General features: G+C 38.3%; 3 protein-coding genes across 5 annotated transcripts in view; 1 reads left to right on the top strand and 2 right to left on the bottom strand.

Annotated features, from left to right (window-relative positions):
• Window positions 1-13,416, top strand: part of LOC137273423 (uncharacterized) — a 19,774-nt gene extending 6,358 nt beyond the window's left edge. The window contains exons 2-8 of the mRNA XM_067806109.1: window positions 2,870-2,944; window positions 8,617-8,677; window positions 8,887-8,937; window positions 9,434-9,618; window positions 10,046-10,250; window positions 10,852-10,963; window positions 11,715-13,416. Of these exons, the coding sequence (XP_067662210.1) occupies window positions 2,870-2,944; window positions 8,617-8,677; window positions 8,887-8,937; window positions 9,434-9,618; window positions 10,046-10,250; window positions 10,852-10,963; window positions 11,715-11,958 (933 nt within the window). The 3' untranslated portion in view covers window positions 11,959-13,416. The remainder of the gene's footprint in view (window positions 1-2,869; window positions 2,945-8,616; window positions 8,678-8,886; window positions 8,938-9,433; window positions 9,619-10,045; window positions 10,251-10,851; window positions 10,964-11,714) is intronic.
• Window positions 13,417-14,067: 651 nt separating this feature from the next.
• On the bottom strand, window positions 14,068-43,358 carry LOC137271654 (uncharacterized). Its single transcript, XM_067804085.1, has 11 exons — window positions 40,978-43,358; window positions 34,734-34,802; window positions 24,111-24,376; window positions 22,637-22,764; window positions 19,276-19,356; window positions 18,790-18,823; window positions 18,094-18,164; window positions 17,449-17,534; window positions 16,720-16,822; window positions 15,676-15,751; window positions 14,068-15,216 (listed from the first exon to the last, which is right to left on the bottom strand). The coding sequence occupies exons 1-11, from the start codon at window positions 43,356-43,358 to the stop codon at window positions 15,065-15,067; spliced, it is 3,447 nt and encodes a 1,148-aa protein (XP_067660186.1). The 3' UTR covers window positions 14,068-15,064.
• A 4,287-nt stretch (window positions 43,359-47,645) lies between these two features.
• On the bottom strand, window positions 47,646-137,234 carry LOC137273420 (ecotropic viral integration site 5 ortholog-like). Of its 3 annotated transcripts, XM_067806104.1 has the most exons (23): window positions 137,098-137,226; window positions 116,710-116,753; window positions 109,974-110,141; window positions 105,708-105,859; window positions 96,796-96,884; window positions 96,013-96,237; window positions 95,775-95,849; window positions 92,150-92,275; window positions 90,290-90,433; window positions 88,639-88,728; window positions 88,042-88,139; window positions 69,236-69,296; window positions 68,616-68,669; window positions 68,276-68,446; window positions 67,052-67,090; window positions 62,949-63,104; window positions 62,155-62,301; window positions 61,533-61,697; window positions 60,786-60,932; window positions 60,236-60,331; window positions 59,287-59,373; window positions 58,147-58,468; window positions 47,646-53,082 (listed from the first exon to the last, which is right to left on the bottom strand). In XM_067806104.1, exons 3-23 carry the CDS (start codon window positions 110,078-110,080, stop codon window positions 53,075-53,077), a joined length of 2,559 nt encoding a protein of 852 aa, XP_067662205.1. In that variant the 5' UTR covers window positions 110,081-110,141; window positions 116,710-116,753; window positions 137,098-137,226; the 3' UTR covers window positions 47,646-53,074. The 3 variants fall into 3 exon arrangements, with proteins under 3 accessions (XP_067662205.1, XP_067662204.1, XP_067662206.1); XM_067806103.1 differs by lacking the exon at window positions 116,710-116,753 and having other exon boundaries at window positions 137,098-137,234; XM_067806105.1 differs by lacking the exons at window positions 67,052-67,090; window positions 116,710-116,753 and having other exon boundaries at window positions 137,098-137,234.
• Window positions 137,235-144,179: the final 6,945 nt, after the last annotated feature.

Raw genomic sequence — 144,179 nt, 5'->3', positions numbered from 1 at the left:
CCGCAAAGATAACAAATTATAATCAAACTGTTGGGAAGTGTAACAGTGTGCCTTCACAACCAGACTGAACATGTGACTGGTTGGATGAACCGTCCGGGTCTTGTGGTGACTGTGAAGTTGAAGAGATTACTACCCGGGTGTCGGTCAGATATCATTTATCTTTCAACCAACTCTAAGCTAAGTTACCAGGCAGACAGGTGTGCTCTGATCTGTTTCTTACACTCCTAAAATAGAACTATATTGTAATAGAATCGATCCCTATTTCTCTATAGTTTCAGGCGCATTAATACATGACAAAACCGTTACAAGTGATTTCATCCGATTTATACTGCTCACGACTATACCTTGCGTGACGCTCCGTGTAACATAGCCTTGGATTGTCAAGGCACCGCAAACCAGATAGAAAAAAAAAACCTAACAGTTTAGGCTTTACAGCACCTTTACTGTGTGGATAAGAGAAAATTCAATGCATAAAGGATAATGATCTCGTAGGTTCCGTGTTACCTTTGAATATATACAGTATACAGCAAATCATCGCATGAATTGCATGCAAGCCATTTTTTATTTCAGATAGACACGTCATTTGAACTGGGAACGGGTCAACACAGAATTTCATCTTAAATCACATTTCACCCAATTTCAAATGATTTCTGTCATTTCTTTATGTTGCTGAACGTCCAGCAGTGGTGTAGACGTTAACTCACCAGTGGTGTAGACGTTAACTCACCAGTGGTGTAGACGTTAACTCACCAGTGGTGCAGACGTTAACTCACCAGTGGTGTAGACGCTCTAGAGATGGCGTGGATGGAAGGCGACAGTGTGAACGACTAATGCATGAATACATTCTGGTGGAGCGGTTCGGGTTAATTGTTACATCTGGCGAAAGGACATTCATGACCAGCTCGTGTTATTCCGGGATAGGCCGAATATTGTCTATGTGGAGATTACGGAAAGGGGTGATTGGTGACGAATGACGGGATGAGTGTCCTTTCACACTGTCGTTATGGTTAGCCATTGATTGAAGCGTACGTAAAATAATATTTTCGTACAAAGCATCAACATTTGTCTATGTTTGCATCGCTCAACAGACTTCGCTTTGAGTAGGTGAATGAGATTGTACGCCGCTTTTAGCAATATTCCAGCAATATTGATTGGCTTCCCACAGTGTGGGGAATCGAACCGGTCCTTGGCTTTGAACAGAGTTTCAAACGTTAGATGCTTAATTGCTATCATTTACCACCAGGTAAAAGTGAACAGTAACTGTCAACACTGTCCATGACGTCACAATGCTATGACGACGCAACACGTCGAGGTCAATACATACAGCTAACAGGGGTAACCTTGGTACATGTTATTATGAGTGCATAAAGTATTGTTTACTGCAAAATTTACCGTCCAATCATAAGTTAATCCAATAATCTTTAACTGTGAGTGTTAACAGTTACTGTTCAGTTGATGACGGGATCACAACAAGCCCTAAAATGCTGTATTAAAAGAACAATCAGAAGATGAAAGCCAGAAAATTCTTCTGTTCATTTGATACGTTAGCTGAAACTGGAACGGGTGTGACCTGACCGACCATGAATATTAACCAGCCCCTTTATTCTCGAAACGTTGGTATCCCTGTGAATTCTTAACTTTGATCGTAACCAATGTGTTAAGGAAGGGCTTAAGAAGTTCGTAGATCTTCGAACGTTTCGAGAATAGCTAGCAGTGGCGTAACTGAGATTCGACGTCACTTTTATAAGATTCTGACACGACTGTTCAACGCACAAGCGCCCACCGAGGGTCCGGAAATCCATTAACTAGGCCCTGGTGTCCTATCTAGACCCTTCTGTTATAACATGTAAAGGTACATCACAGAAATACAGCGACATAATTACGCACTCATCAATTAATATGTCGTATTTCAAAGGTCTCAATAGTATCAAAAGCTTTTGTCCACATTTCCGATGTGTGTAGGAGGCACATACACAGGCTTGGCGGGGGGATGCATTTGTTGGTTTTTATTAAATCGCCAAAGAGCGTTTTCAGGCACCGATATATAGAGTAGGTTGATCATGCTATCAACCAATGGTTCTGATAATAAACAGTGGCCACATAATGCATGCGTAACAGGCATTCACTCAACAATTCCGTATTGATCAAAATACAGTATGTGTCCATACAGCATCGATGACAGCAAAGGAAAATTCTGGTCATCTTAGGACCTGTCTGGGGTTAAAATCAACCCACGTTCGCCTTATCTGTAGACATTTCCAGTACTTTTTCCCCAAGGGTTAAATTACCGTTTTCCCTCTATAAAGGGTTGCCCCCTTGTAATTTAATGTGAAAAAAACCTGAACAGTCTGCGAGAGGGCAATATCAACAGCAGCGGCTGATGCATCTTTTTCAGTGCGTGTGTCCGTGTGTGCGTGCGTGTGTGCGCATAAGAGAGGAAATGTGATATGATGTATATTTCCGCTGGTAGAGACGCAACTGCTATGTGAGTTATCGGTTTTAGGTTTCGAAAAATGACATTCGGGAATGATAATCAGGAACCATACTACCTTGATGAAGGCCCCTTGACCTATTTTACCCGTTATCCTCTGAATGAATTTTTTATTTGATCTAACGAATATTGTATTTAGTGGAAATTATAATATATCCCTCCGTATTATACTGTGGCCCTCCCTATCCTTTATACTAATGTCATCAAGTCGAACTATATGCTATTAATGTCAGCTGATGGTTCCGAAACACTACCATTGCCATTTCAAACAACAGACGTGTGCCCCGACTACAACGGCTTTCTGTATAACTATAGACATCAGTGTGTCATTTCAACGTTTAGCTGCCCAGCTTAGCCTCGTTCTGGTGTTTGTTACAGCTGGAAGAGATTCAAAAGAAACGAGAGACGATAGCTGACGTGTTGTTCAACTCCAGCACCAGGGAGCCTGGACACGTAAGTACACAGGCTAAGTGTTGTCTTAATTTGAATGATATACTGACGTAGAAAAGATAGTTCACACTTTGTATTTTTATTATTTATTAATATCTATGGCTTCCACTGGGAAGTGACGTCATCATCTTTATCTTATCTGTTATGTCCTACAGACTCTCTATCACAATTTTCTTTTTTTTTGGTGAATCCTACCAGGTGTTTTTCATTCAGGTGTTACTCCTTTTCCAGACTCGATCATTTCCACTCTGTTGTGATATAGTTAAATGCCGGTATTCAGGAAAATACACTCACCCATTCACTAAACGAACCATTAGATATGATACAAAATAACCTACAAAAGTATGACAAATCTAACGCAACCAATTCTGACAGTAACTGATCGTAACGATTACTGTAATAATGATTAGTACTGATGATGATGATGATGATGATGATGATGATGATGATGATGATGATGTTTGTAATGAAGACTACGGTAACCTTAAAACGTTTCATGGTAATATAACAGTGAGTGATTTAGTGAACGAGTGAGTAAAGGTTTACGCCACTGAACAAAACCAGCAACACCAGGAATGGCTTCTGACTCGCCCACGTGGAAAATCGAAATTGAGTGTTCGTTGTGACTACCGCACACTTGAACCACTACACTGCCCTACCTCCCCAGGTTATTTGAGACAGTACATTGTTTATGCATGACAGAAAATGATAAATTTCCATAACTTGAAATAATAGTTTGACAAGGTTCCACAAGGTACAATTCAGAAACACCCACACAACCTACCCTGAGGTTTGTGAAACTGGAACACTGTTGCAGCTTTGGGCACTTGATTTAAATGTCTTAACTTTGATTATTTTCCAACGACAAAACGAATTCGATATAACCCCACCCCCCCCCCTAAACTATTGACGTTTCATTGTTAGACTGTCATGTTATAGATCCAGATTAATATAGAACATATTGACAATACACTTAGCAAATCATAAATCGGTTTTGTTTATTTGACGGAGTGGTATTACCTTGTGCCGTGTCAAGGCTCGTCGGGCAACTTACCCCGCTATAACACTCCCGCCCGCAAATGATGTCTTTGTCAAAACAATAACAATCCTTATCTCAAATACCCTTCTACCAGATACAATACCGAGTCGTTTATATTCTTCTGCATAAAGTATCACGCAAGTCAAACACAAACAGTTTCGCTTTATAACGAAATAGTAATCAAACCCTTCCGAACGTCATTGTTTTCCTATTACGCGCCTGCGCAAAACATCTTGGTAACGCAATTATTGCAAAGCAGACGACAAGATTCGAAACTGGATAGATGGAAGCACAAGTCTGCAATATTTCATAAAATTTTGGAGAAAACACCGTTTATAATCTGAAAGAAGGCACCAAGAAAACACGAAGGTATGTGAGTACAGTGGCGCGGGGGATTAACGAAGATTCGACACGGTAATGTCTGTCACTTTGAATACGGGTCTAAGGTGTTGGGTTACAAGTTTATGTGAAACCATGTTGCTAGCCTCTTGCATGGACAAGACAGATCGCTTACATGATAGGTCGCACGTCAAAGTGTCTCTTCTTGACTTCATCTCGAAACAAATGCAAAGGTAGCGTTAAGAATACATTACTCACGCGTTTGTTAAACTATTTCTGATTCTGTGCTTTGGATCGTCATGATCTGAAGCAAGTGAGGAATGCGATAGAATTAGCAGACAGGAATGTTTCATCTGAACCGAAGACAGCTTTACATGTGCAATATATGTATAAAAGACAATTAAAGGTGTGTCGGTGAGTGCATAAATATGGATAAGTAAATCCATTCTTTCTTTGCGAGGTTTGGTACAGATGTTAGTACTTTGTAAACAACTGTCGGTAGCCACTTTCTTCATAAACAAAACTCATATCTAAGTTTTCACGTGTTTATGTGTCATATTTATAACAACGACTTGAAGACTATAATTTGGGAACATTCATTACTCGGTGGAATTTGACCATAGCTCATGTTTAGTTTATTAAAAGTCGAGAAACATACAATGTGGAGTCTAAGGCTGTTTGTCGGAGCTCACAACCAGCATTTTGTAACCAGGCATAGGTGTCTTATAGACTTGCTGTAATAACTGAATACATAGATATTTAACTATACTGTCGTTTTTGTACGTTTTAATACTACATTTATTGATTTACGATTTTTAATGTACATTTGGGTAGAATATATCCACAACTGTTATATGATTGATTGATTCTTTCTTCTGTAAAGATTTGGGCTGTATGCCTCTCATTTTACAGTGTATAAACAATAGGCCATGTTTATCCATTGAAATATGCATGTGAAATATGTTCATTTTCAGAAAGGGGGCAAAACAGTTTGGTAATTTATGACATGCACAACTTATTTTATTTACACAAATTTGCAATACCATCGTTAGATGGGTTTGTTAATAATTGTAAAAATTGAACATACTTGGTTTCTTAAAAAAACAGGCCGAGGGTTTAATGAGTTGTTTTCGATGTACAGTATGTTTGGGGAAAATTAAAACGAAATGATAGGCTATTCATCTTCAGTTACATTTACATTATTGTATTTTCATTAATATGGTTGGTATTCTAGCTGTTAGTATTGATTTAGTTATTCCTGTTGTTTTGTCCTCTGGAACAATTCATTTAATTATGACAGATAGGTGTTTATATGGAAATGAAACAGGACATACAATCTGTTCATGTTAGTGGAGACACGACTAACTTTTTATCTAGTCCACCCCACACTAGGGTATCGGGGCATGTTAGTGGAGACACAACTAGCTTTGTTTCTAGTGAACCCCACAGTAGGGTATCGGGGCATGTTAGTGGAGACACGACTAACTTTGTATGTAGTCCACCCCACAGTAGGGTATCGGGGCATGTTAGTGGAGACACGACTAACTTTGTATCTAGTCGACCCCACACTAGGGTATCGGGGCATGTTTGTGGAGACACAACTAGCTTTGTATCTAGTCCACCCCACACTAGGGTATCGGGGCATGTTAGTGGAGACACGACTAACTTTGTATCTAGTCGACCCCACAGTAGTGTATCGGGGCATGTTAGTGGAGACACGACTAACATTGTATCTAGTCCACCCCACAGTAGGGTATCGGGGCATGTTAGTGGAGACACGACTAACTTTGTATCTAGTCGACCCCACAGCAGGGTATCGGGGCATGTTAGTGGAGACACGACTAACATTGTATCTAGTCGACCCCACAGTAGTGTATCGAGGCATGTTTGTGGAGACACGACTAACATTGTATCTAGTCCACCCCACAGTAGGGTATCGGGGCATGCTGTAATCTTTATCTGTCGATGGGACATCGACAATTCCCTGTCACGACCCAGCTTGGGGTATTGATCCGGAGAGGTTGTTCCAAGGTATGACAGTGTCAAGAGCTTGTTAAACAGTCCTCCACTCACCCATGATAAACCCGCACCAACACTGGAAACAGATGTACTCCTTACAGCGCACATTTAAACGCCATTAGGGTATGGAGGTCGCAGTGTTTGAAATGTTCTTAGTTACGGGAACTTAAAGATTCACCGCATTAATTTATTGTTTACTGAGTGTTTTGAAATAGAAACATACCCTAATGTGAATAAAGGTACTCCGTTGGAATGTTTGGTATAATTATTATCTGTTATTTGTCGTTTCAGTAGGGTAATTGTCCAAAAATATCTTAGCGCCACCTTTAATGTTACACGTGTTAGAATATTCCGGACCACTGGTCCCTTAGAAAATATATCACTGAACAATACACCTTATTTAAGGTCACAGATTTCATCCCATGTATTTTCAAATCAATCTGATTGTTTTGTTACCTTATTTCGCGATTGAATGATTCCGGGTACTAATGTAGTTTTTATCCTATAAGATATTCTGTTGTGGAAGATGTTCTGTGACGTCATTGTCAGCACACTTAATGAGAAAGTCGATATGTCTTCAAGGCATGTTTGTTCACCAGTCTTCGTATAGAAAAATTGAAGTGTGCTTGTTATGAAGGTAATCATTCGACGTGTATTTGTCATGCATTAAATTTCACTACGCGGACATTCATTTGAAGTGCCCATTAAAACATGCATATTTTTATTTACTTGTGGTTTAAGCTAAAAGCCATAAAGCAGGTCATTGAAAGAAGAACGCTCACACTGTCTATATTTCTATAGATAGATATTAGATAATATTTCTAATATTTCTGTGAATCTTGCTGTGTCCTTGGCCTTCAATGTCATTAGCATATGAACTTGTTTGTCTCCATCTCTTTGACATTCATTCAAAAATGCTCCCAAAGGAACTGTCGTGTTGCTGTACATCCACTGAATGTCTCACACGAAGAGTATAAGACTTGAAACGAAGTTTGTGAAAAGTTCATCTTTCTCTAATTTCAGACTCAGAATACCAGAGCGTTAATGTATTCCCATTAAGATCTGATCCTCTATTGCAGAAAGACTATACATGCCTTGCTTTTTAAACACCGAGATGTTTTGCAGGATTTCAATTAAAAAGTCGTTCAAGCTTTCCGGGATCTGATCTCTATAATGATTAGAAATATATGCGAAAAAGCAGACATTTCGTCACTAACTTCTAAGATTTCTTTGCATCAAGGCCTTTTACTTGTTTAGTAGTCGCAAATATCAGTCACAGTACTGATTATGCGTTAAGCAATATTCACCACCCACATGTGCCCACCTGGTCGTTGTGAGTTATCTCCCTTATCTGAACCATACACCGCTGCACACTGACAGGTTAATCCCGCGTGTTTCGGCGGCAGGTAATTTGTACACTATGTCGACGTAAAAGGTGAACCTACATCGATGTTTTAGCAATTGAACACTGTATTGTGTACGCAGCGTACACAGGAACCTTAATCCAAGGAACAATAAACGTTAGTACACTTAGACGAAGGAGATTAAGGGGTAAATATACCAACAGTACGTAAAGAGATCATTAGCTACGTGTTGGTGTGTGGTTTTTGCGGTGAGCTTAACAACGGATAATTCAGTTGTAGATATTTATGGTTCTGTAAAAAGTAAAAAACTCCCGTGCATGCCATGTACAAAATCAATGCCTCTCCTCGTAATACTTCTGTAATATCGTTATGTACAAAACTGCTGACCCCCTAGTACATGTGTACGGTTATAAAGGTTCGCTGATGTAAGTTAAATCCTGTGGGTTATGAGAAGAGAACAAACACGCTATACTGTGTACAATAGACGTTGTACAACTAAAGACTCTGCCCCTAACTGAAGCCGAAAGCAAACTTGTTCCATCTCACATATTCGGAATAACGCGCGTTTGTATTCATAGATATCTGAGACTTATGTTCGAACGAACATTTCAAAACATTTTCACGGAAATTACAATTATATTTTACATCTACTAAATACATTTTTTGATACTGTGATTTTGATTAATTATAGTTATTGTAGTAGCACTTTAAAATGAGGTAATCTATGATGAGTGGATGTTGCGGTAGCCTGGTCGCCGCGACGAAACTCGGGTTCTAGTCCCAGATGGGTACAATGTGTGAGGCCCATGTCAGGTGTACCCGCTGTGATCTTGCTGTAGTGTTACAACGGCGTAAATCTGTACTCATGATGTGAGTTTATGAAGTTTATCAACAACAATGTGATATCCTTTCAGATGTTTGGAAACTGGACAATACCAGAGAGAATTCTGGATACGGAGAGTTCCAAAGGAAAGCGTAAGTATGATGACAAAAATGGATCAAACAAACCGGATGTACAAACCATGGAAAGTTATAAATGTAAAGTGTCCTTGATCAAATTCCACTAGATGTATCGCAAAACAAATCAGGCTACATGTATGTATATCTTGGATTAATACATATTGAGAAAACAAACAAACGCTGAGTCTTTACAAGTTACTTTCACAGCAACGTTGCTCTTTCAGGTATCGTTCGGAAGGTAAAAAAGACTGCAGATGACAACTCTCCATCGACACGTAAGTATCCGAAAAAATATGATAACCCACTGAACCCTTACTGCTCGTATTTCCAACCACAGACATCCGGGTTAGAAGTGATCTTCAGCAATCATGCTTGTCGAAAGAGAACTAACAGGATCGGGTGTAATCGTATCCCAAATGCATTGACCGATGTTCATGCTGTCGATCACTGGATTGTCTGATCCAGACTCGATTAATTACAGACCGTCGCCATATAGCTGTAATAGTGCAGAGTGTGCGTTAAACAATATGCCATCCTATCAAATTTGAATGCACTAGCCTTTTGTAACATGGCGTATTTTAAAAAAGAACTGATAGTGTTGTTAATGCTCATGTGTAAATATACGATACCGTTCATACACACTATTACTTGCGAGAGACTGAGAACAGCTCTTGTCTTAAAACCGTGATGATAACACAGATATATCTATCCTCTTCTATCCACTTTTCCCAGCTGCACACGGCATCGCATGATAACGCAAATGTTTTGCAGTGCCAGTCATAAGGAAAAAGACGCCAGGTGCCCGCCACCCGTCCCCAGCTCAGAGCTCACAACTTCCAAAGATGGCGTCCAAGTCGGCCCGACCACCCACAAAGCCTGTAGCCAAGTCTCTGCCGTGTTCGCCTATCCGGAGAGCTAAGTCGGTCGGTGCCCATGATCACGACAGACTGAAGGAGGTAGGCCTAATCTTGAGTGTTATGAAGGTACATCTCTGCTTTGATAAACCTCGAGATATAGTGTCGCATATTTTTGGACTATTCGATGTACAGAGTTCCGTGCCTTAGGCGCGCTAGGATCCTGCGCTTATTTATATGAAGTTTAAACGGGTCCTTAATTGAATTCCTGGTCTGGGTTTCACTATAACCTTATTACACTAAACCTTAAAAGCTGTTAAAGTACAAGCTCAGTCCTATTATCGATGGTAATGATGATGGTGATAATTTTGATGATGGCAGCGTTGTGATGGATCGACTAAAGCTTTTCATTCTTATGTTTAATCAGACAATTGATTGGTCTGAAGTTTCCCTAGGCCCCAACATAAAACTTTCTCCTGTGATCTGAGGAACATATAGCTACAAATACAAGTGGATGCAACTGTTCCAGGAACTTCGCGCCTCCCTGAAGCCCGGGGCTGTAGGCCTGGCGGAAGACTGGATAAAAGATGCCCCTCACGCGGAGCGCGAGGTTATACAGAAGATCCTACGTATGCAGGAGAAGAGGTCACACTTGGATCAAGCCATGAAGAAGACGCTTCTCCCGGACGCGCGCCAGGCCGTGGAGAAATGGCTGGATCGGGCCACTGAAAGCGGTGGGTTCTTTTGACATACTGGTTGCGTTATTCATCAGCTACTGTCTGATAATGGCTATGTTACCTGAAAACAGTGAGTTGACTATAAGACTGTATTGAGGGATGTGTTCATTTATCCATTCCATTTCATATTTAAGTGCATGTTTGATGCAAGTTCGGTTTAATCATTTGTAGTACAAGGCTTTTACCGACGTTTGGGAAATCAATGATGCAGTATTAAATCACTTGATACGGATCCACAAAGAGTTGGTAACGTTACGACTTGTCGCAACTCTACATGTTATCACAGGAGTATGAATATCGTAGCGCTACTAACGTTAACGTTGTGTGGATCTGGACCCAGGACCTAAATTTTCTGAGGTCTCCTAGCTCTAGGATAGTTGTAATGTGCCACACATTAACATTAACTTACGACTTTCTTATGGTTAAGAGAGCTTCGAAAATCTAGATTTTTTTCTTGATTCTTTTCATATGACTTTGTCGATTGTGATTCATAATACCAGAAGCAGATAGTTGCCTGCTATCAACCACTGAAAGCATCACATGCTCTCACTTTCTTTAATTGCAGAAATTCTGCACAATGTCTTAATGTCTCTTTCAGAACGCCAAGTTGCACTCAAATTCTTCACTTCACTTGCGGGAAGTAAGCTCATGGGCTTGACAGCTAACGAACAAAGGTCAAGGTTCCAGCAGGTGATCAGCACGCTCCAGAGGTAATGCTAACGTCATACAGTTATGTTGTTAAATCAATAACGTTGATGTAGAGCTAGGAATTCCCTGATCATTTTGAACTTGGTTTAAGACATAAAGTAAAACTGACTAAAATTGAGATTTTATGCCAACCATACCATGGTTGAAGTCAGAGGATTTTCCCGAGTATGTTGTTTCACAAAGTAGAATCCGTGATGTCTCAATAGTGAAATGAAGTTTACTCCAAGCCTGAATTTGTGAAACCCCGTCGTCTTGTGATACTGAATTGATGTCTTAAAGATTTCAAACACTTAACCCTCAATGTTTTCGATGAGCTATTCTGGTTGTTGATTTTGAGCCTGATTTTCACTGGTAGCGGAAGGTGTGATTTAGACACGAAAATTGACACAGCTATAGGTCATTTTGGAACATGATAGAGAAATTGTGTATCAATCTCAAAATGGTTCAATTCAAACAAAAGCACTGAGATCTGTTGGTTCCGAAGGTAGAATCAAATCGCCTCTCCGAGCTCGTTAATTCGTCCAACAAATTTCAGAGACTTTCCTACATTTTTCGTTGATAACATGTGAAGGAGATATGCCTTTGCAATTTCAGCTTCCTTTGGTCTGAATACATGCTGATCGAGTCTCATCTGAACTAGCCATTACATGCAAACACTGGTGATGGGTGAAAATAATCATATATATTATCAGTTAAGAATTGTCAAGTTTGAATATTGCTATCAAACATTTACACACTCGCCCTTTATTGCAGGAACCAAGGGCGTGGCACTCCCCGGCCCACAGAGCGACCCGCAGCAGCCAGTCATGACAACTCTCGCCTACAATTCATCAAGCTGCTGGACCCGGAAACACGTGCTCAACGCTGGCAACAAACCACGTGGCACCATCTCCCCGAATACAGAGACAGGGACCGTGTGAACAATTGGAGCTCGCACTACATCCGCCCCCACGCCCCCGTACCCCGACACTTTGCCATTCATCCTGACTGGGGCTGAACCCAGGGGGATGCAGACCTCAGCTCACTTGCTTCAGCCAAACAGAAGCCTGTGATTTACAAAACTAGATTGACATTTATAGTTTCAACATATAACTTCGGGCCATTTAGAAATGCATGAACGCTTTTTGTTGCTCTCGTTTTTAAAAAAGTACATTCGCTGCTTGGTTGTTGTTCTGTTCATTATTAAAACATCCCGGTATGTTTGAAGAAGAACAGTTCTGTTAAAAAATCTAAAAAGACAATACTGTCAGAATGAAGCTTGTAGTCCGGCTATAGTTTGAGCAAGGTTATATGATGTAATTTAGGGCAATATGAATGTAATAGCATGTTTGACCATATCCGAAACACATCTGAATGCAGGACAAGTGCTGAAGAGTGCCAGACAATTATGTAAAACTGGTTGTAGATAGACAATATTAGTCAAAGTAGTGGTTTTCTTTTTTACTGTTCAGAAATCTCACAGATTTGAGTCATTTAAATGTGTGTACATATACAGCCAGTATTATTGAGTGGAACCCCTCGGGCGAACATCTTTTCACTTCGTTTGTAACAGCTAGTGTACAGTAATTAGTATCATTACGTGCTAGATATCTTGCGACCATGGTACTAGTAGAATAAAATAAACAATGACATTTTTTTCTGTTTATGAAGGCATGTTTAACTGTATTTCTGCACGAAGCTTGGTTTCGTTTGGATGAGCAAATGTGCTTTCTTGTCGAGTGTTTGGTATGTGCACCCACATAGCCAGTTTTTCAGTATTAATGTCAATGTATTGACCAACTCTGTGATATTTGGAATGCACTATAGCAATCGATGTGTCATACTATTTATTTTATCTATCACCGTTATCAGGTATACCGACACACAAAGGAAATGCAAAAGTCCAACTGTATATTATTGTGAATTTCAGAGTGATTCTGAATTTACGAGTCTGTCTGTGAAGCTTTCCTTGCAAGTGTGGTAATGCGCGACACGTGTACTTTCTGCAGAGAGCCCCATGTGTAAATAGTCCTGTTATTTAAGCAGTGTGAAAGTGCAACATTGCAACATGATTGAGTTTTATAGCCCCGTACCTATTAGAGAACCAATAATTATTTGTTTGCACAAATGCAATAATTATGCCAAGTACGTATACGTCAAGACAATAACTTGTGATTCCAGTCATCTGGTCTCGTTTATAATCTGGATTAAGTTTACCTGGCTAACACGGTTCCTACTGTGGATATTTCCAGGTATATTGAAAATGAAGTGAAAGATGATTTGTGTAGTACCTGCACAGGGAGTGCAATGGTGTGTGCTCATATATAGCCATTTGGTGTGTGTTCTGGTATCTAGGTATAGCATCTGGTGGCAAAAAGCAATGGTTGAATTTTTATTGAACTCTGCTGATTCTTTGATATGATTTTACTAACATCATCGTAGTTTGTTAATTTCAATAAAATTATATTGACAGTGTGTTCAACATTTTTAACGCTCGTTGCAATAACGTTATAGCGATGGCATCAGTGTAATGGAGTGTGATGGTCGCCTCGGAGCAATCTGGGACATAACTCTCTCTCTCTCTCTCTCTCTCACACACACACACACACACACACACACACACACACACACACACACACACATCAAAGACAGGGAATCACTTTCTCACTAAAGTATAGGTTCTAGTGCATTTTTTTGGGTTAAGTCCTATCCGTGGCTAGAACCCACTTTCTCAGAGTCAGGCACCTAATCGCTGACTCATTCAAACGTCTAACCCTCTTAACAACCGCGGCTTCCACGGCCGAAAGCTATGAATACGCAATGCCATTATGAAAGTGGTCAAACGATACACGTGCTATATTTGGGATTTCACTTTCTCAGTAAAGTACATATTCTAGTGCTTTTGTTGGGTTGAGTTACAGCCGTGATTAGAACCCCCACCATCACACTGGTAGCATTTGGCTTGTTGATTTCAGTTGCCCCGTTTTGAGTTCCGTTGCGGTCTGTGCAGGCCTATGCCCCCAAACCCTGTCAGGGGCCGCTTGTAGAAGAATTCGCACTGAATATAGATTCTTTGCAAATTCCTTATTTACAGATGTAATGATAAATTAATAATATATGCATCATATCATGTTGAAAATATTTATTGCAATATTAGATGTGTTCAGGCAGTTAAGCACAACGAGTATTGCTCGTCAAGTCACGTAGAGGTGTAATATACATGCAATAATAGCACACAAATATAGATAAATATATAAAATCTGGTATATGTACATCCCCTTAATTCATGACATTAAGAAGACATCCGTGTGTGTCGAACAGACCAGTAATGATTTATCGCCGAATGGTTTACTCCACATACCACAAAAGTGAATGTTTGCACATACACACCACTACACGACATTGACATACAGGTTAATATCAAAGACTGTTAGTATCAATGTAATGGCACATTACAGAACCAAGCTAGGGTTATTTCCCTTCTTTGCTCATATGAGTGACATATTATAGCCGTTGTTCTGGTTAGAGTGAGTGAGTTTGGCTTACATCGCTTTTAGCAATTTTCCAGCCATATCATTTCGGGGGAAACCAGAAATGGGCTCCACACATTGTAAATGGGGAATCGAACCCGGATGTGTTAGAGGTTCTGCATAGAGGTTTCGCCTATAGAAAAGTTCATATCGTAATAAATTCCATCAGCTAGGCTACCGGGTACTGGCAACAATAGCAAAGATTTCAGTTGAACTTCTAAATGAGATTATTTCAGTACTCTAATGAAAGTTCTCTACGCAAATATCTCTGAAAAGTGTGTGTAAATCCACTGCAACACGCTAATGAGATCATTACATGAAAACATTATATACAGTGCAACCTTGACAGTCTGGACCCTGTAATATGTGGACATTTTAGACAATTACGGTTGTGAACGTCTTTACATAATTAGCAGGACATTATGTGCCCAGTATTCGTTCATCCAGAAGTAAAATCATACGATATTTACAAGGGAGATTTCGGTCCGGATTAACAGGGGTCCACTGTTTCGTCATTATTTCGTTAAGGCCCCTCTATAACATTTCGTGAAAGTAGTTCTGGTAGTAGATTCTGTGACGGCGAGACACGCCACGTCAACTGTCAGAGTCCGCATCTTCTGCTAGTTCTGACCACGTGCGTTGCCTGTCTAGATCCCCCTGACCTAGTTTAACGACGACCTCATCATTGGAACTTCTCCACAAGAGAAAACGCCGATATACGAAATACTGGTTCAGGGCCCGACGACCTGGAACAGATCACCACCAGGTGTATAAGTATTACCTAAATTGCAAGCATTAACGTCACATCAATGAATATTCCCAGACACGCCAAGTCTTCGTCCTAGAATGACAAGCTATGTGAGGTCTTTGAGAGAACCGTATGTTTGCACTTGGACTGGAATACAGTTTTAGTATAAGGCCGTACATGTGTTGACAAAGTGACAGACCCTAACCACCCAAACTGTCGGCTCTCAAACATAAGTAGCTGAAGACCAATTGTAACCTGGACTGGGCAGGTCTCTCTCAGCAACTCTGTGACGTTCATCATCGTCTTCAAAACAAAATGACGTGTCGTTTATCAGATTTTATCAGAAAAGCAGAGCCGAAACTGATTATGATACATTCAGCATTGTCTTTTATTATTGTATTTTTTAATACAAGCTGATTGATTGAAAGCAAAACAAAAATATTCAGACCAAACTTACCTTCTGCCATATGTTCTGACGGGGAGTCCACTCGCACTATGTTTGGGTGCACAGCTTTTCTTATAACTGCCAACACCTGGATGCGGAGAACACGTAGAGATAAAACAGTGTTTCCATTATGTATGATCGCTACTTATTCAAGAACGGGACTTTTTCAAAACTTTCTCTTCCCTGACACTGATCTCTCAACAAAATCCGGATACAAATCATATATTTGAACTGCAGTATACACGTTTAGGGGTTTCTGATGTCTTGTCACTATTACCTTATATTTCCGCCAAATGACATCCTGGAATACTGACAAATCGCTATTTTCAGCGACTGTTACTCACTGTTGTGAACAATGGGAAGACAGCATTCGGAATCAATCGAGTACAATCGTTATAGAGGTAAAGGTTCAAACAGAATGCGCGAATGCTAGCTTTCGCGATCTGGTAAACTATGGCCTGAGTGGTCAGTTCAGAAGGTGAACTGACAAAACCCCTTCTACTAGAGTTTGTTTGACTCAGTATAGTTGGGTAACGAATAATACTGAGCCAAAGTTTACTTAGTCTGACGACATGATTAAACTGCAACATTGCTTAAAGAGGCGTTAAACCCACCCCACTCATTCATTTCTTGATCAAAAATCTTTTCCACAAAAATGTTCCTTGTTACGTTAAAGGTGATCAATTACTCATTTGCAGAACCCAGGGTACTGTTTTATTCTAATTACCTTCCAGAAGCAAGTGTGTCCACTAGTCCATATTAAATATTTTTTTCACCCTTGCCCATTAAGACCGACATTAGCACGAAATGAATTGACCTAGGGAAAGGACTGTCGCAGCTGAGGAAAAGGTCCAATCAGAGAACGTGTTACAAAATCAGCATCAACGTAACAGACGACTAATTGGATTAAGGTGGTGAGATCTTGGTGACTTTGTTGATTGGTCCTACTATCAATCACTGGTTTATTTGACCCAGGCTCCGTTATACCATCGTAGGCATACGGCTGCAACATGTGTGCGGCGTGTCTGACAAACAAATATCGTTAACAGCAGTTACCTCTCTCCCCTGCTTGTCTCCGTCTAAGAAACATCCCATTACATTAATGGCAGCTTCCTCGGGTCTCAGTTTGCTAATCATGTTCCCGAGCTTGGACCAGAACCTGTATAAAGTATCAGGACATTCATATACTCTGGCTGTTGTATTATAATCACATCAGGCAATTCATGTTAAAATATCATGACACCCAGCACCGCGGGGTGATGGGCATCAGCTTTTGTATGATATAATCAAGCATCACCACGTGGCTAAATGGGTCGGTTATTTTCTGACACTATTCCATGTACACAGACTTTATGCGCCTCATGTATCATAGCCGTGGCGGTTGGGTAGCCACGTGGTTAAGTGTTAGCTCGTCACGTAGAAGACCTGGGTCCGATGCCCCACTTGGGTACAATGTGTGAAGTTCACTTCTTGTTTCCCCTTCTCCGATTTTGCTTGAATATTCCTAAAGGTGGCGTAAAACTACATTCACGCACTCACACATTATCTTAGCCACTTGAACGGATGGTTAGCTCGTTGAAGTGGTTCATTGTGCGTAGCGTTGTGTTCGCTCATACTATCAATCACTGGACATCTTGTTCAGACAGGACAATATACAGGCCGTTGCATGAGCTAAGCTATTGCCGAGTGCGACCTTGAACAAGAAACAAGCAAAACTCATTTTTGTAACGATGTCGTCATATGCTGTGTATGTAAATGTTTAGAACAAAGTGGCAGGCCACTTACTCAATGACCGGCGCATAGTCAGCACGCTGCAGTTTCTGAGGTGTCATGACGTAGTTCTTCAGCAGATAACAGAACCCGGTTCCACCCTGTAACAGATCACAGTTAACGTTGACACTTCCAGAACACGGCGTTAACATATTTAGAAAAAAAACCGTCAGTCCTACCAAACGACACGTTAACCCTATCAGAACATGTTAACACTACCATACCACAATATAACCCTATCAGAACATAACGTTAACCCTAACAGAACCCATCAATAAAAGTATTATTTACATCAGTCAACTCCGTCTAATCGGGAATCACACAAATAAACCATCTAACTAACTATATGAATATACAAATTTAAAAAACAACTGTTACAAATCCCGTTACCACGTCAATTCTGCATCATTGTTTCGCTCTTAGTGAACTTATACAAATGATAGCAAAATAAAGGAACTCACAAATAACAAAAAATATTATTCATAGTAAAATTTACGCCTCATTTAGGCACCAAAAACAAGTTTATCACAGATTGCCATACAGCTGAACCAAACCGGGTCCATTGCGTGGCCAGCGAATACTTTAACCATTAGACTACCCTTGCTGCCCGCCATTACTTATATTCGTTTTAGCAGAATATAGTTCAGGAGTTCAGCTTACCCCACATAGCAGTAAACACGAGTGCATCTTACACCCCTTGTGGTAATTGTCAAGTCGACTTTTTACTGCATCTAAAACATATTATATTGAACATATATTCTGATGTATCAAGTTGGTGGTAAGACTTCATTGTTACATTTTTATACCTTCTTTTCACGAGTATATATTCCCTACTCATGTGCAGACCCGTGAAGGTCCGGATTAGAATAGGCCCTCTGCTTCAGCAAACCCATGCTTTCCATAAAAGGCGACTATGCGGGATAACGTGGTCAGGGTGGCTGACTTGGTTGATACATGTCATCGGTTCCCAAATGTGCAGATCGATACTCATGCTGTTGATCACTGGATTGTCTGGTCCAGATTCGATTATTTACGGACTGCCGCCATATGGTTGGGATATTGCTGAGTGCGGTGTAAAACAAAACACACTCACTCTCTACCCATATGCATTGCTAGACAACAGAAAAGTGCACAGTGTGTCAGCCTTCTTCAGATTTTAGGCAAAACTAATTTTCGAGGGTATACTTTGTTATACTTTACCACTTTGCATCTGATCCCTTCACTAAAAATATAGATATAATTATAATAATACGTGTAGTTAACCTCACGCCTAAATGTACACGTCTTTGTAAATATTCAAACCACTCAGATTTAACAAAAGTATACATCTTGAATACTTGAATACATCTTACTTACTTAAAATATCTTCAAATGACCATGTCTCGAAGTCCTGTAAATAAACATACAGACATAATTAAAACAATGCTTTCTGGTACGATTCCGTACAGTATAAATCGGTTCTGGCGTTAAATCAACCAACCAACCAACCAACTAACTAACTAACCGATTACAGAGGGTGTTATCGTGGTTAAAATCCAGTTTTAGGAAATCCCTTGCAATATAAGCAGGAGAAATGTCAGGATTGTGTTTCACAGACTGAACCAAATATGGGAGTAGAACTCGGGTTATTGGTGTGATGTGGGACATGTTAACCATAAGACCACCCAACCGCCGCCTTCCTCTACAACAAATTCTCAAAAACTGATTTATCACACGCACGCACGCACGCATGCACGCATGAGCGCACTTATCGTTGAATTTCTCAATTTAAATGAACAGGGAGTTCTTTGAAGGGGTTTACGATATATATTTGTAGTCGTGGTCATTTGCTGTTATACTCACGTAAACAATAAATATGACATTTTTATCCTTCTTGATAGCCTTCTTCATTGAATGACATCGCGGCATACGAGACGACACCAGCTGTGCGAAAGAAGAAAACAGGAACCACTGAGTTTTTTAAAATATTATTCCAACATGCAGGATGGCCATCGCTGTCGAATAGTAGCAAACATAAAGTTGAAGTGAGAGCATCGATTTCGGTCAAGTAAATTTCACGATACACACTGAATTCGACATTCAAGCACCAGAAATAGATTTCACGCACTTTACCCATGTGAGTACCGAAAATTGGTGACGAATAGTGACGAATATTCATATGAATCACTATCAAATATCGACGACGCTGTTTGTCATCAAACGAACGTTGCCTGCTGCACAGGAGGCACTCGTGACCGACACAAACATATAGATTGTCACATAGATAGAAACCATGGAGGTATTATGCACACATATAAGTAGGAAATTGCATCAAGTAGTTCTTGTCATCGATGCATCAATCTTAGAGATGCCTTCCACATGTCAACTGTAAACAGACCAAACACCATTTAAACGATTCTTGGTGCACTTTAACACAGTCTTTGAAACAGCATCCTCGATTGTGTCCAAAAAGGGAAAAGTGGACACCAGACTTGAAGGTGCTGGAATAATGCTTTATATAAAGCGAAAGTTGAAGGTGCTGGAATAATGCTTTATATAAAGCAAAAGTTGAAGGTGCTGGAATAATGCTTTATATAAAGCGAAAGTTGAAGGTGCTGGAATAATGTTTTATATAAAGCGAAAGTTGAAGGTGCTGGAATAATGCTTTATATAAAGCAAAAGTTGAAGGTGCTGGAATAATGCTTTATATAAGGCGAAAGTTGAAGGTGCTGGAGTAATGCTGTACATAAAGCGAAAGTTGAGGGTGCTGGATTAATGCTGACATGCCAGAGACTTACATTTGTGGCCTAGAATCCCAGCTCTTCCAAATTAAACTTCCAGATTTCTTAGCACCATACACGTGCATGTGAATTCCATAAAATGGGAAACTGAAACTTCGGGTTTATGTTATACTATTCAAAGCCACGTTAGACCTAACCCACTCACTCACACAGTCGCCTGCCATCGTTTAGAAAACCCTTCACGCTACCCTCCTCATGAAAGCAAAGGGAACAGACATCTATATTTGTAAATGGAGATCTAACCATAAACGTTCACTGACATACTTGTTTCATTACGTTGATCACATCTCAATAATCATTAATCCACGATACTTCTCGAACAGCCAATGTGTGATGGTCTTGAATATTTAACACAATCAGTCTCTCCAGTTCGTGTCTAGTCGACATCTCCTCTTCAGCCCCCTTCCTAATACAGTTGTTTCTATGGCAGCTATCATCTTGCTCATCTCACACTGTCAAATATTCAAGTGACTGATCGTTCCGACAAGCACTAATCATTAAGATTACGCAGAAAGGAACCGTCATTTTGCACGAAAACCGGACAATTAAACGTTCACTAGCTGTCTTTCTAACAAAACTCAATGCAAAGATCAAGCGTCAGAGTTGTTTTTTAAACGGTCCCAACACGAATAATCGGTTGAAAAAAAAAAGAAAATCAATCAAAATTTTCAAAACGGAAATCACATTTCTGTCAAAGCCACCTCTCTTCAAGAGGCCCAAACCTTCCACTGATTAATTTTGTTAACTTTGTAATTAGAAAATATGTTTGGTCATAGTGAGTGAGTGAGTTTAGTTTTAGCCACATTCCAGCTATATCATGGCGGTGGACACCAGAAACGGGCTTCACACCCATACAGGGTGTCGAACTAGGGTCTTCGATGTGACGAGCGAACGCTTTAACCACTAGGCTACCTCATCGCCCCGCCAGTCATAGGCTCTGCCGAAATTACCAAACTTGGAGAAGATGTCACAAAAATCATATGACCCTTCAATAACCAAACCAACAATGCCGTCCACCAGGTTCGAATCTCATTCAGGGTGTTTAAATAAGACGTAACAAAAAATACACATTATTTTTCTTTCAAAATGACAATGCCATTTGATTGTTTGTCATATAATAAAATGATTTACATAGGTAAATTCACCTCTAGATTTTAACTTAGTGTCCAACAGTCTTCATAAACTATAGAGGGGATTTGCGTTTCTGGTGAAAAGTGAAAATTCTCCTCCAGACTTGGGGAGAGTAGTTAAACTCTGGTTCGTAGATATAATTTCATACTTTCTATACTATCTGAGATGTCAGTAATTGCAAGTACAACCTCTCACAGGCCGAAGTTTGCCACAATAGCGACAGAATATATCCAGTGACATGCGTTTGAGTCGGAACTCTGTGAATACTTTATAACGGCACCATTCACGTCAGTGGTGGCATGCGGTAGTTTACACACAGCTCAGGTCCCGATTGCTCGAAACAATGAAATCTCAAACTGAGTTTCACCATTTGAAACAGCTGAATTTTTAATTGCATTTTTGAAATAAAAACACCCAAACAACTTAAGTAATCTATCCACGAAACTCAAATTGTTTCCTATAGTTTACGTTTTGTGCCGATTTGCTTTCTCAAGTTCGAGAAAAATCTCAGACTTAAGTTTGTTTCGAGAAATCGGGGCCTGGTCTGAAATTAGGTGACACAACCTCTCACATCTTCGCGTTAGCCACAATAGTCTATATCGAGTGACATACGTTTGAGTCGGAACTCTGTGAACAGATCTACTTTATAGCGGCACCATCCACGGAAGTAGTGGCGTGTGGTCATGCACACAGGGTTCAAGTTTCAAATCAGGTAAACTTAAGCAACACTGGGCACATAGAGTTCTTGGATGGGTGACCGCGTTTGGCAGCTTGACTCCCGAGAGACTTCAGTCCTGACCCACAACGTGAAACATGTGGTCTCACTTTAGGCAAGTGAGTTTGCTTAACACTGCCTCTTTTCACTCAGTAGGAAATGGGTGCCCTGTGGGATAAGTCATGTGACTATCAACCTCCTAGCGCCTCACATGCAGCTTGGTTTATCCCGGATAATAATGTACTGCCCTTGATTGCTAGCACTATGAGCATTCTAGTCAACAGAGGTCAGCGCATTAAACATTAGGCGTTCTGAGATGTCTAAAATGTAAACAACAGCAATGGACGGACAGACGGCCGGCAGTTGACTTGAAGGGGCAGATTAACGTCATGAAACGTGTGAAACGTGTGAAAGGTGAGGTTTGCCTTATGGCAACCCTACTCCATGGCGAATGAGGGTGACAGACATGCAGTTGACTGAACTTGGCAACACGTGAAACACTGATCTGAGAGCCCAATCTCAAGACACTGCCATCATGTGAGGATGTAAAATTGTTTAGTAATGGTGTCCAACTTACGACTATCCTTGGGTTCATGAAGTTGTCGTGGCCGTAGGTTTGGACCCTCTCTTCATGCTGTTCCTGATTCCAGCGCATTTTCTCAATCTCAGACACCACCCTGCTGATGTCCTCCCTTGCCTGAACAGCTGCACATAAACAACAGCGGTTGCGCACAGATAGCACAGACTACATACAGATAACACACACACACACAAACACACACACACACACACACACACACACACACGGAGAGAGAGAGAGAGAGAGAGAGAGAGAGAGCAGAGGCTACACAAGGATGACAAAGGCAACACAGACAATAAAGACGGCTCAAAGGCACTAGAGGGCTGCACAAAGACAATACGGCTAACACTCGAGAAACAGGCTCTACAAAGCGAATAGAGGCTGCACATAGACAATATAAGGTATGTGAAGAAAATACGGGTAACACATACACACAAGACATCCTCTACAAAACAGTGCAGGTAACACAGACAAACTCTGCTCTTCAAAGAAAAAGGTTGCACAAACGGATTAAAGTTTGAAAAAAGAAAATGAAGGCCGCACATAGAGAATAAAGATTGAGCAAAGAAAATGAGGCTGCACATAGAGAATAAAGATTGAGCAAAGAAAATAAAGGTTGTACATAGAAAATAAAGGTTAAGCAAAGACAATAAAGCCTGCACATAGAGAATAAAGGTTGAGCAAATAAAATAAAGGCGGCACATAGAGAATAAAGGTTGAGCAAAGAAAATAAAGGTTGCACATAGAGCATAAAGGTTGGGCAAAGAAAATAAAGGTTGCGCATAGAGAATAAAGGTTAAGCAAAGAAAATAAAGCCTGCACAGAGATATTGCAAACTGCTCAAAGACAATAAGAGTTGCACACAGACAACAGAGAGTGAGCACACAATACATTCTGTGCACAGACAATACATTCCACACAAAGACAATAGAGCCATACAGATAATACATACTACACACAACATACTAAGTGTTGCACACAGACACCACGGAAAAAGCTGCACAGACAGATTCAAGATAATATCTCTAGATCAGTTTATAAACACGGGTATGTTTTTTTTTATTATCTTCAACACGTTTTATAGGCATATTAATCTCTTGTTAGAGCCTCGTATATCAGCATAGAAATCAACAAACACTGTGCATAAAACCAGCGAGATTGTTCACAAAAACCTGGATGTGTTGATAAGATTATATAGCTTATTCTACCATGACTTCAGTAAATACTCGATTGCGATTGGTTAATCAAAGTCATTCTGATTTTCAAACACATTATGTACTTGTTTAAAGTCTGAAAGACGCGGTTATGGTAGAATGGAGATAAACACACTGTGTTGGAAAATCATAGGTATATAAAGAAATTATAATAGCTCTAGATTTGATTTAAAACCGAACGCGTATGCTATTATAATTTCGTTTATATACCTCTGATTTTCCAACTTAGTGTGTAAATTATCTCTGACAAGTCTTACCTAGCGATGACGTCATTCCCATGGCGGCCTCGGCTTGTAGTCGGGGAAGGTTGAAAGTTTGAGCTGCGGGTTTCATCCATGGCCTCACCCGGCCAGTTCTCATTTCTTGGCGGGATTTGGATTCCTCGTCCCCTCGGTCATCAATCTCGCCGAGTCTCGAAACACTTTCGCCATATTTTGTAACCGTCTCGCTGAACTTTGACCCGATTGGCGGAAGTGGAGCTTGGCTATTTGGTTTGGCGTGACGTGGTCTCGGTGATCTTTGGCTGGACAAGAGGGAAATAGCATGCTTCATTGGTAAATTTACGTGATCATTTAGACACATGGAATAGACACAACGACACAATTAAATGGCACCGATGTTTGGAATGGTAGGAGAACCAGATGGCAACCAGAACCAATGACACATAAAAGCACCCGCGACAAGAGGTATGGTATGGTATGGTATGGTATGGTATGGTATGGTATGGTTATTTTTCACGCCGCATTCAGTAATATTCCAGATAGTCCAGTGTTCAACATCATCAGCATCATAATCAATTGGGGTACGACGACATCTGGACACCAAGTCCTCACATAATCAATACACAGACTGGTTATTGGCTGAACGTGCGCTGCCTCACATCCCGGTGTTAGGGGTTTTCGACGATGTAAGACATAAACGTAATTTGTATCTTTAACATCATTTAAAGTTTTTGTTTTGGCTAACATTGAGCGATAAAGTTAGATTCATCTAAATCACACAAAGATATCACGTGTTTCCTACCAAAATAGTGTAGAAACTTGCCACATCCGGCTCTTTTGTTATGTGTTTTCGACGATGAGCCATATTTTCCCCTCCGCACAGCGAGAGAGTGTTTTGATCACGTGGCTTCCTGTTTTATACATAACCTGTCACTAGCAGACGACTGAGCGTACTGAATTTCGCTCGCTAATTTTGTTATACCGGCAATTGATTTTGCATATGTAGTGGTATTAACAATCTTTGGTAACTAATATTGATGTTTTTGCTCTTTACATAACTTAAGTTCCGGATTTCAACTCTCAACAAAACGTCTCACGACCGGAACTGGGCATCCGCCCTACCGATGAAACTGCTCTCCGATCGCGCGCGTACTGATACATCGATAGCAATGCAATCACCAGAACGTCGAATTCAGCTTGCTTTGGCATATATGTTGCCATGAAATATTGATACATATCAAGACGACATACCATATGAAGCATTGCTTACGAATGTCAGAAGAAAACGTTTTACGTCAACGCATCCAGGGAATGTTTCAAATGGGAAGGATCATGCTTGAATAAATGTGTTTAAATTGTGTACCATCACTGGCTACCGATGGCTCGTGTGCATGAGGCGTTGTAATTCGCCCCGATTATGGTTCTGGGTTCGTCAGCATATTGTCAGCTCGATGTATTTCACCAAAATGGCATAATTCTGAGACCTACATCCAGATGTTAAAAGTAAGTTTAGTTTTACGCCGCACTCAGCAACATTCAAGCTATTTGGCGACGACCTGTAAATAATAGAATCTGGGCCACACAATTAAATGATCAACAACATGAGCATCGATCTGCGTAACTGGGATAAGACGACATGTGTCAACCAAGCCAGAAAGCCTGACCACCCGTTTGTTGCCTCTTTCGACAAGCATGGCTTACTGAAGTTCAGTTTGGATCCTCACGAGTCATCGATGTTAAGATGACTCCGGGGGATATAACGACAATACTGTTCAAAGCGACGTTAAACTTCATGCACTCATTACCGTTTAAGACTTTCAAGGTGTGTCATGTATCTGGCTTTTTTATGAAGGAGTTCCCTCTCGCCCAGAGCGACATCTAGCGCCACTTTACTCAACCCTTCCTGTTGGAGCACTTCCCGCACCTGCGCAGGCATCATATAATCCGGGTCTTTGAAGTCAATTTCCGGGCTAGGAGTTGAGTTAGATTGCGACCCACTTGGACTCGAGTCCAAAACACAAGAAGCCCGTTTTACAGGCATTGTCACCATAAATTGCAACGGGTAGGACGACAACTCATTCGCAACTGCGGTTGGTAAATCTCCGGACGCCATAGTGACGTGCATGTAGAGGCACGTCCAAGGTCATAGGTAGGTCAAGGTCACTCGTCCCCGAGCTCCAAAATGTTTTTTTTTCACTGCCAGTCACCACGTTCGGTCCTGGAGAGCTCAGAAATTATCTCTCGTTTACTTCACCTAGGGTTTTGTGGCTCAATATATAATGTGTCAAGTGACCTCCACTCAGTCTTCTTTTTAACTTAGATACGTGATTAAATATACATGTAAACATCCAGCGCGCCAGTCCTCCATGCCGACACGCACCATCGCACGGGTTCTTCGTTACTGATGTTTTAAAAGTCTTCATGTCAAATCACTCACAAGATTACTAATGAGTAACCTGCGAATGAGCGTTCCATCTCAGTATCGGTAACTGATCTGTAGTTCCCATTGAATAAATCATGATCATTGCTTTCCACATCATAAAATGTTGATGCAGGCTTGGTGAAAGCAGGTTCCTTGTGCACTCTATGGAACTGATTTCACTTTGTTGTTCACGTACATGGAAACGTCATTACGTACCTGGCTTTGCCACCATGCCGGAATGGAAATAATCTTAATTGTTCAGCTGTTATCCCGTTTATCAGGTTTCCAAAGTGAGATGACAGTTATATTGCCCAAGAAATGATTGTTGGTGGCGTGACGTTGAAACGTCAAAAAGGGTAAATTTCGAAATGTTTTGTGAAGAAACCAGCAATCTTAATATGCTTTATGATGAAGGCAGGATCCTTGCTGTGCCTTGCAATGAACACAATAGCCTTGATATATTTGGTGAGTAATAAACTAGTCTCGATATGCCTTGTGATCAACGCAGTAGCCTTGGTATGCCTTGTGATTACCGCAGGAACCTTGGTATGCCTTGGTGATCAACGCAGGAGCCTTGGTATGCCTTGTGATCAACACGGGAGCCTTGGTAATCCTTGTAATGAACACAATAGCCTTGATATATTTGGTGAATAACAAACTAGTCTCGATATGCCTTGTGATCAAAGCAGTACACGTCATATGCCTTGTAATCAACGTAAACGCCTTTGTATGCCTTGTGATCACCACAGGAACCTCGGTATGCCTTGGTGATCAACGCAGGAGCTTTAGTATGCCTTGGTGATCAACGCAGAAGCCTTGGTATGCCTTGTGATCAACGCAGAAGCCTTGGTATGCCTTGTGATCAACGCAGAAGCCTTGGTATGCCTTGTAATCAACGCAGGAGCCTTGGTATGCCTGGTGATCAACGCAGAAGCCTTGGTATGCCTTGTAATCAACGCAGGAGCCTTGGTATGCCTGGTGATCAACGCAGAAGACTTGGTATGCCTGGTGATCAACTTGATATTCTTTGTTTCGAAACTTAACTGTTTTGTTCACATCTTTTCAGTAGAACTTGTGTAGAAATTATTTACAGGCCATCTTCCTTTTAACAACATCACCACGCTGATCTCTGTGACTAGTTCCACATACGTATGGCATTCTTCACGCTCCCGTCCACAGCAAGAGCTGAAGTGAAGTATAATCCCGTCAGTATAACTGTCCAGACTCTGAAGTGATCTTCAGAGAGACTAGCACCAAGAAGTACGTTGCCCGGGTAGATTATAAATTATTACACATTCTTGTTAAGGAAAAATACATCCGCTGTTGAACAATCGACAGTCAGATATACGAACATTCTACAGAATACTCAAGCTGTAGTAGTTCACAAATCAACGAGGCACTACTCTTGATACTTATCATCCATGTCCGTTAACATCCAGTGTATTAGAAGTTCAGACTCAACATCATTATCAGCTATCCACTAAGCTGTACAAGTACTTTCTACTTAACATCCACATCAGTGTGACAATCCATCTAGATCGTGTTCCGCATCCAGCACCAACATCAGCACCAGAGCGACCTCTCCAGGAATATAATGTTACATCAAACGTGCAGTCAGGCAACCTGGTCAGTGAAGTCAGATATGAATTCACCAAGCAACGGCTGGCTCGGCTCCAGGTTAAATCGGGTTGTCCATGAACACACCTGGATCACTGGCCCAGTGACCGGGGTTACGTTGCTAACCGTTCCCACGACCACCGTCACTGACATCACGCTTACTGACCCCACCTCCTGATCTGTGTTGAAGACAGGAGGTCTTTAAGTCGATACGACCTGCATGTTTTAATAATTGGTCATGACGGCGTTCAGTGACTAAAGATAGAAGAATAAACAACGTCGCTAAGCGAAGCATCGTTGTCTTTCACTGGGCATCGATTTTCATTGCCGGTCAATACACGGCTATCACAATCTACTGCACTGGGCTGTTCTCGTTATATGTACTGCTCTGTCGCTGCCAGTACCGTAGACGCTAATTTGCTAATGGACGCCTTTTGTTGTAACTGCTATAGGTGTTGTTTATAGGTGTACCCCGGTTGCCGTTAGGAGCATCCGTTACTACTCGTTTATAGGTGTACCCCGGTTGCCGTTAGGAGCATTCGTTACTCCTCGTTTATAGGTCGTTGTAATCTATAGGTGTACCGTGGCTTATATTCAACTACACCTCTGATCCGAGGTAGCCATTTGATGAACAATCTTCATCGCTGACAATGCCATTCTAACTTATCTATACGGGCATCTTTAAAACTATTCGGTGCCACGTCCATCATGTCTCGACCATTTGCTACAATGGTAGCCCTATCAACGGAATATCTAGTCCCCTTATATACCTGACAAAACCATTCATCTAAACGTGTGTCCCACTAACAGGTATGTGACTGTAGGTACGTGACTGGTGATGATGACAACACCAAATACTGTATAATTATGTACTATTCAGAAGACTTTACAGATCAATCAAAATCCTCTGGGTGTTCTTTAACAGATTTTGGAAATCACAGGGTTCAGCATATGATGATGATGATGACGACGGCAATGCTGACGATGATGACGATGATTATGACGACGACGATGGTGAAGATGATGATAATGACGTCGACGATGATGACGACGACGACGACGATGATGATGTGTCGAAACGCCCTCCTACAGCTGTTTCTCCGAAAAAGGCGAAACAGATTATGCAGGGTGTGTTCCACACTGTTGCTTCATCAAGACAGATCTGGCATTAAAGCGTGAATATTTCATGATTCGTTTCCCGACACGTACGCCTTGCATTAACACCTTCACACGGCACCGGCTACGGACACACGGCAACAAGTCATGGACAGAAATCAACAGGTTGAAGAATATCATTGACTTCAAAGACATAAATTCGTTAAGTCAAAGTCATAAATTCGTTTATATTTGCTAAGAATACTATTTCAGTTGAAACGAAAGATTAGGCTGCATAAAAAATTAAATGTTTCGCTGGTACATTTTTTTTCAAAAGTGACGAGGGTGGCAGCACGTTTTTTATAGAAAAAAGGTGACGCGGGAGGAACACATTTCTATTTTTTAAGCTTAGGAAGTTTAGCACGTGTTAATGAGTTGTAGAATCAGCGATACTCGTTCTTACAGACACTCATTTTTAGAGTGTTACAAATTGATGATCGGGACGCGGCCATGTCAAAATTACTCTTTTAAATGACAATAAAAAATTGTAACTCGCACAGATAAAAGTGACGCGCCGATGCCCGAGGAACATTTCACTTTTTTATTTAGCCTTAACCATTTCAGTGTTCATTTTAGGATCCAGCAGAAGCTCAAATAGCTCAGTTTGAGACAGATGGAGCTTGTGATATTTCTCAATAGAGGGCGACGATCCCCCTAGATACAATCATATATATAGACATGTACCTGTGGAAGTCGTACTTCAAAGATAGCGATTACATCTAGAGGTGTCAACTCCATTGATTTTATCCTAGAACATAAATGGAAGAGTGATTAGGTAGAGTTATCTCTCTTTGATTGCATGTCGGCAGTGAAGTAAAAAAACCCATTGTATTTCAGTGATAGATTGACCTCATTTAATATTATTACTCTGTGACAAAGCTACAGTTAAGGTTGAATTCTAATTTCAAATATGTGTGGGGAAATTATTTCCGCTACATTTTATATGTGCGTTGTAACTTTGGACATTAAATTCCTTGCTGCTGTCGTCTTACATCGCCACGTGTGTTTGGATGTTAATGTATTTTAATGCCTCTGTTTAGATTTCTACCTTATATCCAAATGATCCCCACAAATTTGAAACAACAAATTATCTGACAGTAACTTAAAGTCGTTCCACGGAAATCATGTAAAATGTAAGTGCCAAAAAATTTATAAATAGCAAAAGGCACCACTTCAAGATCTAGTTCCATATATATGACAAGTCTTGTAGAAAGATATTAGACGGTTTTCGAGTAGTGGTTTGGAAACGAAACCCACCCCTTCCTTTTGAGACTACGCCCACCACAATTCCATGGAAATCGAGACATTAAATATGCCAAAATTCCGCAAATACCAGACGGCTCGGGACATGTCAAAACATTGATTACAGAACAGTCTCGTTTCCTGTTTACTTGGCTCTGTACTATTGCGCAGCTTAATGCGATAACCAGTCCAGTATTTTAGACTATGTCATTTAACTGGATGCATAAATATTAATCAGTGTGATTTGATATGTCTGCGCAGTTGTATATTGCAAAACTAAGCTCCTTCTAATCCTAGTAAATACGTCGTACGGCGTGCTATGTCGTACAGCGAGCTCTGATAAACAGAAACCTGGAAATCGTGGAAATATCAAAACGAGGCTCTGCCGCTAGAAAAGTTTAGCGGTCTCTGACGGAACTGTTATTACATCAACCTCATTGTTCGTTACAGAACTACGCTCAATAAGCGCAAAACAACACATAACAGGTTTAACTAGTAAGCCAGATGCATTGTAAATCGTTTTACAACCTCATCAGACAGGGGCAATCTGTGATTCCATAGTTAAGGTATGCTGCCTCAACCTCGACATAAAGTAGAGAATGACGGTGCAATTAAAGTTTAAAATTGAAATTCATTTGTAAATACCATTTTCTTATGAAACAAGAAAGTGGAATTCAGTTTAACCAGAGTTGTTTGTGGTGTCAATTTACACTTTCACACGAGAAAATTCGGATCATCTGAAAAGTAGGTCATTGTCTGAATAGGCTAATGAGACAGTCACTTATGTTTCGGTATGACAAAATGATTACGGACAGACAGGCGGACGGACGACGCACGCGACAATTTTATCCCATTCCTACTTGAGTCAAGGCGATAATATGATAAATGTTTTCCAGCCTATTTTTTTACTATTTACTATGTTTATAATTTATCGCACAAAACAGGTTTTAAATTTTCATTTTTCAAACATATTGAAAATATGTACGTCGTGTTCCACGATGACAATTTTCACTCTAACCACATTAGAGATGTCACGATACAGAAAATTCACGATACAATACGTATCGCGATGTCTAGCAACGATACGATACGATCCGAAGCACCATATATATCTTTAGTTATTGTTTTTAAAGAACGTATATTTTGATATTAAGTAACAGTGTATATTTTGACATAATCGTCAATTTCTTGTGAAAATCAACAATTTTAATGTCAGTGATACGTATCACGATACGAAAAATATTATCGAAATATTTATCGTTCGATAAAATATCACGATTATCGATAGTACGATATGTCGTCACAGGTCTGGTCCACATCTCAGTTAAAATGTTTCAAATCCGATTACATGTACACGAGGTATGAACAGCAGCACCAGATTTTGTAAGACTTTTGTTTTGTGTAAAGTTATCAATGATTAATCTGTAGATCCTGTACACACACGTTTTAATCTCCATCTTGCGAGCCTGTAGAAACGCAAGTAACACAGCTTGTTATCTCTTTTGGGTGCAAGACGATCACCCTAGATACAACTATATTTATAGACATGCACCTGTAAAAACCTTAGCTCAAAGATATCGATTACATCTGTAGGTGTCAATTCCATTGGTTTAACCCTAGTGCATTAAGGGAAATGTCCGTCAGCTAAAGTGGAGATTTGGTAGAGTTATCTCCCTTCGATTGGATGTCGACGATAGTAACTGTGTACAAGAGGAAAACAGTGTAACGAATGGGATCGTGTATTGTAAACTATTTTGCTTTTAACATCATGGTAGACACTTATCCGTACATACATAGAGAATCTCACCCAAGTGTTTACTAATGAACAAATATATCAACAGGAGTTGATAAAGTAACAAATATACTTTTTACCTTTATCAACGAGTTGATATCAGTAGACAGGAGGGTGAGATTCTATTTCTTATCCAAAACCATTATTCATTAGTTTTCAATGAAAAATGTACATCTCTGAACACTCCACCAGTCTGGCATTAGATTTGCAATGCAACAACGTCATAGCATTGTGACGTCATCAAGTTAAATGACATCATAGCATTTTCCGGGCATTGTCTGCTGTCAAAGCGCACAGGAGATATCGTTTGATGTCACACAAACAATAATTCCCGTGGAACACAGTTTTGGATGATAAAACGTATCTTATACCAAACATTAAAACATCCCAACGCTACATTGTCATACCCACCACAAAATAACCAAAGTTAATCTTGCATGGAGACATGTGGCACACAATTGCAACAAAATGTACGGGACCAATCAACAGTAAAATCATCCGTCAAAATGGCAGAGGTAAGACAAAAAGTAAAACGTTGCATTCACGTCAACCAGATCATTGTCTAAGGTACACAACACTTAGTAGCGCGTCATACACGTGATTTAATCACTGCCTAGCAGCATCAGCTTGAACTAAGTATCTGGATTGCATTGCCGAGTTCCTGCAGAACTGCCGGAAGGTCGGTGCGATGTAGGAGGGCGATCGTTCCGCGTGTGTTCAATAGAATTGAGGTCTGTAACCGATCTGGCAAATCCAGGCTGGCAATGGTCTCCAGTTCTTAGCAGACATAAACAACCCCGGCATTACGATACAACCCAAATTACCCAAATTACCCAAATTGCGATACAGAGCCAGCCACAACGGTAGTTGGAATCATGTGTGCTGAACACTCATCACGGCGATTTGGGAAATCTGGACAACATCATCAGTTACGAGCGGTGAAACATCCGTCTCTTGGCCTGTCCATCTGACCCTGGGCCCAATCCAAACATGGCTGCCTATGGTGTCGGGTCTGTGGTATGCTGATGCATATAGCCTTCGTGGCCGGAGGTCATCCTCACAGAAAGTAGAAACGTTAACGCTAGTGTCGTTCCGCAGGTCATTTCTGAGCCAAGACGTGACGGCTGACGTCTTGCTGCAATCGAGAGAGAGATGTCCAACAACCGCATATAGTTGGGTAGATTCCATGCACTGCTGATCAAATTGTGGTAGTTTCAAGCATGCACGTGCATGAGCCCAATTCTGCGCTCGTAAGACGATGTTTTGGCCCTCAATAGATTTCTTTCTTTGACGTACAATGTACGATAATTAATTCATAATAATTCAAACACTAGGTTTCAGTGTCATGGATGACCCCATGTCTCGCTAGGTGGGGTAGCATAGAGGTTAAAACGTTCGCTCGTCACTCCGAAGATTCAGGTTCGATTCCCAACGTGTGTACAATGTGTGAAGCCCATTTCTGGTGCCCCGCAATGATAGTGCTGAAATATTGCTGAAAGTGGCGTAAAACTACATTCACTCACTCTCAGTTCACTATGAAATTGATGCCTTGTGGGGTTACCCAATCATTGAGTATAGTACCGGGATATTCAAATCTGCATTTGTTGGATGTCAGTTTAGATGTCTACAAATCTTGATCCTTATCAAACTTGAATAAGTATCTTATACGTTCTACATACATAGGTAAAGAATATGTTTACAACGAGTTACGGAAATGAAAGGAGAAGGCAATGCAAATGTGAGGGGGTGGGCAAGTGGGCATGTTTTGTCACTGCTTTTAGCAATGTTGCAGCACTAGAAACCATGTTTGGTCTTCCGACATCATACCTATGTGGAGAATCGAACCTGTATATTCGGCGTGACGGCCGAACGCTTTCACCTTTACGCTACCCCGCCACCCCTATATGTAAGTTGTGACAACTTGTGCCAAATCCTTTTAATGAGATTGAAGTACGTTCAAAGTCAATAGAGATATCCGATATATGCTATGATGCTGACAATAATCCAAACATGACTGACTTCAGTTTTTCAGTTTAGGGCTACCTTGTAGTCATGTCACGGCGTGGTCTGCTTGTGGGAGGAAGGCCAGTAGTGACACAGGCCTTGATAACTTTGGTGAAATAAAAGTGCTGAAAAAGCAGAATTAGGGCGAAAGGATTCCAAATAACTTCTAATTTCTCGTCCTCCTGTGTTCCTGCAAGAAACTCGTGGTTTCATATAACTAATAAGTGTTCTTTTATTCGTTCCAGGTTTACACACACACACACACACACACAGAGAGAGAGAGAGAGAGAGAGAGAGAGAGAGAGAGAGAGAGAGGAAGGGGGGAGGTACGGAGTCTACTGTCGAAACCGTTACCTCCAAGTCTTTCCTTCTTGAAGACGCTGTAAAAGACACACGTTATTCCGTCAAAAGTCAAACATTTACTCACAATTTCCGTGGTTCTTTGACAGGATCAGGACGACTTTGCTTCCGCAGTTTATCCTTTTCCGAAAAATTCCTGCAATAAGAACAAGAACATGATGGTTTCCACTGAATTGTTGTGAAGAACACCACAGACATGCCCTGCTCGAATCTAGGTAGGTGTTACAGGTGACTGCTTATTAAGGTGGGAGGTAGCTTTATATTAGCCATCAACTCCACCACCGCACGCCAAGAAGCCATCAATCATGAAAGATGAGCAAAAAACAGAACGGGAAGAGGGAAAGTTAATTAACTTGCCACGAAACGCGGCTGGAAATATGAAGCAAATTTGTGAAATATTTACGAAATGCGTAATAAAAACTGCCTCGTTGATTTTTAAGTATTTCTCTGGGATGGGGTTGTCGGAATTAATACACGGTTTGTATGCCTGAGTTAGATGCATCTTGTGGTAGCCAGTAAATCAAAGAATTACTGACATCGTTTGTTCAAACAGACCTTTGTCACGTTGACCTCATCGTGCAAGTGTTAAAAAAGTTACCCTTTGTTTGTTTGTTGTTTAATGCAGGACACAACGCTGATCCAGGTATATGACCCAGGTCTCTAAATAATCGAGTCTGGACCAGACAATCCAGTGATCAACAGCATGAACATCGATCTAAGCGATTGGGATACGATAGCACATGTAACATAGACTTACGAAACCGTTGAGTTGTGGATCTACGGTAGCTTTGTGAAGCAGGGCTCCGACCATCTAACCCCCTAAGTCTCCTCTTTCGACAAGAATGGGTTGCTACAGACCAAATCTGACCTGACCTAGGTATGGTAACAGTACAGAAGTAAGTGTTTTATGCTAGCCTACATGATAACATCTAACACGATCTCATCATATGTGGAAGTGGTCCTTTCACGTCGGATTTACATTAACAAACACAGTGGTTAACAAAACTCCTCTTGAGTTATGGAACCTACCTGCCTGAATGGCTCGACTATTCGCGTCATCAGCCGGTAGTTCAGCGTCAGTCTGACACCGATCCAATCAATCGTCCATGCTATACACCGCCATATAGGTGGAATATTGCTGACTGCGGCGTAAAACTAAACTCACTCACTCACTCACTCCATGCTATCCTAAAAGGACCGTACTTGATGTAACGAATTACAACACTAAGAGTACTTGAGTGAATATAGTTTTACGCCGGTTTTGGCACTATTCCAGCAATATCACGGCGGTGGGCACCATGCGGGGAATCGAACCCGAATCTTCGGCGTGACGAGCGGACGCTTTAACCGCTAAGCTACCCCACAGCCTCTACAACCCTAAAAAGCGAATACCGCTTGATTGCCAGGGGATGTAGGACAACTGAACGACAGATCAATCATGGCTGCTGCTCGATGGCGGAACGAGGGTACGGAGACTGATAGGGGATAGGTTCAACGATGATTGTGATGACGTTCAAGTCCGGGTTTTTTTTCGTGTGTCCACACTGTTCCAGCTATATGTCAGCGGTTTGTAAACAGTCGAGTCTGCACGCGATCAACAGCATGAGCGTCAGTCAATGCAAATGGCCCACGATGACATGTGTCAACCATGTCAGTGAGTCTGACCACTCCATCCAGTTGGTCGCTAAAGACTACAACCAGGATCTTCACCAGTCGACTAAATCGTGAATCACCGTCTGGCGTGAAGACATGCAGACATTGCAGTGGCCCGTTAAGTCCGCTGAAATGTTTCTAATAGGGCTTCTCCAGGCGTATCGTGTACGCCAAGCACCAACATAGCCCAATGTTGTGTTGGGTTCAGGCGAAATGGAAGACAATACCAAGGGCAGCCACACGAAATTTGATCATTAGTATGCAGGATGTGTCGAGCATGTATCATCCAATATAGTGGATCCACCAGATGAAGATTTTACAGACATTTTGTCGTAACAACATCACTATCGCTTTATCGGCCCCACCCTTGTTTCGAAACTGGTATTATCGCATATATCGGTAGCAAGTGAAAACAGCATTAAAAACTGCAAAGTCGTATTACTCATGTTTCTTGGTACACGGATTTCAGTGCCAGAGATAAGTTTCATACTTACAATACTAATGCTGGAACATGTCGGGGAAACTTTCTCTTGCCCATCCTCGCCTGACCTGGCGTCCGTCAACACCCAAGGCGATTTCCAGTGAAAGAAAGTGGGGGATCGGTTACTTCTTATTGATTCAGGTACTATCGCGTGAGAATCCTTGTGTTTTACCTAGATTAGGCGTCTCTACATCGATTTAATTACTTGTCTGTTGTTCTTTTGCTGCCAAGAGGGTGCCAGACTTTCTTGTAGAAGAGATAGAGTATATTCAGGGAGTTGGAAAAATAGTCTACATGGTGAAATGGTTGTGTTTTATTTACAGTAATGCAAGTTTCATTAGTAGGTTTGGCATGTTAAAATATTTATTTGAATGAAACGTAAAAGAAGGTGTTTAGGCTGTTTACAAGACATTATTTATTTATTGTCTCACTAAACATGATGCAACGTTTAACTACAATATTTATTTTACAAAAGTATTATTTCCCAGGTAGAAATTACCAAGAGCTCAATAATATACCATTAAAAAAGTAGTGGTAATTCCATTTTGCGAGAATACCACTAGTCGATGCCAGTGGACATGGCAAAAGTACTAGTTTCCATACAGATGGAACACTGCCAAAGGAATGGAATTAAACAGTTATCTGTAAAAAGATCCTTCACCTGCCTTTGATTCTATTCTGTTCTGAAAAAATGTAATACGTAATCTGGCGCTTTGTGTAAAGCATGCTTTTATTTTTAGAAGCAATCTGTTACTAGTACCTGAACTGTAATTTGTTTTGTGAGCTTCTGTAACGTATTTTGGACTGAGGACCGGAAGTACAAACATCATCTTGCCGACATCAAGTGCTTCTCTCGTCCTCGATACTTGTAGTTCATGTCGCATAAACCACTGCGTTCCACGTGCATGTACAGTTATCAAAACAGTTTTGTTATATTCCTGGCAAGGTACTGGTACCCATCGCGGGAACGTATTTGTCAGACATTCCAATAGTCAGACGGGGTATAAAAACATGTCCCCAAATTTCACAATCGTACAACAAGACCGGTTTCACCGTTGAATCAAAGATATATAGTGGGCATTGTATAGATAAGTTCAACATTCGATTCCCCGTTAAACAAGATGCATGGCTTCAGTAGCTTGATGACCGAAAGTTGATATACATCATTTAAAAGAATATCTTCTATCAAAAATAACTCCAACATATTTATACACAATAACGGTTTTCCTAAGGACACTCCCATTTATATATGGGTGATACTCTAATTAATCCCTAGTCCAATGTGACAAGTGGAATGTCTATCTAATGGGAGTAAATCAATGACATTATACTACTGTGAGACGAACTTACATATGTATGAATAATGCCGACCTGTCAGTTGAACCCGTGAATCTGAAAAGCGGTGCGGTCTATTTTACCATTAAGGGGCCGAGGGTATGTCAAGCGATAAACTGCTTTGAAGCATGTCAGTCTACCCCTGCTCTATTGGAATGGTTTCTATTTGCTATTTTGCGATTGGCGATTTCCATACACAACTCAACAATATTGTATGGAAAATACGTTTGTGCTGTCCTCGATGGGAATGAAAAATTCATGTAAATTCAAAACGGGTACTAATAACGGTGTACAAAACTCAGTAATTTGATTACTCAGTTGTAGTTTATCTGCTATTTGTAAGTCTCTTGAATCTGCTACAAGTCATCAATATCACTGACATCATTGCCATCAGTATCGACGCCAAGTTCGGTGACAACTTTTCTTATTCCACCTTCTAGGGCAATTTCTCGATGCCAGTAACGATCTTCAGCTTCCATTACATGTCTGCAACAGTCTGACCAATCCCCTGGCCTAAACATAACAATCGTTCTTCACAAGCCTTCTGTGTAGAGGCCATTTTAAAATCTAAATTTTGGGACTCAGTTTCATTTTTCAAAATCGCCCAACTTATTTCTATGGCATTGAAATCGGCGTGATAGGGAGGTAATCGGAGAACAGTGTGTCTATGGGTTTTCAGAATTTCATCGATATGATCTACGGGGCCACGCGGACGTGATTTCACAGGTGCAAGCAATTCAGCCTTCAACATTGGTTGTGTAAAAGGTGTATCATGTCTTTGTAGCCATGATTTGATTTAATCTTTCTGACTGGCAGTTGCTGGAGCTATGTCTATTTGTTCGTCATGGTAAGGGGTATTGTCCATTATGATTACTGGGTTTTGGAGCAGATTAGGAATAAGTGTTTCTTGCAACCACTTAGAGAAATTGTTGAAATTCATTTTGTCATTGTAATCGCCTCTCTTTTGTTTTCCTTTGAATATCAAAGAAGTATTAGGAATGAACCCCTCACATGTACCAGCATGGACTAAAATTAATCTTGGATCTGTCCACGATGTTATCCGAATACCTCCAACTGCTCCCGCCTCATCACTTTGCCAACGTTTTGATACCATGTGGTGGGCGTGTACCCATGTTTCGTTGTTGTACACGATTGGACGGTTTTCTTCAAGGTACTGGCGAATCATTCTGGGATATCTCAAACCGCATGCAACAATACTTTTTCTCTCCATTAGGACCTGTCTGTCTCAACGTGTTCTCCGCCATTGGAAACCAATTTTTCTTTAACATGTACGCATTGTTTCTTTACTTCATGTTTATCCCAAATCATCAGCAGCCATTTTCATAATGCTTGTTAGTGTTGGCTTGGTTCCTGTGTAGCAGTGTTGAATGCACTGGCGAATTGAGCACTTATCAAAATCACCATATTCAGTTTTTCCTTCGGTATGAATAGCACTTTCCCGGGGCTTGCGAACTTACTGGTATCCATCGCTGCAACGCATTTACTTGCGTCATTTATTTTGTGCAAGGCACTGGCAGATAGACTTGTTGCATCGCTGGTTTTTTTGTGCACTGTGTTCTGTCGGAAATAATATACGAGTACTGAATGATATTGTAGGCAATATCGCGTCTTTGTGAATGAGTGAATTCACCCCTTTTACCCAGTGTAGAGTGCGACATGATAAGTTTCAAATACCTGCAGCGTTTACTAGTCTTTTCACACTCCACTCTACAAGAAAGTAGTATACAAATAATCGAGCAGAAACATTACGCTTCCGAATCATAGCGTAGAATTGTGATTACTGCAAGGAACACAAAAAGCACGTGCGCTAAGTATTCAAGCCTGTTCCCCTTTCGAGTAGGTAGTGGATCAATCCACGGCACGCCCCCTTCTCCTTTCGCAAACGCGTCTTTCGCTCATTCATTCTAATGTTGGTTGGACAGTAAGTGAACTGGTGACACTTGAAAACTGGTTATGACTTAATTTAAAAAAATGCAATCGTTATTGAAACTACCTAGGATGAAAACACTTGCAGCAACAGACTGCCAAGTAAAGGTCTGGACCACAATAATGGTGCGAGCATCAAATACACCTCCACTGAATAATCATGTCTTGTTCTTGTCTTGAAGCTCACCCATGAAGATCCGGCTTAGAAATGATCTTCTCAAACCCATGTTTGTCGCAAGAGGCGACTAACGGGATCGGGTGGACAGGCTCGCTGACTTGGTGGACACATGTCACCGTATCGAAGTTGTGTAGGTCGATGCTCATGCTGTCGATTACTGTTTTGTCTGGCATAGACTCGATTATTTACAGATCGCTGCCACATAGCAGGAATATTGTTGAGTGCGGCGTAAAACACACTGTTTTAAAGCAATATGTAACATGGGTGCATATATTTGTGTGTTTACAGAATGTTCATCATTAACATCCATATTGATCCATTAAAATGTATATCTCACGCCAACACTTATACATATTGACCAGACCCGTGAAGGTCCCGGGGTAGAATAGGCCTTCAGCAACCCATGCTTGCCATAAAAGGTGACTATGCTTGTCGTAAGAGGCGACTAACGGGATCGGGTGGTCAGACTAGCTGACTTGGTTGACACATGTCATCGGTTCCCAATTGCGCAGATCGATGCTCATGTTGTTGATCACTGGATTGTCTGGTCCAGACTCGATTATTTACAGACCGTCGCCATATAGCTGGAATATTGCTAAGTGCGACGTAAAACTAAACTCACTCACTCACTCATATTGACCAATATCATGCACTGGTCTTCTGCCACCATGTAGATATGCCTTTTAGTATTTAACACTTAAACACAGCTATACTTACACTTGTGATACCCGAATAAGATTTCCAAGATCATCTTCCTCTCCGTCTCCCTCAGCCTCCTCACCAGAGTTATCTCCCCAGTTTACCGACGACGACCTTGCAGAGTTAGTGTGTTTGACGCTTAGGTATGACGTGTCACTCGGTGTATCACTGACCTCTCGTGGTTGACTCGTAACCCCTAATGAGCTCACATTTGAGTCTACATCAGTTTCCACTACCAACACAGGGGCTTCGAAACTCGTCTCCAAACGTCTGTTCATAATGTGTTCAACTTCCACGTCTTCATCGATCCTTGATGAAGAAACCTTCTTATGTACTTTATCAGAACTAGTTCTACTCGACAACAGCTTGCTTTTGCTAAAACGCCTTCTGATCTTTTCCCCTCGTCTTGACAGTTTTCGTTTGTGAGTTTGGACAGTAGAGCCAACAAACAACCTGTTTCTGTCAATGGTAGGGCTTCGTCTAGCACTGTCTTGTTCATCGCGTCTTCCTGTTACCGGAAGAGTTACCATTTCATTTCTGTCATGTCCATTTGTTGAATTCACACGCACAACTACAGGCATCTGAATATTTCTTTGTCCTGCTGAAAGCAAGTCATCCTTCGCAAAACCCGATCTTCTTTCAAAGCCTCCACTATAATTATGGCTGGCAGAATCACGGGTGGAACCATGGGTTCGAACATCTCCAAATTGTTTCAACATGTTTTTGTCTTTGTTATACTTGTGTGCGTCCATTCCAAGGTACTCCACCGACCATTCCTCTATACCGCCACTCCTTGGCACTCTGTTCCCAGTGGATACAGGAGTTTCCGTTTTGGAGAACTGGAACACATAATCCGTCCTGCGTGTTGCAGTGGCAGCTACCTTGGAGCTAAGTTTGTGTCCACCTTCAGAGATCCCAACGCCACTTGATGTCAGCATGACCTGTCGATTCCCCTGACGTCTAAAATCGTTTGATCCATCCCGTCTGTCCTTCCTGACATGGACTGACGTCCCCCGGAGATTTAGATAATTGCTTTCGGCACCTGTTTGGTCAACGAGGACTTCAGACTGATTGCTACGAGCTGTCCACGAAGCTTTTTTCTCACGAAACCCGCCATTTTTTATTGACGACTGAGAATGTCTATGTTCACTTTCTACAGTCCGTTTCACAGTTTCGCGAGTGGTTTTATCTATCACAATCCTTGGCGATCTAGCTCCTCTAAGGGGGAATTCACATGTCTTAGGTTCACCCTTTGCTTCCTCTGCAATACGTCTATTTATTAGTTCCAGTCTTTCTTGAAATCTCTTCTTCCATGGACTACCTTTCCTTTCCGACGTATTGTCACCTTGAGTCACATGCAAATGACGCGATGTTTCGGCTGTCATTCGTAGGCTGTCTTTTCCCGGACTGCCTCCGCTTCTGTTTGTTTGAGAACAGGTCCTTTCCTTCTTGTCTGGTGATAATGTGTCCTTAAACCGATAGCAGCCCCTGTGAGACAGAGGAGAAAGTTTCCCTACATTTGCCTTGTCTTCAACATCCACACTTAGCTCTGGAGTAAATGTGACAGTTTTCCTCGTAGATGTTGAGTAATCAAGGCTGTTCGATGGGTGATTGTACTGCTCTGTGTTGACATGAAGATGGTCACCATGATCGTATGTGAATGAAGGTGATTTCCTCAACTGTTCACTGATGTATTCTTCCTGCATTTGTCTCTCATTACCGGGGCTAAGTCTCAGTTCATGCTTATCAACAGCAGGTTTAGAATCTTGTTTGTCTCGTACCTCGAAGTACATTCCATTGTGATAAATAGCATAACCTACGTCCTGTTTTGGCGCCTGTCCCTTCAGTTCATTATCCAAAATAAGGATGTCAATCTTGCTTGAAGTCTCATCACTGCGAACTTGAGAACCATTAGAAAGTTCATTATGAAACGATGGCTGTCGATGAAGTTCAACGTCTGTGTACTTTGCTGCACTAGCTCCTTCGGGAGCTTCTTCCAAGGAAAGACTAACAACAGTTTCAGGCAATGGCGGAAATATGGAACCGATACCAACATAGATCTTTCCTTGACGTTTCAATGTCTGCCTCCTTTGTTGGATATTGCCATCCAAAGAACGATTTTCGGAACTTTTACAGGAAGGCAACCGAGGAAGGTTAGCCCCCAAATGGTTATCCTCCTTCAGTTTGATAGGATCTTTCGATTCGTCCACAACTAAAGGAAGAGAGGGGCGTTTGTGGAGGTCTTTCCAGCCTGATGGCCAAGAATATACATCTCTCTTGTCATCCATAGGGACCAATGGGGTGTCAGTGTGCAGTTGGTTCATCGCATCTAGGCCACCGTCTTTAAAAGCAGGTAAGAATTGCATGATGTTTTCGGACTGAGCTCTGAGTGTCCTCATGCATTTCTCCCAAAGGTAGAATTATCCCATCTAAGTAACACCGAGTTATTCACGTTTTGTGAAATGTTTAACAGAATTAGATGCTAGTTAGTTAGGTGATCAGGGGACACTGAATATTACACTGGGTAAGAGCCTTGAGATATCCTGAATAGGGATGCAACACCTAGGTTCACATGTCGTGGTCTTACATTTATGTCCAGTTTGATCCATAGCACACGGGCGTAATTTCTTGAAAAAGACATATATGTCGGTGCCCCTGGCGACTCTAAACACACAACAAAGAACCGGAACATTTACCTAAGGTTAGCTAACTCCTGAAGCATCAATAAGTCATGGTCTCCTTGATTGCTCCGTAATACCCACGCAGTTAGAGCAGCAAAGGAACCATCCCTGTCGGTATTGACATGTAAGGTGCATCACCCTCGGCTCACAGATCAATGAAGGTTTCTATATAGGTAATGCAAACATCACCATTTCCTGTACGTTTACAGACACTTTTTGGTGCAGTACGGCACACGTTGGCGAGCCTTTTGACTATCTCCTAAACGACATTCTTATGCTTGTTTACTCTCTTGAAGAAAATGTTCGCGCAGCATTCATCCCGACTGTTTATTCCACATGAAATGCCAGATTTCACCAATCTGGATAGATTAACCTCGGGGTATGCACACACACCCACGTGTATTTCGGAAAGGTATCTTCTACATGCGTGTACGTGGCTGAAGTAAGATTCGTGCTTTGGGTTCGTATATCCGTGCGAATTTGACTTGGACAGAATCAGTGTCATGTTCCTGATTTGTTTTATGTTGATGTCCACCATCGTTACAATCAGAGGTACCAGTTATGGATGGTCGTCTTGAAATGACAACTATTCAGTCAGAACTATCCAACCGTACACTCCACTACACATCCGTGACTCATTGAGAGTATGTTATATAACTGAGTCCAATATTGGCTTGGAGTTTGAGAATCACTATCTGGTCAGTTCTGATACGAGGAGCTTGTTGCTCTACTTCTTCAACAGTGGAACTGATAACGTATTACTTTCATCACAGATGTTGACACCTTCTTGAAATACATTCTCGCACGTATATCACTTTCGGCATCACACATATGAACCTCTATCCGAGAGGATGAACCGGAGGCTCTGGTTCCAGAAACACCAGAAACTAGGAATATCACCTGATATTCTGCACATGCTCCCAGTCAATGTAGGTCATAGTCACACGTTTCCCGGGTTGGACGCTGTGTTATGTTACCAAATTAATTACATCCACGCACAAATAACTCCCAGGAGATCCAAGTTTCGACAGGCAATACCGTCGGAGAAATTACGGGTCAAACACAATGGTGAAGGTCATTGCCCCGTATCCTGTCCCTTGCGTTGACCACTTTTTGAAGATGATGCATCCCCTGATACAACTGATATTAATCAGCGCATAGTTTCCTACTGACCAACCCAGGATTCATGTTGGCTTAAAAACAGTTGTGTGAATTTTGTGGTCTCGGGGACTCTACGTCTACTGCGCTTGAATCAGGCGGTATGAATTTTGAATGAGACATTAGACATGCAACTCTTTGCCGCCTTTTGTCAGTGATACGGGGGCACTCAATGACTGACTTTGAGATACAGAGTGTTTATTAAGGGGTATTCTACGACTGTGAAAAAAGGTTGGTTAGTTTCGTTAGCCATGAATGAATATATAAATTTTGAAATGTCATCGAAAGTTTAAGAAGTAACTCATGGTATCCAGGAATTGTTGTTTGTGTCTAGAATTGGATTGTGTGCTAAAAGGTTAGATGTATCAAGGAGTGCCACCGTATGGGGCCTCATTCAAGTTACTATGGGTATTTGGATCCACTTGGTCAACAAAGAAACAGTAGACAAACACAAAACCAGTGAAAGTAAATGGAAATTAATGTGATCCCCGATATGAAATTTTATATATTTATCATTGTTAAACAAATTACTCCACCATGTATAAAAGTGTGACTGAACCATTTCCATATCAGTAAGAAATTTCTTCCAAAAAGTAACTTGATGGCGGTTATGAATCTCTGTCAACTTGTGATGACATCGAGTTCGTGAAAACGTTAGCGTAGCCTGCAGACTCATTGCCAAGGCTACTAAAAATAGTTGTGGTTCTTATATCACGGATGCATGTGATTGGTCGATGTAACTGAGTATTAATATTGAGTGTAGATGGAATACTATGTTTTATTGTAAACTGAGCATATAAATCGCAGAGTTTCTTCACCTTAGCACAACTGAAAATGAGCCAGCGTGTTGTCCAAGCACGTTGACATTACCACACCTGTGAGTGAGCAATATTCCAGCAATATCACGGCGGGGAACACCAGAAATGGGCTTAACACATTGTACCTATGTAATGAACCGAACCCGGGTCTTCGGCGTGACGAGCAAATGCCTTAAAAACCACCCGACATCTAATCATCTTTTAACCTACATCTAGTTATGTCACGCTTTAGACAAAAGATACAGTCTGGAAACATAATCTTTACGTTTTCAAAAGGATCCTCGTTTTTTAAAAGAACTGATATCATCCCTGATCGTTACTCCTTGACCGACAGTAGTGAAAGACATACCAAGCAAGCAGTATTGAATAGTCTCTTGCAAAGTCTCTGTAACTATGGTTTTATTGAAACAGAGTATCATTTTATATTGATCTGTGAAGTTTTGATAATCTACGGCAGTGATACATTGTAGAGAAATATTACAAATATCCTTTTGTGACAAAACTTGATATATTTATGTCTTCTAACCAAACATATCTTAGAAAGTTAGCCTACCTTATTTATCATGCCTTGCAGTTTAGACATGTTTTTGTAAAGTGAACTGCCCAATATCTCTTCTACAACTCTATAACACATTTACATACATTTAGCTTTTGCCGAAAGCAGTTATCTTAGTGAGTGAGTTTAGTTTTGTGCCGCTTTTACCAATATTCCACCAATATCACGGCTTGGGACACCAGAAAATAGGCTTCACACATTATACCCATGTGGGGAATCGAAACCGTGTCTTCGGCGTGACGAAGTTATTTTAATGTACAAAGGAATGAAACAATGTGTAAAGTCTTTAGCTGTGGTTATATTGAGGCAGAATATTACTTTTTACTGATTTGTACAGTTTTTGATAATCTGTGTCAATGATATAAAGCCAAGGAACATCACTGTTATTCACACAAGATAGAATTTAATATGCTCATGTCACTTAACCAAACATTTGTTGATAAAACATAACCTGATATAGTCACCATGCCTCGTAAGTGAGACATGCTCTAGTAAAGTATGTAATACTTATATGTGATGGACCAACCAATGTGGCACCAGGGGCCGTTGGTCCAGATCTTCAGATCAGAATAATACTTGGGGAATACTGACTTATATTTGTGAGATCAAAGGCCCTTGGTGTTTCCAAATCTACAGTACACAATGCCGACAGAATTTACTGCTCCATTGTGTTCAACGACCTGTTTCAATATTCCAGCAATATCACGGAGGCTTCACACATTGTACCCATGTGAGAAATCGAACCTGGGCCTTTAGTGTGACGAGCGAACGTCATAAACATTAGGTTACCCTACCCCCTCTTGCTTCTGCAGTTAAGGTAGGGAGGTGATACAGGGTCTGTTAGGTCTACGAGATGCATACTGTTATACATACATGTGTCACAGGCGGTGTTGTTTTCGGGAGAAATATGCCCACCATATTCAGTTAACAGTATTGGTTTTGTTCGCTCTCAGCAATACTGCAGCTCCCATTAGCTCAGTCAAACCGCTTCCTTGACTTGCATATCACACACTGGTTAATGACTATCACCCTATGAGATGATAAAACAGAAGTAACCAAAATGTGCCATCAGGAGCGTGTCTGGGTTCGCTATATATATTTTTTAAAGAGGGTACATATTTGACATAGCTGTCAGCAATACTCCACATTATAAACGTTGGACCAGACAAACGGGTTACCGAAAGCAACTTTATCGATCCACATCATAAAGCAAGATGACCATAATGGTCAGTCACTGGCCCCTTGATTCCTTCTAGACAGCTCTTACAAGCACCTGACAAGTGACTGCTTCAAGACAGAGGTACCACAGGGATTCGGGGCATTGGAACGAGATACTGCACATTGTCCTTGTTGATAGGGGAGGGCCCATTGGATAACTGCCGTACTATGCAGCCAATACAGAAAAGAAGAATTCCAGAAACACTGGGCGAATTGAGCCAACGGAAGTGTCGAGAAACAACAGAACAACCTTCAAACGCTTGGTGGTAAATATTTAATCCACAGAGACAATGACTGGCGAAAGAACAGCATTAGTGTCAGCGAAATAAATAAAAGCATCTCTTCCGCAGCATCATATTTACAAGATTAACGCCATGTGTACAAAATAAACGTACGTACCTTTCACAAACGTTTGATCAATACATTGGTTATACAATCACGCACTTCCTTCCCTTGTGACACAATTAGTAACATTTTATCCTAACTATTATAGAACAATGGAGTATTCTGCAGGGTTAATAGTTTTAATAATCAAATCTGTACAAGCATAGGCCCTAACACACGGTCAGCAATCAGTCGCACATTAGCTATGCATGACTGATAAGGCTGTGTTGGCCTTACCTAGCAACATACCAGTTCCATCGACAGGTAACACAAAAAACGACCAGGAACTGCAAGGTCAAGGTAGAGTCATGTCTTCTGACTTGTCTCGAATAAACTATATTCGAAAGCTATTCAGCTATTACGTAGGTGTCATCTGTTCTACAGTTAACAAAAAAGTTCATGGTGAAACCCTGTTTATAAGATAAGTGATAAAGTAAGATGAAGGGTTTTAAGACCATGGACCTGTGAACGTGATGATCGAGTTAGTAGAGCTCTATTCAACACAATTACATTGTAAAATGTTCGTTGTGGTCTTAAAAGGGAAACTACACATATAGTACTTATTCATGCTAAACAATGCTATGCATATAATGGACAGGACTGTTCATCCATGCCAAAAACATTTGGCTGACTCTAGTAATCACATAGGCGTTAATGATCACACGATCACATTAAGGAGCGTAAAAAGTAAGCATTTAATAGGAACATAAACCTCTCCCAGGGACTTCAGATTTTTATCTGTACTCCCTCTGATGTCCCGGAGTTAATACCATGAATACTGTCTGCTGCATGTACTTGTGGCTTATCTTAGCACGGCAAGACTGTAAACGGACACATCCTGCTGTGAATGGTTGTGGTTTGATAGAATCTACAGCTCTGGTGAATATTATATTCTGAATAGTTAAAACCCAAACAGGACACCGTGCAATTTAGATCAAACTATTCAAGGAAGAATAAATATGAGGGGCGGGTTCCAATTGTTCCGCATGCAAAATGTTTGGTAATCTGGTATCATCAACCTCTGAAGATAAAACATATCACTACTGGTCACATGGCAAAGCCATTTTGGGGTGTATTTTTCTGCTTTTATGTTGTTGCTGGCATTTTTCAGTTTTTGTAATCTTTGCTAATAGGGATTATCAGGAAATATGACCCCGTTATTTTTATTGACAAGTTAGAAATATTGGTATGAATATAATCAAGTGTGTGCAAATGCACAACTGACACTTCTTAGTTTAGTTATGATCGAAAAAGGCTATATTTGCCAGAACCGTTCATAAAAAAATTAATTCTGACTAGATCTTTGATGAAGAATTTACCAGTGTTTATCATATCTGCTCCCACTTCACCTATCAACATCAGCTTAAGCCTTCCTTACAGAAGCCACCTAAAACAGCCATTTAGAAACACCACCTCAACCTCCCATACATAATTATTCTGGGTGCTAAGAAATCCAACAACAGTACAAGCACTGAAACACAAAGTCTTATCTATATATGAACACATCTGTTAGCTTTAAAATCTAAAATGTCTTGCAAATTTATTAATTATGCAGATCCTTAGGGCCAACATGTCATCTTGTCTTTAATCCAACTCAAATATCCCTCCGAAAGTGATATGTATATGAACAATTTTATTATTGCGCTGAAATGTAACCTGCTTGCAAGATGACCCAGGTATTAAACACAAACAGATGTTCTGTTGAGACAACTTACACTAAACACACAAAGGATGAAATACCACTGTGAAAAAAGCTTCAGTCATTCTTTCTCCAAAGAAGCTTCATGATGATTTGCTTATTTCTTGCACTGGTTTTGATAATGACAAGGTTCTATTTGTTTTATTTGTAATGCATTGAACATCGATGGTGTTTTAGAACTACTGTTTACACAACAGTATTCAAACCTAGAACATAAATAATGCACCTCAAAACAGGCAAAACAAATAAAATGGGAACAATTTTCACTTTAAAATATTTCTTTATACAATGTCACATATATGTACAACATACACATTTGCATTGCCACATACAACTATACATATTTGCTGCACAAACAAATGCATCAACTATACAATATATATATATATCTTAAAACTTAAGAAAATACAAATTATTTTCATAAAATTTCATGGACACAGTCATAACACCTATCAACCATTTATACAACATAACTATCGGGTACCCCTCAACTAACCAGCATAACAATCAATGCCCATCAGTACCTAATACAGAACCATGTAACAGGATGGTGGAGATTTCATTTCTACAACTGCTTCAAGCCCAACAAAAAGGCATGCGTTTAACAAGGGGGTACAAAATTCTTAACAAGTTGCTCCTAAAACCATTGATCTATAGGACATTTAAGGTGTAATGGACATCATGGACACCTGGTTCTTTCATATTACCATAGCCGTAATAAGGATGATCATTAATATCATTCAGTAGTATATCATTTATGAAACTGATTTTGGTGGGAAATTTAACCACAGTGGCTTTGTATGGAGCATAAAAACATAAAATCATATGGTCTGCTACACAATATCTGGCACACACTAACATGATATATGTCGTAAATCATTGGTGACCTTTTTGTCATATCGTGGGTATCCGAGGCTAAATGTTATGTTTCGACATGTAATATGTCTGTAAAGCTGTAAACATTCACACATCAGGTGACCATCTCATCACTGGTTCTCCATTTCATAATATACACAGATGACACAATTTTCATTTGTCCACTTATTTCCTTCAAATCTTAACCATCTGATATAAATATTTAGCCTTGATTACTAAGTGAGAAAAATTTTGTATTTCACTGGTGAGTCAAATCAACAAAATTGTTGTATTGCTTTCTTACTGCAATCCTCAACTTGATTAAAATCTTTTTGCTTAATCCAGTTCAACATGCTCAAAACCATAAGACAAAAATATTCAATCAAACAAGCAAAGCCTATTTGGTATGAAATAGCATAGTAAAATAATTTGTTTCTTCTGGCCTCAGGAAATACCGGTACAATTGTCTGTGCCTAAACTTTGTTTGATAAATGTCAGTACAAAAGACAAAAGTAAGCTGATTTTGCAAGGATGTGTACAAAACCTGTTTACATGTGGTAAAGTCATTTGGTGAATGATTGTGCATATGTTTGGGGGGAGAATCAACATTTCTGCTACATCTACACACCATGTAACTGATGGTCTGTTTCGACAGAGCAAAACTTTCATTTTGACATTTCTGTAACCATCAGTTCTTCAACACAGGATATTCTGGCAGATGTTAGAACAAGGAACACAACAATGATTTCTTTGTATTATATAACAGTTGCACAAAGCCATATTGCAAAGTTAAACACAAATATCAAATTGGTTTCACCCTTGATCTTCATGAAGGAAAGTTTTGTGTCATATTTGATCTTGAGAAATAGTACTTCCTACAAGTAAACACAATATATGGAAATCCTATGAAGTTCTGAATATTCAATCCAAAACTTTGAGATAAGTAATGCTACTTTGTTCAATCAAAGGCTTGTTCCAAAGTCTTTACAATATAGTTAGTTCAGATTATCAGAGATAGCATAAGTGAGTGAGTGAGTGATTGAGTGATTGAGTGAGTGAGTGAGTTTAATTTTGAGGCACACTCAGCAATAATCCAGCTATATGGCGGTGGTCTGTAAATAATCAAGTCTGGACCAGACAATCCAGTGATCAACAGCATGAGTATCTCTCTGCACAATTGGGAACCGATGACATCTGTTAACCAAGTCAGTGAGCCTGACCTCATTAGTCGCCTCTTACCATGAGTGAATGCCTTTAATAAGTGGAATAGAGAGAATGCCCTGTGCAAGGTAAGACAACATCAGCAACCATCAGCAATACTGACAGTCTGTGACCATGCAAGGTGCTTGCTACAACCTCTGCAGAAGTGTTGTGGTGTAAGGAAGGTTATGGTTAAAGAAATAAAAGTTGATAATACATTATTACAGTATAATTTGGTTTTGAATCAGGAATCTTGGAAAGAAGAACTTGAAACAAAACAAAAAAAGCCCCAGAGCATATCTTGACTCTACTTGTTACATTTGGGATTACACTTTGACAGTAAGCAACAGATTTTAGTACCTTTCGGGTTCAGTCCCATCTGGGATTCAAAGTCACACCCTCACAGTCAGGTACCTAATGCAATTCCACCATGGATCCAAACCTTGATGTCTGACACTGAGGGTGTGGGTTCAAATCCCTGATGGGACTCGACCCAAAGAGGACTAGAATCTCTACTTTACTAAGAAAGTGTAAGCCCACATTATAACGTATGTTCAACTATACTCCTGTGACTGTTGTAAGGCTATTTACATATGGTACTCATGATCACCTTAGCGCTAGATTGCTGTGTACAACAGCGTGCAGGAGGCTAAAACTTTAGTTTCAGTTTCTTTTTTCCAAGTCATGGGACAAAACATTGAGACATTTAGCTAGTCTTCCACTTTCGTCAAGGAGACATGGTAGACCTTGTCCAAACTGCTTCTTTAACAGATTTCATGTTAGTATATGATGATACAGATGGCAGTTTGTCCAATAACTACACTGAAATTGCATATTAAAAGCTGATAATTCTACATGAAAATAAAATTTGAAAGACAACAAACTTTCATCACATCAGTATCCAACACAGAGGGTTGAACATTTCAAACGTTTCATAAATAAGGTATCACAAACAAGTGGAGAGTGAGTGAATGAGTGAGTGAAGTTTGTCTGCCAGTGTCCACATAATGCAATCCAGCTGCATACCATCTTCCTCACTCCGGTCTGAGTATTGCAGACAAGCATCCAGAGCCCCTAGGATTGTCTTGGTACAAATGTGGGCTTATTTCAGGCCCAGGCTGACCTTCTTAGGGAGAGGTCTGTGAAACAGTGAACTTTTCCTCCCATTGTGATTTCAACTGTTGAAACTGAGCTAGCTTAATGGTATACAAATATTTAGAAGTACTGACTGCTTGATTTTTTACTTTTGACCAACTGGATGAGTTCTAAAATATTTCCAAATGAAGTATAGCCAATAATTCACTTTTGAAGTGTAATTCTTCCTTTTGATTTTATTGAAATATAGCAATTTCAATCCCAAAACTGTATGTTTTGTGACTGACTGCACCGAGGAGTTCTGAATGTCTTGTATAACCTTGACAACATTTGGCACTTGTAAGAGGAGCGTGTTTGGTGGGGCAGCATGCATGTGCATGCACACACGCGCATTCTTGGGGTGGAGTGGCTACAGACAACGACAACATGCAGCATGCACCAAGTTCATAGTTCAGCCATCTGAAAAGAGACAACAGAGTCAGATAGAGATTGATAGAAGTCCAGTGACAGGAGCAGAGCATTTTACATGTTACAAAACAGCAGCTAACCATTGCATTACACACCATCAGTCTTATATACATATCAGGACTAGCCTTTTCAAATATAAAGTGGGGTACTATTTGACGGTTTCCAAACATTTAACTTAAGTTGACAATGAACTTTGTAGGAGAAAAAGTGGTTTTAACATGATCATTCCGTCCCATTGTTCATATGGGTCCTAACCCCAGCGCCACAACTATCTCAAGTCTACTGCTTGACAATTGTTAGATGAGCCACAATCTGACAAATGACCCCAATTTGCATATATGGGAACCCCCTTCCGAACACTCCATTTAAAACAAGAGGGAAACAGGTTGTTGTCTAAATACTGAAAAGTTCAATTTCCTCATGTCGTGATGGTGTTTTGCGGAACTAGGAACTAAATCGCTCTACAAGACACATGTTAAACAGTAGTGGTACTGATTTCATGCCTAGATCAGCATGTATTGCATGTGCTTAATCACCAATCTACCTGTAGCATCCAAGTGTATTCGTCCAGATTACTTGCCCCACCTGCTTGTCACAAACATATTCACTGCGCTGGCTCATCTAATGCTTGTCCAGCATTAGGTGGATGTATGGCAGCTACGATCATCATAATACTAGGATGCTTTTACTCTACATCATAATAGCGAGTGAGTTTTGTTTCACACCATAACAACATTCCAACACTAGCATAGATGGGGACAGTAGAAATTTGCTTCACACATTGTACCCATGTGGGGAATGCTGAAAACTAGGGTACCCCTGAACCATCATAAACACAATGCTTGTTTGGATAAAATAGAATTACTTATATTTCAAATTTCTATTCTACATAGTTGTCTCTGGTACCTACCACAATGCAAACTAACTACAGTCTAAGACATCTATGAGCATGCATACATAACTGCCTATGTAACTTAAGTTGTCCAGAGTCAGATTCATCTTCCTACACCATATGACTTGACTGCCATCTACACAGATTTTACCACCAAATGTATACAGAATTAACACCTAGTTTAAGCTTTCTTAAATTATCCATTGAAAATGTACATACATTAGGTTATATTTATGGCATTATAAGTATAAACTGGTTATACACATCTGCTGACAATTTTCCCAAATATTCCACTTAAGTTAGAACATTAAGAAGTTGCCTCATAAACTTTGAAAAGAGCCTAAGAGGCTTCTTCAGACACAAATACTTGTCTACATTGCCATTAGACCAAGAAAAGGGAAATAATACACACATTATATTTCGTTGTAATTTCTTGCGAGGACTTTTCATTTATACTGACAAGATAATCTTGATGGTGCTACACAACCCACAAATGATTTTCAGTCATGATAACAGGCAAAAATGTCGCATGAAACAAAAAGAACCCATAATTCACATTCAGACACCATTTACTGGATTGACATATTGTCCGATGAAGAACTCTGATTTATTTAATTTCAGGAAAAGAATATATCTTGGAATATGTGGAAATCAGAATGAAAGATGGTAAACAGTTATTTGTGAAGTCTAAGCCAATTTCAGAATGGAACAAAAGATTTCCATAACCAAAAAGCTTTAAATCCAAACGTTTCTCTTCATTTGATGAGAACAAGTTGGGAAAAAGCCCTCTACCGATATCTTCTGTACCTGCCAGGTAGCACAAACAACGTCCACTGAAGTGGTTCATGACTGATAGCATGACAGTCAGCCATCAATTTCTAATTACTGTGATTCATACGGATAATGTCCTTACCAGAAACTTGGATTGATGCAGTTAATTACTGTGACATTCACGTAAGCTGAATATTTGATGAGCTTCCAATTGATGAATTCCTTCACCTGCTCGCACTCTTTCAGCCGATTAGGTTTAATAATTTGTGAATAACAGTCTTTTACAGATTAAATCCTTTCAGACCAACTCTTGAGGCAGCTTGACTCTTACGAAGTTTGATACTTTAGATAAGACTGAAAAAATATGCAGTAAGGGGGGAGTGCATTCTGTAGTGTCAGCATTCTGTCTACATGTGTGACCTGGAGGCTCTGGCAAAGTGGAATTAGTTTCACTGATGCAAGAATGTATTTAATGTTATTCCATGCAGTGTGGATAGAGGACATTTGAGCAGTTTATTAATTAGGCTCAAAGTTTAGGCTTTTTATTCACTCATATCATAATACGACACCTTAAAGGAATGGATGCTTCAACAATGGCATGGTAAAATATATAACATGAATGATTGCATTTCAGCTTAGTATTGATTAGATGACTGGGTGTAACTTTACTTTGAACAACATCCAAGTCATATACAGTATGTCAGCTTTTAATGGGAGAAACACATTACAAGTTGAGCAAGTGAGCTGGATTTAATGCTGCTTTAAACACTATTTCAGTCTTTATGTCTACCACTATAGTGAAACCCAAATGCTTTATTGCTCTGTTGAAAACCTGAAGCTTTATTCTCTTTATTCTATTACTTTGGTGAAACTCACAAATTTAATGTTTATCCCTTCATCTCTTTGGTGAAACCCACAAGCTTTATTACCTTGGTGAAACCCACAAGCATTATTATTTTGGTGAAACTCACACTATTGGGTTTGGTGCTGACAAAATCTAGGAAAATCCAGGAAGAACAATATTTAAAGTCACAAAAGATTTTGGTGTGCCAAAAGAACACACCTCTTTACAGCGAACTGAAGAGTCCACAGTTAAGGGTGAGATCAGAGAAATTTGTATATGTATCACAGCATCTAAGAGCATTACCGGATTTAATACTGAACAAAATCAACAGAACTACCCTTTTGAACAGTCATGCTAGTAGCTGTGTAAGTGGTAATACTATATACATAAGAATCTGTTGGTGTTTTTTCTTCATGGAAAACATAGCAATTAATTAGTCATGCAGATAGTAATGGAAATAGGTGACTGTTTACGGGGGAAATGTTATATTTATGCAAAAAAACAGTTGGTGGTTTTGTTTCATTCTGATTTGACTTTTATAATTAGATTAAATTTGAAATCATAAAAATAGGCAGGACAAAAGATCAAGGTCCTTGTCATAATGTTTGTGGGAAATTGCAGCAGGCCCAAGGTTCAAATATTACAAGAGCAATGTTCAAGGATCCAGACCTCCACAAATTTGAACACTCTTAAACATGATGAAAAAAGAATCATCTGCATTATCTTAGATGTGACTTATACTAGCTGTTAACGTGATCTGTTCGCATGGATACAGGAACACTGACAATAGATCTTCTTTGAGATGACAAATATACCAAGAATATATAGAACTTGAGCTTGTACACCTGCTAAGGAATCAATGCTATGAGCAAGGTCTATTTCTGGAAAGGGAGTGGTCATGAAAAGGTACTTGTGGTTAGGTGTTGTGAGTTAAAAGTATTCCAATCTGGCTCGTAATACCAATATAGGATGAGTGAGTCAGTTTAGTTTTACTCCGCACTCAGCAAGATTCCAGCTATAACCCATATAGGAAACAACAATGGGATTTCACTAACAAGATCAGTAGCACCAGTGGTTATTATTCTGAACCATAAGTAGGTGTATAAAAATACTGTGAAATACACATCCATCTATCAAAATTTAGAGAACATTTGCGGATTAGTTAATCTTGTTATAAGAATGATGATATATAATTATTGCCACACTTCACTTGTTCGTATACACTTGTAAGGTGTGGGACTCACCTGACACCCATCAGTAATATAGAATGGGACATGTCTTGATAGGCTATAAACACTGACTGCACTGTAAAGTGACTGTAATCACAGGACTAGTAAGACAGTAGTGTATGTAAACCAGTGAAGTACTGGTGATAATTTAAACTGACATTGTACTGTACTTATGGACTCGGAGGGATCCAGTGGTGCTTATGTCAATGTGAGATATACCATATGAATCATATTCACAGATGTAGCAAGATTCACGTCTTACATGGCAATCTGAACAACAGCGACTTCATGCATAAAACACATGGCCACATTGAAAAGTCAAACTGACATTGTCAGCCTGAGAAGTACCTCCTGCCTCTAAGAAACTTTGCTATATACCAACAATGACCTGAGATATGAGCGCTTGTTTATAGGCTCTTCTCCATAACAAAACAGCTTCTATGTTAAAGAATAACAACATTTACTCTAAGGGAGCAACAATTTAAACAAACATGCCATTTTCAGGTCAAAAAGATTTTCAGTAGTTTGGGAAGGAATTGTCTGTATTACACTGCATTGTCAGTGGCATAATAACAAAGGGTAGAAATAACTTCCAGGTGCCCACATCTATATAAGAGCTCAACAGCTGTTTACTAACACTGTCTGGCAAAAACATCTTTAAGACTGATTTTATATCAATGATTGTTCATTCATATTTCTTTTGTTTTTGCATCTCTATTTTCCTGAAATTCCTGGGAAGTATTTTTTTTTTTTTTTGACTGACATTGTTTTGGTCTCAATATTTTGGTTTATTACTTATAATATGGAATTTAAAATAGTTCCGGTAGGTTTTATATTTAAGATTTCATACATTTGGATGAGTGTTTAAAATTCGAAACCCTCGGACATATGTCCAACAGACACTGTGCTAGAGTACGTTCACCAACAACTGATTTTCAATACTTTCTTCCGTACTTTTAGATTAATTAGCTGAATGAGAATTATGCAGTGGTTATACCATATTGTTAGGATTATAATCTAGTATTGTCCATGTATGAAAACACACTGTCCAGTCAGTAAAAACAACCCCATTGTCATCTCTGATGTTTTAGTGCCCTTAACATATTTGCTTAGATTTTTATCCTAAGTGATACTGCCAGCAGATATAATAGTCATCAATATATGCAGTATCAAGGCAAAACCTTTGTGACCTAATTATGGCATGATTTTGCATTTGCTAGAAGCACCATTGTAACACAAAGTGACAAAACTGTCTACATCCTAGACCCTACTTTCTTTGAGCACTACCACATCTTCAATAACATCATCATACAATTCACCTGGGACACTCTCTGAACACTCCTCTGTAGTTGACACAGCACTGCCTCCATTCTTCAGCACTTCTTTTTTACTATCTAGGCCATTTCCTAGCTCCTCTCCTCCTACTGAAAGCACAGAGTTGCCATTGGGCACACTGTCATTGTCACCATTTTCTAGAAGCAAGGGGCTGCCCTTGCCATCAACAAGCTCTGACAAAGTTCGGTTGAGACTCTCAGAGTCCTCTAGAGCTTCACTAACATCATCAGCTGAATCATCATTGTAGAGACTGTCCCCGAGCAGGCCTCCATTGGGTGGGGAGAAAGTCATCTTCAGTTGCATCACCTGGACATTACCAAGGAAAACAATCATCATTTCCAGTCCTAGTGTCAGTGAGTGAGTCGGGTTTTACACTGCTATATTACAGAGCAATATTGCAGTGGCAAACTCCAGGAATGAGTTTCAAACATTGTACCACTGTGAGCAATCAAAACTGGGTCTCCAGCATTTCAGACATAGTAGATGACTGACAAACTAGTGATGGATCACTTCCTTAGGTGGCATTTAGAAACAGTGTGGTGTACAACAGGAAAGGTTCTATGGATATGCCTTTCTTTATCATTAATAATCCAAGTGACATTTCAGTTTAGATACAACCATTACTTGCTTGATAGTGATGTTAGCATTTACACTGAAATGTCTCTTTCATTGATGATAAAGTATTTATAGAAATTTCCCCATTGTTCAGTCATTGATATGACTGAGATTGGTTTTACGTTGCTTTTAGCAATATTCCGGCAACATCATGGAAGGGAACACCAGACATGGGCTTCACACATTGTACCCATGTGAGGAATCAATGGCAAGTGAATGCTTTGACCACAAGGCTACCCTAGTGATACAGTGATCCAATCAATGACGTGCATCAAATAAGCCATCTGATCACTTGCCTCATAATCCAGCATAGATGGTTGGGGACACAGAATCCCAGTAGGGTGGTGGACTGGGTTCATACCATGAACAAACACAGAAATACAGACAGGGCTAGAAGTTCTTAAGATTTATCTATTTCAAATAGCAAAGAAAATTCATCAGCCATTCTGATACCTTGATACAACTATAGTGTCAGCAGCAGTTCATACAAGAAACGCTCCTGGTCTCACCTCATCCTGCAAGTCAAAGATCTGGCTCTCCAGGTCCCCTGTGTCCTCTTCCCCGTGTAGCCGACCTGCAGCCACCATCTCCTCCTTCTATACAGACAACAGGCAATGCTTGGTTATAGGAGATAGCAGTGATTGATCAAATCTTATGAGGACAAACATATCTCTCATGCAGCAAGCATTATAATTCCTCACAGTGCCCAAAATTACTTATGTCTTTGTTTTGTATGCACATCTGTGGTTTGTATGTTCCATGATAATATATGTGGGCTGGGTCGACAACAACTTCACTGTGAGTGAGTATGGTTTTATGCCATTTCTAGCAATATTCCAGCAATGTCATGGTTTGGGACACCTGAAATAGGCTTCACACACACTGTACCTGTGTGGGGAATAGACCCTGGATCTTTAGTGTAACGAGTGAACGCTTTAACCACCAGGCTACCCCAATGCCCCACATATTTCAGATGTGATGTGTCAGCGTGTGGCACTGTGACACCAATGTTACTACATCCTTGCTGAGAAACAGGACAGAACTTTCATTTTCAGTTACACCATTGCCTGACATATGGGAAACTTGATGAACTTTTAGTCCAGAGAAAAGGTGTTGAGATCTGTACTGATGAAAAGACAATGCAAACACCATTAACAAGGAACATTCACACGACACATTTCATGACTATGACAGCAAGGTAAATGGTCTTTTTATTTCTTTTTTTTTCACATATTTCTAATACACTGTTTCACCACAGTACAATCACACACATACCACACTATATGACAAATGAAAAAGAGGTCTTCATATAAAACAATATGGAAAACACTGGCAACATTGATTGAAACTAATTCCGTTTCTGTGGGCAAAATTAACACAATAGCAATTGACTGGCACAGTGCTGCAACACAGACAACTAATCCATACCAGCTGCTAGGCAGCTGCAGTTTAGCTCACCTGAATTTCAATGCTTGCTATTTTCTGCTTAAGTTCAGCTATCATAGAAGTGTTTTCTGCCTCTTTAATACGAGCCATCATTGACTCCTCTTTTTTCTGAAATACATTTGTTGGGTTCTGTATAATGTCATCAAGAAGTACTTCTATATATCAGAAATAATCTACTCCTAATCACTGCTATGTGATGCAACACATACATAGAATTAAGTCTACATAAACAGAAAGTGAAATATTATTTGGTGGTGTCAGTTACCATGAATATTAACAAAATGTAATTTCATATAAATGTATATATAGAGATATATTACCAAGAAAAAAATAAACTCTGCCTTAATAACATGGAAATTATAATGTTACAGAGTAATTCCATAAGGGTTACCCAACTGAACATTCACAAATTTTTTATGTATAGATGCACAACTGAAGCAATTGAAAGCTTAGCAAAAATTAAATGTCATGCACAAAATATCACAAAATATTAGGAACTAGCATTCCACATTACCAAAATATAAAGGAGAAAATATTGTATAAACTAGAAAAGTTTACTTACCCTAGACTCCATATCATCTATTTTACGTAGGAGCTCTTTAATAGTGGTTTTCATCTCCCGATCAGATTCTGAGGCTTCCTGAAGACGTGTTTTCAGTAATTTGTTGTCTTCATCCATTCGTCGAATTTGATTGGTACATATGTGGTTCTGTAAAAGAACAGACACATACATACAATTACATTATCTTAGAAGAAACATATAAGTGTTAGTTTTGACTTACACAAATGTCAAATGCTCCTTGAACCATGTTTGAACCTTCTTAAAAATGATTGATTATCTCCCCTTACCTAAGAAATGTTGATTATTAAATGCTTAATTGAGAATTTGTTTGTTGTTTCATGTTTCACTCAGCACTCAGCTACATGGCATATATCTGTAAATAATCTGGACCAGACAATTCAGTGATCAACATCCAGAGCATGGACCTATGTTGTTTTGATACAATGACTGTCAACCAAGTCAGCAGACCTAACCATTTGATCCCAACCTGACCATCTAACAGATGAGAGCAAGCATAATGGTTAAATTGGGACACAGCGGGAATAGGTAATGCTTAATATCTGAAATTACACAAACAAATACATTGTATGTCCATTGAAATGGAACAGGAACCCCATTGGCAAATGAGATACTGACCGAACCCTTCATTCAGAGATATTGCATTACAGAAAGAGCTTGACAGGAGGTTAAAATAACATAGTTCAAGGACTGTAAGATGGTCTGACAAAGCAGTTGGTTGTGACTCACTTGTGTTTCAAGCTCCATGACCTTCTGCTTTGTTTCCTTGCTCTCTGCCAGAGCCTGGGCCTCCCTCACTTTGACTGTCATCAGCTCTTCCTGCAGGTGCTTGATCTCCTGCTTGCTGCTCTTCTCCTTTGGTGATGTCACACTGTTCTGCCTCTCCATGTATGTCTAAAACAACAACAGGGTTAAGTCATGCCTGGCTTACATAACACAGGATAATTATGAATTAGCAGGGTCAGTTGACAGTACAGCAGCAGAGGTCAGTGAGTGGTTTCACACCATCTTTAGCAATATTCCAGCAAATATCATGGCTGGGGACACCAGAAATGGGATTCACATATTTGGGGAATAGATGTTTGCTTTTATTTGGGACTAATTAGAGGATAACTATTTGTAATCAGTTGCCAATTGTGTCAAAATACTTGCAAACATTAAAATTTCAAACAAAAAATATATGTTGTGTAGTTGAAACAGGCAAGTCTTCCAAAGTCTAAAACTTATATGCATTTTGCAATATTCGGTACATACTGTACTCATGTTGGGAACTGTACCCACACATTCATCATGAAAAACAAACAATATGGACTAGTCTACCCTGCCCCTTGTTACACTGAAGACTTCTAACCTCCCAATAGCTCTCAATCTCATTGACTTTCTGGCGGAGTTCCTTTAAGGACAGGTTGGCTTCTGCTTCACGTAACTTGACTGCTATTAGCTCCTCCTGTAGGTGTTGTACATCATTGCTGGGAGCTCGCTGCATCTTCAGGTTTGTCTGCAATGATCAGACATTACTAAAACATTTCTGCGAGCAGAATCTAACTCAAACTGACAGGTACTGACAACTGAGAGTGAATATGGTTTTACACTGGCTTTGGCAATATACCAGTAGTATCATGGTGGGAAATACAAAACTGGGCTGCACATACTACACCACTCTGGTACTGACAATTGTTGTTTCTCTTGTGATGTGGAAAATCTTCTCATATTGAGATATTACCTTATAGACATGTAATACTCTTTCCCAGTGGCTGCAGTCTAGGAAACAAGGTAAACCCATGGTGATTTGCATTAACTACAATCCACAAATAAAAAGACATACATAAACTGGGTCCTCACACAAACCATCTCATGTAAATTGGGTCTTCAGACAAGCATGAGGTTATAAGAAATTTTCTTGCACCAGAATCACCATGGAGAATGCAAGTAATAACATTCATAGAAGGTAATCAAATGGCTCAGCAAGTGAATATCACTTTACAGCAGCCTGCTGGTAGTAAAACATATTCCAGATGGACCAATGGTTAACACAAACTGGCTTGTGATTACTGTCACATTCATCCAGGCAACACTAATCACCTCCTAAAAGGATGGAGTGGTGTTACAGTGTCCCTTAAAATAATCATTTGTTTAGCAACATACATCTTCCAGTTCCTTGATCTTAGTCTTGAGTTCCTTGATGAGCATGTTAGTCTCCGTCTCCTTCAGTCGCACTCCGATCAGCTCCTCCTGCAGCTGTTTTATGACGGTCTTGGCACTCTCATCAGTCAGACACTCCGCCTCATCTATGCACTGGGTCTGAAAACCACATAGTATTCATACAGCACTTGTTCATTCATATACTAATATGGTTGAGAATTAGAGACAGGGACAGGGACATACAGAAATATCTATCAGGCTAGAAGTGAAATAAAAATGGATCATGATTTTCTTTTGCACCATTGGAGTAAGAGAGTGAATGTCGCTGAAAGCCACATTCAGCAATATTCCAGTTAAACAGAGTGGCTGTAAATCAAACCAATGGTTGATATTATGAGAAACATTCCACAACACAACATTTTGATAACAAGCAATTAATTAAGTTTGTAAATCTAACAACTCATTCCAAGTTCATCATCTTTTACAACATGAAATAGTGTTGGATCAGCAGAGCATTGGACCATTTTTAAGCCAGGTGCTCAAAGCATCAAGGAAAATCTTGAATTTAAAGAATACTAACTGACTAGGATTATTCATACATTCAGAGATAGGAAAATCCTCTGTTTTATACCAAAAAGAGAAAATCATTTGCTGGATTTATCGCAGGTCAACGTAATTGTCTCAGTAACAGTTTAGCCTCTCCAGATATCATGACAGGCAGCATGCTACACAATACATTCTATAGGACTTGCAACACTAAATATTACCATTGAATGTCTGAAAAACAAAACAACCCCGTCCCATATTAGTATAGACATGCTAGAGGGGTTATGGTGCCGCCTTTATATTATGTTTTCTACTGAATAAACATTTTGCTGAATTCCATAGAAATTAGTAATAGATTTTCCTTCTCTTTCAGATTAAAACATTTGATGGTTGTCATAGCCCAGACATTGTAAATTCTTATTAACATTATCTGCAGTACTGATGTGAAGCGATTGGTGTCAGAGCAAGTTTTGACATCATTGAGTGACTGAGGTAGCTTTCTGTCACTTTGAAGCTTATTTCTGTAACATCATGGTGTGTCAGTTGATGGTGGAAGGAAGTAATGTAAGTCCTTGATGTTTACTGCGTGTGGTGAGGAAGAAACCTAGAGACACTGTGAAGTGAGCTGAAGGTCCTTATAATCATATTTCCCAAAGGGACATAACTCTGCATAGTCATTTGTTAAGTCAGAAAACACCTGTGCACCCATAGTACAAGTATGTCATATTACCTTCACACAGCACTATAAACCCTTTTTAAGTGACTTAACAGGGTAATCTGTTTGATCTACCTCATCACGGGCTCTGTACAAGAAATACTTTAGATGGATAACACCTTAATATTTCAAACGGATATATTACATTAGTTGGCTCCATGCACTGATGTTGCATGTGATAATGTGCTGGCTTGGTTGAGGTGGCCACATGGCACGACACCGGAATAATCCATGACATGTTATACCATCAAGCAAGCAATTTCCACACCCAATTACCCACATATTTGAAACACAATCAAATTTTCTTACTTCTTTTGTTGTCTTAAGATACACATTCATTAACTTCAGGCTAATTTGAATATACATCACATAAAGTCAGTGTGGTGTTTTTTCTTTTCAGCAGAAATTCAGATATCCGATGCATAGTACATTATTATTTTACACCATACAATGCTGAACTGCAATTCCTTAGACTATCATCATGGTTTGCTTTTGCACATACCAGTATACTAAGCATTTGGACCAGCTGGGCCAGCCTGCTTTGCTCTTTTGGGGTTATGTTGGGTCACAGTACAGTTATCTCTCTCATTCTCTTAGGCCACTAAACATGTACCTTCTGGGGTTCTATTTTAGCCCATTAAACTTAGATCTTTGGGGATTTCTGTAGGCCACTAATCTTTTGGCGTTCTGTTCAGCCAGTTACTAAGCTTTACCTGCTCACAACATGAGGAGCAGCGCCTGTTAGCTGAATGCACAGTATGTGGTATCATTATGATGTCAGGTCCAAACACTTCAGACAGGACATGAAAATGACAAGTCACCGTGATTATCAGGAATTACATCAGCAAGTTAGAACTGTTTTTACACAAACATGTGCCTAATGTCATGCTTGAAATTGTTTTCCTTGGTGTAATTCATATCAGTTCAAAACTGCTTTTTGAGGTCACTGACCTCCCAGTGTTTGACGCTAACCTCAGTCTGCTGCCAAGAGACAATATATTTTCCTAATGGTTAGTAAAATTTAAGAAATGCTGGTCCAGTGGTCAAGTGTTGCAGAATTTAATTTAAGTAATTTCATTTTGTATGACTTTTGAAATAGGCATCAGCTTTAGACAAACCAACAACCTACACAACCCCGTGTGGTGTAATGGTAACATTTTGCTGATCTCCTAAATGTTTACTGGTGTAATATTATCTAAAACTTTTTTCAGTGTGTGAGTGAATGAATGAGTATGGTTGTATGTTGTTTTCAGCAATATTGCAGCAATATCATGCCCAGGCACACAAGGGCTTCATACATTTTACCCATGTTGAGAATTGAATGCATCATATTATTTTTGATGGGATATACAGATTATATAATCTATTACATGGTCTCTGATCTAACCTTAAACATGACAAATGTCTTTATCACATGACTGTTTTTCATGAATCAGATTAGCATCATGGTGAATTGTAAAACCACTGAAATACATTTAGTTTCATGTCTACTACTCTCAACAGAGCTTCAGACTATTGTCACACCCTTCGCTTCTTATGATTGTGAGTTCAGGACTCAGAACCAAGGTTATACAACTTGACTGCAGCAAGGATGTTAGGTCTAGTGCAGGTGGGGGTGGAGATGAAATATGGTTACAAAAATGGAAAATAATAAATGAATGGCTGATTATTAGTGTGAATGATGCTTGGAAATACATAAGTGCTACTACATAAACAGTTTTCTTAAAACCGACTGAGAGCATAAAACTATAAATACATCTTGGTTGGTTATTGTTGTTTAATACCTCACTTGGCAACATTACAGCTATATAGTGCTGATCTGTACATAAATGTGTCTGGACAGGACAATCCAGTGATCAACAGTGTGAACATATATCTACCAACTCTAACCTGGATCTTCCCAGGTGAATACAACTTGGAAATATGTGATTCATACAACACTTGATTAAAAAAATGCATTTAAGGCCAAATGAAGATTTTGTATTATTGGAACAAAACAAGCAGTTCACTGGCCTGTAGCTGAAGACCTTGGCAGTACACACATAAGATGAGTCGGCTCATCCTTGTTTGCCCAGTGCAATAGATCTCCATTGTTTCAATAACCATGGATTCATTCACCGCTGTATCTTTTAGACAGGAAGTAATGTCACCATCTCTGTATCTCCTACCATGGCAGAGAATTTCACATGCCCATGAGTGATTTTATTAATTTCAACGTTGTGTCATTGTGTTCCCATGACAACCCATAGAGCATACATATGACCACAAAACCCACTGGACAATCAAAGATGTTCACTGGAGACAATACTGACAAGCAATGTATTAAGGAGAAAACACTGCCACCTGGTGTTATATGTGCCCAGTACCTTCTACCCAGCGACCAGAGATGGATCACATAGACTCTTGCATGTATGATAGTACAAATTATCCTAAAGGCAATGTATTCACAGATGTGAGTGACAAACTGAAAATGTTCAAAAAGCTATCCATGGATATTCTCTGAAAAGATCACTAATCTACTGAACACAAATAAAGTACAAATGTCAGAAAACTGTCACATATGTTCAGCTTATGTTCAAGTTTACTGATAATGCCTACATACATATCAATTTGTTCTACAAAGTTTCCTTGCTCTCAAATATATTTTAAATATTCACTTTGACTCTCATAACATGTGATCACTATTGCACTAATGATGATTACAAGTGATCCATCTTTGGTGTTAGTTCTGGAGGCCTGAAAGGAAGGTCCCTGTAAGCATACTGCCCCATCAACTGTTGCTAGCAGGGTTCAGCTAGAACCCACAGAAGTCAAAGTAGAACAAAAGTTCCCCAACTGAACATACCCAGTGTCCACAATTGAGGTCTTTGAAACCATTTATGCCCTAGAAGGTTGATTAAATAAATGTCAAACATAAAACAAAATTAATCACTTGACTGTAATTACAAAACAGCATGCAACAACTTACGACATGATGTAAATCAATTCCAAATGATTCCACTAAATACCATGAGGGAATAAACTGGAAATCTGTCATAAGTTTCCAAAAATAAATAAATGCTACTAATATTGTAAGTTTTGTTAGTTCCATGCAAAGCATATTTGTTCAACCTATTAATATTTCATGGAATATACAAGGCCAACATTTCAAGGAAATTATGCGCCAGAACATATTGGATTTCCCTATACACTTTTTGGCATGATAAAATAAACACACAGAAAGCTTAAAACAAAGCCACAAAGTGTAAGAACACACAAAAATGCCAGATGGGCAAAACAAATCCAAACAAGAGGCATGCTTACAAAATATACAAGTGATAGAATCTAAATTCAAAATGCCCTGAACCATATTGTAATTGTGAACCCACTGATGTAGCTAACTAATACTATCAAGGATTTAGTAGTCAACATTCAGTCCAGGGTTCGACATTCAAGCCAGCATAGAATTTCAGTAAAAATTCCCAAATTTAACTACACATTTGCCAGTTATGTTGATATAGTATATATCTGATGTTGAGACTTTCTTTGAGAAGGAAAAGATTCTTGAAATAAATTAAAAAGGTCGAGGACATAGTCTAATTCTAGTTTCTTTAATGCAATGCTATGACAATATTTGAATCGCCAAATAAGATTTTCTTCCGATTAGAATAAGGGTACCGTTTCTTAAATGGGAGATAAATCCCTGACAACCACATTACTACCATGATTTTAGTCTGGGCAAAGACTTATTAGCATTGTTACTGACTCAGAGATGTTGGCATATCATTTTGTTGAGTCTGTTACCTTGAACTTAACATTCAGCATCATTTTTAGTAAATCTTTATGGCTAATGTAAGGACTCCTATCACCAAAACCTACAATACAGTGAGAACTATATCTGGACTCAGACTATGGGCTCACAGCTCACACAACAGACTGACACATCATCAACCAGCCAAAGCTCAGCTCTACAAGCTTTATTGCATTTTTTTCCATTCAAGTAAAAAGTAGTTTGAAGTATCATGCAGACATAAACATTTCTTTTATGTCTCTATGACTACAACCTAGAGGCAATACATGATATACTCACTCTTCTCTTAACTTCAGCAATGAGTATGTCAGCGTCTTCCAGTTTCTTCTGAGCTTCATAGTGTGACTGTTTGAGAACGGAGAGCTCATTTTTCAGAGCATACATTTCCTCAGCCTCCTGGGCCCGAATCACCTGGTCCTGAATAAGTCGATCTGCCAGAGATGCAGACTCCTGAAAGGATGAGTTCGTGTTGATATGAAACACTTAACTTCTGACATACTGCATGAACCATGTCACATCAATAGACAAAATACTAGTATCCTACTACATAGACAAGCTTCCGATCACTGAGGCTTACGTTTAAGGTAACATCAGAAGAGTATGAACATATATGACTTACCTTTTCAAGATTATCAATTCTTTGCCTGAGTAATCTATTCTCTGTTCTCAGTCTCTGTAACAAAAAACAATAAAGTTTAATGTATACTGGCAAATAAGGATAAATGGAGCACCGACTTGACAATTAACCTGTATCAGCATGTATTGAGTGCCAACAACGGAGCTTGCCATTTTGAGCGATGGGGCCGACGATCAAGAGTGACCATGTGAACATCAAGGTGTATGCAGCTACATGGAGAATCAACGTCATCATCATGCACTGCATGTGCACTAGCCTACAACTACTCTTCCTATCACAAACTAAATGGGTTTGATCATTGCTGGCACCAACTATTTTTTATAAACAAGTTCTCTGTGCCATTCAGATTTATCCTTGTTTGCCAGAAGGCGCCATGACCTGTGCATCTGATCAGTTGAAAAACCCATGTTTCAGTCTAGAGAATTGGATAATGACAATGTGAAACAACTGGAAATACACTCTGGTCATAGACAAGCAAAGACTCAAGCCATCAATGATATAAGCTATCCCTGGTAAAACCTATTAGCACCAAGAGACAACATATTCATGGGCACAAGCGTGTAACATCGGTTGCAGTAACAGTTATGTCTGTATCTGTTTACCCTCAGTTCTATCTGTTCCTCATTTTCTTTACTTTTCAAGGCAGTGTACTCCTTCTCCAGCCTGAAAGGAAAGAGAAACATCAATATAACAAGGTATGAAACTCCCCAAACATTTAGCCAGGCCACAGGGTTGGTTAGATGTAAAACTTGGCAGCCCTTTTCAAAACTTACTTTCCCACAAAATATCTTCATACACATGTCAAAAGTTTATCCACAGGGCAGGTGAATTTGAGAATCTGACAGTCTGTGTTGAAAAGAACCCATCCCAGATGGTAGGGCAGGTCGGTATTTCAAACACTTATAACATTAAAATCCATGGCAAATATCCACATCAATACAAATGATGACAGTCAAAATATTCCATTTCAAAATTATTTATTTATTCATTTACTCAATTCATGCATGAAAGACAAAGGGTTTGGGTAATAACCTAAAACCAGGAAGATGAAAGGGGCCCCTAGTTGCAAACGACATAGTAGCAAACCTCAATGACTATTTGTTTCAAACACAAATATGACCAGTGATAATTTTACAGAACATTAAGGTTTGTACACTTTACTGCTCAGTGTTACAAGGTTCACTAGAATTATACTAGAAAAAGGTGCAATAGTTTCCCAATACATATGATCCCAAGCAAGGTAAGTGACTCATTTGGTAAATACCAGGGTAAATTTTCTTTAAGTACAAGTTTAGTTTTACACAACTCTCAGCAATATTCCAGCTACATAGCTGTTTAAAGTACAAGTTACAAAACAGACAAAAAGCAACATATATGGATGTCAACTTCTTTACAGTGATTAACATGTCATTTAGGAGTATATGCTTGCCCATGCATCAAATCCATGACTTATTCTGATGAAGGAGCAAGCATACACTTAAAGAATACACAATAAAGAAGTTAACATCCATACATGTTGCTTTTCTTATGCATTCCACCTCTTAATGTCCTTCAAAGATTCTACAAACCAGAAAGTTTTCGCAAATGTCCATAATGTGCTTCAGGGTAAATATGAGATTATCAAACATGTTAAATCTCCCAAAGAGCCCTGATTCAAACACTCTCTTGGATTAGAATGTCCTGCATATATTCTACATGAAAGAAAACTAATACTATTCACACACTGACGACAAAAAATCACACACTTCTCATAGAAACTGTCAGTTAAATTAACTAATTTGTTGGGTGTGCTGAATATAAAGCAATATCTACACGTAGAGACTTAGAACAAAAGAAACAAGAAAACATTTAAAATTGTAGAAGGTTCCAAATAGCTAGATAGCAGTCAAGTGTAAATCACTTCTTTGAGAGGTATTTTAAAAGCAGTAAAGGAAAACCAAGTTCTGAGGATAGTCAACTTTGTTCTTGCAATGAGTGCAACATTTTGGCAGTGCAATAAAGAAGCTGACCATCCATTGAACTTGGCTTTCCTTCAAGTGTAAATCAGCTATGTACCTGAACCAGAGACGACTCATATTTTACACTAATCAAAAAGCTCCTGTCAACATGACCGTGGAGAAAGATAAGGAATAACACCATGCCACACAGAAGCAAGATGATGTATGGAGCTAGACACCAACAGCATCGCTGCCCCATACATAGGCAGCATTCTGGTAAAACACAATGTCCCCCTAAAGACTGCACACAGAAACAACACACTTAACCCAAATTAAAACCCTGATCTACAGGTGTCACTCAAGTATCTGGTAACACTTTGTTCTCAATCATCCAAGCTTAACCTACTATAATGTCATTAAGGAGTATTAGTCTGCACTTACAGGTAGCTGGATTACTTCAGGTAGTACTTATCTAATTAGACATGTTAGACAAAGGGGTAATTACAGTTTACGGTTTTAAGACGACATCCTGAGCTAGATAGGAGGAGAATGTTTGTGTTGTGTATTATGTGGTAGTAGAATCCTCTGCAGACAAGGGATGTCAATGACAATCAGTAGTAATGACACAAACGAGGTGTACCTTCCGTCATCCAATTGCTGGGACAATAAAGCTGTAATGGGAGTAATTTTGTTTAACCTGCTTTCACTACTACAACATTGGGGTACCTTTTGGTGAGTAACTATCTTGTTTTTCAGAATTTTTTTTTAGGACATTTTCTAAACTGTTTCTGTTTTAATATTACAACTGAGATTAGGTGCCTTACACTGACAGTGATGGGTTTCAACCCACAAAATTACTAGTGTCTGTACTTTACAGAGAAAGTATGCCCCTAAAAGATGCAGTTCACCACTTTCCATAAGGCATTTTGTGTTCTTAAGAATATTACACACTGACCTACATCATGGACACATCCATGTGAATTTCAACATGTAATGTGTTGAGAGATTTGATTATAATGTGCCACAGAGCCTCAAGATTAGATTTATGCATTGTTGTAATTTGCACAAGAGATCAAGATGACTTACAAGAAATCTCCCATAAACTCTTTAAGTTTTAAGACACCAAACATGTACTACATTAAAAAAATTTAAACATTGTATAGTACTATTCTTTGATCATGCTCAAGACAAATGACTTTTACTGTATAAAGAACAAATTTGGTCAGGACACTCCTTTTATTATTACCAAATTTTATTTGAAAAAAAACACAATAGAAAAATCTCTAAGAGTAGTTAATATAAATCTGAACCCCAAATCCCACTGGATATGATGTCAAATTTGAGTGAGAAAAATTATGACAGTTTAACAGTGCTAGGCACAGCTTAACTTCTCCCTCTGAAAGAGGCTATAATATGCATCAAATGTCTATTTAGAATGGACTTGTAAACTTCCTTTTTATATAAAGGGAGCACATATAATGTAGGCATGTCACAATACAGCAAAAACTGCAATGCACAATAATAAATATGTCATGTTTATTGTCAATACAATTGCATCATATCATTGTTGAAAAGTGGCATTGATATAAGAACGTTTTAAGCTTGTCAGCCAATCCAGTCATAATGATATGAATAAATATCTTAAACCAACTAAATTTGTTTTGTTATAGCATGAAATTCATTGTGTACCTTGTGGTCTGATGAAAACGTTTCACCATCTAGCTTGTGTTGCATGATTGCTGCTGTAAGAGCATGTTAACATTCTGTTTTGTAATGAGAGCAAACGTAACGTTAACCTGAGAGGATATTAGACAGGATACAGCAAAGCATCATAACATCATTTTATACATCAATACACTATTTCAGACACGTATTTATACTATATAACAAAATATATCAGAGCTCAAATTTCAAAAGGATAAATGACAATCAATTTAAAGTGCATTAATGCTTAGTAATTGAATTGATAGTAATTGAATGGATAGTACAGAAACAAAGGCTATACAGCATGGGAAAGGTTTGTGATATTCTAGAACTGCTCTGAACACAAAATTCTAGAAATTGTCAGAAAAAAATTGTGCATGGATTTAAAGACTTTAAGATTTCCCTTTTTCATTGAGGCAATAGATGACTGTGACACGTCTTGAAGAACTGACTACCAGTATAACTATGACAACACACCAAGTCACCTTAGAAGTAACATCTGGCTACAGATACATGTGTGAGGATGTAACAGTATGTGACTCAGGTAACAGTACTATTCTATCTATACCATATATATCTGTGCAGTATAGAAACTATTCAGTATTCTTGTCAGTATGTGACTAAGGAGGTAGTAGCACTATGCAGTAAAGATGTTGCTTAGTTACCCCATTTCTTTAATTATTAAAGAAATAACCTTGAAAAGAGAACAGTTAGAGTTTAAGTGTTCAAAATGAACTGATTTCATTTTGTACCATCAGGCAATCTTTTGATTTCCATGGTATATTGAAGTATGTTGTTATGATTATTAATCACCAGGTCTGACAACTATTAGTAAATAAGACCTGGACTAAATGTACTCTTTACTTACATTCATATTCATGTATAGGACTGTAAACTGAATAATTATTGTCAATTACTCTTACCATTGTTATGTTTGCTTGTTTTTTCAGTTCAAAAATGCAATGCGAACATTCTCACAAATAACATCACAACAAACTCAGGAGACAAAAAAAATCATAAAAAAATTTAGTGTTTGGAAAAAAGACAACTCTCATTACTTTTTGGAAAACTCCCTGGTTTAGAATAATCTAATTTACCCCAACAGGTCAGGTGACAATGAATTCACATCACACATACAACACATTCATAGAACCGCATTCTACATCAATATGCTCCTGTTACCATGCCGACCCATCTATGCTATGAATTCAGAATGAAACTCAGCAGTCAAATGTCCAACCTGGTAAAATTATCAACCTAGCACACATCTATATCACATATATCTGTACATTATAGAAACTGTTCAATATTCTTGTAAGCTCTCTCACTTCTGATGACGTCTGTTTTTGAGTATTCAGATAGTTTGCTAAAAAATATAATGAAAGTGGACTGTATATAAGTCTTGAGAAGACAATTCAGAGTTTGAAATCATGAGTGAGTGAGTGAATTTAGTTTTATGCTGCTTCTAGCAATATTCCAGCAATATCACAGTGGGGAACACCAGATATGGGCCTCACACATTGTACCCATCTGGGGAATTGATCCTATGTCTTCAGCAACACGAGAGAATGCTTTAACCACAGGTTACCCAACTGCGACTTGAAATCATGAACTTCCATCAATACAACTGAGACAGCATATGTCTCAATCTAATAAGTTACATCTACAACAAACACTGGTGGCAGGTTACCTAGGACATATTGTCTTATCGAGAATCCTAGTCTATCTCTTAGACCCTACAGAATAAGTGAAAACGAATCCAAATCAAGTCAAGAATGATTCCATAAGTCTAGACTGCCTCAGCTCTATAGCCAGGCATTATTCTCAGCTCTATGTCACCCCTGTTTAATTCTGTAGATACACATTTCATACACCTTGGACAAAACATCAGTGTACCTGATACCCCTCAAATGAAGCCTGTTATGCTTGAGAGAGCCAGTAATCAAGACTTATATGGTAGAGTACCCTTAGCTAACCTTCAGGTCAGCATTGGCTATTCACCTTTGTAACAACTGACAGCATAGCAGCAATACACCCTCAAGAGGAATTTGTAATCAGGAACCTTTCCTAAAGCCTAGAAAAGATCAAACAGTTTCTGTGTTCGTATCTTCATTTAGAAGGATTATGTTGCGAATAATTCTCAACCTGTGTTCTTTTCCTGTATCATTAAATGTGAATATTTTATGTCAGTTACATACTGGCACCTCCAGACTGTCAGAAGTCTTGGATTAGTGACTGTTTATAACGTAACTGCCCATTTTCCTTAGACTAAAAGCACTGGATTCCAAAAACTAAGTACATGGCACACATATATTGTTCATAAATATGATTTTTTTCTCAAAAGTTCAGTTTAATGTAAACATATGGTAGTCCTGTTATCAGTGTAACAAGGGTCACCTTTACAACACAAGACTTCATAAATACTGTTTGACACAACACACAAATATGCACTGATCTGCACAGGGGTGGATAGAAATATTTCTTGTACAGGTGACAGAATATCAAAAGAGATATCTCTTATTTCACTCATCAAGCATGACCATCATAAACATGTCCATGGATTTATTTCAGGCTCTAAGGTAATTATCTGAACATATGAACTTTTATTACTTTATAGGACCTTGATATTTACAGCAGTTAAATTTCAATTAATTGGGAGTTGTTGGACTCCCACTTTTGTCAAATCCAGGGTAAAATCCTGAAATACACTGACAGAGATAATCAAACTTATCAAACAAATCTACATCTCAGCTGTGGATTAATGGTTCATGAAATAATACCAGGTGGTAAGGAAAATCACTGATACCTCCAGACTGTCAGTCTGGCTAGAGCTTGTTTCTAACATCACTGCAACCTAATAAATGCGTTTTAGGAGGTGACATCATCTAGTAGGTGGGCGATGTACCCACACATTCCTGAGTTTCCCTATATTCTGTACAAGAACCTGTGTGTACAACTCACGTTATCTACCAAACTACAACCACCAGTTGAATACACCTTTGTGAAAACCAGGACCGTCACAAAAATAACACACACAGGCATCACTGCATAAATATTTCATCAGATTGATTTTCTGGATGTAATATTTACATTTTGACTATTTAGTGCCTGCAATGTGACCTACTTCCAGACAGCGGAGGTGACCTGTTTGCATTCAGATTGAGAAATGTCAGGTGTGGGTTTCTTATGAACACAAATGCCAACGTTAGCACCTGAATACTTGCTATGATTTTCATCCTGTATCATAAACATAAAAAAGACATGGAAGTATTCATTATGTTTGTTCTGTTGATGATGAGTGATCAGTGATGCAGAAAAATAACAGACATCAACAAAACAACTCTGAATATGTTTACAGCCAGGACATACAAGGAAGAATGATCAAAACTTACTCGTCAAACTCGACAAAATCCATTTGTGATGGTAGGATAGTTATTCATCTTGTCCCCAGCTTCTAGCATTAGGAATCCCACCACTGGACAGGTAATGTTCCCCAACAATCATCCGTGTCTCCGATCCCGTGGAGTCATGCTCTGTCGCAGACACACATCACCTGATTACACTTCACTTCAAGAAAATCTATACTGAGCCACGTAACCAACTCCAGGTGATCTGACTGAGATATGCACACTCAACATGCCATGAAACTTGCAGTGTTGCTGACGATGTTGTGAAAGTAAGGTCCGAGGGTCTAACAGGTAAACTGGTCACTCACATGCTCTGTGACCCTGTATAGCTCACAGCTACCTGTAGCTAAACCGTGTCACCCACAAAGGCCTGGCTATACTATAACCTAGTGCGGATATCCTTTCAAGTCTCTATATTATACTGAACTTCTTGCTTCAGCCATATCAGTAACTCCTGTGTCAACAACCACCACAAATTTCTCATTTGGATTATTAAAAATATTGACTGCACTCTTGAGCAGAAAGTGTTAATTCAGATTGCCACTGGAATTAAAGAAACTTCACTAATTTTCTGTTACAAAGTACAGATTTCTTTTTCCATTTGTTGAAAACTCAAAACTTAAAACCTTTTGAATCTCAGCTGTTTTAAGGAATTTAGTCACATATGATATTTATTTAAAAACAAACTAAACATCTTTTGCTTGTCCACATTGAATTCTAAAGAAACAGTTCCTAACAACAACTCACTTCATTTCCACAGCAGAATCCTATACCTTGCTATGCATTTCCTGAAGCCTTAGGTAAACAAGGTAATAGTCAATAGTTGTCAGGACAAGAAGTGATTCTGAGAAGTAGATCTAAAAGATGTAAACAACACTTCCAAAACTAACAATTAATGTCAATCCAGACACCCATTATCGCAAGGTAAATATTGACTTCTCATTTCCTGAAGAGATAAATCACTTAACCTGAGTGCCTTATCTCAAAATCTCCAAATGAAAAGAAATTAACTAATATTGAAACACTACAAGGCAAGGAATACATACAGAACAATCAGTCCATAACAGCACAAGTTCTGTTTCCAAAAGAAGTGGTAAATGTATTGTATTTTCCTCTCTTAAATATATACCTTACATCATAACTGTTCCAAGAATTCTCTAAAGTCTGGCCCTTAAAATGTCCGCTGAAAACTTAGTAACTTTAATCAAGGAAGTATAAAATCACCTGAACTCATCTAAAATGCCTTCATGAATCAATTTTCCCTAACCTCAAAATGAAACCAAATGATCAGGTTAGGAGATTAAAGGTTTAATCAAATTATACAACAAAAGCTATCCTATCCACTAGAAGCTGAGACACGAGCTCAGCATGACTGTGGCCATATTAAACTTTAAACTGCCGTGAAGCAGCATGCATGCCAGGCTATAAACACCCCCAGTCGGGCCACAAGGCCACAGTGCTGACAGCCCCAGGCAGCCCACCTTGAGACTTTGATTCTCTCACCACAGGGATGAAGCAGCACGGTTCAGTGAACCTGTACATCTCCTTTTAATATATAGTTTACTGTGGGTTTCTGCTTGTTTTCCTTGACCCTACATATTGTAACCTTGCTAAGAAAGCCCATAACCTTTGGTTTTGTTGAACTCTTAATATTACTCTTAATGCTATAATGCAGACTGTAATTATTGTGGAAAAACATTATGCAACCAAAAATATGGCATTCACGCTTGGAATCCCATTTCAAGGATGTGCACAATATGTCATGCCTCGATGAATCAGTATAATTTTGAATATGAACAGATTTTTGTATGTTTCCCATAACCTCTTATTCACATCTTTTTCAAGGATATTCAGCCAGGGACACATGCTGTTTGAAACTCCTTGAGCAAGTGCTGTTCCTTTGGTTTAACATAGGTTTTTGTACTGCACACTTGTAGAATTCCCTTCATTTACAGAAAGTATCTTTATCATCCTTGACGAACAATTAATACACAATTCGGATTTCTCATCACGAATAATCCTTTTTGCAGGAAGTTAACATGTGCTTTGCCAGTCAATATACACATTAGTGAACATGTGCTTTACCGGTTGATATACATATTAAATTCCATAAATTCTTTCTTATGAATGAAGTAAAGCAAAGATTAATTCAGGAAACATACATGTGTCCAGACTTGAATAAAACACAGTAATGATAGAAGGGCCACACTTGTCATTAATTCACATGGTGAGTAGTACATTTGTAAAAAGTAATCTCTCTTTGAAATGCCAACCACATATATACAAGTATATAGACCAGTACTTCTTAATCTCATAATAATCATACTGTACAGATTCCTTTGGCTGATTAGGACGATCACCTGATGCAACATCCTTTGAAGGCATCCTCAGATCTTCCCTCTGACTTGGTCATCATAACAGAAATGATATTAATGAGACTGTACCCATCCATACATTAAGACTGAACTTTATATTATACAATATATACCATGCAGTCTAGTCCTATGCCCTATTAATTTGCATGAGTTGAAAATTTGTCACATTCATTCAGTTTCCCCTACAATTACTTGAAGTATCTAAGTAGAAACGATGTTTGCCCCTGTGATTTCTTACACATGAAGCATACAACCATAACACCTTATTATAGAATGTTGAACATGTTTGTAAAACACTCCAAGATGGGTGCTCAATACAGACCATAATCTAATTTCATAATTTTATCAATTACTAGCTGTTTCTTTCATAAACTGTTGCCAAGTGTTGGTTTATTAGTACAGGAACACATCAAACATGATGGTTTCACAGTAAATCATCAGACCACTTGAATGTGGTCAGTCTGGACACTGAGGGGTTCACATTCTGCACTGACCAGTCCTGTCCCTTGTCTGACCCTGACACAGACGACAGAAGATGACAGCAGACGTCCAAGACTATTTTCACACATGGACTTTATGTTGTAAATGTCATAGACTACTAAGTGGGGCCATGAGGTGAGGTCAGGTGAGATGAGATGAAGTGAAAAACGGTTCAGTGTCTATTCCAAGATTATTGCAGTTACAGCCAAGTTCCTGCATGGATACTCTATTGTTCACCAACTCTAAGCTGACTGATTAGTTCTTGTGCTTTTCCTCCTGAAGCTGAGTGTGACACAAGTTGACAACAAATACCATTGTTAACATCATTGGTATGATGAATCCCATATGTCCTTCTGTGGGGTAGATGCTTTACCCAGTTTAACATGCAAGTGGTTCTGTGAAGTAATGAAAGCAAGAGCAGTTGGGCTCTCTGTTAAAATATGTAGTTTAACTGAAAATCTCTTACCTTATCAATAACAGATAGAATATATATAATCACTGTCCCATCACAAGGTAGTTTGATGAAAAACAGTCCATTAGCAGCAAATACACTTACTTGACAATTCATAATCATGCATTTGAAATTAGGAAGATAACAAAGTCTGGAGTCTTTTACAGAATTTTAATCTAAAGATTCTATAAAACATTCACCTTCTATACATAAGGGTCATGGGACCAACCCCTTGAACTCTATGTCAAATTTCAAACATTGGAGGTCAGTTTTTATCTGTTATAGTCTAAAACTATAAGCCTGAACAGAATTACGATACATAAGCTTTACACATTCACTAAAAAGTCCATTTTGGAAAGTTGTTAGGCAAGCCACATTTATATTTCATATTTCAGTTTGACGGGTAAACGCATCATGAGCCATGTGTGAATCGTTGCCACAACAGAAAACTGTTGGTCCAAAGTGGTCCTGTGAGCAAGTGCTCATTGTTGAGATATAAAATAAGGTCAGTGAATTAAGTTGGGTTGACATGGTAATACCTGGCTTCAGCCACCTGATCTCTGTCAACAAGACAGGTGGACTGGCAACAGGTCTCATATTGCCAGTATGTGGGTGGGTCACTATGCTGGTACATTAAAGGCAGTATACCCGAACACTAGGTGACTTGTATCACATAGCTGGATGGTCATACTACAGAACACGCTGTTGTCATACTTATCAAACTATCATATTTTAGAAACAAAATATTTATAGCTTACCAGTAAAACCTTAATTCTTTACTAGCCGTGTTATGTGATAGATTTTTAAAACATTTATCCTGTTCTTCTCAACATTAAAACATGAAACTATAATTATTGTATCCATGAATATGACTTACATTCCTTTAGCCAGTCTCACACATCTTTAACGTTATGTCTGACAATTTTTGTATTGTCAAGACACCTTCCATTGATAGTACTTGTTATCTCTGAACACAATGTGTCCCTTGGCCATCACTCACTCATCACCTAGTTACTCCTCCAGCCTCTGTTATGCTGCCTGGGTCACAACAAGAGCTATGTCCTGTCATGTTGTACACCCCCAACCCTTAAGTGTTGAACCTCAGCTTAACACAACAGCAGCTTACTTGACAGTTAGGTGAAACTATATGTCTCATTATTTACATTCAGTAAAACTGACATTAGATTATTTACATTCAATAAAATTTTTTTATATTTTTTATAATTTCTTTATTTTTGTTGCATTTTTACAGTCACGCATACTCATTTACAATTCATGAGGACTAACTAAAAAGCAAATGACAACTCGACCAATATTTATAAAATCTGTCGATGTTTGAATTTATGGAGGCTGCATATTTAGTTAGTCTATAATAATCTATTAGCTCCCTTTGGATTTCTTTGAATTTTGGCACTTTCTTTTGAAATTTACCTGGTGAATATGCAGTGCTTTGTTATTAGTGTGACAATGTTAAGTGGGTTATTATTTCTTTCGGTATAGCCAAGGAAAACCATTTCTTTTGATATATTTATATTTATCTGAGCTTCTGTTAGCAGCCACCTTTTCAAATCATTCCAAAGGGAATGTATGTATTGGCATTCCCAAAACAAATGGACTATAGATTCCTTTTCTGATGAACAATAGCTGCATAAATCACTTTCAACGTATCCCATTTTATAAAGGCGAGAATTTGTAGGTAGAATATTGTGTAGAATCTGATACTGGAACCATTGGAACTTAGTAGAATCAGTGCATTGAAAAACTAACAAGTTATAGCTTGTGCGCTCTCTGTCATTGATATTATGGGATAATATATGTTCCCATTTGGCAAAATTTTGGTTTTTGCATTGATACTTTTTTATCAGAATTTTGTAGAAGTATTGTGAGCCTTTCTGGGTTTTTAATAAATGAGCAATATGAAATGGTAATAAAGGATATGCAATTTTGTGTATTTTTGTAACATTTTGTTTCCTACAGTATTGTTTAATAGATTGTATAATGCCCATATAATCTAAGTAGTTTAAGGAGATCGAGTTTAGCTTACAAAAGTCTCCATAAGAGTAAAATTGACCCTTATATAATAAAATTGACATGCTCCAAAACAAAGTGCAAATTTATAACAATTCCTATGTATTACTGGAAATCTAAAACTAGACAAATCTCACATGTGGATTTGGTATCAGTCATTATATTAGAGAATTAATGATGATAATTCCTGGTGTTTGTGATGCAATCCACTCTTGCTGCTCTTACAGTTAAAAAACACAACAATGGGACTTGTTGGGTCTCGAGAGGTATTTTTAGTACAGGCTGATAAAATTAAGACAAGAGCCTCTTTACACTGACACTTTAGTCACCAAGGCTCAATTTTGTGCTTTGTTACTTGCACCGGTGCAACCCAATATTACAATCCTTATTAGTCTAATTTGCATCAGATGCAAGTCAATTTTAGAGTGGGTAAACTTGTGAATAAAACATCTAAATAATTCAACAGTATATACTTTCATTACACATAGAAGTAAAAGCAGTGAAATTGGAATTCGGCTGGTACAGCTGGGCTTATATTTCAAAAAAGCTTGCACCTGGTGCAAGTCAGTTAGCATTTCTAAAATTAAGCCCTGGTCACAACAGAAGAAACCCTAAGGGACTAGTGTAACTTCCCTTGATTTTTAGCCCTTAATTTGGATAGCATCCCAATAGGGTTGGGTGAACATGTTCCTGCTCCCTTGGACCTGTAGCAGGGTATGACATGTTCACATTGTGTCATCGTCCATCAAGGAAGTAAACCCTGCATTGTAATCCCCGTATTGTATAGCAACCACTGCCTGGAGCTAGGAGAGGAAGATGAAAGTCCATCATTGAGGAGTCAGGAATGACAGCTATCCATCATACTGCATAACAGGTGCCCCTCACAGAACTTACATATCCCTGACCAGAACTTACAAATGAAACTGTCTGGCCCTGAATGAGAACATATCGACCACTCAATGAACCCATGCTAAGGAGCTTGATATCACCACACTATAGATTTCACCATGATGGCAAAAATGTCTGTCAAGTTTCATTTAAAGATTGAAATGTTTTAACTAGTATTGATTTCTTTTTGCTATCAATGACACACTTTGAAAAGGCAAAGATTCATTATTAACATCTTTGATGAGTCACACTCATAGACACTCCTCCAGAATGAAGAAAGTAGCCATTATCAGTAATCATCAAAATGTCACATCAGGTTAAGCCTAATCACTCCAAAGACCTTCAATGTGACATCTTGTTTAAACAAAAACCTGACTCCATGTCATCCACATATTAAGGAAGCCAAGATATGAGGCAAACACTGATCCATACTGTTGCAGCATGAAGGTGCAGTCCAACAACGCTGGAACAAGTTTACCTATACTAGGTGATGCATTATTAACTGCATACCATAGTTTCATCATATAAATCCAAGGTATGGGTTATCCATTATTGAAATTTATGGCAAGCTTCTATAAACAGTAAACCTGCTACAACATATTGAAATCTCAGAGTGAGTGAATGAATAAGTTTATTTTTCTACTGCACTCAGCCATATTCCAGCTATATGATGGCCGTCAGTAAATAATTGAGTCTGGACCAAACAATCCAGTGATGAGCATCAGGAGCGTCTTTCTATGCAGTTGGGATACAATGACACGTGTCAACCTAGTCAGCCAGCCTGACCACCCAATCCCGTTAGTTGCTTCTTACAACAAGTATAGGTTGCTGAAGACTAATTCAAACCCGGATATTCAGGGGTAAAAATATCAGTGTATAACAAGACCGAATTTAAGCTTTATCACTTATAACCAAGCTTCATTACTTAACCATTGGTTATAATGTCTGTAGTGGTTATTTACTAGTATGTATGATTTTATTCTTTGGATATGCCATTACAGAAAAAAAAAGTCTAAAGAATGTTGGATTTGAGCTGTAATTGCAACTCAACATTAAACTATGAAAATGTATGCAATTCTTCTGATCATTATAGTGGCGGCAAGTTTAGGTACCTTCTTGGCAAAAATAATAAGTCATTGAAAACGGGAGCTGATGAGCCAAGGTGAGTGAATTTGGCCACTCTGTACAGAATTTCAGTTCTACCACGCAGCATCCACTGGAGACTAAAGCCCTTTAGTTGTAACCATCTCAGCTCCTAAAACTAACAAGGCCAAGAAGTACAGAATTGTGCTGACAAACAAAAGACCAGGATCAGAAGAATTCGTGAATTTCAACCTATGATCATGGTGATCATGTTGGTTAAGATGAGAACAAAGTTCTGATACACCTAAGGGACATAACTCTGCACTGGTGGAGTGAAAACAGAAACATTACCTTAGGGAATCTGGAATTTAATTTTTTAACGCATGACAATTGATTTTCTATACACCCAGGGGACACTGTCTGCAGAGACAAGCACTCCATCCAAGCCCTAGTTAATAGTGAAGTAGAAAAATAAGAAAATAGAAAATAGAAACAAAGATGTACAGACAGCTATGAAATAGCAGCAATGAATATAATGTAAAGAATATAAACACTGTGTATCAGAGTAAAGAGACTACTCTTGTCAAACAACGATTTATCTGTTCCAAATCTAACTGCCACTCACTCAAATTTCTTCAGCTTACAACTTAGTCTGACTTGAAAATTTACTATAAGAGAAAAATATGGGATCACATGAAAGGGCAAGTGTTCCTTCATTTTTTTTCCAGGGTTTCATCAAAAGCTTTGTATCACATAGCTTGTGAATAAACCTGAAAAAATACAAAGGGTAAATTTAATGCTTTCATGTGATTTAGAATTCAAATTTTCCTTCAGGACATAGCTGCATGTATACATTCTTGGAATATACAGCATTCAACTTGATGGCAACTACACGTAACCACCTCTTATCTACCTTACTGGATGTTTTCAAGCATTCTTAATACAGTGCTACACCTGGACACTTGAGCCCCTTGACCACTGACCCAGGAAATCAGATGGTGACACTGTCTCAGTAAAACGAGAATTCTTTTCAAATGAGGGGAACAAAGCACTGTTTACATTTCCTGCAGTCAAGTGTAAAAGGACAGACCTATTCCAATACAACCATGTCTATAAGAAAAATATTTGAGCTATCCTGTTAGTTGAAGTTATCTGATGATCACTAATTTATGTGGACTGCCTCTGTGCCTATGCAACCATTATCATACTGATTAGCTACATAGTCTTGAGTTGTCACTCATTGAAAGGGGAGACTGTAGACAGTGTACGGGGGTAAATTCTTTGCTTTATATGCAGAGGCATGATATACGACTCCATATAAGCTTGTAAGTAGCTATCACAATGATAAGTTTGTGACTTTAGACCCTTGTCAAAATCTGAGAATAATTTCATCTTGCTCTTGTTTTGTTTGTTTGTTGTTTAACATTGCGCTTAGCAAGATTCCAGCTATATGGCAGCAGTATGTGAAATAGTTTCCAAATTTTGCTAGCCTGTCGGACTAGCTGTTTCCGAAAGTTACTAGCCGACAAAGTAATTCACCAGCCTGAAATTTGAACGTAGAAACTAGGCATAAATTACGAAAAGGTAAAATACCATTATTTATGAGGTCAAAATCTTACATGATCTGAAAGTATTATAACTTAACATGGAGGCAAGAGTGATACATCAAAAAATGAACCCTATGGAATTTCACTAGCTAGTCAGGCCAGTGACTGAGAAGATTTACTGGCCCCACTCCATTTTTACTATGCACAGGTTAACGGGCTAGTGGCTATTTTGTACACTGTATAGTAGTGGTCTGTAAATAATCAAGGCTTGCTCATGTAGGCGCAACCAGTATCCATATACCTGTAAGAAGGCTACAACTCTCAGCCTAAAGCTGCACACTGTGATGCAAGTACTCATCTGTATGAAGACCAACCTGTTTCAAACAACAAGAAACTTACAGAAAGAGAAACAAAGTCATAGTCCTAGTGTTTGCTTACACGGCATCCACCAATGAGTGGCTCCCATGAGTGGACAGTGTATAATTATATGTAAACATAGCAAGCATGCATGACTTCCGTAGTACTTGGGAGTGTAAACATGGGAAAGTGGTCAAACAGCCGTGCAGACAGTATCTCCTCTTCCTTATAGTGACAGCATGTAGACATCTTAATGGCCAAACCCTGGGGCAGTTCAACAGAGATATTGACTGGCATTATAAAACACAAAAGCTGGCTTGACAACATTAACATCCTCAGACACCTTCCTGCACTTACTGTATGTCACCTGAGATAAAGACTGGGTGAAGTGTAATGTGCACACAATAGTTTTAAGAGTTTTAGTGTCTCAGTTTCAGCCATTATACCAAATAGGGGGTAGGGGAGACATTGTTGTTTAGTACAAGTTCCAAACTGCGTCACAGCTGCAGGCTAATACATTGACAGTTTGATTTTAGTAAAACTGGTCGAGGAAGCACAGGTAATATAACAGGTCGATATAACAATACTTAAATCTCATAAACATGTTGGTAGTTTCAATACTAACAGCACATCAATTCCAATATGTTCAGCAAGTCCTCCAGCAGTTTGAGAATAACAAAGTTTTAGCCAGGGAAACCTATGGTTGACAGTGTGAGCCAATCTTTACACTGTTCAGATACAAGGACACACAATCAGCCACTGATGAGAGACTTTATCTGGATTTTAGTCAACTCTACTGACAAGAATGGGATACTGTTGACTTGAAAATCCACTTCAGTTAAACTCCATTCCAATGTCATACCTTTATCATGCTACTATGCTGCACTCAGTGTTCAAAATTATGTAGAAAAAACAAGGGATCGTTATCATATCATAATCTAAATGTGGAGTTCCACGACTTAAATACAATAGCATAACTTAAACCATGAGAGAGTTATTATGAATGCATGTGTCTGTAAGGGGTGGGTGGATGGATAATGTATTTTCATGTTTTGTACATAATGTCCTATGAAAGTGAATGTCATATGTAGTGTAAAGTAGTTCAAGTCCATCTCGATGAGATAGCTTTCAAGCTTGGCTGTTGTCCCGTATTATTCCATCACAACTGAAGCAAATGTCTTTGTTGCAGCCACTCAAGGTGCAAGCTAGATTATGTAATGTGACTGACCAGTACCTAAACTTTCTTCCTTACAATTCACTCAATCACACAAATTCAGAGGACAGCTTCAGTTCGAATGCCCAAGCCTACATCATTTCAAGAGGTCTATCTACATTTAATGAAGGTTAGTAAACATTACAAACAAACATGTATACTACTGAGTAAAATATGTTTCAATAACTTTATCTAATTGCAATTTTTATAAAGGACTTACTTGCTAATATCAACAGGGGATAGGTTTAATGAAAAATTTGAATGGAGAGTTGTATTAAACTTGTTTTATATATAGAGAGCACATTCATATTATTACAGCATTGTATTATAGTGTGTGGCTACATGTTAAAGGCACCATTTCTCCCTACACCTTTCTACAAATAAATAATACATTTCTCCCAATAATAAGCCCTCAGGGAAGCTTCCATACATATTTTTAAAAAAAACTGCATATTTAGATTACAATATTAAATTAAAAACATCAAATGAATTAATGAAATGTTGCATCAAATCAACTCTCTTGACACTGTGCCTTAAATACGACTAAGACAGTTAGTACATGAATTTCAGTATTGTAGGTAATGAAAACCTAGAGATGGTGTTGGATACTGTTTAATTTATCAATCTTTGTACCATAATTACACAACAAGAATAAGTATAACAAGTTTTACCTAAAATATATAAATTTGATCAACATACTTATTTTTTTCCTATTAGTTTTAGGGAGCATCTAATGTTTGTCAGTTTCCATGCATTACATATGTAGTTGAATTCTGTTCATTTGGATGTTTTGGTTTCACTTAAAAATTGTCTGAATAGCAAGACGACCAGGTCAACTGGATCAAACAAGCAAAATGTGAAAATTAAGTGAAAGCAAAAAATTAAAAATTTTACATGTATGTATATCAATAAATCAACAGTCAATAGTAATAACTGTGAATCATAACATATAAGTGTACCGATAATACATGGAAGGCAGAACGCAGGTTACATGTTGTCAGGTTGTCTCAGATGTAATCATGTAGCGTGTGAGGCTTCAGGTGACAAGTTAGATAAAAAATGTAAATCCATGACAAAAAGTATCTCTTTGGCCAACTGCATATGCTTCTTTTATTTTTAAATGCCCTGAAAACATATGACATCACGTCAAACTTATGCTGTCTGCTGAAAGTAAACCCGTAGGGATCACATGACTTAGATCATGTGGGCATCTATTTTTAACTTGCACTGTGACAGATAGTAAGGGCTGATTTGTAAGCATCATCTACAGTACAATTAGTGTAGTTTTTTTGTGTTTTTGTTACTGATGAGATGTTGTCACACCTGCCAAATCCCAATGAACAACCTGAGTAACACGCATCTCTGGTGTTTTGAAGGCTAATTAATCAATTCACATCAAACTGACGTGACACATACACATGCACTTGTGAACAGATCTTTCTGTCCGGAAACTGGATCGTTTTTCAATGGTAGTCTATGGGAATGGTTTGAAAATTTGTTGTCTGGGTCCGGAAGCGTGGGGTCCGGTTAAGTGAGTACAATTACTGAATGTGAGTTTCGTTGCACATAAAAATTGCCTGGAAGGTGGGGTTTCTGGACATGTGTGGGTCCAGCTGTACTTGTGTTCATGAAGTAAAAAGGGGCAATGGTTAAGTGTTTGCTCGTCACACTGAACACTCTGGTTGAATTTGCTACATGGGTACAATGTATGAAGCCCATTGCTGGTGTTCCTTGCCGTGATATTGCTAGAACATTGCTAAGAGTGGTGTAAAACCAAATTCCCTCACTCACTCATGAAGTAAATACTGTCAAAGATCCACACCCAGGAGACCTGTGTTTTCTGTTCTTGAGACAATCCTGCTGCATGTGTGTGGCAGTAGTTAGGGAGTGGAGGGGCCATCATAGTATAGTAACAAAGATATCATATACTGCACTTACTTTTTCATTTTCTTGGTACTATATCGAACTTGATATGCTGTTTTGAGAAGGAGTTCTGTGTCATTTTCATATTTTGCACGTACATCTTTTTGAAAGTACTGGAAAGAAAATATAGTAAAATCAGTCATTTCTTTTTTAATGAAAACAGAACAAAGTCCTAACCTTACATGACCAATAGTACAATGACAAGTTCATTGACATGCAACAGGCTACTTTTCTCACTAATGAAGGACAGGAAATAGTCAGTTTCCTGTTGCTTGTCATGTTAATCAGGGAAATATTCAGATTTTTCTACATCAGTGTGACTCATTGAATGATATTCCATGACTGAGGTAGATGCCTCTACAGTGAGTCTACTCTAGAGTGAGACGAAGTACATGCTGCTTTGAACATGTGATGCTGTCTTAAGTGACACTGTTTGAAGACGGTAACTACTTTGGTTAAACAGCTGAACTGATAAAGTAGTGATCGTAATCAGGGCGACTCAAGAACTCCAACAATAGCAGATCCTGGTATATCTAAGGGATGTAACTCAGAAAACTGAGTCCCCATGCCACACCACACCCATTTTTTATGACGACAATGATGAAATTTTACCTTAAGCATGCCCTCCATGTCCAGAGACATCAGGTCCTCATGACTAGTCTGTAGAATGGCCATCCCCACTCGGAATATCATCTCCATTCCCTGCAGACACAAGGCAACTGAATACAATCCTGAATGTAGGGTGGCCAGATTAATAACTGGGCTTACAGTGAATGCAGATCAATTTCCACACACAAACTCTCTGTGTGAAATTAAGCATACAAGGCCATAATCCCTCGTCATTACCCTTACTAAGAACTCTGACAATGAACGGCTCCCTAGATTAAATTATCTTACAATAGGGCCCTAAAGGATCCCAAGATCCACCATTATTTTAATAATACAATATAATTTTGATAATTAGTAATATTATAAATATTGTACAATTTTCCACACAATAGCAAACCTTCACCTTGTCTAATTATAAATTCCTCACAATGACTATCTTTTTCAAGCAAGACATTTTTAGAATAAACGAACCTTTCTTAACTAAGGGAGAGAACTCATGTTACCACTGGAAAATAAATTACTTGCCTTTCATTGTGCATTCAACCAGAGACCATATAATATCTATTATATGGTCTCTGATTCAACTAACCTTACTTCTAAACTAAAATAAAAAGTTAGACCAGGGAAAGAAGATCAAAGGTGCTTTTATTACTGAATATGAATGGGATTTTGTTAGCTGTACTCCAAAAGGTGCAATTTAGTGAGTACTACAAATTTACAGCACTTCATTATTTGCATTAGTTTGTTATAAGCATGTTCACTGTGAACATACTTTACAGTATATACTACCCATCAAATGTTTAGACTCACTTGTGTAAATGTAGCCATTTACTTCAGTCAACTGTTCTAAACTACATTTTGCAAAATATTCCATACTGCTTACACATGAGCTGATGTACAGTAAAACCAATTTGTTACATTGAAAAAATTATTGTCATGAGTTCATAAAATGATGAAAGTGAGTCAAAATTGGTGATTTCTTAACAAAACCTTACACCAAAATGCAGCTATTCATATGCACAATATCTGAACATGCCTTTCAGCAATGTGATGCACAATCCTTGTTTAATTTATGTGTGTAAGGTTTGGAGTTGATTCCCCAAAGTTTGTGGAGAAATCAATCTTTGATATAACCACATATACTGTAAAATCAGTATTATTCGCTAGGGGTTAATTTTCGCGCTTTTGTATATACATAACATATAGTGAGTACTATTAGTTAGTCAAAACTTCTGATGGGTAGTTTAGTATTAACTTCCAAAGAATACACATATTCTTCCACTGTACAGCTGTATTCCGGTTTGTATCAATACACATTGATATGGGCCTGGATTTTCGAAGGGCTATTAGTGCTAAAATAGTCTTCCAACTATCGTAACATTATGAGAGCCTCGAAAATCTAGGCCCAGTATCACAGATATGTTTAACAGCACGGCAATTTGTAAAGGTTAATGTTAATGAAAGTGTTTTGTGTCTTTCTAAACTTAAACATAGCCAAATTTCTAATAAATTTGCAACATATTTCCTATGGTTTGACTGCATTTGTGCAACAAAAATAACAGTTTCATCAAAACGGTAACCATCAGCATGTGTGTTATTTATGGGTTGACGTGAACTGAGCGCTAGTAAACCAAGTGGCCTGTTGTTTGCTCACCTCTGATATGAAAATATCCATGATACGGCAGGCAAGAGACAGAGGTAGAGACGTGGTAAAGAGCGTCAGAAACCACGAGGATGCGTACATGGACGTGTGGAAGTTCTGAGTCTGAAAGTGCAGGTACAAGTCGGGCAGCAGTTCCTGCAACAAGGTATTAACACAAATTAGCATGGTAACAGGTGGTGCACACTTAGCAATTTTAGTCAGATATACTGTCCACCTGTGTATATGGCCACAAAAAATGAACGCTACACGATAGTGGTGTTCTGATTAATTGAAATAATTGAAGATTGTTCGCTGTGACCAAACGACCAAGCAATTTATCACACTTTCTCAAAATCAAACAAAAATGATTTTTTAACTATTGTTATAGTCTTTAAAACACTTGACAGTGGAACATTTCTTCAAAGTTGTCTGGGTCTGAAAACCTGTTTAATTGTTTGAAAACTTCACTAACTGAAAAATCATGACTGAATATTTCTTGAAGACTGCAGGAATTTATGTCCGTGATATATTAGTCATCACATTAAAGTAGCAAGTTGCTATCTGCAATAACAACCTGGATAGGAAAATCTGAAAAATGACGCTAACCAATGTTTTTCCATGATTGTTCGGCAATAATGAAGCAATCCTCAACTGTGAGATTTCAACCGAATCCAAACACTTCTTCAATACTTGTAATCTGATGAAGGATTGTAAGGTGTTTCTTTATATGGGCAAAAGCAGTTTAGTCGATAATAATAATATACAAAAGTACACTAAAGATGAGAGACATATATTTTCAACTTGTAAACTTTATAAACTGATATAGATGCTCAATCTCATATTGGACTGAACTATTACAAATGATAATCCATTAGTCTGTCCTACAGACCCTGAAGCATACATATCCGAGAAAGCCCATGCAAGTCTAGAAAATGTGGCAAGTCTAGATTTTCATTAGTTTAGTATAAATTCATGGGGAGGCTCCCTCAAAGCTCCCCCATGGCCCCACACTTGGTGATGTTGGGGGCAATAAAAAGTCCTGTCACATACACTGTCAAAGGCGTGTCAGTAATGGGTGATAAGGATCTTTGCATGTGTTGAGAAATTCCAAGAAATTATCACTCTGCAGATTTGTTTAGTTTCTGAAAATGAAGAAAGTCTCAGGGCTCCATTTCATTATATAATTTTTTTTCACTATGAACTTTTTTTTCTAAAGTAAAAGATGTTCATTTCAGAGACTAGCTGTTAGTCTAATAATCCATCTACAACACAACTACCAGACACAGACCACATGTTGAGTTAAATGCATATGGTTAGTTTGTGTACAAACACAAATCTAGATTGATAACAAATCTGAAGTAAGTATTGATGTGCAAAATTTATTTTTGTTTTATGGCTATCACACCGGGAACACCAAAAGCTTCACACATTCAACATATGTCATATTTGGGCTTTCACTTTCTTAGTATAGTACATGGGACTTCCATATGTACTATATATTCCACATGTGGAAGTCGCAGTGGCTGAGCGGGCTAGGCAGCTGACTTTGTGTGCTGGCAATTAGGTGCCTGACTCTGAGGGTGCAGGTTTGAATCCTGGATGGGACTCAACCCCAAAAGTACTAGAATTTGTACTTTACTAAGAAAGTGAAATCCCAAATATGACATATGTAGCATTTGACCACTTTCTAAATGGCACTGTGTAACTAAAGCCTCACACACTGTAAACATGTGAGGAATCAAACCTGGGTCTTCAGCATGATGAGCTATTGCTTTAACTGCTATGCAACTCTACCACTCCTTATATGATTAGGCAACTTATATATGTTGCATTAAATGGCAGCCCTACTGAAGCATCGTTGGTGTGACTGACCTGGATGAGGCACTCCAGCTTGTACATGCACAGCCCCAGCTCCGCCATGCTGGGCTTGAACATCTCCCTCATGCGGTACTCCTGCATCAGGCGGACCAGGACAGCAAATGCTTCTTCCTCTGGCATCTACGGACACAGATAACAGGTTCACAACAGAGCACTTAAACTTTGATTTGTGCAGATGGGCATGAATACTATGCTAATGTGAATGATACCATCCTGATTTCAATACTGGTTTACTGCCACTTTCCTGGTTAACTTCACAAGTGTTTCCTGCCCACTGTATTATCTGTTCCATGTTTCTTTAAGTCAGCCTCCTTTGCTTTAACCTGCTAACATATGTTATGAGGGCATGTTTTTCTAATTTGTATAATCATTGATTAGGTGATAGTTATTATGTGTCATATTTCGCATCATATATATTCAATGGCAACATTATTTTGCGGCCTTTTTAAATAGTGCTTCAGAGTTGCCTCCCTTGAGGCAATCTTTTGTATAAGTATCTGTTTTGACTGGTGGTAAACTCCAGGACGATTGAGAAGATTCTGAGACAATACTGATACAGCCACATTTTGCTGGAATGGTCAAGAATCTGTATCGGTATATAAAAAGGCTGTATGTCTGCCTAACGACACTGCCTGTCAACATCTGACCTACATTCAAGACTGACACTCCGTGTCTGACTGCTCTGTGTAAACAAGCTTCATTCAGTATTTCTGCTCTCACTGTAAATGCGAAGACTCTGGTGAGTTAATATTTGATAGTTGTGACCCATTACCTCAGACTTGTGACTCAATTGCATTGTTCTAGAAATCTGTATTGTGATTCATTGTAACTTGCTCATTGTTTGCTCAATATATTATTGAATATTTAAGAGTTATCTTTGTTATATTTTTCTGGTTCAAACGGGATTTCGGGTAAACTGCACTTTACGGGTCCCCGGAAGTGTACGTAACAGACATGCGCAGAAGCCATATTTACATCGAAGCGAGTACTAACGCTGATGCCATTTTTTGTTTACTCCGGCGAGTAACTGCCGCTGTTTTATGGCCTTGTTTGACCTATTAAATTACCTTTGGGTTATAATCGAGAATCAGCTCAAGACCTTCATTCCTCAACATTATTTTAGGGTCAGTATTATGTCATGGTATTGTCAATTTCAGTGTTTATTCATTTTTTAAGATCACGATACAATTTCCCAGTGCTAACCGAATGTATGATTTTTTTGCAATCTCATATTTCAACAGAATGGGGGGTTTTAGGGGGGCAGGTGCCCCCCTACATTATTTTTACATATTACTTATCATTTCTTTTCTATTCCTAATAAACAAAAAGAGGTAAGTTTATTTGATGTCTAATATCAAAACGCTTCACTTACATTACAAGAACAAACCTCCGCTTGCATTAAATTTATCTGAATCCTGAACACCATTTTCTTTATTTTCAATTTCAATCATTAAAGTATGTATGGTTTTTTGGGGGGGTCAAACGCACGGCGGATAAACGCAAGAAATGTTACAAAAGGATCATCAAAACAACGTAAATATTTTTACCTCACGATGAACTATCAAACAATCCTTTCGCAGTTCCATACCTGGGCAGGGACGCTTTCACCTCTCTCCACGTACTCTCAGTTTTATCTGTGCACACACCAATCTCTGCATTCACAAATTCCTTACTATGATTTACTGTCGCATGCACATATCCCATCTCATTCAAGTTGTGGCATTCCTAGTAACCCACTACCTTATTTGGAACATTCGACATGTGCGTCCACATTTGACCAATCAGAGAAAAGGAACGTCATGAGGATTTCCCTTTGATTACTAACGATTGGATTAATGTTTTGGAGTATTACTAAAATTCGTGTTTAAAACTCTCGTCTTTCAGACGAAGTTTTAAACTAAACTTTTGCCAGTAAACACGAAAATGACCTCTAAATTCGTCTAAAATGCCTCCTAGCGGAGATCAGCCTGCTCTCGCGCGCTTTTCTTTTATATATGACGCGGTGTGCGCGTCGCTTACTGCCAAAGGCAGTAAGCTCGCGCCAAAGGCTCGTACACGTTACTATAGAATACATTCTACTTCCGGGTGACTGCCGAAGGCAGGGACCCGTAAACTGCAGGTGTCCCGGGATTTCTGATACCTTTTGCCATGGCAATTTATTAACAGTAACACATAATACGTGAAACGCTGTTGTGTTGAACTCCCTGCTTATTCCTCCTTCAGACATCATTTATAACTTTGTCAAACGTTGGATATCTGAAAGTATGTATGTAGGTGCCTTTCACACAGCCGTGTATTACAAAAGCACCCTCATTACACTACTTGAAAGAATTACCTGTTGATTTCATTCAAAGAAGGCATTTTTTCACATTTCTATAATTCATAACAAGATATTTTATATTGACATAAAGTACAATGCACGATCATTTTAAACCACTGAAGGTTGAACAGACAATCTAGTAAGCAAGACTTCTTTTGATATAGTTAAATAAACTTTTACAACACCATTCATTCTAGTACGTTTGGCTAAACTACATGATAGGTACATTCAAGAACACACAACTGTAATGGACAGAGCTTAGTATTACTGAAAACTTGCCTATATACCTCTCTATACCAAATGATATGTGCTACCAGTATTGTAAGTATCATCCTTGATATCTCCAGGGTATACATTCCAGTAAGTCTCCACTATACCTGGATGCATCTACAGGTGACAATTGTTTGCCTCCCTTTGCTGGCGCCACATTCTCATAGTAACTAATCAGCTAAGCCGCCATTACAGCTGAGCTTGCCGGTGTCAACAAAGATGGCAGTCGCAGCTGCAAAGCTTTGTTTGCAGTGTGACTCAGATTTTGGGGAAATCATACAGACGAATTGATAGTTCCGAAACTGTAAAATGATATACGCAAGCACTCCTCCTACTTTCTCAGAACCTCTGCATGGTTTGTGCTGTCAAGTTTAAAAATTGGTTAAAATGATTTAAAAAGTGAAAGTGTGTTGTGATTAGTTCGCTCATCTTCCCAGCATAGACACCTGACTGGATAAAAAGCCAGCAAAGGGAGGTAACAAATGTATTGGCATAGTGGAGATTTATCAGAACATATACACTGGAGATACTGAGGATGTGTAAGCATTCCAGTGCACATTTCACACTGCATCATGTCTTTTTAATGGCAGATTTGACAAGATTCCAGCAACACATGGTGGTCAGCACATATTCATAGCCCCAACAAACCTAATATTATGACCAACGCCACATGCCATACTGAGGATGTGTAAGCATTCCAGTGCACATTTCACACTGCATCATGTCTTTTTAATGGCAGATTTGACATGATTCCAGCAACACATGGTGGTCGGCACATATTCATAGCCCCCACAAACCTAATATTATGACCAACGCCACATGCCATCAACTTCAGTCAAATTACCAGGGCCTCATAAACCCAGTCATATCAAATGACAAGCACAGAGTACTGGGAACCTATTCAAACCTAGAATGATACTGCAATGAATTTTGTATATAACATGAATCTGTTCCATTATGACAAACAGGTACTCTGTGTGACAGAGACAGTAGCATAGACACCTCTTGAGCGTCTATAGTGGAAATTACCTGCATAAGTAGAAGTCCCACAATGAACCCACTGCCTTGACAGTACCCAACCTCCCGGTCATGGAGAGAGTACGCCTGTAAGAACACAACATTATAATCAGAAAAAGCAGGACCAAAGGCAACAGAATGCTACACTAAAGCAATTATACACATCAATATCTTACTGATGTTCTATCATACATCACAAATACCAGTGACAATACTGTCAAAAACATGACTAGCATCTCAGACTTCTCACCTTCATCACATTGAAAAGGCTTTCCTGCCCTAACCCATCCTTCTCCTTGAAGAAATCATGATCAGGAAAAGTCCTTGCAATATCTCTGCGTATAAGTTTCTCGCATGGTGAGGTTTTCTTGAGATATTCTGCGTACAACTGTTTGAACTGAGAGTCATTAACTCCAAGTAACAGTTGCCAGGCCAGACCACGGAAATGATGTGGAATCCCTTTCCGAACCAGTTCCTGCAGAAGGAAGAAACTAAGCTTATGAATGGTTTGTAAATAATTCAGTTTCGGCCACAGACACCAACGGTTGAAATCATGAGCTACAATACATCCCTTGACTTCCAAGAATCCTGCTGATGTAATTGTTTGCACCTGATCAGAAGTTGAAGACCAAGATTCAAATACCATGGGAAAGGATCTCAAGGACTCCCCCTTTGAGACAAAGATATCACACATGCTGTTTTGAACACCTCAAACACTTTTAATGAAGATAGATGACTTGACGCTGGTTGTATGTTTAGAAAATTCATAAGAAATATTCAGCAATATACTAATAGACTGATACTTTTCAGTGAAATACACAATTGAACAATTAGTTGCTTTGGTTTATGATGACAGATTATTAAGATCATGTTAACAATTCTGAGAGAATTTACTAAATGTGAATATTTAAGTACTGAAGCTAATGTCAGAACATTTGGTCTGATGTGATTTATCAATGAGTTTAATAAAACGTTCATCTAGCCATCTCAATATAGCACTTAATCATCGGAGAAACTCTGAAGGTGTTCCTACCTTGATGTAGCCTGTTTTCTTCTTGATACTGTCCCACTCGTTGACGAGACGACCCCATGTCTCCCACAAGTTTTCAGATGGATTGGCAGCTGGAATACAATAAATAACATAGATGTCCCGCAGATATTCAATTACGAATGTTCTATATGAACCCGGAAACTCTTCGACAATGAGGTATCACTAAACAAATAAAATCTTACATCACATATGAAACATCAAGTTCATATATTTAAATTTTTTCAATATTTTTCTCAAACATGTGTAGTTCTACACCTGGTTCAGCAATATTCCTGCCACAGTGTGTTGTTAAAAATGTAGATGCATTTCGTGTAAGGCATCAAACCTGTTTTATTGTGAAAATAAGCCAACACTTCATCCGTTATTCCATCAATATCATGTCATGGCGGCTATGGCAATGCACTCAATTTTGCTATTTACAACCTGCACTGGTGCATGTTAAGAGTGGATGGTGCAGGTTACCTTGGTAACAGTTTGCACCCGGTGTAGGCAACAATAGAACCTCCAACATGTTATAGCTGTCATGCTGTGAATTAATTGGGAAGTGACATGATGTTATATGTTTCTCTCTGCATGACTTGTTAAACTTATAAACTTAAGAAATATAGGAAATGCTACAAGTCATTCATCATTCATCATCATGGGATCTGGTTCTGTAGAACGTACCAGATTCTTTGTGTTATGTTTTAGAACCAGTGACATTATTTCAATGGTAAAGCCAATGAGGTTGCAGGTACTCAAAAGGAAAAGAACAACCTGATATCGCACCCTGCTGCTAATATGCAATAGTGCCATTACAGTTTTCATTTCCACATGTCATGACCACATACCCTCTCCCATAAGTCCAGTGCTGAAATCACGTTCACCTTTGTGAACATAAAGTCATGAATATGCTTGAAAATACATTCATAAGCAAGCCATCAGCTGCAACCCCAAAAACATGCTCTATGACAGACAGTATCAATACAAACAGGGAGAATATGTACACTGTTCGTAATAACTTGAAGGGATAAAACACTAATAATACTAGAGTGGGGCATCAGAAGGATGTTTGCTGTTTATTGCTACACTTTGATGTAGATATTTTAGTCTGGACCAGATAATCCTGTGACTGATATGATGGCCAACATTCCATGCTGCAATGGTATGACGGTATGCCATCAATCAAGTCTCCTGAACAGGACAACCTAATCCTTTTAAAGTTTAGAAGTTGGTAGGGTAATGCATGACACTTGATATATTCAATTTCTTTATTTATGCTCATCCATATCAAGTGTCTTGTATTACTGATCCATTATGTCAGAAATATGATTAGCATAGGTGGCTCCAGTTCTACTGGAATTTTCAGTTTGAATCTGGAATTCTCACAGGTTACCATGGTCACCAGATTAAAATACTGCAGGTCAGAACCTCCGTTTACTCTGAGGAAAGGAAGCGTAAGCTTCGATCTTATTTATGTTTCATTTGTGAATGGCAAAGAATTCTCACTGGACAAATGCAATCGATTACATAACTGAATGCAATTCTAGGCTACTACATGTAGTTTCAGAAACAACAGCTAGGTAAAGGGGCGAATACTGCAATTGTATATATTTTCACTGTGTGCAAATTTGTGGAAGGTTCACAAAAGACCTGTTTCCATCATTTTTTTGTGCATTTTAAACACTTGAGTGATGGTATCCAAAGTTTTCTGATAGATGTGCAATGATCAAAGATAGCCGTCATTACTGAATTGCGTTTACTAAAACAATCAGACAGAGAAGTGGGATTATGATTATACTAGTGTCAACATGAGATCAACTGACGTGCATATATTTTAGCATGTCCATGGGATATGTAAAAGGCTATGAAAGTTGAGATGTCACTTGTTTGTGTTTTCAGACAAAAAGCAATAGATTTAATAAATGATTCATATGTTACTTAGGTTCCGCCCTATGGCGTTTATGAGTTAATTATCCATTCATTATTGTTAATTTTTGTTTCTGGATACTGGCCCGATAGAGTATTGCTATCTGATACATTATAGTCTCGTGCCAAAATGCCTCTCAGGTGGGTCGAGGCCAAGCAACACGTCCAGCTAATGACAATAATCGCTAAAGGTTGTTGCTAAAAACAGACATGGAGTTCCATTTGTGAATCATATACGGTGCAGATCAAATCTACAAGCCAGTTTCTATCAATTTTAACAGTTGTTAGTGATTTTTACTGCCTGTTTGGAGGAAATAATTTAGGTGAATTTATTACCAGGCTAGTAGGACTTAAATAACATAAATATACCATCCTATGACTTTTTCAAAGGTAAAATACCAGCATATGATGGAAAATGTATGGAAACACTGTTCTATACTGTACTTGTCATGGCTTGACCATGAATAAAAGCATGAAAATTAATCCCACCCAAATATAACCACTATTTCATTAAATAAATGAAGCAAAGTACTGATTGTGTAAGAGTGACAAACCTGTCCAAACAGTCATGTGGCCATATTATCAAGTAAGATTTAACATGTTTACTTGGTAACATTTCTTCAGAAATTCAATGCCAACTCTACATCATTACACAGTGACTAGTTCTGATGGTAGCCATTAACAATTAGCTCATGTTCAACTACCAAAGTAATGTAAGCTGTGGAATCTTAGCACTATTCATATACATGTTAGTCTGTCTATGTCAACATGCTAAACAATGTTGATGAATGAATAATGTGTATGAACACTGCAGATAAAAGAACAATGTTACATTGCTGATGAAAAATGTGAATGGATGAACAATGCAAATGAATAATCAATGACACAATGCTGAGGAACAAAGCGGATGAACAATGTTCAATGACACTGAGTGTGGTATTAGGCTGCATTTAGCAGTATTACACATTGTAGCAATCAGTGGAACCAAACCTATGTCTCTAGAGTGGCAAACTATAATGCTGAAACCGAGCATGTATAAACTAAATTCTATTGTAGAGCTGCCTACTAAAAGTAAATGTACACAAGCATTTACTGATCATGATCAACAAATGACATACCCTTTTACAAGAGGAAAGTGGACATTGCTATCTCTAGGTGCTATCAGTCAGGAATTATATGTTCAACAGATCCCGAGAGAGAGCCAGGCTGAAAACCATGACGACCAAATATACCAACAATGGCAGCTGTGATTAACACCAGTTACTTCAGGGAGGTATGTTGAGGGATCTGATAGTCAATAAGCAAAACTGGAAATGAAAATTTTCCTTCGGAAAATATAATATTATCAAAATATCATGTGTTCGTGTATTGCCTGCACACAAAACATGCTCTTCTCAGTTCAGGATAAAGCAATATTCTAATTATATGGTGACAGCCAATATATCAAAGTCTGGACCAGACAAACCAGTGATTGATATTGTGATCTCCCCATAATGAAGGCACATCTGATACTGTACCAGATCCGGACAGAATCACCAAACCTGTATCAACAATCTTCTACATCCTCTTACGCAGACAAACATTTGCTGCTGGGGACAAATTCAAACCTACAATCCCAATGTGGCCAAAATGAATGAATTAAGATAATTATAAATACGTAGGAACCATAACTACTATCAGTTCTATGCCTTTACAGTCTTCTCCATCACGAAACGCTACTGAAATTCAAAATCCACTTCCACTTTTCTGCAATTTGCTGTCATGCAAGCAAAACAATGCAAAGCAACTGAAACACCAGAAAATACAAAAATGACATGCATCAACAAATATAATCAAGAAAATTAAACACGTTTTAATTCTTGGACAGCTGTAACCAACTTCACAAGAATGGGAAACGATGTACTCAGTCACAGAATCAATAGAACGTGATGTCTGACATACCTTCTTCCATCTTAGTGGGACGGCCGAAAATACTTTTTCTCATCATCACTTCACTGACGCAGCATTTTCAGAATAAAACAAAATTCAAAACAATCGAATCCCTATTTTCTGTGTCATATCTATACATTTGGTGAATTATGTATTTACTCGAAATGGTTGCAAAGTGTTTTTATCTTGACAAGGAAACGACATTTTAACCTTAATTATAGTCCTGACCAAATTCAGGACGCAAGGAAGTAAACATGTTTTAATATCGACTACCAGATAAATGAAAACACCACTGAAACAGGTGTCCTATTTTGATAAATGGGGGTAATTCATTTTTCGTGGTTATTGGTTATACAATGTTGTCAGTAGTTATGGAGGTACTGAGCATGATGAATGGAACTTGTTTTCAGTTGCTAGATTCAGAATAAAAATAATAATTGTCATACCTACTTATTCCAAGTGAAAATGCCAACTTCATGTTTGGTTTGAAAATATTTACCAGTATTTGGATACAGATACTACAGTGACTTTATTTCAGACAACACAGTGATCAACAGCATCAACATCGTACTACCTAAATGGGACAAGATGACAAGTGTCAACCAAGTCGGCGAGCCAGACCACCTGATCCCATTAGTCGCCTCTTATGACAAACATGGGTTTCTGAAGTCAAATTCTATCTGGATCTTCATGGTGTAAAGAGAAACGGGATCTGCAGCTCACCATACTATGACTTCAGTTACAGATCAATATAAAAACACTTCGATTGCTACAAACATAATTAAATACTTGGTAGATATGTAATGTATGTTATCTGTATATTACTTATAGATCTTTACAATAAAGATTTTGTCAAACTCAATATTGTGGAAACTGAACCCCAAACTAAGTGGAGATTGTTGTCGATCTTGTCAATTGCAGTTTCAGTTTCATGGAGCCAAAGACAAAGCAAAAGTGAAGCGCTAAAAGGTCTCCATCAGTGAAATTTATCAAACGTATTTTTCTTTCTATTTATCACAATAATAAAGTACTTTCAGCATCACTGCTCTGGTATGACCATCAAATGTATTTTAAACATAGGCGAAGTCACTGAAGTGAACATTCATGCAAAATCTGATCTCTATTTCATAAATATGCAGCTACACCTAATGCAAGATCATGCATGAAACTAGATCCGCCTGTCATTTCTTGCACACACCCACAGGTTCAAGACTCAAACAAAGGTTTAAACATGAAAATAAGACCTACTGTGCACTACCCATAGCTCACTTTCACCCATCACATGCACATGGACAAGAATGAAATGACTTACCATGTTTACTCATCTTAAAAGAACCTGATTTCCTTGTCATATTTTCTTGCAATAAGTTCAGACATTTACACACCTCAGAAATAGAAAACACTTTCTAATGAGACAACATTACCATGATCAAAGCCAATATTCCTATTCATGGTTTGTGGATAGAGCAATCTCATTCCACAAAAATATCACCCCACTTCATGACCCAGATCTAGCCACAATCCTGGTCATCATTTTCTTGTTCCTGTTTCCTGCTTTAATTATAATGTATAAGAGGTCATATGAACAACTATGATGACACTGTAATAAGGTCCCTGGGGCAGTGGGAGGTAAGGAAACCCATGATTGTTAATGTTTATAATACAGTGTCCGGACATGATATCACTATTTTAATACAGTATATTGACATGGGTTATAGGAATCATACCACTTGGTCATTTTAAGTCCCATACTTTAACATAGGTTTACAGTAGTCATAACTTGAAGATCACTTTGTGCCACAGGGTCCTCTAATTATGAGTACTGTTATCAGGGAAGTACAAACAGACACTTAGACTTGGAGTGAAACAATACACCAGTGCACTGTGAGTGTTTCTATGGCAGTACACAATACATTTCTTTTTCCACAATGATACAAGAAAGCTGTTCCTGAATTACTCACTTTTCAGTTTATGACATCAACATATGTCCCTCAAATACTGCAACATGTGATTAGCATTTGGAGTTCACAGCTAAATGTAGAAACTCCAAGTGTGTACAGTTGACTTCAAAGGTGGAACCTGTTCCAAAATATCTTGTCAAGTTTCAACACCATTTAAAAGAATTTGTGTGGATAACCTTGTTGGACCCTACATCATTATTAGTCTTTCAGTACCACAAACAAGTAACAAGCCATCATTATTCCAACTATATCCTTGTCCTGTCTTAAGATAATGGTGAAGTAACTAATTTCCACTGAAAAAAACCTTCTTTCATTCTGATATTTAGAGCCTATGCGATACAATAATTACTCCATAACTGTTCACATGCCTTTGACCAAACTTGAAAATTGACTTGAACCATGGACACTGAGATGACATCCGTGTGTATATGAAAAGAAATGGCAATCAGTTCAAGGGAGACAACTCTATAATCAGCTTTGATAGAACTGTGATTTCCCGATTAAGTTCTGATGCTAGGAGTCAAACACACTCTGTGGAGCAGTTATACACTGAAATATTCAAATGTGGAAATTAATACTTTACTTTAAAAAGTTTTTATCTATTAAGATATTTTATGAAAGCATATACTTGTTAAGATGTGTGGCAGCATTGATGGGCAGATTAAGTGTTTCCTATCCATCACATATTATTCTTGATCCACAGACAAAGGATGTTGTTGAAACCTACATTGTAACTAAATAAGCTAGTTTGCAAGATTGAAATTAGAGGTTTTCACTCAATACATCAGGTGAGCTATGGTTCTTGCAGACCTGAGAAATCTGCCCACAATCTTGCCTATTAGTATCAATGACTCACTTCACTCTTACTCTATTGTTATTTACAGAAGTGATCAAGTTACACCAAATGAGTGGTAAACAGGGTGCATATGTCACACTAAAACAAAAGCCTGCCTCCAGCACTGCAACAATTGATAACAAGTATCTTCCAGAACAACCAAATTTATCAAGTAAACTAGACCATGTTTTTGTCATACAAAGCTACACAAATTTTGTTTATGGCATGGCCATTCCTAGGCTGTCTTGCACTTTCCTTGACACAGATGCAACCAAGGACTGAAAGTTTTGACTGCCTTCCCACTGTAGTGTCTATTCATAGCAGCTATGAAACAAACGTTGCAACCTCAGACACTTCCCTGACATCCATACTGTGGTGGGAAGCCTACTGGTTCAAGCTTTCGCTCGTCATGCCAAAAACCTGGTTTCAGTTCCCAACATTAGTACAACTTGAGTATTCCACTGCTGGTGTCCAGTGCCATGACAGTGCTGAATATTGCTATGAGTGGTGTAAAAGTAAACCCTCTCACACACACTCTGACATCCAAACAAAACGGTTAGTTAGAGACTTGATCATGTGGTACACTTGTGTGTAACGCACACACGTCCACCATGTGTCTGATCATCATCAGTGCTTCATGTGTTTGCACTCCATATGTGACTATCACCTATGCATACAACAAGCCTCACAGGAATTTACTCAGTTTACATAACAGAGACAGGAAATGTTTCTCACTTGCCACTGACTTTTAGCCATCTATTCTACCAACCACCTGAATGTCAGGCACAGACTCCGTGCTTTACACACACCTTCAGCTGATTGTAGTCACCGATGATGGAGGACTTCATGTGTAAACAAACATGTGGTAATGACAATGTCTGGTGGAATCAGAACCATTCAATAACTAGTGAATGAGTTTAGTTTTACGCCTCTCTCAGCAATATTCCAGCTATATGGCTGTAGTCTGTACATAATCAATTCTGGACCAGATTTTCCATTGATCAACAGCATGGGCATTGATCTATGCATTTGGGAACTGATGTCATGTGTCAACCAAGTCAGCGAGACTGACCACCTGGTCCCATTAGTCTGCTCTTACAACAAGCAGGGGGTACTGAAGATCAATTTTAACCTGGATCTTCAGAGGTTCTTTCAGTCACAAAAAGAAACAAAGCTGAGATGCAGTATTTAAAACCCTTTTGAAATAATAATCAGCTAACTGAGAATATTCACTGAAAGTCCCCAAAACCATTCTCAAGGTATCTGCCAACAATGATGCTTGCAACGATCCTTCATGACAAGCAATGAATACATGCTCTAAATCATGTGAACATCATGCTGTGAAATATCCTATCACTTCTGCAGTATTATGGAATATGTTTCATAAAATGTCTTCCATGAACAAGTGAGCTTAAGAAAGGAATCATAGCATATCTCAATCTCTCAAACCAACCAAGCCAAAATGCTGTATATGCGAATAGCTGACAACTGGCTCCTACATGACACATGAATAACATGCTACAATGACACAAATACTGTTAAGATAACTATATGAAGATAGATAATGAAATGTGACATCACATACAGCCCCCTTTCAGAAATATGTTGCATGCAGAACAATGCACCTCCAAATTTGACCCCAATTCACAAAAGTTAAGCTTCTTTTAACCATGAATTTGCTATAAAAAAACTATACTGTGATCATTAACTAAATGAAGTACCATATTTTATCAAGCATACTCTGATGTGATTAAACCTCACTTTCGATTCACACATGTCATCCAACATTTATTTAAGCAGGCTTCACCCTTCCAGAAAATCAGCTGTTTGTATATAACCATAACATCAATTACTCAGAAATAATTCTCTTGTCTTTTTCCTCAGAAGTCTGCAAAAATTATCTGCATGCCATTTAATTATGCATGGAGGGCCTTGGTGTCCTCTTCATATCATACTATGGTACATATGACAGTACCTGCACAGATCCACAGATGGCCCAAAATCTATAAATCATCACATGAGGATTAAGTCAAGGAGCCCCTGGCTATCATGCTTTATTTCAGGCATTGTAATATTACATAAAAATTTTAGTCAGCAGGCAAATGTTAGTAGTCTTAGTGTAGCACATTTATGTTAATTTCTAAATGCCAAACGAAACAATACTATCGTGGGATTGATTACAGACACAGAGTGTTTTCATGGACAATAATCAGTTACACTGAACATGCAGATGTACTGTGAGAGATTGTTGTGTGACTCACCTGCCTCCTCCTCGTAGGAGACTTGAGCACTGTAGTGACTGTTTGAGGAAGTGGTAGAGATCACACTAGAGCCAGAGCCTTTCCGTGAGTGCCCAGGGGTGGGGGAACGAGCTACCAGGGCGTTGCAAGACTTCTCATCAGCTTCCAGTTTCCTGCAAAATCAGTACAAGAAAATTAATTATTTTCAGAACTGATGTCATTGTTTTTAAATGTTTAATGACTTTTTCAAGAATTTTACTTGAGTGGTGGCTTACGTATTGTAATTGAATCCTGAATGAAGTAATGAGTTTATAGATCATGCACCACACAGCTGCGGCAGGTAAACTGACTCATACTTTCAGGACAGTGCAACACAGTGTTGTTGTGTGTCTGTGAAGCAAATACCAGCGATTCATTACTCAGCAAATACCACATGAACAGCTTCACTCAGCACTCAAAAGGGAAAGCAACCATAATGAGTTTTATTACACACTCATTGAAGATATCACTGCTTACTAATTTTTCAAAGTTATTACACATTGTATATTAACATCGTGTGATGCTGTACGTATGACACCAAAGTGTTTTACAGTTATGACATCACAGTGCTCGATATTATTTTTGCTTGGCGGTGGGTCTTGATGGTTGGTGAGCCAGAGAAGATGCCTGCTTGGTGTTTTTTTAGTCTGCTAATTTGATGAGAGGTCTTGCCAATGTAAGGAAGGGTAATTCAAGAACAAGAAGTTGTAATCCATAAAGCTGTATGTTTCATTTTTGACCCACCAACTTCTAGAATGCCCATAAAAGAATCAGTACAAACTGGGTGACAGCACCCTCCACCTAAAAATTATGAACGATCCCTTACAGACATCGGTGTCCCAATGTCTTTTATGCAAATTAAGTGAATGTCATATTGAGATGTGTGATGTCTGCCTTGCTGTTACAGATTTACAAATCTCCTACATGAAAATCAAAGAGATTCTGTTAACTGTTTCAATACTTTGTTCCCTAATTTTGACACATCCTCAAAATTCAAAGATGTACAATCGTAAGACCTTCAACATCAACTTCCATGCTGATAATTATAATCCGAAACAATATATTTACAGTGCAAACTACTGCAAACAGTAAAATGTATACAATTACACCTTTTGCACATCCAAACCAAACCCACTCTGAACACATTATACTCAATATTCCCTAATCTCTAATGAACCAGGGACTATGTCTGGAATTGCCAAATATACTGTTGAGTGGATTTCACCAATCCCTTATTGGACTACACACATAAATGGTATATAAACTATAAAACAAATCCTAAAAAAACAACCCTATACCTATATATCAGCATGCCAAAGAGCTTGTGTATCTTTGCGACAAAATATAGGAAAGAAGTGAGGCAACACAATTCAGATATTGTGATAAATTTTTCAGAGTATCAACCATCTCTACCAGCAGTGTTCCCGGTGGTTCTGAAAATTACCGGCAGTTTATGCTGACAGGGTCTAAAAATTCTGGCTGAACTGGTTTTTAGCCGGAGAGATAAAGTAACCAGTATTCATAACGATATATTGTTAATATATGAGTTGAAAAGTGTGCTGTCTGTTGCTTGTTTTTCATGAATGTTATCGAGGACAGTTAGCAATTCGATGCCAAGATGAGACAATTAGAAAATGAAAGTGCTGCGGTCCACCGAATTCAATAAGAGTGTTCACAATGTCTTTCGCTTTCTCAATACCTGTCAAATGTGCAAACAACTTGTCTTTATTTACCTGTGGTAAACCTCAATCTACATTCCCTGAGTTACTTAGCAAGTGGACTCTCTTACAGTACCCAGAGTTCCATGCGGCCAGTCAGCAAAGAACCTCTGGCACAGGCCCGAAAGATGTGATGATTCGTCACATATTCCACAGTACATTCATACATGTGCATTTTTCTTAACTCTTACATTTCTATGAGTTTACACATTCAATTAAACATCATTGTTGGAATGGTTTAGTTTCACTGAGAGAAATTATCTTAAAATGTGTACACAACTTCTATTTGTGTAGCGATCCTTTGTTTACAGGTGTTGTACGGCTCAACGTGTTGTTCTTGAAGCCTTGTGGAGAGCAAATGACCCAGCCCGTTGGACAAGTATCTTCTTACTTATGAATATATGCACGTTTGTTTACAAACAGGAGAAAAGTCCAATCATGTGATATGCAAATTAGCCTGGAGCTATCGCGTTATGTTCAGTCATCGTTGCATCGGAGTGTGGAGCAAAATCAAGGCTAGTGTTGTTAGCGCAGCTGATATGTAACCTTGGCTCTCATTAGATGAAAAGGAAACGCCATGTGAAAGACAACTCTTGATTGGTCAACCTGTCAGCAGTATAACTGAGCGAAGGCATGTGACAAAACAGTAGAGACCTGCTGTAATCGACGTTGCTTTATGATGTTCAAAAATCTATATCTACGGAGTAAGGAACTGATGTCAATATATGTTACTTGTTTTGTATTGGGTGAATATATATGCTGGCTGGCCGCATGGAACTCTGAGTAGGAGAGTGAATGATGTGCACGAATGTTTGTATCACCCAATCACATAGCATGCCTTGATCTGCATATGTGCAATCTGCTGAAGTCTATATTTAGATAAGATATGGGGATTTCCACCCTAGGTTTCAATACGTTTGCTCACAATTTGAAGAGAACAAAGACATTTTTGTTAACTGCAATTTTATTAAATTTACCAACAAAACAAAACCATAAGCAATTCAAAATTTTCTCACAGCAGCTACCAACGGCAGTTGAAAATACAGGACCATCACAATTTTTGTCGGTAAAAAACCAGTAATTACCAGAAAATGGTAACACTGTACTTGTATATAATTAGATGAATGAAACGAAAAAAATCTGCCACAGAAATAACAACAAACAACAGGAATAATAAGAGAAAACCCAAAAAGGAAGACTGTTAATTAGTCATTTGTATATTACAAGGCAAACCATGTTCATTATACAGCAAACTGGCAATTCAAGCAAAGGAATGCATGTGTTTACCTTTTCCGTACACTTAAAAATGCAAGGCAATATTTTATGTTGTCTCCAACATGTGTTGCTGATAGGAGGAAGAATATCACAGGAGACACCGAATGCACTTTGACAGAATTTAATGTGCGATGAGTGTTCAACAAAAAACAAATAGGGATGTGTTGCTCATGCTTAGGGACAGTGTCAAAAAACATGCAAACATTTTCTTAATACTTCATTTTTCAAAAATAAATTTATCAAGTAAACTACCATATTAATAATATTTTGTGAGTGAGTGAGTGAGTGAGTGAGTGAGTGAGTGAGTGAGCGAACTAGTGACAGCGGGAAACAAGAGACATAAGTGGTGCTTATTGTGTTTAATTATCTTTATCTGTAAAATATGGCACAAAAAGTTACACCCACCACATGTTCTTCATAGGATAAGGTACAGAGTCCTGATTCATAAAACATTCAAAGCATTATGACATTCATATGATAACCTATGAGTTATGACAGGTCGACAGCAGGCAAATGTTTTCATGTACAGCCAAGAAGGCGCAAAGCAATATATTTAGAGAGTAGTGAGTGCATGCATGGCCGTTTTAGCAACAATCATGTCTAAGCTGTAAGACTCAAAATTGACCAAGTGCATTATGAAATACAGATTTCAATATGATGTTTTCTACAAAATAAGTGCTAATTAGAAATATTGTCGATGGGAAGAATTAATTATTATTGGTATTAAAATGTGACACCGGTAACATCATACATAAACCTTTCTGATGACATATAGTTGTGATTTACTTACATAAAACACAAAGTTAGGACTTAAGTATATATTTTGTTCAGAGTTGTTTTGTTTTTTATCCATGTAAGAATATGTCATCACTCACCAACAATGTGATATATATTGAATTCAGTAACACTTTCTTAGAATTTTTGCTCAAAGTTACTTCTCTAATATTAAGGGATTGATTGATATTTAGGTAACGACGATTGATCTGTATATATATCAATTGCCAAGCGTGCAAAATAATGAAATGTACAAACTGTCAGGATAACAATACTTTCGACAATTTTCTATCTTTCCAGCCATACAAGGCAGGTGCACTTGAATGTACTTCAACAAAACATTCTCATGAATGCCTTGACACAATCCCCCACGCATTCAAAGAATTCTGTGAGCTGATTGTTATACAAATTGATCTACAGTTGCTAAATTGTGGAATGTTACACTTGTGGAAGTGTGGAGATTCCTTCTGTTCAAACAAACCTGTTTGCTTCTTCGAGTTTTGCCAACAACTCCAGTTCTGGGCTTCCCGGGCCATCAGGAATCCCTTCTTCAGAAGGGATGGGATCACTTGTTGATGTTGTCTCCATGGAAACAAATCGGTAGACTCCTCTTTAATGCGATTTCAGCCATTTACTGTCATTTAGGATGCTGAAAATGAAAATTAATGAGCATTAATATAATGATAGGGATTTATCCAAACATGTTATATGTTCATTATAAAGTTGTGATTTATGTTGATCACATCATATGTGCAACCAGATTCATGGATTTTGCCAAATTTTCACCACAGTATCCCATGGGCAGAATGTCCATTGTCATGTCCATAAAAGATGTATAAATGTCACAGACAATGCTCTGAATTTTATCAAACTTGGAATATAATTAGGTTTGACCCTATTTTATTCCTTTAAAACACTGTTATTTCTTTTACTATATCATACTCTACTTGTTGATAGTTTTCCCTTTTCCCTGTCATTTACCAATTTTGCATCCACACAGCATGACAAGGTGTGACAGAAGAAGGGAGGTAACTCTGGTTACACTCTAGTACTGTTGTCTTATGGCAATGTCTGCTAAACGTTTAATTTTCCTTTACTCAGTTCATGCTGTTCTAATTTACTGGGGTGCTGAGGTAAGTGAAGTTTCCTGCTCAAGTATTTTAATTGAGTTACCCACAGATTTTCAACATTCAACATGATTTGTGTCATCATCAGACAGGGATCCTTCAATTCTCATTTTTTATTTCCAAACCTGGGCACAAACTACAAAATATTTCATGCACATATTCAGATAGTCATTTTAGCAAATTCTGACCCATTTCAACATTTACAAAATAAATAACAAACATGAAACACTATGAGGCAAACACAATGTATCTACAGATATTCAGTACCGAATATGAATATTTATTCATGAATACTTTACTATTCATGTCAAGAAATTAAATTTATAAAATGTCAAGCAATTGCTTAAGTTGATATATTTCAGCAATATTTCCTTCAATGTATTAAACCAAAAAGAACAATACACAGCCAAAAAATGCCACTTAAAAATGCCTACAGTCCGTTTGAGTCAGAAACAGACCAATGAATTCCAAATTTTATCGTTGTACAATATTGTCTCATAAATATAATTAGTACATGTTTCTCATTTACTAATGCACAACAGATATTTGATATTTGAAAATTTTTTCTGACTCCATCAAAAATGTTGTTTAAGAAAATTTCATCATTGAAAACGCAAAAGTTGCTATCTGTCGCGGGAGGGTGAAACTGCAGAAACGGAACAGCCACTATCTCGTTGTGCACGGGATACACATGCCTCTTGAAAAAATGAAGTTGAATACTGACATGAAACAGTTGATGATTAAAAGGTATGATTTTTTCCTTGATGAAGCTGAAAAATGGTAAACCATTTTATGCCATTGATAACTTCTGTAAGTGGACATCAAAAGCTTTAGGAGTATCAGCAATGGTAAAATTTCCAATTCATTGGTCCGTTTCCGGCTCAAATTGACTATTGCTGCAAGGCACTTTTTTGCGTAATAACACAAATTAGGGAACTGGATGCCTTGAATACATTCCATATTAGGGAAAAGATAAACTAGTTCCATGTCAAAACACTTTCATGAAGAGTATGTGAAGAATTGAATTCATGTGGATCATTACAGGACAACCACATGCTCGTTGCATCCCGGGGCCTAGTTTCAATAAGCTACCACAGCTCAAAACTGATGTACCTGCTATGACTTTACACAGACTTTCTACAGTTGTAGCCCTAAAATAACTTTGTGACATAAGGTCCTGGTGCCTTGTGTAACTGGCAATTCCAACAACCCAAGAGACAAACACTAAGGATAAATTCTAGTCTTCATTAGACTCCCACATCAGACAAGCTTCCCACTTACCACTACTTCCTGAGATGTCACAAGGACATTCCCTGTTCCCGAAAGTAGTTGCTATGACACACAATGCAGAATTCCCATTACCTTGATTACTTGAAACTGACTGACACTGCACACTATATAATAGATGGTGTGTGTTTAGACGATTTCCTCAATCAAGTTAATGCTCCAGATAATCCACACCGTGTACAAGTGTGTTGGCCTATCAGTGTAATGATGAAACTATATGTCCTTAGTGTGTACCTCAATAGGTCATTGAACTTCCTATATTATCAATCACTATTGTACAGACTAAATCTTATCATGTCTTAACCTCAGCTACCTTTCAAATGAACGAAACTGAACAGGGTTCTTGAGGGCTAATGCTTTGGCATATGAATCTAAGCTCAAAAATTAAACAGTTCACAAGGCTATAAAAATGACACTGAGACATCAATCATAATTGTAAAAGTATTTTGAAAACACAATATTTAATGAATTAAGGAGGAATGATCATAAGGGAAACTTTAGCCCCCTTTCAAAAGTCAGACTTTAGTTAAAAACAACTTAAAATATTTAATATATTATACAAGATTTCCTTTTTGCTTACAAGTACACTGGCAAGTTTTGAAATTCTGGTGCTGTCAAATACCAAAAGATGGCTTAAATGTTAAATTCAGACATCCAGAAGCAAAAAGAATTCTATATTACAGGTATAAGCAAATCCATGACCCAAGAAAATATTTTCAAAGATTTATGCAATGGTTTCTTCATGTATCAGAACAGTGCTTACAAAAACATCTAGGATCATAATAAAGCTCATAATGAAAAACGTAACGAGATGGAACACTAGATGTATTGAAAGCTTCTTGCCAAGGTCAGTTTCAAGTGTGGTCACCTGGCTTATACAAGTCAATCAATCAGTATTAACATACAATATATGACAGTGTCACTGTTCATGCTGACCTGTCAAATCATCTCAAGATTACAAGATCATGCTGTTCACTCAGGTCACTCGTTTCAAGATGGCACATAACAATGATCACTCTCATGTGAACACCTCCACTGCAGTTATTGGTTGTCATGGTGCCTGCATTACATTCAATGGACCAGTTGGGGACCGCGAGGTAGCCTCATGGTTAGTGTTTGCTTTTCATGCTGAAGATGTGGGTTCGATTTCCCAAAGGGGTACCAAATGCCCCCCCCACTGTGAATATTGCCAAAAGCGATTTAAAACCACTCACTCAAGTACTATTGCATGGAAGCTATGTTTGTTGTTGCAGTATTTCAAATATTTGCAGGCCCTTGTGGCCTGAAGTAAATTATGTGTCTTTTTTCAACTGGAATCTTTCCCCTATTATTATTTCTTTGTGTGTGTGTTTTTTTAAAATAACATTTGGGAATAATCCATAATCCATCCTGTTATGATAACCTACAGTTTCATTTTCTGGTATTTCAGGGCTTAGCGCATAGGAACGTCAACACAAGTCTTTGAAAAATAAAACGTCTCTTGGGGCCATAGAATTCGCCATTCAGTTTTTGAAGAAACACTGTAAAACTGTCTACAGTGTAGTCTGTTTTGTGTTATTGGTCTGATTTTAACCAAACAGGCCTGCAGATTTCATTCAGGGCCTGTAGATATTATAACTTGCAGGTGGCAACAGGGCCTGATGGCCAACTAGCAAAATAAACAGTCCCTCCAAGATTCCGTGGCAAATTTAATCAAATTCTGCACTCTATATTTTAATATTCTGCAAAACATTCTGTGGTTAAAACATTTAGAAAAAACAGCAGAAACATTATGCAGACCTTCATAGTTTACTTATTCTCAAACATGGATATAAAGTTAAGTCGACAGTACACATCGCATCTTGCGTAAGTTTGATGACAAAGCACCTACACCTTTTTCTGTGTTTGAGAAATGTAAACCTAAAGTGTACTTCTCACTATATATTAGGTCATCTCTTGTTTTCCCAGAATAACTGCATTTGAGGTTTTTGTTTTGGAGAGATCGGTTTTACTTTTCGCTAGAAAGACCTCTTCCCAGGTGTTACTTTTCATTAGTAAGACCGCTTCCCAGGTTTTACTTTTCCTAACTTTATATGAACATCAACATTCAACTGATACATGAGTGTTTGAAATCAATTGAAAAATATCGTTTAGGATTAAACTCACAACACAAACGTTTTCGCAAGCGGGACTGGAACCTCAAGTATCAGATCTGTAGGCAGTCACTCTACCACCTGACCACCAGGTCGACAAAGGTGGTGGGGTTAAATTATCTACTTATAGTTACTGTCATTAAATTGACTTTACATGTGCTTCAGTTATTGTTATGTAGCTTCATTAAATGATCATCTACATTGTAATAATCCACCACTGACGGTATATATGTTAGAGAAAACACTTCTCCTTGATTTTGGTAGACAATGTAAAACCATCGGAGTCGAGAAATCCCTCCCCCTCCAGTCATATATTGTCTACCAAAACCTCGGAGGCGTGTTTTTGCCTATGCTTAAGCACTTGCTGAGAGTTATTTCTCTCTTTTCATTTGTAACTTTGATGCAGATGAATAACTTCCAGTTTCATGCAAATACCAATTATATACTTCTGTGAAATTTGAAATAATTTCAATTTTCAATATGATCTATTTTGAGAACATAACTGCAGTGTCAAATTCATCTAATATTATTTGAAAGATGCCTAAAACTTGCTTTATTGATAAAGTATCTTTAATCATGATTATTTTGAAAATGTTGTCACAGTAAATGTCAGTTCGTTTTAAGTGTAACTAATCCTACTTTTGACATTAACTCTACTTTTCATGTTGGTTGTCAGTCAGTTTTCACTCAGTTTTTTAAATAAGCAAATTCTGCACAGATTCGTCATGAAAATGAGTTTTCCGCGGACTAGATGTTATTCTGCATGGAAAGAAAAATTCTGTGGTTTTTTTTGCAACCGTGGAATCATGGAATCCAGGAGGGACTGAATAAAGTATAATGCAAGCACTGTGTTGATGACCTGACCTACCTGACATCTAAATCTTAAATAAGCCTTACTTGGAAGATGGATCACACGAAGGTTCACTGATTGAAGATTTAATGGAACTAGTATCATCCAACACCATGTAATTATTCTACTGTTATTTTTGCTTTTATCACAAATAAGTTTTTCAAGTTCAAAGGCTACAGGGTTAATCCAACAAATTTCACGACACACTGCAGCCCAAGGATTTGCTTCATATGGTGAAGCATGTACTCCTTCATTACAGTATTGCAATACATATTGATTTTAAAAGCCTACTGCATTACACCAGCCACAGTCTAAAATGAATGCAGCTTCAATCAATCATGAAATCATCAACAAAACACATCAGGCAAACACATGGTAAAATCAATGATAACGAAATACAAAACTACACATCTAATAGCTCCCGATTTACTTTGCACTGAATAATTTACTATCTACTGTTTACATTGATTTACAAAAGTCAGTGCTCAGAGTTGAGAGCTGTGTGCACAGCTTCAGTATACGGTGACCATACTTTCAAAATGTCAACTTCTTTTGTGTGAGTGGGTGAGTGAGTGAACATCATTTTACGTCACCTTCAGCAACATTCCATCAATATCACCTCAGATAACACCAGAAATGGGCTACACACATAGTTCCCAAATGGGGAATCGAACCTGGGTTTTCAGGGTAACGAGTGAAATGATTTAAGCACAAGGCTACCCACCTCCCAAGACTTCTTGAGATATACAATAATACAACCTACTCGATGACAGTAACCAACATTTATTATTTTCGAGTCCAGTCACCAGTCAGTGCGCAATGTCAGTAGATTAGCTATTTTCATAAAGTATGCCATACAGATCACAACTACACATTGTTGAGTTTTTAGCATACAAATGTACATGAACACATTCAAAAACCTATGGTGTATCAACACTGTGAATAAAAACACCAAAACGACTTTAATATATTATTACAACATTAACGATATATGTACTCAATATCCAAGGAAACTAGTCTGTCACACAGACCCTGAAACAGAATATTTCCAAGAAAGTCCATGCAAGTTTAGATTATGGGGTAAGTCTAGATTTCAAAAGTGAAGAAAGTCTCAGGGGTCCATTACATTTTTTCACTTTGATTATCAAATGTTTTTTTTTTTCGTAAAACATCTTCATTTCAGAGACTAGTTGTTAGACTACAAGGAAACATACAACAATCAATGTGAAAGATAATAAGGGAGTAATACTCACTGCTTAACAAACTGTCTGTGTTAATCAACATTACAGCAGAAGCTCAGACTCACAGACTAGTCAACAATCTTACTGAGTCCTACATCACATCAGTCAGCCACACATATCAAAAGCATTACAGAGGCCTGCACTGCATCAGTACAGGCAAAGTTTCTCATAGCTGTAGGCATCAATCTGGCAGTGACGACCTCACTTTCAATCAGCTTAGGACCACTGTACATATCATCCCAGTTGTCTTATACAATGTCCACAACCCCCTTCTAGCCACATGTCACCCATAGACACTGCACTTCCATCATTGAACACAGGGTAACTGTCTCAAACAACCAGCTTGGTAGCATTCTGATTTTTCCCTTCTAAAAATATTTTGAAATAGTTCATCACATGTTCAGCTGTAGATTACAAACTCGATTGAAGGGATGTAAGGTGATTCATTGCCCACCCAGTCACCATGATCTGCCAACTGCATTGAAAACAATATTTAAGAACATGAATTTCAAAAAGGTGGACACAAATACTGTTCCAAGAGCACAATACCCTGACATTACAAACAGCAAGAATTCCTTACCTGTCCTTACCAGCACTTCATCCTATTCAGACTGTATTGTTAACCTGGACAGAAAGGTGCCAGGTTCAAAGTCAAAGCTAGATAAATTACTAAGCAATCAGCAAAGCATCAGGACTAACTAATGACTAACTGAAATTCTTCCTTTGTGGAGTTTACTTTTATGTCACTGAATTGTTATGTCAATCAACAAATTTCCATAAAAACACACTTCTAAACAGCCTACGTTTGCTAAATTTCTGTACTTTCAGTTGTGATGAGCTTCTGTGTTGCAGAAGTAAAAAGAGTAAGACCAAACAATCATGGGCAACACAATGGCAGGTTTGGCCATAGGAAGTCCATTTCTAGACAGGCTCCCAAATACTCTTTAAAACAGTTTGTTCTGAAAGCAAAACAGTTTTGAATGAGATGGAGCCATGTATGAAAACAAATATCCTTGCATACTGATCACTGTTCATGCCTTATTTGTTTAAAGAAAGTTTTGAATCGTGCTGGAGATTTACACATTGTGTTGTGTTAAATCCTCCAAGTTAACCTGGCTTGTTTTAAGTTTGTTACACATTTAAGTGAAATACTGGGATACAGTGGAAGGATTATCGCAAAGTGTCCTAAAATATTGTTTGGTTTGGCTGTCTGCTAATTGGATTTTTATCATTTAAATCAACTTTATTATCATGAGATTATTCCACAAACAAGAACCACTAGGCAATAAAAATTAAATACAATCTTAAAAATCAATTCCCTAAGCCCTTGTAAGGCCACAGAGTCGGAGAAAAATAATAGACTCTTGCATTATGTATTAACATGACTGAAACAAAAACATCTAATAGTACAACCACTTATCAGGTATGTTATTGGTGTGCTGAAAAAAACAAGAGTCACTGTTTTGAAGTTAGACCACACAATCATGATGTCCTGACATGAGGAAGGCAAGCAACTCTGCACAGTAAACAACAGAAAAACGAGGCCATAAAGTCTCCTGGAATACATATTGTTACTGTATAAAAATGCAGAGCCATACATGCACCTTGGTCTGACTGTAAAACAGACAGACTGACTGTCCAGTAAGACAGTCACGTACCAGTCTTTTGATACTGGAGCTAAACGCATTTCATTTCTATATTAACCATGTATATATAATGAAGTTTTGATCTGAGCATGATAATTACAGTTTCAACTACACTGGTTGTTATCCAAAATGCTCTTCAGACCATTTATTTTCTTTTACTAACAACATGGAAGAAAGACAGACATTTTACTTTTATAGGCCACTTGCCCAAAAGACATTCATAGATATATATATAATATTTGTCATAAAAAATAGGGAAGAATGTTCAGTGAAACAATGATAACTCACTTGAGACACCTATTGTTAAATCACTTCAATCTAAGTGTGAAAACATGAGTTAACTATTGTGAAATAAATGATAGTCTGTCTGGTTTTAACACATGCTACAAAGTACTAGCAAAACATTATCACTGCACTGAACAAAACTGCCCACTCAACAAAAGCAATCATCAACATATCCCTCTGAAAGCTGAAATTTCCAACTGTCAGTTTGCCTTCTCTTCATTATTTTATGAAAGACTAATTAGTTGCCTTCATCATAGTAAACTTGCCAAACTGTCATCACCCTAAAGAATGGCAACAATAACTGTTCTCTGCTAGAAGCTTAAGACTGATCAATAACTTCCATTCCTTCCCTGCACAGGCCGACCACACCAATGGCTAAGTCAGAGTAATTCCAGGTCCTCGCCACCTTTTTACATCTTAGTTCTAATTACTGCAATATTCCCTCTTGTGCTCCTCCCTAGCTTTGTTTGAACTGGGATTCACAGGTCGCTCACACTGACTCTAGACCAAGACTTTTATCCCACCTTCCATCCTACACCCAGCATTGTATTTCAGTACCATGCTTACTTCTTGACCAGGCGATTTCCTTGACCACTTCACAACTAGTTAACACAACACCTAGAAGTGGGGATTGTTATACATTCTAAAACCTACTGAGACAATGGTAAGTACAAGGCCAAATTCATCAGCAGTCAAGCTTCAGATGTCTGTAACACACTTTAGAAGATCAAGATTTGTCTTGTTCAACTGCAGCTATTGAGAATATCAGTTTTCTATGAAGTATAATTAGAAATGTTAGTGTTTATTTAAACCAAATTACATGTCACTGCACAAATTCAAACCTTCAAGACAATTAAAAGCTAGGCAATGTTTCATCATGAATCCAGTGATTTTGCTGGAGGCAAAAAGAATTTGTTCTTCAGCTGATACTCTCACTGATTGTCAACTTATTGCAAGTTGCCATGATTACACCTCGATGTTCTGCATCTGACCTGGCAATCTGCCTTCATCTGTTCTCACACCAGCCTGAAAACAACTCCTGAGTCTACCTTTCTTCTAATTCTAATTTGAGGTTTATTGTAACTACTGGTACAACATTTATTTCCACATTAGATAATGCATTTCAGAGTTGAAAACAGGATTCAACATGAATGTCAACAATCTGAAATAACCATGTGATTAACAACTCAAATCGTCCATTTTTTCACATAAAGAATGCAATAATACTGATAATCAACACTGGTGACAGCAATTAATACTAATCATTATTTATCCAAGTACACCTGGTTTGTGGACACAATAATCTAACCTTCATCAGACTTTACATGTGTTTAGGACATCCCCTACTCCCTTACAAACTCCTGAGTAATGCCAACTGAATTTATTTGCAGGAGCTATAAGCTAATTGTTTGTTTTGTTTGCTTGTTGTTTATCACGGCACTGAGCAATATTCCAGGTAAATGATGGTGGTCTGCAAATAATCACGTCTGGACCAGACATCATGAGCATCGATCTCAGCAACTGGGACACAATGACTGCATCGACAATGATCAGTCGTCAGTGAGTCTAACCACCTGATCTCATGCAGTAAGCTACACATGGTAAACAACTTACTAATTGATTATCTCAAACAATTCTGCTGACATAGCCATACGTGATTGTGGGACAGTATAGGTACCCAGTAATACAGGCTTACTGTGTTTACTGCATGAGCCAAGTGATGATGACTGGCTGTGTACAATGTGTGATGTTCCTGGTTGTATATAGACATACTCATGCTGTCAACCACAAGTTTGCCTGGGCTTGACTCATTTACATGTAAATTACAGATAAAACTAGAAAATTACTGACTGATGTGTCAAACTGTCCTAATGTCCATCAATAAAGTACATATTTTACTACCAGTAAAAGGATTTTGCATGACAGAACTTGTAACATAACGACTTCTTCCAAGGAAGCAAGGTGGGGTCGAAGTGACATTTATATTGCAAGCAATGTTATATTGACCTCCACCTTACTTCCAAAAGTGAAATTGTTATGTTATAAGCAATGTCATGCAAAATCCTATTGTCCATCAATAAAATACATATTTTACTACCAGTAGAAAGTAATTGTCCCTTTGTAAGTCGGTGAAAACAAACTTAAATAGCATTCATCCCAAGACAGGGCGCCGCCATTTTTTGAAAATTGTGAAGTCAAATCCATTTGAATTAATGAGATTATGTATGGTTTGTTCTCATTAAGTTAGAAAATCAAAACTACATAAATTGAATCATTACCAAAAGGAGTTTGCATGACACAACCTGTAACATAACCTTAGCGAGGTCGGGGTCGAAGTGAAAATACTGCGCGATAAATTTCTTCACTTGCTAAATTTACTTGGTTTGTAACATTCACTTACCAGTATGTAGACACTGGTCAATATACATCTTTATACTTGGTCTCATAATCCTAATTACTTTATAATCATACTTGCATGCATTTGCTTGCAACTTAATAAAAAGCAGCGATCTGCGAATGTATAACAGGAATGTAATATGTAGACATTTCATAGTTTTCCTATACGAATCATAATTTGCACGCACGCCCTAGTGTATGTCGTCTGCATCATTACACTTAATGACGAAAACAATGATTCTGTTGAAAGCTACGACAACTTATTAAAAACAAAAATGCAAATATTAAAATTAAAGTTATAGGAGCAATGTCAGGCTATTACCTTCTTCGAGGAATGTATCCATCAATATCCACAAAAACAAGTGATATATAATTCATCTGCAAATTTCCCAAGTGATGTGTCTTTTAACAGTCTAATATACGAAAACGTGATGTATCGTTTCAGGTTTTTCACATTGCTGTATAGTTTCATTGGTTACCCAAGATAGCACACCTAGCAACTAATTGCATAATGTGCGTCATTCTTTTTAAAAAGTTATTTAATTAGCCAATAATGAGCAGTCAATCGATGTATTGGCGGTTAATCCTTTGAAAGAAGGGTGTTGTTTTACATAGACTCAGACACGACAGAGTGTATTCAGTATAGATTAGTAAATGTACATACATAAACACTACCTTTAGACAACTCCCCCATTTTAATCTCCATAAAACTAATTAATCAATCAGCATGTTATCGGTTAATCCTTTGATCCATCCAGACAAAAGAAATGCCAAATGGGGGCCTTTGTCGGGTAATCTAAGTGGCGTTACCACTAATTATACCTGTTATAAATTCATTAACTGAGCATCAAGTGAATAATGACAAATAACATGTAGGTTTATACCACCTAACACGGATTCCAACCTAGCAACACCAGGCGATTTTGACAGAATCTTCTATGAAAACAAGGGTTGTAACTCGAAAACTAGGCAAAGCAGGAGACAAAACTAAATGATAATAGATTGTGAGAACATATAGGTTTCATTTTTCTCAACAGCCTTCGCGATTTCAGGTTTGTACAAACCTGTAAACGATATAGTTTAACCCCTGAAATGTAGATGAATACTGCACAGACCCCCATTTCTATACCCACTATTACGTCACAGAGACGCGCCGCTCTGCGGTTGAGAATTGTGCACGGTTGACAAAAAGGTCAATTTAAGGTAATTAAAGATCGAAATGAGCAGTTTTAATGACGGGGTTTCATTTATAACAATGTCAGCAAGTGATTTTGCATTTGTACCCTTTTAGAGTATATGTGACCTTTAAGTGAGAGAGTGAGTGTATCTTTACACCGAAACTAAGCATTATTACAGCTATATAGTGCCAGTCTGTAAATAATGGAGACTGGACCAGACAATCCAGTGATAAACAGCATAAGCACTGACCTATGTAACTAGGATACAATGACGTGTCAACCAAGTCAGCGAGTCTGACCACCTGATTCTGTTAGTTGCCTTTTACGTGTCCTTAAAGAATATTTTTCTAATACACCAAACATAACATATATAGTCAGGTTTAGGCTTCAGGCTATGAAAAATATAGTAGAATGGGTAAATGTTTCCAACAAAAGAAAAATTGTTTAGACCTTTTATAGCTGTCAATGACATGAATGTGCAGCTAGGGTCACTAAAAGTGTGTATAACATGCAAATTGATATCACGTCTCTTACTAACGTCCATGACGGCCATTAAACCTAAGTCAGGAGTCTATATATAATAACTAATCCCTGTACTATCAAAAGCAGGCTTTGACTGTTTTCGTCCTGAACTGAAGCAGGTCTTACTAGGACTTGCATTGATCCTACACATGTATGGCAGGGCTGTGAATGTTCATATAGCTTATGAATAATGAAGTCCCATTGTAAAATACCCAGTTCAAGTTCAAGTTAATACCTCGTACTATTCATGCATTCAGATGTTCAGGTATAATATATGTTGTGAGCCCCAGCACTTTACCTTCACAAGTCAGCCCAGTAGTGCATGAATTTGTAAACAGTTGACAGGCATATCTGATAGTAGGACTCATACAAATTTTACGGATAAGATTTCAAGTCATCAGAAGTGAAGGTCTTGCAAAAACTTATATTTATCATTTTACATGAGCTACCTGAGACTTTTACAGGAGCTAAATATATGAGCACTGTTGTAGAATGAATGAGTGAGTTGGAGAACTTGTTTACACTGCTTTTAGCAATATTCTAGCAATATCACAACTACGGACAAAAGACATGGGCTTGACACAAAGAAACCTATGAATGAATCCCACCTCTGGCTTCAGCATAAGGAAACACCTAAACCACTAAGTTTCCCTGCTGCTATTGAAAAAAGAAATGAATTAAACAGGATGGTATAAGCATTTTGAATTCATTAATTGTGCAAAAATATGTACACATTGTCAATGGAATCACAGCTAAATCTATCTGGTTACACACAAATGAAACAGACCCAACCTCAAAGCCTAATGCTGATGCTTTGTATACTAATGGGAATCATCAATGTGTCTGTGGTACTTAGCACAGTGAAATAATTACATTTCTGTTTATCTACAAGATTGATGCTGACACAGAGAGAGAGTACGAACTTCAGTTCACAAAACACACTACTTTGAACACATATGGACTGTAATATTCACATTATTCACAGGAAACATCTTTCTAAGAAATGTAGTCATTTCCAATTTCCTGAGGAAAGGAGTGACACAGAATTACGACAGATTAAAGATACCAGATGGCATGAGCTGTATGCAACTGTGGCAGCTTGTTGAAATCCTGAATCTAGATATAAATTCTGTTTTGTCTCGTACTATCTGATTCAGCAAATAAAGATCTAAAACCTGCAATGATGCAGCAAGGATTAGATTAATATACTGAACATTAGGCATCACTTAAAATTATAAGTGAGAGTCAATGGGGCTCCTGTCGTTAATCAAATGTTAAAGTTTAACAGCTGAAAGGGGTCCCTTGATTCAAATTCTATAGGACCATAACCCCACAAAAAGTACACAATACCCTCCTCAAATTCTACACTGACCAGTTGCTGATATGCATTCACTTCATGACAAAGAGTTTAAGACTACAGACATGAAACTTGCATAAAGAGTTCCTCACCAGTATGACCAGATTCTGACCAGCCATCAATGTGATGACGGTCAATAACCCAGCAATAACTCAGCTTAATAGCACTTAGTAACAACAACTGACAAGTCCAGACAAAATTAGAAAGGTCATCACATTCTACATACGGCCATGAGGGTGGTCAGATGTAAAATCATAAAATGAATTGGTTCTATATGTCTTCTTGAATGCATGCGCCTGCATTTTCAAAGCATCACTTTGTGTATCATTGCACATGGGCTTGATAAACTAAGCATATTCAACTTACAAAAATATTTATCAGACTTTCCAACCAGTTTCCCAAAGATATTGAATTTACAGACCAGTATTATGAAATACCTGCATTTGTTTATACCAATACTTGTGCATGACATTTGGGACCTCTGTTCCATAATCATGTCAATATCAAACTTTTTTCAATGAAAAATGACCTGCAATCTACAACTTAATCAACTCGTCCAAAGACAAAGCATAGTAATATTCTATTTGGCTTAGCAACCATGCCCTTTTGATAAATGTCCCATTTATTAATACTATGTCTACTTAAAATGACGATAAGAGTCATATTCAGGCTAGTAGACACTAGACACACACACTATGTGCACAGACTGACCTATTAGTACTAATTATGCATAACTGCTCACTTATGATTTATCCTATCTGGCTGGACACCTTTCATGATAGTGTGATTGACAAATAACTGATGCTGCACCATCATATAACAATAAGAGACACCATACAACAGAAACAACACGTTTCTGACGAAATCTTTACTAATATCAAGACTAAACACCTGCAACAACCTTTTTCTTTTCATATATATCTCAAAAGATCTCAGTTAACATCAGTCTGTTGAGAATAAACCTGCCTGCAACTTAGTCCATGCTAGCAAATCCTCACACTACAAAAACTTTGAAATAACTGCAGTGGCTGGTGGCTGCATTCTCAGAACAGAATAGAATACAAAATACAAATAATTGTTCATATATACCAAGAATTATAAGTAAAAAGTACCTGATCATCTCTCTGAACTCTTGGACAAATAAGACCATTCATTCATTCATTCATTCATTCATTCATTCATTCATTCATTCATTCATTCATTCATTCGTGTATGTTACTGTCAAATCTAAGAGCTCAAGTCTTTGATTATGCTCTTGTAGCAGTGGTTTAGCCAGGATTTTGCCAACTGGCACCTTAACTACCAACATGTGTGCCAATGCAGTTGAGACTTTTGCCATTCATGGTAACCATGGCATAGAAGATCTGTAAATTATATTAAATGTTGTGCCAATGGGTACACTCTAACATTAAGAAAAAGCACCACTGCACATTTTTTAGTGTGACTGGTGCAATGGCACTGCTTGCTTGGAGCACTGCTGTAGTATTTGATTGCAGAAATAAGATCTATGACTATTTACAACAAAAAGAAACCTGTTCCTTTAAAATCCTGCAAACTTTTCCATCATTTTCTTATTTTGAAGTGATTAAACCAATGCAGGTGCAGGATGTACAGAGCTAGGAGAATCACAACACTCACCTTTCCATGAAGTGCTCAGTATGTACATTCTCATAGTAACTCATCACTCCTCTCACATAACACAGACATGACCAAGGCCTCAGGGTGACAATGTTGAGGCAACAAAGCTGGCATTAAACCCTGCTCATCACATGTATCAGTGGCATAGAATACCTGAAGATAACCTCCCAATCGTCTACGATCAGAGTCAACTTCCACCTCACTTCAAGACAACATAGATCAGCTGTTGTTTATCAAAGCCATTAACTCCTGACCTCTCTATATCAGCCTGACAACATCTGACCACAGGGCATATTTTTTTTCCGGACACCAAACCTTCTCAAGCTTCAACAGATAATCCACTTATCTGTACTCTAAGACCCCTCCGACAGGTACAAACAATGTGTTTTGCAGGTGTTTAAGGTGAGAGGTGCTCACTGGTAATGGTCTGAACAAGAAGATGGCATTTTCCCTTCAAGTACAGATTTGCATGAGATTCCGCACATATATGCAACTTGCTTCACTGCAATCACACAGTGTGTTCACAGTTTCCTAGGCATCAATGTTACTGGGAACAAGGACCAGAAATGTCTTTCATTAGCCGTGGAAGAGGGTGAAAGCACCCTTGTCACTGGGAAAATACACACCAGATGTCATTCTGGGTGCATGACAAAGAATGGAAGGAAACACAACAGAAAATAGTACATATGTCTACAAACGAACAGGCGTATGGGACGTGTATGGCACTTTCAAACCACATATCTTAGTTAGTGATTGAAGTGAATAGGCTGGGTGAGTCTGACTTCATGATGCAAACAAGGTTAGAAATTGAAGTTGATATATACCAGAAATCCACAAGTATGATCTACTGCAAAAGTCAAAAGGGTCACTGTAAACACAATACAAAAATTCATAAAATGGATTGGAAGCCCCTTTTTGGTAAAGTTGGTTGTCCACATGGGTAAGTCACAAGACTGTTTTTTCATAGCTGGACCTTTTTTAAAAATTACTTGACTTACAGATTTAAAAAAAGAAATTATTAGGTCAATAGGAAGGGAAGACAACAAAGTCATCAATATCCCCAGCATTGTCAAAATATTCTTCATGAATATGTCTGAGTTACGATAATATCAAATGTTTTGGTGTGTACACAGCAAAGTGGAAGAAGACTAGCGAAAGGTTTCATATTTCAGCTCAAGAAATGAGCACTACCATCAAATTTAGTTGTTGCCCAAATTGTTGCTATGGAAACACAAAAATAAGATTACATCCAGAAATCCAAAACTACCACAAGGAACCAGTTCACCACCAGACCTGCTTAAGTATGAAGTTTGGTGATGAAACAATGAACAATTTTAAGTTCTTACATGGAATAGAGCACTACCACCAATTCTACTCTGTCAACTTGTTGCCATGGAAATGTCAAACATATGTTGTTCAGAACTCCAAAACTACCAAAAGACACCAGTAGACCATCAGATCTATCTATGTGCCAAGTTTTATTGAATGGTTTGAAAGTTATAACACAAATGTGCAAGGACACATGCACGCATGGACTGAGTCCATTTTATTACCCAATGCAAAACAGGTTGTAGGGGATATAAAGGAATATGGAAATGTCTAGAGTTGTGATGATTAATCAATACGCCAGTTATCGCGATTCAAGAGGTGCACGATACGATACGATTGTTGTGTATCGATTCAACACGATACTTACATACTTAGCAGTCTACGAAAACACTGTCACCCCTTCTATTTAGATTTTTGAAGAAAATATTGCCTTGGACATGCTCCAACTGAGATAATATTCACAAATTTATTTTGTTATCTGTGCAAAAAAGCCAGTTGTGACAATGTTGATCCCTGCTGTTCCATTTTTTGGGAAAACACTACTTCACTGACACATGCTAAACATTTTTAATAAAATGTCTTTCATGATGACGTGTTTTATTTTTCTTGGGAGAAGAATACCTCCCCTGAAATGATAACATAACAGCACATTATTTCCAGTACTTTTATTTTTCTGTATACAAGGACAAAATATCGTGATACGTAACGTATCGTATCGTGGCATGGGTGTATCGTCACAACTCTAAGACATTTCATTTGCACACTTGAGTATATCACATAGGCCAGGAGAAGTATGCCAGCTAAGCAGCCTTTGGCATTAACTTTCTCTTTCAGGGAATATTTGAAAGGTAAAATTTGTTATTTTTCATTTATTTGTTTTTTGCACTTTCATTGCTTTTTCTCATATCAGCAGTATATAATGGCAAAAAAATGTTATAACCTTTTCTCTGTTCGCTTTCATTACGTTTCGTAATGAAAGTAATAAAAAAGGGCTATTCTCAGACTTGTGGACTGTTGCTTATTACAAACCCTGCTTAAGGTGTTGTTGTCTTGAGTGAATATACTGAGGGACATTTATAGCATGATTATCTTAATGAAGGAACTTGTGAGCTTACAGAGTAGCATACACTCATCAACACATGATTCATACTTCCTTTTCAGTAGGTTTTGATGAATGTTCAGTCACTGGACCACTGTGACATTGTCATATTTACTATGAGCAAGCTTGTTAAATGAAACATGTAGAATAAGAACATGAACACTGATAAGGTTATCTGTTTTTCTTATGTTACATCTGCAACTTGTACAATGAATGATCCATGTCTAAGATGCATTTTACAAAAAAAAGAAAAAAAGAAAAAAAATGCCTTCCAGCCAGTTTGTGAATTATTTTCAAATTGTGATGCATTTATAACATACTAAGTTCAGGTTCAGGTGCTAGCAGTCTGTGACATCTACTAGCCTGAAGCCCAAGGCTACTAGATTCTGTTTGGTCTAGTAAGCCCTGCTAATAAAAGCTGATATATATTCAGTAAATGCTCCTAAAAGTGATGCTCTGGGCCATGTTTGGGCTGGATTAGTCCAAACATTTTGGGCCAAATGGCACAGACCATGTTAGTATAAACAAGAGTATTCAGAAGATGACACATCCCCCCGGCCCCCACATGTTTGAAAGGACAAATCATCTGACAGTTACTCCTTGTTTTTTCAGACTAAGTAAGTTTGAATTGTTTCCATGGAATTCATGAAAATTATAAATGCCACATATATGTAATCAGCAAAGTCATGATTTCTAGATCTGTCTCATATATCTGTTAGATTTGTTGAAAGATATGAAATGGTTTTCGAGTTGTGCTCTTAGAACGAAGCCCATCCCTCCATTTTGAGGCTAAGTCTGAAACGTTTCCATGGAAACCAAGAAAATAATACATCACAAAAACCTTTAAAAACCAAAAGGCACCACTTTGGGGTCTGCCACACATATTTGCCAAGTTTTACTGACAGATATTAAAAAGTTTTTGAGTTCTGCTCTGGTCCAAACACACCTCTCACTTTTCAGACTAGGTCCAAAACCTTTCCATGGAAACCAAGAAAATAATAAATCACAAAAATTGTAAACACCAAAAGGCACCACTATAGGTTCTGAATGATATATCTACCAAGTTTTGCAGAAAAATATTGAACGGTTTTTGAGTTATGCTCCGGAAACAAAACACACCCCTCACTTTTGAGACTATGTCCGAAACTTTTCCACGGAAACCGAGAAAATAATAAATCACAAAAATTGTAAATACCAAAAGGCACCACTATAGGTTCTGACTGATATATGTACCAAGTTTTGCAGGAAAATATTCAGTGTTTTTGAGTTCTACTCCGGAAATGAAGCCCACCCACCAAAAGATTAACTCCAAAATGTTCCATTGAAAAACAAAAAAAAAAATAAATGCCAAAAATCTGTAAATAGCCAAAGGCACAACCATAGGCTGAGATTACTATATCTATCAAGGTTGGTCTATACATATTAAATGGTTTCTGAGTTATGGATGGACAGACGGATGGAATGACGAGGCGTCGACTATATCCCCCCACATTACATGCCAAGGGGATAAAAATCAAATCCTTATGACATGTTGATCAACATAAAGTGATTGAGTTACAACTTAATATTACATCTGCATTGTTTCAGCCATATAGCAATAATTTACAAACACAATAGGCAAGCAATAGCAAGTAAACATCCAAGAACAGGTTTCGGGTTGTTGATATGTGCACATATCATACAGACTGACTTCTTTAAGTAACAAGATGGAAAGTTTGCCCAAACAAGTTAATCTGTAAGAAAGGTCTACTTATATCTACCAGACTAAGATTTCAGACTAGCAGCTGAAATCACTCTGCAAGGTGGTGTAGGAGCTTGTTTGTGTTTTACTAAAACATGCAAGAATGAATGAAATGAAACACAAGGCATAAATCCTAGCAAAATCTCTTGAAACATAAGTTACTGCATAACACAAAAGCAAAGTACCCGGGTATACACAATGTGCACCAGAAATTTAAAATGAACTACAGTTATTCTTACAGCTGATAGGCGTGGTGCACTTTTTGGGTCAGGTCACCATTCATATTCTGGCTAAACCTCAACATGCCTGAGTACTTCTTACCTGACATATCTGTGACAAGTGACAAAAGGTGGAATGTGTACTGATTGGGCGTATCGCCAGTCAACCCCTCAATCACCTGTCAATCAATACACCAACCATCACACCCACTTCATCACCTGCCTGACAGTCAGCTGACCTGTTGTCTTCTCTCTATGCTTCAGTGAGGAAGTTCTTATTAACTTACTTATTGTTATGTCTGAAAGATTTATGTGCCCTGGAGGAAACTAGTCACCATCCTGTATGTTTAATATCCATATTAGACAAGAGAACTCGGTTGTTCATTGTACATTTGTTCTGCTGGGTGTTCTTGTTTATGGCCTGAACATGATGGACATGAAAAATGTTAATGGACATACGGATCGGTTAACAAGAAGAATTTAGCATTTATAGTGAATCATCAAATAATTAAGTCCCAATAAGCCGATCACCATTCTATATTCTCAAGCAACAAAGCTTTCAAACACAATATTTGGTTTTTGTACATCAAAAAGCTCCTTTCATTGAGTAATTACCAAAGCCAAAATAAAGAGCCACACTAAAATTCCATAGATATTTCAACATCCTGATATTTCTGAGTGTCCTGGCATCTGCACTCACAAGGATGGACAATCACAAGTATATTTATATGTTCTCTGGAGGTGTTCTTTTGTTGAGATTAAAATGACTTAATCAAAGTTAAGTCAAGTGATGAAGCTAAAGTCACAATTATTTAGCAACTTCACATCACAGAGTGAGTGAGTGAGTTTAGTTTTATACCGCACTTAGCAATATTCCAGCTATATGGCGGCGGTCTGTAAATAATCGAGTCTGGACCAGACAATCCAGAGGTCAACAACATGAGCAGTGATCTGTGCATTTGGGAACTTATGACATATTTCAACCAAATCAGTGACCACCCGATTCTGTTAGTCGCCTGTTACGACAACCATAGTTGCCTTTTATGGCAAGCACGGGTTGCTGAAGGCCTATTCTACCCTGGGACCTTCATGGGTCCTGACATCAGAGAACCTTTGCTTCCTTCGATTAGTACACAGTGAAACTTTGCTTTGAATTCTCTGTGGGTATGTCCTCGTATCTTGTCAAACAAAATGACTTGCCTCTTGTCACATACACAAGTTGTCTTTGAATATTCAAAGATTCAGAATTGGTAAATCTTGTAACAGGATTTGAGTCAAGATCTTTGTAATGTATAAAAGCGTAAGCAATCACATCAAGGGCTCAATTCTATCTCTGCTGGTAATGTCACTGACAGGTAACTGTAGCATCACTATTTCAACTTAAGTACCACAATCTATCAAAATGTTGTTCAGCAACAAAATCAGAATTTCTGAATTGATCCATCGGCGTTAATTCATTAAAATCTTTCATATGTGAAGCACTGAAACCAGCATATTTCATTTTTGTATCAACAAACCAAATGTTTTGACAATAATATGAATTATAGCAACATTACCATATAGCTACAGATATGTCCACCAAAACAGCAGGGACCTTTGAACCTAGGGACCTTCAAAAGCTTTTAGTTACGAGAAAGAGATCTTGACTTTAATGTTTAAAATTGGAGTGAGCGAATGAATGAGATTTCATTCCACTTTCAGCAATATCCCAGCAATATCACACCAAGGGATATCAGAAATGGGCTTCACATTTTGTACCCATGTGTTTTTGATGTGATGAGCAGACGCATTAATCACTAGTCTACCTCACAGTTCGATTTTTAGGATTGGAACACTGAGGACAAGCAAATAAAGTATGCTGAATCATCTTACCAAGCTGACATCTAATTAGTTGAAGGATATGATCATATATCAATACAAAGAATCATTAGCCCTTGGGTGATGAGCTTACTCCTTTAGCAGCTGAACCAAATAGTTATCACCAACAGGAAGCATAATGATGTTGCATCACAAATGATTAAATGGAAATGGCTAAGAAACCATCGTAACTGCATATTTTAAAGAATATTGTGGTTCCACTACAAATGTTGTTAATGTTTTTGATATTTCAGAAGTTTTCATTTCATCATTCATCATCACTATATCAATCAATTACCAACCTGACGTGAGCCCTGGTCTCTCAATTTTGTTTTACGTCATTAGACAGAAAAGACAGTGTCAGGGAACATAGAGAATTTCAAGACAAAAATTTAACACTGGAAACAGCGGAGTTACAAGAACAGTTCTGAATGTATTACCAAGGGAAGTAACTCCAAACTAGCATTGCACGAGACATGCACACAAGAAAATTAACAACCACCCATATATCAAGGGCAGTGAAATTTAAGGCTTTGTGACGGCTCTTTTGTCTTTTTCCTGGCTTTTAAGGCAAAAATAGATTTTCCAGGCTTTTAAGGCTAGGTACCCAAATTCCAGGCTTTATCAAAATTGTACGAACCCTGAATGTGGTCAGAACAAATCCTAAATATATTCAGCAAAGGTGATAACCTTAACTGAAAATTTGCTGCATTTCAAATCTATACAGTTCGCAAACAGAAAACATGGGCTACATATTGATGCAAAAATGGAGCATTTGCCTTTGCCCATAAAACAAGAACAATCCTCCCTTAAAGGTATGTTTGAATCAGTATTCCTTCTTTTTTTTCATTTTCATATTTTTCCATGTTTACAAATTTATAGTTCATTTGATCATTTACAACAGTACATATACGACACAATTTAACATATATGAAGTGCATAAAATATTCAGTATTCCTGTTGTTTGGTTCTACTTGTGATGAACTGAGTCAAAGTTGGGTAAATATCAGAATTCTGAACTGCAATAGTCTTGTTAAGGAATGCAATGTGATCGGTCATTTGCTATCGATTGTTTGGAAGTGACAAGAATTTTCAGTCCACATTCCTCAGTGCTACATGGCTTTAATGCAGATCTAATGGACATTGATCTTAATGGGTTATGCACTGAACATGATAGTTGCGTAGAGTGCATAGAACGTACATGGCATGCAGTCTTGGACTCAGTCACAAAAAAACTTACAGGACATGCTAGCAATCAGATAAACTAGTGAAGCTGGTTATGATTTCTTCTGTTGAACATGTTAAACTATGAATGAGTAAGTTTATTCTTACACTGATTTTAGGAATAATCCAGCAATATCTCGGCGGAGGACACCAATAATGGGCTTCACCCATTTTACCCATGTGAGGAATCGAACCCAGATCTTTGGTGTGACAAACAAACCTTTTAACCACAAGACTACCTTACTTCTCCCTGTTCAACCATGAATCTTCATTTGTCCTACAAACAACTAATTTATAATTTCTCAGGTCAAAAACCATGAAGACATTGTCTTTGAAAACTCTGCACCAAAGAAGCATAAATAAATTCAACATTTACCTTTTATCATGAATTTACATAGCATACTCGTATTATATTTTTTAAATCAATAACAAACTATTTTTGCTGTAAAATATGTTCATTTCAGAGACTGATTGTTAGTCTAACTTATCCAATATACCTTCTGAGAAGACTTAGCATAATAACCATTCAACCACTATTGATTCAGCTTCTTTCACTCACCTGAAGAACAATTTCACACCTGGCCAGTTGTTATTGTTGTAATAATAAACTGTAAACCACAAAGACTAAAAGCATGATAAGCAAAAACCTCCAAATCATCTTCTCGTCCTTTTTCGGAAACAGTGAATGACGTCATCTCCCCAATCTTATCCTACACAATGCAGCACAATACACAGTGACACACATCCTTGCTTTTGTCTTGTACATTGTTAGCAACCAGGATACTCCCTCTGACCTCACAACCAGGACAAGCAGCTTTCCAACCTCTACACCTGCATAACAAATACAAGCTGAAACAGTACCTACACAATATCACTTACTTTCTGTCAGTGGTAGAAAGGTCATCATAGTTATAAGCATCAGGTAAGATGATCTTGGCCAATGTACACAAATATACTATAGTGAATGCATCAGCACAAACATGAGTAACATCCTTTAGAAGTTCTCCCTAACATAAAGATCCGGGCTAGAACTAGTTGTCAGCAAACAACAATTGATGCATGTCGATGTATCCAAATTGCAAAGATTAATACTCATGATGTCAGTCACTAGATTGTCTGCACCAGACTTCGTGACTTATAATCCAAAACTGTGTTCCACAGGAGATATCGCTTGTGTGACATCAAATGATTGTTTTGACAGCAGATTTTGTACAATGCCCTGACAATGCTATGACATCATGAACTTGATGACATCACATCGCTATGACATCGCTGCACTGCAAGTCTAATGGTAGTACAGTGTTAAGAGATGTACATGTTTCATTGAAAACAATGAAGAATGATTTTTTATGATAAATGGGATCTCACTCTCGTGTCTACTGATATCAATTATATCAACACTCATTGATAAAGTTAAAATTATACTCGGCAAACCTAGGATATTTGTAACTTTATCAACTCTTGTTGATATAATTGATATTAGTAGACACTTGAGTGTGATTCTCTATTTACAAGTCACTGTTATATGGCTGGACTTAATAATTGCTGTCATAGAATGTGGGACAATATAGACATAGAAACCAGAATTTTTCAGAATTCATAGCCTTTGCTTCACATCTTTTCCCTGGTTTATTATGTCAAAGGGTACCTGGATAAAATGCCTGAATGAAATGCAAGTACATATCCACCACTCCATGTATGTATCTTCTATCTTCTATATCAGAAGCACAGATTCACCCAAAAACTTGCAGCAAATGTCAGTTCAATTTGCAAAACAGGAATTCAAAAATTCCAACACTGCCTTAAATCCTTTAACTTAATAATATTCATGGATTTTATTTTCAATTTTGCCCAACCCCTGCGGTTATGTACAAACACTTTAAATGAGTCAAATATAGATTTACCCACATTACTGTCAATCTGACAGAGATCCTTCTCAGAGTTAATTGTTTTTACATTCTTTCCAAACTAAGTCCAAACTCATGTTTAAAACTAATCATTTCACAATGAATGTTAAGTTTAATGAAGCTGACCTTACTTCACTAATTACAGACCCAAAATATACATGAAGAATTTTCAAATATTTTGAAGTACTGAAGGGATTCAGTGTGAAATGAGATACAAGACACCATATATGGCCTACCAAATCACTGCACACCAAGCATTGTTTGCAGTATCAAAATAACAGATTAATGCAATTGTATCTGAAACATAGAACTTGAAAACAAATGACAATATTTTGAACAACACAATTAAAAAAAATCCTAATTTGCTTGACAGCAGTTGGTATGAATGTATAACTGAGATACATGTTTGAATGAATACGGTATTTGGAGTCACAAATGAGAGCTTGATTTATAAAGTTTATTAGCACAGGTATTGGAATTGCATACTGCTATTGCCAGATGTTTTGCCAGATGTACACACTGTTGCTCTAGCAAATTCGTTCAGCCAAGAGTGCTACACTTTTTATCATGTTTATAAGGTAATAACATTCACTTCATAACTTGCCATAACTCATTCAGATCACCTGGAGCACACTTACTGACTTAGTGGCATTTAACTAGAAACCTACACCATGTACAGTGAGCTGATAGTCAGTGTCATTCTTGGACAATATAAACAAATTGAAGACAAAAAATGAAGAAATTTCATAAACTAATGACAAACATACTTGTCATTTAATGTCGATGATAATTATGACTTATAACCAGAATACTCCCTCTTAATCCTTTGTCATAACACTACTGTTGAAAGATACAGATTTTGGAAGTCCCTCACACTGCATGGAATTAAGGGTTGTACTGAGGTCCTTCAAGTTACACCTGTTGTACTATAATGAGGAGTGACCTCAATATTGACAAGGACTCACTGACTTCGTGGTAGGCCTTAGTGTACACATGATACATGACAATCACTGACATGATCATGAAAACTGACACAAACAGATGAAACATATTCAAGTTCAATTATTTAACAGAAGTGAGAAACTGGACAGGTGACACTACTAAATCTTTGGGACACTGCCCTCTAAATCTCATCCAGATATAACCTATATTTATCTATGAACCACTGAATACATTCCTGTTTTGTATTTGATGAAGACTTGTTGACTGCACAGAGTGACCATGATAGATGATGACTGACTACATGACAAACTGAGGCAGTCTCATACCTTACCTGTCATGGGAGAAAAAAAATCATTGAGCACATTCGAGATTTGTAACAAGATGTAATATCCACCAGCAAGCAATGGATTTAATATGTAACTAGCATTAATCAGGGATTTAAGGAATTAGGGCTACTTCACATTAAGTCTACATAGTCTTTATTCTGTAAAAACTCACAACAGAACAAAGTTGTATTAAAGACACCTTATTAATATTACATCTATAATTTGATAACTTCTGTGGACTGTCAGACTGACACATTTCATGTCCTGTTTTATCGTTCTCATGAAGTCATTATATCACAACAGCATCTTCTAAAACAAAAGGGTAAATATCCTAATTGGTTAAATGTGGAAAAAATAGAAGAGAAAGTAAACAAACCTTCACTATAAATTATCTGGCTTTTGCCAAAGTTGAAAACATATCCTGGTGAGTTTTATAACCAGTGTTATATCATCCTTGTCAAATTTACTGCTGAAAGAATTCACGGCAGACAACCAGTAGCAGGAACAAGCGGCAAGTGTATTTCTGGAGTGTATTGTGCTATGAGAATATCTGTTTTGCCCCTGGAGATAATTAACAATATTACTGATAGTTTTGAAGCAAAAAAGGAAAGCTATAGGTCTGTCTAGAAAGTACTCCATCTATATTAATACTTACGTAGTGGGAATCTATCACTTATTCTTAATGTCAATGCAGGTGGGCAACCCATTTAGGGAAGGTGTGTCCCATACTGTTAAATCATTGATGAGATCACCAGCACAGATGTTTCTGTGACATCATACACAGATACACATTCTCAGTTGACATCAATCCTTTTATTGTGAATTAAACATTCTAGGTGCAGCAGATGACATATTATCGCACTTGGTGAAAGAATTCTATGACACTTGATAACGAACTTTAAGCGATAATATGGTGCGAATAATACGTAATGACACGTGAATAAATAACTTACTACTGCTGACATTTCTGCTAAAACTCAGTCATTTTCCTAGTCAACTAAAGGTTCTTTTCACGGTTATTTAATTTGCGGCGAAAAAAATAGAAGTAATTTGTGTTCAGAAGCTTCCTACCGACGTCCATATGTCTCGCTGATAGTGTAACAGCATGCAGTAACAGCAAAGACAGTGAGTCATGAATGAACACAACTCGCTAGTAAAAACTCTCGATGTGGAGCAATGCAAATTCCATGACAAGATCCAACACTGCAGACGACAAAATCAGACCCACATATTATTATTTTTCCGAGAAACATTCCTTCGCTATCACATACACTATGAACATATTATCAATCGGAATCGTACCTTTAAATAATTGTTTGGATTTCCATGATGTACAGAAAAGAATATATCACGCTCCAGCTGCCATATTCCGAGAGAAAGTTTCTGACACGGCACATCACTCCGCCCTCTTTGCGGCGGCCATGTCTATTTTCTTCAGTAGTGTACTACCTCCGTAACAACTAATCATCGTCTGGCAAACAGGTGCATTCGTCTTCTGACAATGTGGAAATAAAAACCTATCATTTGCCTTGTTCCGGTAATTAATCTCGTCCTATTTATGTAAACACAGCATAATCATAAAACACGTATTAAGTTATTGACAGAATTATGACCACTGAGTTGAGACAAATATTTTTGGTAAATGTTAAGAATCGCTTGTTGTTTTGGTTACATCATATGAATTAGTTTTGATCATGCACAAACAGACAAACACTGATGTGTTATATATAATACATCAATCATAATTTAAATGTGCACACCAGTATTGGATTTCATCATAGAAACCCATCCGCGGTTCTAAAATTATTGAATCTCTGCAATGTGTTGTTTTGGAGGAGTGCATTTAAATTCATTTCTTTGATTACTTGTGATGTCTGTAACCTATTTTCAAAAGCTGATTGTAATGGCATTTTAACACGTTCAGAGTAACCTTACAAATATCAACTGTTGAGATGACCATGGAAGAATTGACGGCTGTTCATCTCTAACATATGCAATATGTTACAGGAAAATAGTGTCCATCTGGTTCATATAGGATTTCCATTTTTGACAAGCACTTGTTGATGCCTGTCTGACTCTAATAATAAATAATGTCACTCTTTAACAAGTTTGATCACAAGACCGATCAATCTTCAATCAGCGGATCATATTGATCATGTTAAAGGATAAGTAAAACATAAATCAAACATGGACAGTTTTAAGCATGGAAAAAAGCACGTTGCCAATGAGTTTCACTTTTTACCTTGCCCTATAAGATGTTAGATTTGATACTCTTCCTCGTCTTTTTGTGGTAACAGCGCTAAGCAGTAGTAGTAGAAGCAGCAGCAGCAGCAGCAGCAGCAGCAGCAGCAGCAGTAGTAGTAGTAGTAGTAGCAACAGCAGCATTAGTAACCAAAGTGGCAGTACAAGTAATAGTTCTTAGTAGTTAGTAGAAGCAGTATCAGAATCCGCCGAAGCAATATAGGAGTATCAACATTAGAAGTAACAGGGAAAATAGAAATGAACCAGGGAACGTGATACTTCCATGGTTAACTTTATCGTGCTCTCCTCGAATACTTAATATAACGTAAACACAGCAAATGTGATCGATCTCGTTTTATACCGAGTGTGTGCTTAACACAATTTCCACTCTAAACATCCATGGGTGTGGTCCAAGAAATTCTATTTGCATTTTAGATAAAAACGAATGTTATGATACATATGCCGCCTGTATGTATCATATAGCGACTCTATGTATGCATCACCAAAAAATCGAAAAGTCATTTTTTGACTTATTTATATCACAACCTTTCTCTCTGATTTATATGATAAACCTATGTACACATATTTGCCCCCCCCCGTGTAAGTAAATGTAACGTTTTGTATTCACAGTATAATGCTCCTCACAGCTATATGAGTGTTATGTATGGATGTCGACAACGCTCATTGTACATCAATAACAGGTGTGAAGTCATGCAAAGAGCTTGACCGCCTAGTTTCAGGTCACGCCTATACTAAAATTGCGTTTGGGTACACTCATCAAGATGTTACGGTTCATTTCAGGTCAAGTGAAGGAGAACAAATATGCGCAGTGGTGCATGTTCCAGTTAGCAACTGGGAAGATGGTTTCCGGATGTTCTAAATGTAATGAATGCCTGCCTGGGAACTGTATGTTACTCAGAATGTACGTCACGTTACTTGCTCTCTTGTGACGGTTCACGCTCTCTGTGACGTTCATGCCTTCTGTGAAGTGTCATGACTTCTGTGACGTTTCACGCTGTCTGTGACCTTCCATGTTTTTATGACGTTCCATGCTTTTTTATGACGTTCCATGATTTCGATTCTGACTTGTCAAACGTTATGTGACATTTCACGCTCTCTGACGTTTCAGTCTTTCTTGACGTTTAACACTCTATGGCGCTTCATAGTGTAACTTTCCACGCTTCGTGACATTCCATGTCGTCTCTCATGTTTTATGCTTTGCCAAACGTTACTCGCTTTCTATGACCTTCCATGCTTTCCCCTATAGTTCCTATTTCCTCTGACGGTGCATGCTTCTTCTAACCCTTCTTGCTTCATGTGACGTTTCATGTTGTTTCTGTCGTTTCATGTCGAATCATTCCATTTCATGCATTATCTGGCGTTTTATGTCTTTCTTTAAGCAGGCCTGTCTCTGTCCCGAATACGTGTTCTTTGCAATTGTATGTGAATGGTTTTACACCAAACAAATACATGCATATTGTTGAAATCGTATACCGACAGAACAAACGTCTCGGGGTACAATAAAATAGTCTCACCCATCCCCATCCATTCAAATAAGCTCACTTAATGTTTTGGTTCCTCTTGTTGATGTCAGTTACATAAATAATAAAATGTTTTGTGCCACTAGAATCAGTACAAAATTACACTTTTCTGTTTGAAAACATAATTAAATAGGTCCAAAACAGAGATTTGTGCTCAATTGATTTGGATAACCATTTAAAACATTCCATGTACGTGTTGATTACCTTTCACTATAGCACAAATGCACTTTCATCTAGTATTTGATCGGCAGTTTGGTGAGCAATGACAAGAGGAAATAACAATTAAGGCAAGACGTTGAACATCGACAACAGCTGCTATATACGTGTTTGACAGCTGGCGAGGGGGATGCCAAAACTAGAGGAGAGAAATATGACACAGAATCAATTTTTGAAGTCTCGCGAGCATGAGTCACTGTTCTAGCGTCACGCCAACCTGGTGCTCGACACTACAGGAATGCATGACGCTCGACCAGGGCCACTGTTAATAACAGTGTGGCCCTGAATGTACCCCATTATCATTGATAATTCAACTGATTTTACCTGGTCGCTTCATGTCAAAAGCGATGTGTCATGAATTGATCTTTGAAATTTAACGGTTTCAAATTACACTCTATGTCATTTCAAAGTTAGGCTGCTTTGTTTGTTGGTCTTCAAGAATGATATCAACAAGTCGTCAATGCAGAAATTACAGAGCTAAACAGATTGGTGAATATATACGTTTATCGATGCTGTAGACTAGCCAAGTGAAGGAAGCACTCGTTCGTCAAAGGGGTTCGATTCCTACAAGGTTCGAATTTTGAAGCTAATTTGCGATTCCCCTGCGTGATGTTGCTGTAACTTTGTTAAATTGGCATAAATCTATACTCATTCACTCACTAAACTAAGTTTTGCTCCATAGTTTGGTTATGACAGTGCATCATGTTATTTGTTAATATCCGCAATGACAGAATCGTTGTATAGTACTTACTTGATAAAATGGGGAGTGACTTTAATTTTGTGCCATTTTTAGCAATATAATAGCAATGTCACAGCGTCGGACACCAGAAATGGCCTTCATCCATTGCAACCATTGCAACCTGGTGTCTTCGGTATGACTGGCGGACGCTTTAAACGTTAAACGACCACACCGCCCCATGATTGAGTCCGAGTCAGATTGTATTCAGTAGGGATGACTTGAATTGGAAGAACCCGTAAAGACCCGTGTTATAATTCGTCCTCTTGCTTGGTCTGCTTTGAGAGACATTTGGGTAGTAAAGAAGGATGAAGGATATAATAGATGAACAAGTTCTTTATTGCTTTGAGAGCGACGTTTCGGTGCATCACTTCACGTGTTTTATAGCGGTGTTGTAAGAAGACGTTGTTTATCAATATATTATCATCCTTTCTTTCTTGTTTGTCGCAAGAGGCTACTAACGCCGCTGATTTATGTGATGCATGTTATCGTATCATAGTTGCTTACATCGATGTTCATGACGTCAATCACTAGATAGTCTTGCCCACACTTAATTATCCATATACGGACAGCTGGGACACTGTATGAATACAGTGTAGTGCTGAGTATGAAAACAAACAAACATAAATTGGAACAATATCCGAAATATACTGCATCTGTAGACACTTGCTAGCAGCTTTTAGGTGTTATCAATGTTCAGTTGTTTAACAAAACTGACACAGTACCTGTTTCTATTCTATGTCTACTGACCGACAATAAATAGTCTCAAAACAGCAAGAGGAACATCGAACAGAGATGCAAATACATCATCAAAAGTTGCATTATTGAATCTAGAATACTCTTATCAACAACAGACAGTTACATGCCAAAATACACATTTTTATTGTGATTCAATCAATAAATACAACTAATTAGCCTAAACAATGGCGTCATTTGGCGTGATACACCCAAAGTTTCTGTTGAGATAGATATCTGGGACAAACCTCGTCAGGGGAAATCAAAGTAAGATTGGTTATAATTTTATCACGGTTTATTACAGTTCATCAGGGTCGTCTAATCTCGAAATCAGAAATATCACAGCGAGCTAGCTAGAAAGTCAGATAATTGCAGAAGAGTGTCACTTTGTTGAGGCAAAGCATCACAATAAGAGAGAATTTGGATTCTTATCCTAATGCAAAAAGGGAGGCAACTATGTTTTCACAATAGAGACGAACAGATAGTTCTAGCAGATAGTTCATCCCCATTCTCTTCCCAAATACTTGTGAACCCCAACTGAATCCTATGGTTTTCACTAAGACTTGCATGATGTGTGAATCAGTGGTTTTAGCTTTCTTTGTCGTTTGAGCCCTCATAAAGCAATATTCAAGCTAAATGATAGAGGTCATAAATACCTGAACGTGGACTAGACGATCTGGTGGTTGACATCATGAGCATCGATCTAAATATACTGTTCTCGCCAATTTTCAGGGGTTTGTTTATGTAGAGTGTACATGTGTGTGCGTGCGCCTGTGCGGATATTTCTTAACACCACACAAAGCAGTATTCAAGTTGCACCAAAGCGCCTCTTCATGGTCAAGTCTGTACCGCACAAACTAGTGAATGATATTATGAGCAACTATTACTTAAGCTAGTAGTCAGCTAGCGACCAACGTATGCCACTCCTAGCCTAGGGAAGGCATAGTGTAGTTATCCAGAATAAAACCGGTTAAATTTGGCTATTTCACTGTAAGCGGTTACGGTATACCCCGAGACTAGTGTCATATTGCGTAATATGATCGATATGCTGTGATGTAATCATATATAGTGTGATGACACTTTACGTAACGTCAACAGTAGAGGCTACATTGCGTCCACAGTACCGTAGGCGCGTGAAGGTATCATAATTTGCATGCCTCATCATTACAAATTCATCGCTTATCTTAAACATAGAGATAATAGTTATGGCAAAATTTACAAATATAGGTATAATATGGGGTTGTCTTCCACTGAACGTCACGCAACCTTCACAGTCGCAATGTAGTTTACCTTATTTCCTCTAATAAGCACCGTTGAAAAAGCAGAGGAAATAAACGTCGGACTTCCAATGAGCACTGGGCACGTTCTTTATATATACTCTTCAAAAAAAAAGTAGGGGAACCTGAACTTAGAAGTCTGGTAGAAAGAAAACCCATTGAGGAACGTTACAATGACATTCATCTTGTGTATGCAGCATCACTTCACGTTATCGCCACACTCAAATACAATGCATATGAAGCACGTGCACAACGTGTGTGCCTCCTACACGTGCATGGGGTGTCATTATGAATCGTGACTTTTTTCAGGCAGGTCGATAAATCACTGTAGACAATTTTCTCCGATAATTTTCTTGCATCTGTGCATGGTCAGGGTTTTCAAGTTCAAATCACACATTACTGATTGAAAATTGTAAACCTGAAATTTTCATGTCATACTCCAGTCACCTAAGAAGGGGGATAACTGAACGAACAGCTTTGCTTTGAATGAAATCCATGTGGTGATGCATTCTCAAAACATCCTTTGTTATTGTATCAACATTGATTCAATCCCTTATATCCCCCAATCTCGACAATCGCACAGTGAAAGCACAGTTCCTAGTTTTTGAAAAGTATATGTATTCTCCCTTGACCCCTAACTAGATGTGTTAAGGAACAATGCGGCAGTTGTGACGGGTACAGCTCTGTCTGTGGGTCCGAGAAACCTCACGAGCATTGGAAACATGTCAGGAAAATCATGCACTGACATACCGTGTTTCCTCTATTAAGCGCCGTGTATAGACTGACTGGTTGTGACAAAGTGATGGGACCAAAGGACAGATGGACAGAATGAACCTTTTGCACTCAACCCCGCTCAGGGTACTGGTATTTTAATCTCTAATAAACGCCGGGCCTGTAATATGCGTCGTGTCTGGAGGTCCGTTGAAAAAAAAGAGGAAATACGGCACTTGTTTACAGCTCTTTAATAGGCGCCGGGCCTGTAATAAGCGCCGGGTCTCCAATACACGCCTGGCCTGGATGTGTGTTGAAAACAACAAAAAATCTAGAACGCTTATTAGAAGAAATGCTGTATACATGGGAAAAACGGGCTGTAAGCATAACCGTAAAGTCACAGTGACACGCAATGACCCAGGCTGACGATCTTGACATGAAGGCCTCTATCACCCTTTTCCGTCATCATCTATCTTCAGATCAGGACTAGACCATGCTTGTCTAAAGAGGATCGGGTAGTGAAACTCGCTGACTTGGTTGGCACGTGTCATATATTCGTCACGTAGGTGATAACTCATGATGTCAATCACTGGATTGTTTTGCTCGGACTCCATAATTTACAGATCGTCGTCACATACGGCAACATTTCTGAGCGGGAGGGAAACAAGCAAACAAACAACAACAAAAAAAACCCTGTCAATTACACGTATTTATTTGATGAAAACGGGTATTGCATGTTTGTTACCACACAGTTTATCTTTTAATTTAATATACATTTGTGTTCTATGTATTGAGGTTTTGTGCTACATATACAACATTTATGAAAAAAAAAGCAGATGAGAAGAGGGGATACTTCGATGCCAGTCAAGACTCGGGTTAGAATAGACTAACAGCTAGTCTATGAAATGAACATATTTTACTGAAAAA

Source organism: Haliotis asinina, chromosome 2 (genome assembly GCF_037392515.1).
Source record: "Haliotis asinina isolate JCU_RB_2024 chromosome 2, JCU_Hal_asi_v2, whole genome shotgun sequence".
NCBI classification, from domain to species: Eukaryota; Metazoa; Mollusca; class Gastropoda; order Lepetellida; family Haliotidae; genus Haliotis; species Haliotis asinina.
The sequence above is the reverse complement of the archived record's forward strand: the minus strand, read 5'-3'. Positions and strand labels throughout refer to the sequence as shown.

Bases quoted from the DNA above. Each gene is read 5' to 3' on its own strand.
- LOC137271654 (XM_067804085.1), bottom strand. From the start codon at position 43,358: ATGAGGACACTCAGAGCTCAGTCCGAAAACATCATGCAATTCTTACCT. The intron at 24,377-34,733 runs GTGAGTAAATGT...CCTCTTGTCCAG, and splicing joins GTCAAAGAACCACGGAAATT to CCAAAGATCACCGAGACCAC. The intron at 19,357-22,636 runs GTAAGTTGGACA...TCTTTCGCACAG, and splicing joins TCATGAACCCAAGGATAGTC to CTGGTGTCGTCTCGTATGCC.
- LOC137273420 (XM_067806103.1), bottom strand. From the start codon at position 110,080: ATGGAGACAACATCAACAAGTGATCCCATCCCTTCTGAAGAAGGGATT. The intron at 96,238-96,795 runs GTAGGAACACCT...TTCCTTCTGCAG, and splicing joins AGAAAACAGGCTACATCAAG to GAACTGGTTCGGAAAGGGAT. The intron at 92,276-95,774 runs GTAATTTCCACT...CTGTGTCCGTAG, and splicing joins TGGGACTTCTACTTATGCAG to ATGCCAGAGGAAGAAGCATT.